Source organism: Siphateles boraxobius, unplaced genomic scaffold (assembly GCF_051911475.1).
Source record: "Siphateles boraxobius isolate OS27281-9 unplaced genomic scaffold, OSU_SipBor_1 92, whole genome shotgun sequence".
NCBI classification, from domain to species: Eukaryota; Metazoa; Chordata; class Actinopteri; order Cypriniformes; family Leuciscidae; genus Siphateles; species Siphateles boraxobius.
This window is the reverse complement of record NW_027509222.1, coordinates 3,652,463-3,796,641: the sequence shown is the minus strand read 5'-3', so window position 1 is coordinate 3,796,641 and position 144,179 is coordinate 3,652,463. Positions and strand designations below refer to the sequence as shown.

Genomic DNA, 144,179 nt, shown 5'->3' with positions numbered 1-144,179 from the left:
GAGAGTGTGCGGCTGTCAGTTGGCGTGCCGGTGTGGATACTGGCATTCAGAATCACAGATTATTCTTTTTGGAAGTATGACCAAAATTATAATTTTCACCGGAAAATGTCATCTGAACAAGTAAGTAACATCCACTTTTGTTCTGGTTCTGAACAACTAAGGGAAAAAAAATCATTGCAGTAAATCGCACTGATTAAATCTAACAATCGCTTATCATATCACATGAAACCGTGCAAATTATACTTTGTTTTCAAATTGTTAATTTTCAACATCAGCATTGCTTGACAACATTTAATGCCCTTCCGATATTTATCCTTGTTTTCGCATGGGTCCGGTTGCAGTCTCTTTTTTTCTGTAACCACTCCGAAGTCTTTTGCATTTTCCAAGGGTGAATATCCAGTTGTCACCTTTCTGGATCCGCCATCAAATTGATAAGTTTAATTATATCAAGTGTGAGGCTTTAAATATCCACCTCCAATATCGTCCTACGCAATATAGCCTACTAGCCGAGACTCCTTCTTTATGTGTACAGATGTGACGTAATGACGAAAAGACATGCTCGAATTTCCCACAGAAATCCACCAGTACCACTGGAATTAAAAACATTATTACAAGCTTACCGCTTTGAATCGAGTTAAGGCAAGCAGATAGTTTTGAACACTGGCTGGTTATGTATTTGCTCAAAAATTTATTTTGGATAATTTTTAACCCAAAAAAGCTAATGACTGCAGATTTAACTTAAACAGGCTTCTCTTTTGATTTTGATTTTGATTTTATTTTGTTGGTAAATTTACAATGAAATAACCCCCAAAAAATGGAGTAGGCTGAAACCGAGGCTTATATTTGAGTTTGTGATGTGAAGTCTCTGAGTGGCGTCTTAAATTCTTCAGCTTTATACTGTCAGAAACTAATATTTTGAGGCACGCAACACACTGTGGTCTCTTTTCATTACTCACTGTTATACTGGTGAATCCAAGGATGATATATGCCTTGTCATATTTTCTTGTCTACACTGGATAATGTGTAGACAATGTTCACAAAGTGAACATTGCAAATCCATTTCTCCTTTGTGTCAGAAGTTGCGCAAGTACTTGGAGTACTTCAGAAATAGAATGGGGCATCAGTTAACTGCCGTGTCGAATTTGTTGTGTCGCTCCGCATCCACTGTAGGCAACATCACTGATTATAACATGTTTATAACAATGTTTTTATCCTGTTACACCATGCCGTGCCGCTAAAGTCTCGTGTAGACACATTGTTTTGGTAGTTGTCAAGTTTGAAGTAGATTCATCATTTGCTTTATGTTTAAATTACACTGGCAGTCCTTTCACAAACTTGTCCATTCAAAACCATGCATCATTCATTTATATTTTTAAACAGCTCCCAGCAAAAAATAATTCTAATTCTTTAATCATGCCATCTAGAGGTCTGTTATTCCACGACAACAACCACTACAAATGATAATGTTACGGACTGCTCCGAGACAAGATTGAGGATCCAAATGCAGTTTATTAGAGTAATCCAGCACCGTAATCAAACACAGGCAAAGGGTCAAGCACAGGAAGGCAGTCCAAACAAACAAACAAACTGGCAGGGGTCAGAGGCAAAAAGGGATTCCACGAAAACAGGCAAAAATCCAAGAACCAAGAGAAAATGAAACCAGGGAGAATGCTCAGAAATGCAGCGCAACAACATACAAAACTTTGCAGTGAGTGAATGAGAAAACCAGGCTTATATGGGGTGAACTAATCAAGATAATGAGATAAAGGTGAATGTGATAATGGATGAAGACTCTGGGCAGTGAGTTATGGGAGATGTAGTTTGTGATGATGACCATTACATAGCCCCCCCTCAGAGGAGCGGCTTCCAGATGCTTCTACAATTCTCCAGGAGGGAGGTGGGGCAGAGGTAGGGCCCGGGGGCGGGATGAAATGCCAGGCCCGTGGAGCAGAAGAAGGCCCGGAGACTGAGGCGGTGCAGGATAAGCAGGCATCCAGGGTGGAGCAGGCGGCCAAGGTGGAGCAAGCTGTGCAGGTGGCCAGGGTGGAGCAGGCTGTGCAGGCAGCCAGGTAGGCGCCGACGTTTCAGGGGACCAGGGTGGATCCGACACTTGAGGGGTAGAGGCGGGCATCTTATCCAAAGACACAGGCGTGGAGTCGACCATCTTGTCCGAAGATACAGGCGTAGAGTCGGGCATCTTGTCCAAAGACACAGGCGCAGACACCGGCTCAGACTCAAGAACAGGCTCAGGAACAGGAACAGGAACAGGCTCAGGCTCAGGCTCAGGCTCAGACTCACACTCAAGAACAGGCTCAGACTTAGGAACAGGAACAGGCTCAGACTCAGGAACAGGCACAGGCACATGCACATGCACATGCACATGCACATGCACATGCACATGCACATGCACATGCACATGCACATGCTCAGACTCAGGAACAGGATCAGACTCAGGAACATGAACAGGAACAGACTCAGACTCAGGAACAGGAACAGGAACAGACTTACGAACAGGAACAGGCTCAGACTCAGGAACAGGAACAAGCTCAGGCTCAGACTTAGGAAAAGGAACAGGAACAGGCACATGCACATGCTCAGACTCAGGAACAGGATCAGACTCAGGAACAGGAACAGGAACAGGCTCAGACTCAGACTCAGGAACAGGAACAGGAACATGAACAGGAACATCCGAGGGCTTTGGAACTGTGGCGGCCATGACGGGACTAGACTCTGGAATGGCAACGGATATCTTGGAATGAGAATCTGGTGTGGTGGCAGCCATCTTGGCCGAGGGCTCACGGGCCGGAGCCGATGTGGGTACTGCCCACACACTCAGAATCGCCTTGGAGACTATGATGAGTGCTGTCTTCTCCCGAACTGACTCAGGCTCAGCAGGTATGACGTGAAGAAGTTCAGGCTCGGCAGGCATGACGTGAAGAAGCTCAGGCTCGGCAGGCATGACGTGAAGAAGCTCAGGCTCAGCAGGCATGATGTGAAGAGACAAAAAAGGCAAAAAAAAAATTGCCACAAACTTTCCTGCATAATCGATGGGTCCGGTATTCTGTAATAATAAAATTCACAGAAGATGAAGATGATGATGATGATAATAATCCAAGGTTTATTAAATAATAACCAATACAACACGTGAGACAGTGACAATACCGGACAATGAACAGAAAAATAACAGAACGAAGGAAGGAACTAAATGCAAAGTGATGATTAACTAAAAGACAAACAGCTGTGATGATTAGTGTCCATGGTGACTGATGAGTGGCAGGACCTAGAACAAAAGAACACATGTGATGTATAAAAACAAAATGTGTCACAAACTGTGACACAGCGATCCAGGACTTTTCCGCAGGGATTAAAATAAGCAAAATAAATCACAAGCTATTAGCATTTTTCTTTTATTAATTTTGATCATTTTTGACTACAAGGTGGTGCTGCCTCAAAACTTTTTGAGTACCTTTATGACATGGTGCCGATGACATATACCGATTTGCATTTTACCACAAATTCAAAATGGTTGACGCTCAAAATGGTTGTCATGGGAGAACTGGGAACCATTCGACCATTATGTTGCACTGAATCAATGATATTTTTAGGCAAACCATTCAGAAGGTATAATCAAAAAGAGACAATTTTCGTATCAATTGACCATTTGATGGCACTGTAATGAAACGCTGCAAGTAGCCTCTTGTGATGACATTTGATAAGGTGTCCAAAACAGACAAACAGCTGTTCGGCTTTACGCCACAGGGCAGCTCTGTGGACGTAAGTATCCAGTGCCCTAACTGGGCATAGCAAATTATTATTTTCCTGGTCCGAATCCTGAAAAGGGGCAGGACAGAATGCCTGCAGCACTATAGATCGGGCAACATTAGTTGGGACCTTGGGAACGTCACCTGGTCTAGGATGAAGGAACGCTTTAACCATGCCAGGTGCAAATTCCAAGCACGAGGGTGCAACCGACAAAGCCTCAAGATCTCCTATTCTTTTTAGAGATGAGATAGCGAGGAGGAACAGAGTTTTCAAAGTCAGAAATCTGTCTGGCACCTCCTCCAAAGGCTCAAAGGGAGCCTGGAAAAGGCCTTGAAGGACAATCGCCAGGTCCCAAGTCGGAACCCTGGTGCGCGCAGCAGGCCTAAGTCTCAAGGTGCTACGGAGGAAACAAGATACCAAGGGGTCTTTACCCAAAGACAATCCACCCAAAGGACTGTGGTAAGCACCTATGGCCGCCACATAAACCTTTAATGTGGACGGGGATAGACCTGCATTGAACTGCTCCTGCAGAAACTCCAGCACTGTACCAACCGGGCAGTTAACCCTTATGGCGCCACAGTCGAGTTTACTCGACAAGATGCGGCACTGAATAAAATGGCCGATTTTGTTAAATAAGGTGTCAAATTTCGTTCGACCTCCTCTCTACTAGATGGCAGACATGCATCTAATGGCATCAATAAAGCTTACCCGCAAGTGTTGGGTCTTATCGCGGACCCTGATTCTGAAGGGGAATATCTGCCTTCAGAAGATGACGGTGGTTCTGAAAGTGAAAGTATAGCCCTACACAAAGCACAAACGGTAAATCCTTTGCCCAATGTCAGTGGTGGGAACAATGTTTCCCGGGGTCGGAGTGTTCATTGCGAAGTTAGCAGGCGTGTTAGTGTTGTGGGGAACGAGGCGGGAGATTTTTTACCGCGCTAGCCACGTAGATTTGTCTTCTGACCATGTGCCTCTCCGCAATCGCGGCGACAGTATTGTGGTGGAGACTTTGTCTTATGTCACTGGGGATGTTAGACGAGGTTGAAGTATTCATAGGACAGTTAGGGGGCAACGTGGAGGCAGGGTGGGGAGTCGCAATGACAATGACAGGAGTCCGAGCTGTGAACACTCGGCGCGCGCGAGGCAGATCTGGCCGCACTGCTCGTAGCAGGAGCAGAGGCGGTGTGGCACGGGGTAGAGGGGCTGTTATGCATAGTCTATCACAAGCATATGAATAATATATATGTGCCCTATACATGGAATCAGAGTGCCTACTGTATGTAGTAAATGGAAAATCTCTACAGCAAAAGGCCAACCCCTACATGCATATGGTTTGTTTCTACCATTTATTAGTAATGATTTAGACAGATTTACACAGTTTGTTCACTACTTACTATTTACCTGAACATTCAGTATTGTGCAGTATAGCATACAGAAGGTGGGGGACATTTTGGGGGGGAAGAAGTTCTGCATTTTATCATTTAAACATGTGACTTTTCTTGAAAATTCTATAATCCAAGGTGGCCGCCACCATATGACGTCATAATATGCAAATTATATGGGAAAATGTAATCCCTAGATGAACTTTGGGTTCCTTAATATTTCTCTAATTTATAGAAAGTCTCTATCTTTTATCACATTTAAGATATAGGCTTTTGAAATTAAGATGTCAAAATCGAACATTTTAGGAAAAAAACTCTGGCGCCTAAAGGGTTAAGTGTAGTGTAGTGACCCTGTGTGTAGTGACCTTGTAGTGTAGTGGTGTAGTGACCATTTACACAGAGCGCTTGTTGCGACTCTGACAGGAGGATGGCTGGACCAAATGCATGCCGGTCAGTCGAAACGGCTTCCCATCGACAAATGATCAGTGTTTGTGTACATTTCTAAGCTTTTTGATTGTTTCTATACAACGTGTAACACCATTTGGAGAGCAGAGATGACGTTTCAGGGGATACCCGGGAAATGCTCAGAGGTGACGATAGGAGTTGAGAAAAGCGTTGTTCATTTCCAGCGAATTTAGTAAAACTTTGTAAACTTTAATAGTCATTTAAATACCTTTACTCAATTATCTGGACTACGAAACTTTGGGAGATTATTTTTGAATGTCTGTTCTTTGAAGTTAGCCAAAAAAAAACCCAAACTATTATTTCATTGTTTTTCCACATAATCGGCCCATATCTTAAAATGGAACGTTGCGACTTCCGACTCATTTCGCCAGATCGGGTCACTTGTATATTGTTACGACCATTAGGGGTCAGCCGCAACAGGAAAAAGGAAGAGAGTTACACTACCAGAGAGATGCCATAATATGAATTTTATTTACCATGAAGGGTTTAGCGTCAGTGGTAGACAAGGCCAAAATAACAAACAAAACTAATTTTCTTTTTAGTACCTAAATGACCTCAAACAAAAGATAAAGAAAACAAAAATACAGTTTAAATTACCTAACTGCCTTAACCATAAACACGGGAAAAAAGAGATACAAATAAATTGGCGTCAAACCCCCTACATCCCTTAATCTGGTAAAAAAATTATATACAGGAATATTTACACACTTATTAACAAAGTCTCAGGTCAACAAGTTAGAATCGGAATCCAAGGTGTAGTCAATCAGGCAATAGTCAGATAAAGGAGAATATCAGAAGTAGGATAACAATCAACAAACACTCACTCACAGTTTCACAAAACACTAACAATCTCTCTGGCACGACAGTCTTACTCAATTAAATAATGGCGAAACGAACAAAGATGAAAGAGAAGCACAATCAAGTAGTCCGAACGCGAAGCACAATAGCATAAAGCACAAAGTCAACGAGGCTCAAAAAACATCCATTGAGTGTTTGGGCCGGTCCTTATATCCGGGTCAGGTGGATAGCAGGACCAATCACAGTCTTCCACAGGTTAACAGAGGTAACGCCCATCTGAAACACAAACATGTCTACACAGGAGAGAGAGAGAGAGAGAGAGAGAGAGAGAGAGAGAGAGAGAGAGAGAGAGAGAGAGAGAGAGAGAGAGAGAGAGAGAGAGAATATACACCAGGACAGTTGATATAAACACAAAATATCTCAGGGTCCTAACAATATATATATATATATATATATAACAGAGACAGTTTCACACAGAGCACATGTGAAGACACAGAAGCTAGCGCTGCTTTGTTTGAGAGGCTTTATAGTTTCCTGGTTCATGACGTCACCCGCCTCTGACGTTCCGTCACACCATTGGACTGATTTTACATGTGCTTCAATACATCATCACGCAAAGCGTTCCCTTAGCGTCAATCGATGCAGCGCGAGTTCCCTCAAAAGGGAGCTTTTACTAACAAACTCAGATACTGCACTGAACTCCCTGAATTTACCTGTAAGTACTTCATTGTATCTCCTGCTCTCTGTCTGCATTGTTGTGTTTTCCTAAGTAACCATTGAATTATTGAACTGTCACTTACCTGTTTGTCTCCCTTCTGCATATAAACTCCCTGATGCCAGGATATACCAGACTCAGCGACCCATGATCTTTCCTTGGGTCAGTATCCTTCCCAGTAAACGAGATATGCAAGACGACCACAGTGCCGTCGGGAGTCCAGGGTTTCATTCACAGCATAGACAGGCCGATCCTTAAAGAGCAAAGGCAGGGGAGGTTAATTCACTTAACCAAGCTCTGTGAAGGAGGGAGACACAGAAGGGTTATGAAGCTTTAATAGAGAAATGTGAATAGACCCTTGAAGAGTACCTAACAGCAGGCCTTGAAGGATCTGTCCACAATGACAAGGTGTAACCAACGGATGGAGGCAGGTTCGTAATGAAGTCCACCCCCAGGTTTGACCAAGGGTGACAGGGAACGGCAGCAGGGGCAGTTTGCCAAATGGTAAGTGGCATTGAGTTTTGGACTCCTGACATCCCTGGTTGAACTTTCTGATGTCCTTGGCCATTCAAGGCCACCAGAACCGTTTCTGGGGGAGCGATATGGTTTGATTGGTCCCTGGGTGGCTAGTGCCCACTAAAGAATGTGCGGGTTCAATTAGGGGTATACGCTGGGAGGTTGGCACGTAAGTGCAGTTGACAGGGCAACCTGGCAGTGCAGGCTCATTGGTGGCATCCTCGATGAGACTATTGTCTAGGGACCACTGGATGGGACTGATGACAACATTAGATGGCAAGATGGTTTCAGGAGTTTCTTGAGTTTCCTCAGGGGAGAAGAGACAGGAAAGAGCATCAGCCTTCACATTTCTTTATATCTCGACAATAGGAGATGATAAAATCAAAGCATGTGAAGAAGAGGGCCTATCTTGCTTGTCTGGGATTGAGTCTCTTGGCCTCACAGAAATACTATAGGTGGCAGTGGTCAGTGAGTAACAGGAATGGATAACGGACCCCCTCCAGCAAATTCTGACACTCCTCAAGGGCCAACTGGATGGCGAGCAGTTCACAGTAGCCAAAGTCATAATTTTGCTCTGCTTTTGAAAGCTTTTTGGAGAAGAAGGTTATTGGATGGAGTTGGAAGGATTTCCCTCAGCTGTTGTGACAAGATGGCCCCACTCCTGTCGTAGATGTTGTAACTGCTTGAACGATCAGACACACAATTATTTGTTATATTTAACAAATTATCTTTAAACCTCCAAAACCAACAAGCAAACTGTGTGTAAAAGTGGTATGTGACAACCCACCAAACTTTTATAGGGGTACTGTGTTAGTATTAGATAATTTACCCTTTTCCTACTCAGTTTCAGAATCATTTGAGACAGGCACAATCATGTATTTAAGTTCTCTATGTGATCACACTATCATTTATAGTGTATAGTGCTTTAATGATTGAATGAACATGTTATTATTACTTGATTAATCAAGATCGCATATATACTATTCGTTATCTAGTAATTTGTATTTTAATGACCTAGATTATCGTGTATATTATATGTTGATACTAGGGGTGTGCAGAGGAGCCAATATCTGTATCTGTAACAATCTCAAAATTGTTTGTATCTGTATTCTGAAAAAAAGAGAGGGCAGGGCAAAGAATTCGTCCAATTACTTGAGAAGACTCCCAAGAAGACAACCAAACTATTGTTTTACAGCCTATCTGTTTTCTTAATAGTTATCACTGAACATTGTATAACTGGAAAAATTTTATATTTTAATATAATTATAACATTTACTTAAATATCTTCTAACTGTTAGAGCAATAGCGTCATATACGCAATGCTTTGAGGTATAATGCGGTTGTGCTTTGGACGACCCTAGTTCGAGGCCCAGCTCGGGGACCTTTCATGATTAAAAAGGTCCATTTAAAACAGTATTAATAAATGTTAATTAACATTAAATAAGATAATATATATCTGGATAAATGCTGTCTCGGAGAGAGAGTGAGAGAAATATGTAGCTTATCATATCATACAAAGTTAAAACATTTAAATAGTCAAGTAGTAGAAAATGTACATGTATCTTAGTTGATTGTTAGGCTACTCTTGACAGAGAGCTGGTCTGGTTTCTGAGAGACTTGCAGAGACGGAACGTGGCTATTTAATTTTTGATCTTGCTTTGCTTATTCCATTAATTTGTGTATCATATTGTACAAGGTTTAAACCATTTAAATATGATGTAGTATTTTAGTTGCCAAGCTCTAATTTCTGCAAGACACACAGAGAGGCAACTGCAGGAACCACCACCAGTGTCTCAAAGCATCCGCGCACAGATTCTCTCAGGTTCGGATGTAGACCTTTCTTCCCTTCTCTCTCTGCTCCCCACAGCCAATCCAGACTGCCAGATAGACTGTGGGGATTTCTCTGTTACCCTAAAAAACCACAAACACACATTCATCCCGCGTTCTTTCATTTTCCGAGTTTTCAATTGCTTTTGCTCGTTTTACCAAAATCATCTGTTCAGCTTTCCCCCATAAGCGGCGCAAACTGAATGATTATCTAGCATTCATAGCCAAGCTCGCACTGTCCTATGGGGGAGGGCACTACTACATGTACCGTAAACTTTTTTAGCCAAAAGTGCCGTGCGAGTCGCACAGTGGAACCAGTGCACATACTGGGGCGCACTCGACCCAAATCTCCACAGCAGAGTGTTTTTAGGCTGCAAATACATTTCTTGCGCGGTCTGTAAGTCAGTGGCGCACTCAACTATATCGTGCCCACAGGTTAACCCTACCTCTCTTCCCTGCCCAGGAACAAGCACTGCTAAATCCACCAGCTATATGCCTCGTGCAGCAACCGCCAGCGCAAACCAGGATTTTGAAAGGAAAGTTTCCTCTTTCGAAGAAAGCAGACAGCCCCGCTACCATTTTAACTGTAGCAGAGGGCGCTGCCGGTTCATGCACATTTGTAGCTTCTGTGGCGGTGCCCATGCCCGCATTGTTTGTCAGTGTACAGATCTGGGTGGAAAAAAATCGCTTAAATACCACGACATAGATCAGGCAATCGACATGATAAAAATTGCAGGTCGGGGCGCTTGGCTTGCCAAAATTGACATTACATCTGCTTTCAAAGTAATGCCTATCCATCCAGATTCATGGCACTTATTTGGAGTTTGCTGGCTTGGGAAATACTATTTTGCAGTGCGCTTAACTTTCGGATGCAAAGCAGTCCTAAAATATTCGACAGTATGGGCCGCTAGAAGCATTATAGTGCATTGCGACAACGACGCAACAGTGCATTGCATTAACAAAGGCCGTTCCCATTCACCTGCTCTGATGCCACTCCTAAGGCATCTTATCTGGATTTCAGCTTGCGACCAATTCATCATAATTGCTAAACATGTCCCTTGGTCAAAAAACCTAATCGCTGACTCCCTGTCTCGTTTTCTGTTTTAGAAGTTCAGGACGCTGGCTCCAGAGGCAGATCAATTCCCAACTCCAGTTCCTTGCTATTCAGAACTGACATTCCCGTAACCCACCCGTTAAAACCCCTCCTCGACGCATCACTCGACACCATCCTCCAAGCAGTTTCTCCCAGAACCCTTCAATCTTACCTGACCTCTTGGAGATGTTTTAAAGGGGTCATATAATGGTACATGCACTTTTACAAGTTGATTTTACTGAAATGTGTGTTGGCAGTGCCTGTACACAACCATCATATAATGATAAAAATCCATCCAGTGTTTTTGTTTTAATCTCCTTATATGTTTTCCCCTGCCTCAAATTGAGCCGTTCGTTTTTGTGACGTCAATAAAACGGACGCCCCTCCCACGATTGATAATTGACAGCAGCGTTTCAATGGTTTCAACACAGACCCACCCTGAGCGAGCTGTCATCGTAGTCTGCCATTGTTGATACACTGGAACAGTATGGCGTCTAAGCTATTGTGGTGTTCTGTTTTTGGCTGTAATAAGGAACACAGCAGTCATGTTGATGATCCTAAATACGAACCGCTGAAGACGCAGTGGCTGAGTTTTATTTTTGAAGGGAATATTCCCAACGATCAACGTAAATGCTTTTGTTTGCGCTAATCATTTCTCATCTGCTTTATAAACGAGCGTCAGTGTAAATCTGGTTTTGCTAAGAAGCTGGTCCTGAAAACAGAATCGGTTCCAACTATTCGTGTTCCTGCTGCACCTCCAGAAGAAGTGAGTGTATGTTTTATTAAATATTAAATAAATATTAATTCATATTTAATATTAACCTTTAAATATGAATCTTTACAAATGGCTTGCACGCTTCACGATGAATGCGGCTCGGTATATTACGGCATGTTTTCTCTGTAATGTTATGACGTTCTCAATATAATTCATAATCCCACGTTTATAATGAACAACACGTTATGTTTAATGTTTCAGCACTGACAGTTGTACCTAACCCTGAGATAACATTAGGCATCATTGACAAGCCTAATGTTACCTTTACCAAAAAAATGTTTTTCAACATCAATCTGTCAACGAACTAACCTATACATCAGTAAACACATAGCCTCTGTATCTCACTACTCTAAGTTACCCTGCCAATACATAAGTTACAAAAATAGATCAAAGTGACATTACGTTAACCAGCCATTCAGAAACGTCCTGTTCGAGCTTTACTCGTCAAACTTCTTCGGGCGTCATCTTGTTCCGGGTCCGACTCCGGTTCAAATTGGTATGGTAGAACAGATGTGTCCTCAGAGACTCCCGCTGACATTCTTGTTGCAAAATATACCCTCAACTGTTGTCAAGGCAACACTCCATGTGCGTGGTGTCAAAACCATAGTCAAAACCATAGAGTTCAAAACCCCCCACAGAACAGAGGGGCGGAGTGAGCAAAGCTCATTATCATTTAAAGGCATATGCACTGAAACGGCGTGCTGAAAACAGAGCTGTTTTTGACCATGTAAAATTAGTGTTTTCTTACAATACTAATGATAATTTTTAATAAAAGTATATTACAAAGTTTTCATTTAGAGCCTAAAGATTCATATTAACTTGTAAAAAAATGGCATTATATGACCCCTTTAAAGCATTCCATGTCTCTTATAACATGCCGTTCCCCGATTTTTCTCTTCTTTCAATCACCTCATTTATTTCCTACCTTAATAGCGTTAAGGGCCTACAAGTCGGCTCCATCAAAGGTTACTTGAGCGGCATTCAGTTTTTCCATAAATCGATGTACGGCGCTTCCTCCCCTTAGATAAACAATTCACAAACCTCCCTCCTGATCAAAGGGATTCAAAGATCCCAGCCCACCCGCCCACCCAGACAACCCATTACGGTAGACATTCTCACCAAATGTATTCACGCCCTCCGCACAGGATACGAGCCCCTCAATACTGCCCGTACACTCTACGCTGTTTATCCTAGGCTTTTTTGGATTTCTTAGATGTTCCGAACTGGCTATCACTTTCAAATTCAACCCAAAAATCCACCCCACCATATCAGACTTATCAGTACTAGATAAGTAAGACCGACCAAACCAATAAAGGTCATTTCATCAACATTTTTAACCTCTCATCGCCAATCCAACCATACCAATCCATTCTGGCATATCTACAATGGAGAAGCTCTCAGGCTAAATCTCCTCTGGAACCTCTGTTCATAGATGAGTCCAATAAACCCGTGACACGCTTTTGGTTCCAGAAACACCTCAAATCCGTTCTCCAACAGTCAGGCATTCCAATAATTTCTCAAGTCACTCTTTCAGTATCGGGGCAGCAACTTCAGCAGCCTAAAAAGGCCTCTCCCAATAGCAGATCCAAACTCTTGGGAGATGGTCCTCAGATGCTTTCCAAAGCTATATCAGGATCAACCGGTTCAACATAAAAAAAAAAACCCAAACCCTCATTGATTAAAACCCCCTTGGTCGTCCACCTGGGGTCTCTCTCTCCTTATGTCCAGCGAGCTTTTGTCTCACAGCGGACGCAATGAGAACTCTCCGGTGGAGCACTTAGGTTTCTATCTTCCGTCCAGCAAGCATTTGGTCTCCAGTGGACGCAGTGAGAAATTTCTCGATCAAACACATTTTTCTCTTTTCTGGTTTCTCTTTTACGTCCAGCGAGCATTTGGTCTCACAGCAGACGCAGCGAATATTCATCACACCTAGTGTTGAGCAGTGCTCCTGACTTGTGCGTGCTTATCTTATCCTGCTGGCGAAGGATTTGATATAGCCGCTCCTCCAGCCGGTATGAAGGCCAATATTAAACTCGTTCTTCGTGCTACTAGGTGGTGGGTCGTGACCATCTTGGCCCGAGATTGGTCTGCAGCTCCGACCTGAAAGACATGTGCTTCAGATATTTCAGACCTTCCGCGCCGCAGGCCATCATATGTGTTGCGTTTGAGGGTTGAAGTATCAGTACAGAGTCCTTCCCTTCGTGCTCCAGAGCCCATTGGGTCTTCAGGTCAACTGGGAGAGAGTAATCTCACCCACGGGCTGAGTATCTCTTTTTCAGTTTTTGGAGATGGACTCGGTCTAACACGTCTCTTCAATGAAAGTGTATTGAGCTGGTGTTGAAGTGAGAAAGGGTCACACTGAAAGAATTCAGAGGCTCCTGGGGCATATGGTAGATGCAGCCATTGGCTTCCTCCATATATGACCGCTTCAGCGCTAGCTTCATGATCGAGTCCCGAGGTGACCGTGGCAGAGCAGCTCACCCTGTATGACTATAGTGATCCCGGCCTGCTGCCAAACCCTCTTCAATTGAGAGGCCAGGTATAAAGGGCGTGTTTTAACGGGGGCCTGGGCAACCCTCGACTACAAGGGCATTCATACTTTGAGTTTTTAGACATTGCGACCGTTGCGCAAGCTTCCCTTACATGTCACAACTCACCCGTCACCTCCTCCTTGGAGTCAGAAGCTTCTGAGGACGCTTTGTTCCACTCTTCCCGCTTTACTCAATCGTGCCACCAACGAGCCTCATGACAGTTACAGCCAGGGAGAGTGGAGACTCCATCTCCTGGGGCTCAGCTGAGTCATGACCACTCCGGGGCCGCTCAGTTGCCTCTCCGGTTTCGTCTCCCTGCCAGTTATTTCTGTCCGAGCGAACAATCCTTGGACAGACACTGGCTCTCAGCTGCCCCAGGGGCCCGCAGAAATGTGTTTCCCCAGTGAGCCTCCTAAAAGCGACTGCGACTCATGGTCGCTTGGCGCCTGCTCAAGTCAGTGAATTCATCACACTTCATGCTGAGCAGAAATGCTCCTGAAAATCAGTGAAGTTCCTCGCACTCAGGTGTTGAGAAGCAATGCTCCGGTAGCTCAGTGAAATCATCGCACTCAGGTGTTGAATAGCAGTGCTCCTGAAGCTCAGTGAATTCTTTCACACTCAGTTTTAGCAGAAATGCTCCTGTAGCTCAGTGAAGTTCTTCGCACTCAAGTGTTGAGCAGAAATGCTCCTGTAACTCAGTGAATTTATCACACTCAAGTGCTGAGCAGAAATGCCTACGGTGCCAAGTCAGGAGGGAGCAGGTCTTCATAGTTGCCCCTTATTGGCCCAACCAGACCTGGTTCCCATCAACAGCCTTCATGACTTCCCCTGAACATTTTTTCAGGGATGGGGCACGATGGAACCGGCCTTCTACCCCTGGAGATTCCGGGCGGTCTTACGTCTGAATCCTGAGGTTCAGGTGGCTATCACAGGGAAATGTGATAGTTACCATCACTTCTGCGAGCTCCCCCTAGAAATGGGTAGCGTGGTTACGCCTTTAGAAGTGGAACCTAGTCGTTGAGTGCGTCTTCTCTCCAGAGGAGATCCTGAAAGCTTTCGATCATTTTCAGTGCTCTCTTTCCTGCAAGATGGGTTGGAGTAGGGGGTTTTCCTTCACCCTCAAAATGATGTTGCCTCGGTGATGCAGAAGTAAGGAGAAGCACGTCCTGATCATCAGGTTCTTGAGGAGCAAGGTAATGTAAATATTTGCGTCCCTCTTTATCCTCTTGGGCCTTATCTCTGGTCTAACTGCACTGCAGAGACCGCCCCTGAGCCACTGCAGGCAGTGAGTTAACAATTCTATTAAATCAGTTCTCCTGCTCGCATGGTCTCTTCTAGAGGGTAGGGACTTGCTCGCTTTCGGTCAACGTATTGTGCCTGGAGTTTGGGCCTGCTAAATCTCACAAGCTGAGGCCCCGGCTTGAATTGTGTCCAAGGTTCCTACCTCTCCCGTAATAGGATCATGTGGTGAGCCTGCAAGCGCTGCCTGGAGGAGGCAGACCAAGCCCTGGCTTCTCTGTCCGTCCGCTTTATAGTGGTTAGACGTGTACAGAATGCAGCCTTAGACCTCAGACCAGCTCTTATCTGTTAGGAATCAGCAGAGAGGGAAGGCTGTTTCCAAGCAAAGTGTCCCACGGATGTGGTTGCCGTATTTTCGGTGAAAGATTCCAAGATGCTCATGTTTGCTTAGGTGCTGAGCTCCTCTATGATGAGTATTTTGCTCCGCCTGGGCGTTGACAGAGTGCTTTGCTGACAGATTTAGAGTTGGGGGCTGGGCGACACCTATTGAACCGCTGCTTCCCGTGGGCTCCCTTCTCATGAAGCCAGTTTCACTGTGAGCCCGGTTCAAGTGTCGGCTTGCTGCGCCATTCCCCTCTTATGGACTGGATACATACGCTTCAACACACTTGAGTTCCCTTAAGCCGAATTCTGTTGAGTTCCTCCATACCCCTCCGACGCCGGATTTGTGGAACGTCTGGTGTCAGGCCTACCACTCGTAAGCAGTGTGGAACCTATGTTTGGCTGGGTACATATGTTGCGGTCCCTACGGTGATCCCATATGTGTATTCTTCCACGATACGGCTCCCTACGGCGAGCACGTGTCTTCCCTCGGCAGAGTCTCTCTGCCGTCACTGCAAGACCCTGGTGAGTCTCCCTCGTCTTAGGCTGGAACCACCCCAGTGGCATTCCATATGTAATACTGCCCGGTCATCCGCCCAGTTCATATGTGTGGTCTCCACGTTACCTTCCTCTGGGTAAGATGTGGCTTCCGCAGCGTCCCTTCCTTCCAATGTACGGGGAACGCTTTCCCAGTGGTCCTGTAGGAACAGCAGTGACGTCCTTGGCCTAAGCCCTGTCCTTCCCCGCCTTAGAATTGCGGGTGCATCAGGGGGCTTTTGTCTAGGCACTGGAAGGTAGCAGCTTTAGTGCCATTTTCAAAGGTAATCCCCATTCAGTTGACGTCGACTACGTTTGACGTTATCGACTGAAAGGGAACGCAACCAACCGTTCCCTGAAGGAGGGAACAGAGGACGTAGTCCCCTAGCCACTACCGCTGTACCACCGCTGACTCCGGGTTACGCTCGGCTCCTCAGCGAAAAGGCAACTAGTGCGTGCATCCACTTCCGTATTTATACCCATGCCGCGGGGGCGGATTGTGTGATGCGAATCACGCACGCCAATTCCATTGGCTCGTTCAATAGTACTTGAAGATGATAGGCTCCCTAGCGTGATCCCCATTCAGTCGACGTCGACTACGTCCTCCGTTCCCTACTTCAGGGAACGGTGGGTTGCATACGCGACCAGGACATTCTTTCAGGTGGTTAAATTAATCTTCATTCCCCTGTTCTGTTCAGGTTACATTCACTTTTGACTTTTCCATCTCCCATGTATGCATGACTTGTGTGTATTTGTTCTTTTAGATCAGTTATGTGTCCACAATTTAGTTAATAAAAGTTTGTGTACAATACATATAAGTTCCCTGGTTCTGATTCTGCCTGCAGATTAATGTCAATTAAACGATTCCTGATCTTGTTACATGCTCTAAGCGCTGTACATGCACAGAAAGAATATTTTTTTCTTTGGCCATGAAAAATATTCTTCCAGAGAGTTGATAAACAATCAAAACCAAGTGTTCACTTGATGGAAGGTTGGTTGACTGTAATTTTAAATCTGTTAATAACTATTAAATATTAATTTGATTAACTGAACCAAATATTTATAATTTATTATAACAAGTTATGATTAATTATTAACATTTCCCCTTTAAGGTAATTCGCTACAATGTATCCACTTTTACCACAAAGGTATTATACCACAAAGGTACACTTTTACACAAATGTATAAGAACTAAGTATAAGTTTTGCTATGTTTTGCTAATGAAATAAAAAGTATGCTTATTTGCAGATCAATATAGCCTATATATCTGCACTTATCCTCCTTATTAGTGCTGAAGAATGACTAAAACTGGCTAGAAAAAAAAAACATAGATAAGTGCTTTTTACTTTTTAAGTACTTTAAAAATGATTTACCTTTGTACTTTTACTACAGTAATTAGAAAAAATGAATAGGCCAAATTATTATTTTACTGGAGTAGGCTAATATCTTATTGGGGTATCTGTACTTTTACTCAAGTACTTTATTTGTGTGCTTTATCCACCACTCCACAGCTAAAAAAAAAAAAAAAAAAAACGGATTACTGTAGTGACTACTGTTTATGACTGTTCATTAGTAGTTACTTCCTAGTTATTTTTCTTGAACCCTATAATTAATAGTAGTTCTTCAGGAGGTATGACAGAATTCATCAGTTATTGATTAACTAACTGATACTTAACACAATCATAAAATTATATCACATACTGATTAGTTAACACATCTTCCTTAGAAGTTAACAGTAGTGACTTAAGTGTTAATAAGGAATTACCTATTAGTTCTTCAGTAATTCCTTATTACAGTTATGCAGTAAGTAAGAAACAGTATTCTAAAGTGTTACCTCATTTTTCTAGCAGTAAACATTAAAATTAAACACACACAAAACACATCTATTTTACTATAACCATGGAGAAAAATGTGGTTGAATTGGTCTCACTTTATATTAAGTGGCTTTAAGTATTATGTAGTTACATTGAAAAATATGTACAATGTACTTATAGTTATCATGTTGTATTGTAAAACACTTTTGCTGCTATTGAGGTGTGATACGGGTAAGGTTAGGGTCAGGTGTGGTGGTATGGGTAGGTTTAAGGGTGGGTTAAGGTGTAAGGGAAGGGTCAATAGTGTAATTACAAATGTAATTACATACATTAATTACAGCTGTAATTGCATTCAGGTATTTTTAAAATATAAGTACAATGTAAAAACATGTATGTGCACAATACGTCCATTGTATCAAATTATTAGTTTCAATGTAAGTACATTGTACTTAAAGCCACTTAATATAAAGTGGAACCGTTGAATTTGAATACAGTCAAGGCTTTAATTTGTGTAAAAACTGAGAAGATGGAATTAGACTTTATTTACTTGTCCTATATGATGTAGAAAAAGTTGTCACATCCTGGGTGTCACAAATTTAAGGATCATTGTCTAGGTCATTACCATCATCAGCATATTGTGAAGTTCTGAGGAAGGAAGACCCAAAAGCAGAAGAATGCTTAATTTCAATATATTGAAACAGTAATACCGTGGAAGTTGCATGGCTCCTGAACAGATAAACAGCAGCAAAGAAAATAGTCAGGCAGGCAGGGATCAGAGTCCAGGGTAATCAAATCCAAATCGTGAGGCGAGAATCAGTATCAGACAAGCTGGTAGTCAGGCGAGGAGCAAACAGAACCAACAGGGGACATCCCAAACAGACAGTAATTCACAGCAGAAATCAGTCCAGAAAGGTAAAAGGTAACCCAGGGAAATCCAAACTCCAGTACCAGTAACGGTCCTAGTGATCAGCAGCGATAGAACAGTCCAGGACCAGTGAAGGCTGAACAGGGAACCGCAAACCGACTGGGGAGAGAAAAATATGTTAGATGAAAAGAAAACACAAACAAATACAATTACTAAACAATGAAAAAAAGGGCAAGTAACCAGCAAAAGGTACTGAACATACTGTAAGAGAACAAAGGGAAAGAAAGCATAAATGTAGCTGTGGCGAAGGACGGCCGAGGGACGTGAGAGAACGGCGCGAGGCCGGTGGTGCGATTGCTAATGAGCAACACCTGGGTAGCACACTGGTCTCGCTTCTCTCACTGAGGAGCGGAAGCATAAAGGAGGAGCGACGACGTTGATGATCGAGACCGGTGTGCTACCCAGGTGTTGCTCATTAGCAATCGCACCACCGGCCTCGCGCCGTTCTCTCACGTCCCTCGGCCGTCCTTCGCCACAGTAGCCTAGAAATCAAGCAATAAGGGGAGACAGGTGAGCGCAAACGAGCAGATGCACTGATTGTGAAACACAAACAGCTGTGCGCAAATGCACGTGGAAAAGATGGAAATTCTAATACACATTTGACACTACTTTATTCTCCCTGTGGCTCTACTAGCAGAGGTTCAAATAGCAATAACAGCTGGTGTCAGGTGGTAGAGGTTTTACAGAAAGTTAGCTTGAGCATATGGAACCAGCTCGGCACCAGTGTGTTTCCTTGGTAATGTGAATTTAACCTTGTTTTCGTGTAGCATTTATCATTTCCTTTACAACACAGACACATCACACTTGCTCTCACAGACTTAAGCTTAATGTGTTTTTGTGTCACACTTACACAAATAACCCAAGGGGATGTTCATCTACATTAGCATAGCTTCTGTCCAGCATACTCTAGGTGCCATCAATCAGAAATATGCAAATGTTTGTGTATAGGGAAAATAAGGAACATCAGAGGTAGTGGCTCCCTTTGATCTATGGGTAGTTATAGATATAAATATTGCAATCCGGATTATAACAGCAAAGTGTTTGGTATCTGTTTTATATCTTCGGCAATTTTGGCATAGTAAAAAAATGTGATTCTTTATTATGCACATATCCATCACTTTAGACAGATATGCACAGATAAGATAAAACTTTCAGGCGCTTACATCAAGAGATGTCCCTTGCCATTTTAGCATTGTCTTTCAAGGTCTTTAAGTTATTAGCAGCTGTGGATTGATGTTACTTTAAAACAGTCTTCAGTCTTCTAAATCACGTTGAAAGGTCATGTATGACATAGGCGGAAGTACCGACCTAGTGTTTACAAAGCGAACACCGAATATTGAAAGTCAATTTAAGTGACTAAGTGCCATTTACTAATAATATAAGTAAATAAATTAATAAAAGGTAAAACAACGATGGCAGAACATTTTGAAATTGGAGGAGAAAATGAGATGGAGTTCTTCGCCCTACAGTACCTTTTTGAACCGGAACACCTGTCAATGTGATTACGAATTACGAAAATCGGCTTTGCAAGCAACTCCAAAGGATGCTCTATATATATGAACACATCGTCCGCAAATTGTGCTATTTAATGTTTTTCTTCCGTTATGTTATTTCCTTTTATTTTTGAAATTTGCCTAATTCACTGTCCCAGAGGTTCGATAAATAATGCAAAGACAACAGGGGACAAAGGGCGCCCTTGTCTTGTGCCCCTTTTCAGTATGAACATCTTTGTCAGATCACCATTTATTTTATTTCATGCAAAAGTTCTTGTAAGGTCAATCCTGTATTACAGAAATAACTTCCTCTCGCCATGAGGGAAGAAATCATTCTAATGTAAATCCATCTGGGCCTGGGGGTTTATTTGTTTTTAGTTAGGATATTGGTTTATTTATTTCTTCAGGAACATTCGCTGATAGATTTTCATTCTGGATATAACTAATATTGGGAAGTTTGAAATGACAGTCAAAGTCCAAGCTCCACTAGATTCATGCATTATTAATAAAGAACCAGAGCGTGAACTGTTTAGTGTGGGTTTGTCTATAAAGGTTGACCAGTCGCACATGGATGTTCTTCCCATTGGCAATGGTGGTGTTAAAGTCAGACAAAAAGGAATCTAGCAGCTAAAGATAGAGAGTAGTTAAATAGGGCAACGGTTATATTTCTCCTCACCATTAGGGGGCATTAACCTACCTCTAAGAAGAGTATATATACAGGATGGTTACATGAAGAAGTCAACTTGTGGTGAAATTGCTATCAGGTAGCTGGAATCAGAAAGGCAGATGGATGGGTGGTGAGTTACAGTAGCTATATTGTGAATGTAATTGAATGGCGTCAGGATCTGAGTATGATGGTTGGGATTTTGAAAGAGACATGGAATGAAGATTACTAAAAGGTTACTTTTAAGTGTAAGAAGAAAAATAGTAATGGATCAGGAACATAAACAGATGATACAGTGAAAAGAGTAAGGTTGTTTCACTCTTGGTCCTATTTTAGGGGTCTGAGCACGGTTTGCTGGATTTTTGGCCCATGTGTGAACCAAACCGAGACCAGCTCAGGAGTTGGTCTGAGTATGGTTCGCTTTTATCTTATGTTATGGTTTGCTGAAAACGCATAATCTGATCACAAACTGCTCCAGGCTCATTTGATTTTTCCATTTGTGTATTTTTATTAATTTGGTCGTAAAACGCCTCCATACAAATCGTTCTATTCATAATGGCTGCTGGTGGAAGAGTTATGGACATATGAGGAAACTACAGGACTTCTCCAAATTTGCAAAATGCAAAAATGAAAGACAGTGGAAATAACCGAACCGAAAATAAAAAAAATTATGCCAGAAATATATGGCCATATACAAGATAAACTACGGTGTAGTGGACATTCAGCCGATGTCAAGTGGCCTCTCTACGATTTGTTAGTCGAAACCCTTGGGACAAGCCCCTGCGAAAACGCAATCAATGTCATAGAGGGAGGAAGTTTTGACATGGAGGATGAGGACGAGAACAGCATGTTCATTTCAGACCTGCTTTACCTGTTCACACCTGTTAATTTGAATCTGCTCATAGTCCCATTATACAATTATCTTCAAAGATAAATTTGGCTAAATGACATTTTTACAAAGCCACCACTTAAAATGGCCAAAAAAAAATTAATCCTAGGAAAGGCAATATATACTGAACATAATTATAAACGCAATGCTTTTGTTTTTGCCCCTCATTTTTCATGTGCTGAACTCAAAGATCTAAGACTTTTTCTATGTACACAAAAGGCCTATTTCTCTCAAATATTGTTCACAAATCTGTCTAAATCTGTGTTAGTGAGCACTTCTCCTTTGCCGAGATAATCCATCCACCTCAAAGGTGTGGCATATCAAGATGCTGATTAGACGGCATGATTATTGCACAGGTGTGCCTTAGGCTAGCCACAATAAAAGGCCTCTCTAAAATGTGCAGTTTTACTGTATTTGGGGGTCCGGGGGCGTCCGAAAACCAGTCAGTATCTGGTGTGACCACCATTTGCCTCATGCAGTGCAACACATCTCCTTCACATGGAGTTGATCAGGTTGTTGATTGTGGCCTGTGGAATGTTGGTCCACTCCTCTTCAATGGCTGTGCAATGTTGCTGCATATTGGCAGGACCTGGAACATGCTGTCATATACACCGATCCAGAACATACCAAACATGCTCAATGGGTGACATGTCTGGTGAGTATGCTGACCATGCAAGAACTGGGTAGTTTTCAGCTTCCAGGAATTGTGTACAGATCCTTGCAACATGAGGCCGTGCATTATCATGCTGCAACATGAGGGGATGGACGGTAAATGCGTCTGAAGCATCTATGTCAACTAGTCCAATGGAAGGAATGAACGTCACAGGCGGGTGACGTCATGACCAGGAAGAGATAAGAGAGCATCCGGTGCAACCGGCATTAGCTTCGAAAATTGCCGAAGCAAGTCGATCACAGGGATGCAGGAAGTATGTCATGGCGATGCATCGTCTCATTCCCTTTCTCAGGGAACTATGGTTACAGTCGTAACCTGAGAAGTTTCCTTTAGAGGGAACTCGCAATGCGTCGATGATACTTTGGGAACGAGAATACCCAAATCGCCAAACATTCAAATGCCTGAGTGTTAGCCTGTTTTCATCAATACACTAAGCACTAAGTACCTGAGACCTTGGGGCGGCGTCGAGGTCCAAGCTGTAAAATCTGATGAATGTGAGCGGTAAGGACCAGCCCACCACATCCCAAAAGTCTTGGAGAGAACTCCATATAATAAAGCTTAGAAGCCATACTCCTAGTCGAATGAGCCCTGACCACCAAATGATTGGCCAGAGGACTCACAAGCAAGAAGAATAGTCTTGACTATCTATTTGCTCAATAGGTCGGATTTTCTCCACGGAGAAGTCCGATGAACATAAGTGTCCAGTGCTCACACTGGGCACAAGAGGTTCAGCTTTTCCTTGTCCGATAAACGGGGGAGGACAGAAACCTGCAGCTCAATAGGCCTCGGAATAATGGTAGGCACCTTAGGAACATATCCATGTTTGGGGTAAGAATGCCTTGGCCATCCCCGGTGCACTCAAGGCAGGTGGGGACCGAAAGGGCCTGAAGGTCTCTGACTCTTAGAGGGACGAAATAGCAGGCAGATAATAGTCTTAAAAGAAAGAAACTTGTCTGAGAGCAAATCTAAGAGCTCGAAGGGAGCCCCAGATAGGCCTTTTAGAACTATTGCAAGGTCCCAAGCCGGCACCCTAGTGCAAGTTGCAGGCCTCAGCCTCAAAGTGCCACGAAGGAAAGGATCGATCGGGGGTCTCGACCGTATACCTTAAGCGTGGAAAGACATAGACCTGATACAAAGCGTTCTTGCAGAAACTCAAATACTTTGTTTACTGAACAGTTAAATGGATCCCACTGACGCTGGTAACACCAGGAAGTGAAAAACTCTTGAAATAGTGAATATAGTTTCCTTGTAGCGGGAGCTCTGGAGCTTAGAATGGTCTCAACAACCTCGGTTGAGAGACCACTCTCTATGATTTGGGCCCCCTCAGAGGCCAAACCCACAGTTTCCAAATCCCCTGCCGGGGTGCAATATTGCATCCACCACTGCAAAGGTCTCACGTACAGCAGGCCAAAGGGTATCACAATGAACACTGCTGACCTGTGGCCTAACAGTCTCTCGAACTGTTTCACAGTGTGTGACTGGTCTAGCTTTAGCTCTTTTGTGGCAGTAAGGATAACAGCTACACGAGCGGGCGACAGAAAGGCTTGCATCGTGACTGAGTCCCAGACCACTCCAATAAAAGTAGTCCTCTGTACTGGAGAAAGCACACTCTTCTTAGCATTGAGCCTCAACCCCAACCTTCGCATATAAGCGAGTACGACATCTCGATGCCGAACCGCTAACTCTTCTGATTCCGCTACAATCAGCCAGTCGTCTATGCAATTCAGAATGCGTATGCACTGCAGCCTGCAGTATGCATGGCGGGGCCAGAGCTGCATCTTCGCGCTTCATGAATGTGCGGGGTGGTAGAGCTAGACCGAAAGGAAGTGCCTGATACTGTTGTTCTTTGCCCCTGAAAGAAAACCTCAGGAACCTCCTGTGCTGAGGGAGGATGGAGATAAGGAAGTATGCGTATTTCAGATCTATCGTGACAAACCAGTCCTCGGATCTGATTTGAGTCACGATCTGTTTGAGTGTCAGCATCTTGGACTTGAGTTCCAGTACCGAACACTTAAACAGACGAAGATCTAGTATGTGACGCAGTTCTCCATCCTTTTTTGGAACAATGAGATAACGACTGTAAAGACCCGACGTAATATCGGGTGATTACACCTGCTCTATAGCTTTCTTTGCTAACAGGGCCTTTACCTCTTGCTCCATTACCAAAGCCTGCTCGGGATGCACTAACATGAGCAACACCCCATTGTAGCCTGGAGGGCGAGAACCAAATCTGCCTCTTACTACTAACTGCAGGACTCCGCGCTGCCTCGGGAGACGTGGGTCCTGCACCCTGAGAGTCGCAAGCCTGACCACTTTCCTCAAAAAGTGACAGGCGGGAGCAGAGCATGCGAAGCAAAAGCTTCTCACAATGTCGGCAATCAGCCCCGCATGCTCCACTCCCAAACATATCACACAAAGCTTGTGTGTGTCCCCACTCGTTAAATAACACGAGCAGGGAGACCACAGAGTTTGTGCAATTGTTTCGCCATAGTGTTTATATATAGTGATAAAGAGGGCTGAATATAAGCTTTGTTATGAGACAGTTGTGACGGCCCCAGTGTGATTGTTAATCATCTTTGTTCTATTGAGGTGATTGCCGATTGGGTGCACCTGGAATCTGTGAGTGGTGCACCTGGAACCTGTGAGCCAGGGGAGATAAAGCTCCACTTGGTCAATCTACATTCTCTTGGTTCCTGCTCTGTAATCCAGACGTCACCATGGCTTGATCACTCCGACTGCTATATCTTGTTTTGGGTTTACTTGTGTCCACATTCAAATAGTTATGTTTAGTTTCTCTTGTGTTAAATAAATCACTTTTGACCATTTGTGCTGCACTTGAGCCAGGTTGTGACACAGTTGAGAACGCCGATCACTCGTTGAGGAGTCGCGGGGTTAGCAAATGGAATGGAATCGCCCCTGTTGAGCCTTAACTAGCTTGGATCTCACGCTTGCTGAGGCAGCACGTAGATTTTTTGTCAACAGAAATAATCTTCAGCTCAGATCTGGTCAAACTGAGCTCAAGAAGTTCCCCTTTCCCTCTTTTCCTATTATCACAATTAAAATGTGTGTTTGCAAGATATGATTCTTTTTGTATTCAAAAATGAATATTCAGTCTGTAATTCAGAGTATAAAATAGTTTGTTATTGGCTGAATTTTAATTTCAGATATTAAATGAAATATCTTTCTTGCCTTTTATCTGCATAAAATACTATGCACTTTCTAAAATCCACGTTTATGGTAAGGGCATGTGCCGATTACTTTGTGCCCTTTCTAAAATCTATGTTTATGGTTTTATTTAATTTTGACAAATTAAATGAATGATCTTTCTGACTTTTTAGCTGTATAAAATACTGTGCACTTTCTGAATCAATGTTTATGGTAAGGGTACGTGGCGAATGCTTTGTGCCCTTTCTAAAATCCATGTTTATGCTTGTGAAATGTTTAGTGCTTCGTACCCTTTCTAATATCCGTACTTATGGTAAAATTGATCTGAGGATCGTTACTATCTCTAAGTAGGCCAAGAAGCCCTGACGCCAGTGGGGTTGGGTTTCTGAAGGTACACCCCTCCTTGGGGAAGATAGTTTCCACCTCATTATACGGTGCCCGTCTGCCCTCTGTGCCCTCAGGGGGCCAGTCTGCAAACCTTGCCTTCATGCCGGGGCTCAGAGGGTTCCAACAAGTTTTTACCCAAGGGTTGCTTGCTCCCTCCGAGGAGGGTTCTAGAGCAGTCAGGCCAGTGGTTCCCTGCTGGTGTGCCACTTCAGGGCACTGTGCCTGTTGTTTGAAATACAACAGAGGCCAGTCTTGAGAGGCTGGTATCCTTAGTAGATTTTTGGGCAGATTGGAAACTTCTACCAAATATATCTCGCTGGGTCCTGCAGGCGGGGTCCTACACACAGTGGTTGGACCCGAGCAGGCTCTTGTTATGGAACTAGAAGTACAAGCTCTTCTGCAAAAGGAGGCTATAGAATGGGTTCCTCCGCCCAGCATGGAGTCCTGGTTCTACAGCCGGTTCTTCATTGTCCTAAGAAAGGATGGGGTGGTTTCGTCCGATTTTAGATCTGCACTGTAGGGAAGCTCAATAAAAAAATATACGTTATACGTTGTAGCCTGTTGTACATGAGACCGTTGCAGTGGTGGCTCAGGACCAAGGGGTTCTCCCCGAGGGGAAACCTGCTCCGCATGATCAAGGTCACGCGGCGATGCCTCCGTGCCTTAGTGTGGAAAGAACCTTGGTTCCTGTCCGACGTATGCTTCCCTCATGGGTTGGTATGAGCCCAAGGTCTGTGGCAGGAACATCATCTCTTGTGGTATATCAACTGTCTAGAAATGTTGGCGGCTCTTGAACACTTCCTCCCAGACCTGAGGGGCCATCATGTGCTTGTTTGTTCAGATAAATCATCGGTGGTCTCATATATAAACCATCAGGGGGTCTGCGATCGCGCCCCTTATACAAGCTGGCTCACCGGATCCTCCTGGGGGCCCAGAGGAAGCTACTTTCATTGAGAGCGATATATATCCCTGGGTACTTAAATCAGGGGGCAGACATCCTCTGAAGGCAGGGGCTGAGGCCTGGGGAGTGGAGACTCCATCCCAAGGTGGTGGAGCTCCTTTGGGAGAACTATGGTGCAGAGGTGGCCGAGGTCACGTCTGTACGCATTTCCCCCGATTGTTCTGCTCCCAGGAGTTCTGGAAAGGGTTTGCCAGGATGGGGTCAGTCTACTGCTATTAGCCCTGTTCTGGCCCGAGTGTGGTTTGTGGACCTAGTGTCTCTCCTCAACGGCTCTCTCCTTGAGCATCAAATCATCATATTATACTGATTTCTGAAGGATCATGTGACACTGAAGACTGGAGTAATGATGCCGAAAATTCAGCTTTGATCACAGGAATAAATTACAATTTACTATATATTTACATAGAAAACAGCTGATTTAAATTGAAATATTATTTCACAATATTACTGGGTGTTGTTTTGTATTGTTAATCAAATAAATGCAGCCTTTGTGAGCAGAAGAGACTTCAAACATTAAAAATCATACCGACCCCAAACTTATATATATATATATACAGTATATATTATGTGTGTGTGTGTGAGTGAGTGAAAAATCTAAAATGTATTCCCAGAATCGTGCAGTCCTATAGTTTGTCTTGATATCAACATGTTTATAGCTGTTTCTTTATTGAAATTTTAGAAAGGGACCAGATGCCATTGGATGAGTCCTGCTGACTTCAACATTCACATGAGTCTCTGTACATGAACATAGTAAAATGAAAAGTCAAACACCTTGGACATGACAGGTATGTAGGCTACTATGTTTCAGGAATGGCACAAAGGTGTGTGACTGTTCAAGTCTTTGTCTTTAGATCAGTGTGTTTACTAATGTGCTTTTTGTCCTTTGTTGTGTATCTTTGGATTATGTTGTGTTGTAAATAAATCCAGACAATCTAAAAGCCATTCTTTTTTCTTTTCTCCTCATTCTTTGTGCAAGGCTCCTCATAATGATCGGGCCTGATAGGGCCATTAGGGGAGAGTCTTTGTCTTTCTCAGGTGTAAAATGCATTCATATTAATGAGAGATTCACGTCTCCTCGCATAAAGCTTTCTCACACAAAACACGTAATACAAATTTTAAATCAATATATTGTCTTATCTAAATGAGTATGTAGGATGATTTTCACATAGTTTTGGAGCAAATATTCTAGGCTACGTGATACCATTTTCAAAAGTCTTGTGAAGAAATAATCACTATGGGTTTGATGACCTTATTTCAGTGACATTTGTTTTTTATTTTTTCACAAACCACGCATAAACATTATTATCTTAAAAATACAAACATGTACATACATGTTGCTCATATATTACAGTAGCCCCGTTTGTGCTATATAGAGTGAATTTACACCTTTGCCATTAACATGTTTATAAATAACTGAAAAAAGCACAAATGTCAGAGCATGTCAGAACACCTCCAGGACCCAGAAAACACCTCAAACCCCTAAGGTTTAAGTCCACAAAACTGTGCATAAAGTCTAAACACTGTTTGTTTGCTTTGGGGTGCCCGGCATCTAAGCGGAGGATGAGCAAGTGGATGGTCGAGGCCATCTCACTTGCTTATGAGTCGGCCAGTCAGCCTTCACCTTTGGTTGTACGGGCCCACTCCTCTAGGAGTATGGCTGCACCAATCCAGGTGCACAGGTGCTTTCACCTAGATGTGCGAAATTGATTTCACACAGTGTTGGGTATTAGCGTTCCCACAGCGTTTCGATGCAGCTCCAGGGAACGTCTTGGTTACGTATGTAACCCTACTTCCCTGAAGAGGGAACGAGACGCTGCGTTACCCTGCCATACTCCCGGCATGCCCGTGACCGGCTTGCTTCAGCCTTTCAGTAGCTGACGCTGTTTAGTTCAGGGGTGCTTTATAGATTCCTGGTCGATGACGTCACATGACGTTATGTCACGCCATTGGACTGGTTTCATACGTGCTTCATGACGCAATCATGCAGAGGTGTTTCCAATGCGCTTCGACACCGCATATCGTTCCCTCTTCAGGGAACTAGGGTTACATACGTAACCGAGACGTTTTTCTGTGTGTTTTCTGCAATTTAACTTGAATTTTTTTGTTTTATCGTCTCCCATTGATGTCTATGGGTGATTTTTGGAGGGTGGGGCTGTTTTTGGGGGGTGGAGCGGTGTGTATTTGAGAAAGCGCATTACACATTGTGGATGTGCTATAGGGTTGCCATTTCACTTTGGTGTATTTGTGGTGTTGTGGCTGATTTAGTTTTTTTATTTGACAATTTGACCCCAAACTTCCTGAGTGTGATTTTTTTTTTTATGCTAAAATACAACCACATATCATTCCGATAATTTTTTTTGTTTGTAGAGCTAGCAGGCATGACACCAATTCCCATGCCATTTGATGAAGTAATAAAAAAAATGTTCTTTTCATCTAATCGTCTTTCGGGGTCAAAAAGACCCAGAATAGTGCATTAGATTTAAAGGAAGGACGAATCGAAATTATGTCTATAATTAAATCAACATTATGCCATCAATGTTGTTCAGTAAATGGAACTTGTATTGAACCAGGAATAATCATTAAAGCAGCCTAGAAATAGATGTGGTAGCATTAAGTCCTATCAAATGTATTTTTTTTTTCTAACATTTTGCCTACATGTTGTTCCCATCATCCTTCATTAACAACTTATGACAACAACAGCATCAGTATTGATGACAGCTCCACACCTTCTACTGGAGTAGAAATCAGCGATGAGGGGATTTCTAAACAGTCAGCCAGTTGAAGCAAAGAGAAAGGCTAGCAAATCCATCCAAGAAGAGAAGAAAAGCTCACAACAACAAATTAAGAATATTATTATTATTATTATTTTTTTTTTCAGAAACAAGAGGAAAGGCACCAGAGGGAAACGGAGTTGGAACGAGAGCGTTACATGCTCCAAATGGAAGTGGAAGAGGCGACACTGTGCACAGATGGAACATGATCAGGCTATGATGAGGATGCCGTGTTAAGTGATGAGTTCAGCTGTAACTAACACTTTTCCTCCTATGAACACACCTTTGTGCCCCAGTGAATTGGTCTCTAAAACCCATCTAACTGAATAACCATCTCATCATACTTTGACTGTTGTAAACTAACCAAGTGCTGCAGTTACTGGTCAAGGAGTCAGTAGTACCAGCAGTAGTATGCAGACACTGTCTTCTATCTTGCATGAATTGAGCAGTTCTGATAAATAATGAAATTCCATTTTGAACAGAAATTGTTGATGGAATTTTCCTTTATTTATTTTTATTTTTTCTTAGGCTGTTTTTTTAAGAGAAATACTTTATCCACTTGTTCACACACATGACCAGACTAAACTTTTAAATGTGTTAAAAATAGCATTGTAGGCGATTGTTTTTAGCTGCAATTATTAACATTTGCTAGTGTGTTCTTTTTGTTTGCTGAATTATTAGAAGTGTGGCTTATCACAATTCTGACTGGTTACAGTTCAAATATATGGGCCCTTTATGCGGACAGGTAATAAACTAGCTAATATTATAATATATAATATATAGCTAATATATAACTGTTACGATGTGGTAGAAATGAAGCGGAGAGAGAATCCAAATGCAAGCACTTTAATAAAACAAACAGGTAATCCAATGGACTCAGGACAGGAACACGGAACAGCTACCAGCAACATCAAAACAACGACCGACAAAACACAACTGAAGCACAGGGGTTTAAATACACAGGCAAACAAGATAACAAGGGGGCGGGGCTAATTAGAAACACCTGGAGAGACTAATAAACAAGAAAAACTACAAAGGACTACAAAACATGGCACAGGACAGGAAATAACAATAGTCAACACAAGACAAGGAAAACATAAGACAGGAATCGTGACATAGCCCCCCACTTAACCTGTTAACCTTCAAGGCCACTTTTGAAAAATCCCCAGAAATGGCATACCCAAACTTAAACAGATACAGTTCATGAACCCTTTGCACTAAAAGCACAAGTATGATCTCATTTGAAAGCTGACACCTAGTAGTTTATTGTAAATGTAGAAATAATTATTGTCATAATGAAAAAAAAAATGTTTAAATAGCTTCAAAGTTTTGTAAAGTTATTAGAAATTTACTTTTATGAAACATCTTCATAAAAATAAAATTGAAGTTGGCCCTGGAGCAATCTAGAAATGCACTGCAGCTAAAGCCATATGTGTGACCATTTTATATTTAAAATCTGAAAATGATAAGTCTAAAACTCTGTATTTAGTTCAATGTTTTTCAAGATCATGTCAAATTACTTTATTTTGATTAGACTCTAAAATGCAAACTGATGTTTAGTCATCTTCTGAGTCATCTAATCAGTCTATTGTCTCTATTATTTTGTGGTGCAAACGAGCCCCATTCAGAGTCAGTCTCTCCTTGCACACATTTACACCTCTCCAGACTGGTTATGGCTCTGAATATGCATTTCTTTTGTCTGCATTATAGCTACTAACGACTGGCTATTCACAGGCTATTCATAGGGTTTCAAACCCTAATTTCTTTTATCAAAGTTCTCACTAAATATTTGAAACTGGTATCAAATGCACTGAAACATTTCAGTAAGCATACCTATTTAGAAAAAAATCATAAAACAATAACTGCTGGTGGCAGGTGCACCTGGGCTAGCTAGCATGTTAGCTTAGCACACCATCAATACACGACCATTTATGAGATTAAAACCATGTTTGTGCTCCAAACTTACTTTATAACGCAAGTCGAGTGTTTTAAATAATCTTATGTGATCTAATTTGGCTTCAGATAAAAAAAAATCCGACAGAAAATTTATTATTTATAGTGTTCTGCACGATGATGAAATCTATATCGATTAGCATTGCATTATAAATATAATCTATTATTATGAAATACCTGGCATGGCTTGAAGAACACAGGTAACTCAAATATCATTGCAATCATGTTTATTGTCTTCAAAACATCTTTATCTGCATGTTACAGCGATCTCTGTCAGCTACTTTCTGTATCAGTGACGTCCTGGAATGTCACATGACTATGGGTCTTCTTCGTGATCCATATATGGACTGTTATTGTGCATATAGCGCCCTCAGGCTATTGGTATGAATTGAAAACACAGCACATCTCAGTAAGAAGCGATCATAATGATTACATAGACGCATTTGGGTATAAATTCAACAAATATTATTCCTGTCTATAGAAATATGATGTGAATCTATGAGAATATATCAATATTTCTCCAAGTCTGCACATTTTTGAGCTAAAGCCCTGAGGGACGATGTTTTGCGAATCGCTGTCATGACGACAGCACGGAGTGTTTTTTATGAATGGACCAGCTGACGCTCATAATTCATATTAAAGGTATCGACTCATTTTTCCATTTCATAACTCCTGACACAAATTAAGACATAACTGTCACTATAAGTTTCTCAGAATACAATAGTGGTCAAATACTGAATCTTGAGTATTATATCTTTTTAATGATGTAAAGTTTGTCAAGGTATAACATTAAATCTGATAGTAAATTTGAACTAAATAAAAAAAAAACCGCTTCAGTGCGCCGACGCTCTGGAAACGGTTAACAGGTTAAGGAGCGGATTCCAGACGCTCCTCATGAACAGTCCAGGAGGGAGGTGGAGCAGAGGCGGACCCGGGGGCGGGATGGAGGGCCAGGCCCATGGAGCGGAAGAGGACCTGGAGACCGCGGCAGGACGGAAGGCCAGGGTGGAGCAGGATGTGCAGGCGGCCAGGGCGGAGCAGGCAGTTCAGGCGGCCAGGGCGAAGCAGACGACCCATCGGGCGGCCAGGGCGGTGAAGACGACCCATCGGGCGGCCAGGGCGGTGAAGACCCCTCGGGCGGCCAGGGCGGTGAAGACGACCCATCGGGCGGCCAGGGCGGTGAAGACGACCCATCGGGGGGCCAGGGCGGTGAAGACGACCCATCGGGCGGCCAGGGCGGTGAAGACGACCCATCGGGCGGCCAGGGCGGTGAAGACGACCCATCGGGCGGCCAGGGCGGTGAAGACGACCCATCGGGCGGCCAGGGCGGTGAAGACGACCCATCGGGCGGCCAGGGCGGTGAAGACGACCCATCGGACGGCCAGGGCAAGACGACCCATCGGACGGCCAGGGCAAGACGACCCATCAGGCAGCCAGGGCGGTGAAGACGACCCATCGGGCGGCCAGGGCGGTGAAGACGACCCCTCGGGCGGCCAGGGCGGTGAAGACCCCTCGGGCGGCCAGGGCGGTGAAGACCCCTTGGGCGGCCAGGGCGGTGAAGACCCCTCGGGCGGCCAGGGCGGTGACTCAGGCGCAGGAACAGCAGACACCGGCTCAGGAACAGCAGACACCGGCTCAGGAACAGCAGACACCGGCTCAGGAACAGCAGACACCGGCTCAGGAACAGCAGACACACACACTGGCTCGGGCTCAGGAACAGACAACACACACACTGGCTCGGGAACAGACAACACACACACTGGCTCTGGCTCGGGAACAGACAACACACACACTGGCTCTGGTTCGGGAACAGACAACACACATACTGGTTCGGGAACAGACCACACACACACTGGCTCGGGAACAGACAACACACACACTGGCTCAGGCTCAGGAACAGACAACACACACACTGGCTCGGGCTCAGGAACAGACAACACACACACTGGCTCGGGCTCAGGAACAGACAACACACACACTGGCTCGGGCACAAACAACACAAACACTGGCTCTGGCTCGGGAACAGACAACACACACACTGGCTTGGGCTCGGGAACAGACAACGCACACTCGGGCTCGGGAACAGACCACCCACACATTGGCTCGGGAACAGACAACACACGCACTGGCTCGGGCTCAGGAACAGACAACACACACACTGGCTCGGTAACAGACAACACACACACTGGCTCGGAAACAGACAACACATACACTGGCTCTGGCTCGGGAACAGACGGAACAGACAACACACACACTGGCTCGGGAACAGACAACACACACACTGGCTCTGGAACAGACAGCACAAACACTGGCTCTGGCTCGGGAACAGACAACACACACTCGGGCTCGGGAACAGACCACACACACACTGGCTCGGGAACAGACAACACACACACTGGCTCGGGAACAGACAACACACAGAATGGCTCGGGAACAGACACTGGCTCCGGTTCTGGAACAGACACCAGAACAGAAACAGCCACAAGGACAGACGTAAACACAGAAACAAACATAGAGCGATCAGGTTCAGGCGTGACTTGAACAGTCTCTGAATCGGCAGACGTGACTTGAACAGTCTCTGGATCGGCAGACGTGACTTGAACAGCCTCTGGATCGGCAGACGTGACTTGAACAGCCTCTGGATTGGCAGACGTGACTTGAACAGCCTCTGGATCGGCAGACGTGACTTGAACAGTCTCTGGATCGGCAGACGTGACTTGAACAGTCTCTGGATCGGCAGACGTGACTTGAACAGTCTCTGGATCGGACGGGACCAGCGGCGAGGACTCTGGGCTGACAGGAAGTACAGGGAGGACTTCCAGGCATTGTGGGACGCGGGAAGTCCTCTTCCTCTTCCGTCTCCGAGAGCGAGAGGGCGCTGGGCTGGACGGAACCAGCGATGAGGGCGCTGTGCTGGACGGGACCAGCGGTGAGGGCGCTGTGCTGGACGGGACCAGCGGTGAAGGCGCTGTGCTGGACGGGACCAGCGGTGAGGGCGCTGTGCTGGACGGGACCAGCGGTGAGGGCGCTGTGCCGGACGGGACCAGCGGTGAGGGCGCTGTGCTGGACGGGACCAGCGGTGAGGGATCTGTGCTGGACGGGACCAGCGGTGAAGGATCTGTGCTGGACGGGACCAGCGGTGAAGGCTCTGTGCTGGACGGGACCAGCGGTGAAGGCTCTGGCTGGAAGTGGCTGACGTGAAGCTCTGGCTGGACGTGGCTGACGTGAAGCTCTGGCCGGACGTGGCTGACGTGAAGCTCTGGCCGGACGTGGCTGACGTGAAGCTCTGGCCGGACGTGGCTGACGTGAAGCTCAGGCATGTCGTGGTGAAGCTCAGGCATGTCGTGGTGAAGCTCAGGCATGTCGTGGTGCAGCTCAGGCATGTCGTGGTGAAGCTCAGGCATGTCGTGGTGAAGCTCAGGCATGTCGTGGTGAAGCTCAGGCATGTCGTGGTGAAGCTCAGGCATGTCGTGGTGAACGTGAAGAACAGGTGATGACGTGGCGTGCCACGGGAGGAAGCTCTCCAGACATCTGGAGAGTGCCTCTCTCCAGTCCAGACCGGAGAGATCGGGGAGCTCCCTCGGGTCGACCTCCTTAGCCCCCAGCCGGTAACACATCTTAATCGCCTCATCACCCAGAGAGCAGGAGGCAGCGAGGGGAACAAACCCCCAGGTGTACTGGAACAGATCAAGGCTTTCCAGGGCCAAGGCCGCGATCTGTCCAGCGAACTCCCGGTCTAGCCTGTGTAGATCAGGCGAGATCCGTGCTGCTGGATTCATATTTATGGTCGGTCGTTCTGTTACGATGGATGAAGCGGAGAGAGAATCCAAATGCAAGCACTTTAATAAAACAAACAGGTAATCCAATGGACTCAAGACAGGAACACGGAACAGCTACCAGCAACATCAAAACAATGACCGACAAAACACAACTGAAGCACAGGGGTTTAAATACACAGGAAAACAAGATAACAATGGGGCGGGGCTAATTAGAAAGACCTGGAGAGACTAATAAACAAGAAAAACTACAAAGGACTACAAAACATGGCACAGGACAGGAAATAACAAAAGTCAACACAAGACAAGGAAAACATAAGACAGGAATCGTGACAATAACATTTAATAATTTTCAGTTGTGTTTTATGAGATAAGGACCATTATTGCTCATTGATACTTGATTCAAGTATATTTGCAGTTAAAAAAAGACCAATTTTGAAAAATATTTTTTTGTATTTTGTGATGAGCAGTATTTTGAAAGATTATTTGTTGACATGTGGCAGTTTTGCAACACACTGACAATAAAGTGCTTGGGTTGCTGAATATTCGATCCCTTACTTCAAAAGCACTTATTGTTAATGATATGATCACAGACTATAACCTAGATGTGCTGTGTTGGACAGAAACCTGGCTAAAACCAAACAATTAAATTACTTTAAATGAGTCCACCCCCCAAGATTACGGTTATAAATATGTACCTTGTATGAAAGGCAAAGTAATATTTATAGTAATATTTTCAGAATTGCTAAGAAGTCTAGTTTCAAATATAATTCGTTTGAAGTGTTGGTGTAACAATATCTAGCGTAAATGATAAATCACATTTGAGATTTGTGCTGGCTACTGTATACAGGCCACCAGGGCACCACACAAACTTTATCAAAGAATTTGCAGACTTTCTATCAGAGTTAGTACTGGCTGCAGATAAAATCCTAATTGTTGGTGATTTTAATATACATGTAGATAACGAAAAAAGATGCATTGGGATTGGCATTTAAAGACATTCTGTCACATGCCTGTCCTGTCTCGTGTAGCACATGTGGTGTTTTGTGTTCCTGTCTCTGTCTCGATCCCACCTTCCTTGTTATCTCATTATTGGTTTCATTTGCCCCACCTGTTGATCCGTCTTTACCTGCCTGATTTGTCCCTTTTATAAGTTCCTTAGTGTTTGCAGTCTGGGTCGGTTCGTTGTCTTGTATACCTCTCCTGTTTTCCTGTGACCCTCCGGTATGTTTGTTTTTGAAGTTGTTGTTTTGTTTTATATTATGTTTTTCCCCCTTGTGGGTTATTGTTTTACTTTGTTTCTTTTAATTAAATAAATCACTATTCTTTTGCAATCAAGTCCTCACCTAGTTTTCTTTAGTTGTCACGTAACACATTCTTAACTCTATTGGAGTTAGACAACACCTGTCAGGACCTACTCATTTTCTTAATCATACTCTAGATCTACTATTATCACATGGAATAAATGCTGATGCCATTGAAATTCTGCAGCAGAGCGATGACATCTCAGATCATTATCTAGTCTTGTGTAAACTTCATTTAGCCAAGGCTGCAAAGTCGACTCCGTGTTACAAATATGTTAGACCTATCACTTCTGCCACTAAAGATTGCTTTATAAGTAATCTTCCTGATCAGTTTCATCATCTCAGCATCCCAGATAGCTTAGAAGAACTCAATACTGCGACATAAATTTTTAACTCTCTTTTCCAGCACTATAGACACAGTTGCTCCTTTGTGCTTAAAGAAGATTAAAGAAAATAGTCCAACTTCCATGGTACAACGAGCACACTCAGGCCCTTAAGAGAGCAGCCAGAAACATGGATTGAAACTGGAAGAAAACAAAACTAGAGGTATTTCGCATTTCATGGAAAGAGAGCACAATTGCATACAGAGAGGCCTTAAAAACTGCTAGATCTGCTTATTTTTCAACCCTATTAGAAGAAAATAAACAAAACCCTAGGTATTTATTTGAAACAGTGGCTAAACTAACGAAAAATAAAGCTTCAAGCCCAGACGTTTCCAAGCAGCACAGCAGAAATGACTTTATGAACTTTTTTACTTACAAGATTGATAATATCAGGGAGAAAATTATAATTATGCAACCATCTACTACAGTATCGCATCAGACAGTGCAGTGTAGTATCACTGGCGAAAAATTAGTTTCATTCATTGCAATAGGAGAGGGTGAATTTTATAAACTCATTAAATCATCTAAATCGACCACATGTATGTTAGACCCTATACCAACTAAACTACTGAAAGAGATGCTTCCGGAGGTCATAGATCCTCTTCTTAATATCATTAATTCATCTTTGTCATTAGGATACGCACCAAAAACTTTTAAGCTGGCTATTATTAAACCGCTTGTTAAAAGCAATTTGATCCTACAGAATTAGTCAGTTACAGGCCAATCTCGAATCTACCTTTCCTGTCAAAGATACTAGAAAGGCAGTATCTTCACAACTATGTTCCTTTGTAGAAAGAAATGGTATCTGCGAGGATTTTCAATCAGGATTTAGACCGTATCATAGTACTGAGACAGCTCTCATTAGTCACAAATTTTTTGCTCTTATCATCCGATCGTGGTTGTATCTCTCTATTAGTGCTGCTCGATCTTAGTGCTGCATTTGACACTATCGACCACAACATTCTTTTAAATAGACTCGGAAATTATGTAGGCATTAGTGGAATTGCACTAGCATGGTTTAAATCATACTTATCTGACCGTTAGCAGTTTGTAGCAGTAAATGAAGAGATGTCTTATTGGTCAAAAATTCAGTATGGTGTACCACAAGGCTCAGTACTAGGACAGTTGCTGTTCACTATGTACATGCTACCCTTAGGAGATATCATTAGGAAGCATGGCATTGGTTTTCAATGATGTTATGCTGATGATACTCAGCTCTATATTTCTTCACACCCTGACGAAACTTACCAATCCACAAAATTATCGGAATGCATAGCTGATATTAAAAAACTGGATGACTAGTAATTTCCTACTACTTAATTCTGAAAAAAACAGAGATTCTAATTATTGGACAAAAAACATCCTCACGTAATAACCTAGAATACTGTCTAACACTTGATGGCTGCTCTGTCAAGTCCTTGTCGTCAGTTAGGAACCTGGGTGTGCTCTTTGATACCAAACTTTCATTTGAAAGTCATGTGTCTAGTATCTGCAAAACCGCATTTTTTCATCTTAAAAATATATCTAAATTACATCATATGCTCTCAATTAAAAATGCAGAGCATTTAGTTTATGCGTTCATGACATCAAGGCTAGATTATTGTAATGCTCTACTGGGTGGTTGCCCTGCACGTTTAATACATAAACTACAGCTGGTTCAAAATGCAGCCGCTAGAGTTCTTACCAGAACCAGGAAGTATGTCCATATTAGCCCGGTCCTGTCAACACTGCATTCGCTCCCTATTAAACATTGTATACATTTTAAAATATTGCTGATTACTTGCAAAGCACTAAATGGTTTAGCTCCCCAGTACTTGAGCGAGCTCTCAACGCATTATAGTCCTTCAAGTCTATTGCGATATCAAATGCTGGCCAAAATGCTAGGTATTGATAATACCTAGAATCTATAATATCAAAATCGACTGCTGGCGGTAGATCATTTTCCTATTTAGCACCAAAACTTTGGAACAATCTTCCTAACATTGTCCGGGAAGCAGACACAGTCTGTCAGTTCAAATCTAGACCAAAAACACATCTCTTTGGCTTAGCATACACATAACACATTATAGACTTCTATAATTCAATGTTAGGCTGCATAGTTTAGATCAGCCGGAACCGGGAACACTTCCCATAAATCCTGATGTACTTCGTACATCATAAGAAGGATGGCGTCTACGCTAATATTAGTCTCTCTGTTTATCCCGAGGTTTACCGCAAACCGTCGAATTCAGGCCATATCCAGATCTGATGAAGGACCTTTGCATGGACACGACGACAACGCATCCCTGAAGTGCCAGCCACATCAACATTGTGAAGGCCTCATGGACGCCTCAACAATCTCGTCTCCATACCGGCGTGATGACTCCGAGGCCCAACCAGATAGAACTGGATAAATATTGTGAAAGTTCTGATCCAATCTGACTTCTGACCTATAATGCTAAATCATAATCATACACTGTTCGTTCGTTGGCCAAAGGAGGACTGTCGCCTTTTTCGCCTTTCTTCACTTTTGTCGCCATTGGCTTTTGGCTTGCTTAGTTGGGGACATTTGATTTCATATTTAACAATATTATTACAACATTATTTTCCTGTTATCTCTGTAAAGCTGCTTTGAACCAATCTGTATTGTAAAAAGCGCTATATAAAGAAAGGTGACTTGACTTGACTATTGTGTTTTGCCTAAGGAACTGTAGAGCTACCTGCTATTTTTAAAGGACAGGTACACCCTGAAAATCTTAAGTCCATCCTGGAAAAACCCTCCTAGATTGACCTTTTCTAAAAAGGCTATTATTTGCAATAACACACGCATCATGCACCTTTCCAGGCCATCCAACATTAATATTCTAAAACTGAATCTTATGGTCCACAACAGCCTGCAGCAGCACTGAATAATAACCCTTGCGATTGTAGAAATCTGCCTTTGTTTGAGGAGGTTCAATGATGAGCACATGAGTGTCATCAATGGCACCAGCACACTGGGGGAAACCCCATTTGTAGCATGTCCGCTTCCTGTAGCATGTCCAAATCCGTTCAAGGCGAGGTCTTAGTTCATGGCATATAAACAGGAATGTCTCCCTGCTCATCCTGAATTGTCTGTTCCAGTCAAAGTCAGACCAAGACTCAGTGGTCTCTTACCAAATGAGTGATCGGTTTCTGGTCCAACAGGACAAGCTCTCTTTAAAATATTAAACAGTAAGTGGAGTCATATGGTAAAAACAGATATTAAACAATTATAAATAAATATTATGATGTTTAGATGAAAGGTCTGATATCAAGTGAGAATACTAACTTTTGAGGATAGCTCAATTGTAAGCATCACTGAAGTCAGCATAAGATGAAATCTCAGAGATAAACAATGATGCTTCAGCAGGAGTTTTGTTTGGCATGTTTTTCTTCTTATCCTCTGCATTTGTTTGTTGTGATCTGATTTCTGTGTTTTTAAAACTTGTTCTCTATTTTAATTTTAAAAACATTTTGTACAGGACAATTAGCACGTGTTTAGAGTCAGCTTTGCACAATTTATCTGTACCCACAATGCACAGCATGGCAAGAGGACTAGATCCCAAAAGGAAACAGTATGAACACAAAAAGGGCTGAAACTCCATTAGTGCTTACATGGACCAAAACATTCCAAAAGAGTCCTCTTCTAGGGACAGGTACAGTGGGAACGTAAAGAGAACTGGGTCCCTTTTCACTTGGTGCACCTTTTGGTCCACATAAAGGGGTCTGAGTTTGGTTCTTTTAAAGAGGACCCAAGTGTGAAAACACCCTTAGAGGACTTGATAACAGAACATCTTCCATGGAGTCACAATTCAAAGTTGTGGTAACGTTTGAGGATCATTTCCATCTGATTTCGATTGCCAAGTCAATAAAAAAGGAAGTGGGAATGGTCAATTTAAATGAATACTTGAATAACAAACACATTTTTCATACAGCCAACAAAGCACAAGGAGAATATTTTCAAGATGCAAATGCTAGACCAAAAGAAAGTGAAGACACTCATTCCTGGAGCAGCAGCAAGGAAAAGAGCAGTTATAACGGGTGTTCCTCTATCGATAACAGTGGTGAGTGAAATTAAGGCGGAACTGAGAGTGTGAAAAGTTAAAGATGTAAAACGATTAATCAATAAAAAAGAAACATAAAATTGAGATGTAGCCAGTCATGATTGATTTATTGAAGGAATAAATTTCTCCAGTTATAAGATGTTTTAAATGCCAACAACTGGGACACATAGCTAACAAATGAAAAGGTAAAGAAAGAAGTGCAAAAATGTAATATAAAGTGTAAAAATGTAAAAAAACTCCTCAGGTTACGACTGTAACCCTAGTTCCCTGAGAAGCACATATGTCAACTAGTCCAATGGAATGAATGAACGCCACGGGAGGGTGACGTCATCACCAGGAAAGGATATAAGCACATCTGGTGCGTTACTCGCGTTACCTTCTAGTGCCGAAGCAAAGTCGATCGCAGGGATGCAGGAAGCATGGCAGGGCCACGCATCGTCTCGTTCCCTTCTCAGGGAACTAAGGTTACAGTCGTAACCTAAGACATTCCCTTTTGAGGGAACTCACGATGCGTCGATGACGCTTTGGGAACGAGAATACCCAATAAGCCGTACTTACAAAATGCCAGATGATAAAACTGTCCGCAAATTAAGTAAAAAGCACCTGGGGCAGCATCCAGGTCTAAGCTGTAAAACCTCAAGAATGTGAGCGGCGAGGACCAGCCCGCCACATCACAAAAGTCTTGGAGAGAACTCCAGATAATAAAGCTTAGAAGCCATATTCCTAGTGGAATGAGCCCTGACCATCAAATGGTTGGCCAGAGGACTCACAAGCAAGAAGAATAATCTCGACTATCTATCTGCCCAATAGGTTGGATTTTCTCGACAGAGAATTCCGATGAACATAAGTGTCCAGTGCTCGCACTTGGCACAAAAGGTTCAGCTTTTCCTGGTCCGATAAACAGGTGAGGACAGAAACCAGCAGCACAATAGGCCTCGGAATAATGGTAGGCACCTTAGGAACATATCCATGTTTGGGGTAAGATTGCCTTGCCCATTACCGGTGCACTCAAGGCAGGTGGGGACCGAAAGGGCCTGAAGGTCTCGACTATTAGAGTGACGAAATAGCTAGCAGAAAATAGTCTTAAAAGAAAGAACTTCTCTGAGACCAAATCTAAGGGCTCAAAGGGAGCCCCAGATAGGCCTTCTAGAACTATTGCAAGGTCCCAAGCCGGCACCCTAGTGCATGTTGCAGGCCTCAGCCTCAAAGTGCCAAGAAGGAAACGAGTGATCAGGGGGTCTTGACCCAAAAAAGTACCACCCACCAGGGCGTGGAAAGCCGCAATGGCCGCCACGTATACCTTAAGCGTGGAAGGACATAGACCTGATACAAAGCGTTCTTGCAGAAAATCAAATACTTTGTTTACTGAACAGTTAACCGGATTCCACTGACACTGGTAACAGCAAGAAGTGAAAAACTCTTGAAATAGTGAAATTAGTTTCCTCGTAGCGGGAGCTCTGGAGCTTAGAATGGTCTCAACAACCTCGGTTGAGAGACCACTCTCTATGAGTTGGACCCCTTCAGAGGCCAAACCCACAGTTTCCAAATCCCCTGCCGGGGGTGCTATATTGCATCCCCTGCCTGAGACAGAAGGTCTCTCCTGATCAGGATCTCCAAAGGAGGGCCGTCGAGGAGAAGAATTAGGTCCGCAAACCAAATTCGGCTTGGCCAGGGTGGTGCTACTAGCAATAGGCTTATACCATCCTGGCGGATTCACTCCAGAACTCCTGGGAGCAGAGCAACAGGGGGAAATGCGTACAGACGTAGCCTCGGCCACGTCTGCACCATAGCATCCAGCCCGGAGGGGGCGGGTTGAGTGAGAGAGAATCAGAGTGGACAGTGCGTCGTATGCTGTGACGTGAACAGGTCCACTTCTGCCTGGCCGTAAAACTCCCATATTTGCTCCACCGCCTCAGGGTGGAGTCCCCTGGCCTCAGCCCCTGCCTCGACAGGGTGTCTGCTCCAATATTCTGGCCCCCTGGAATATACACTGCCCTCAGATAGCGTATTTTCTTGAGGGACCAAAATAAGAGGCCACCAACGTGTTGTCTGTGAGACAAGAACCAGAGTTTCCTCCAAATAACCAAGGCGCGGGGATACTGCCGCGTGATCTTGATCGTATGGAGAGGGTTTCCCCTCGTGGAGAACCCTCTGGTCCTGAGCCACCCATGTCCAGAGCAACACATGATGGCCCCTCAGGTCTGGGAGGAGATGTCTCAACGCATTGACGACGACCATCATCTCTAGGCAAATCATGTGCCAAGAGAGATGGTGACTCCTCCACAAGCCCTGAGCTGAGCGGCCTTCCAATACCGCTCCCCAGCTGGTGAGGGAAGCATTTGTCAAGATAGCAATTCGATGGCAAAGAGCTCCGAACCTGGGACAAGAACCAGTGTTTCATCCATATAACCAAGGCGCGGGGATACTGCCGCGTGATCTTGATTATACAGAATTGGTTTCCCCTCGGGGAGAACCCTGTGGTCCTGAGCCACCACTGCAAAGGTCTCACGTACAGCAGGCCAAAGGGTATCACAATGGACGCTGCAGCTGCCCTGAGGCCTAACAGTCTCTCAAACTGTTTTACAGTGTGTGCCTGGCCTAGCTTTAGCTCTTTTGTGGCAGTAAGGATAGCAGCTACACGAGTGGGCGACAGAATATGGGATTAGATTTCGGTCACAATTCTGCGCGCGCAAAATCACATTTTGAGCGCGAAAAGGGGCATTTCGCACGCGCGTGAACTGAGTTTTGCGGAGAAATGTTCATCTCGCAGATAAGAAAATATTTTGAGCGAACGAAAATCAATTTTGTATTTAGAATAAGTATTTGGATGTGCGCAGACGTTCTCTTTCGCATGTGCAAAGTTTCACTTACTCGCTCTTTTCATACCAGCCTCTAAGCGCAGACAGCTGGCTTGCTCAACACAACCCAGCTGCTAAATTCAGATTGGCTAGCTTGTCAACAAATCACAAGACTCCCTGCATCACCGACTGTGGAAGAGGAAAATACATGGTGGAAGATATTTATGTTTAATTAGTTTAATGGCTTGATTTAAGTTCAAATGTCTACCACTCGACGACCACAGTTTATTTTTAAGCTATTTTTTTGCTTATTTTTAATCAAAATCAAATCGTACTATTACTGTACATAATGGCATGTCCCAGTGTTTGCTACCCCTCAACTGGTTGTTCTAACTTCTTTCTGAACTGCAAGTTATGTAATTAACATTAGTGAAATATGAATGTGACCGAGCTGGGGTCTCAAATTTTACACATTTTCAGAAATGAAGATGGACAGACTTTTCCACTTTTAATGAAATAAGTGTGTAAAAACTGTACATCACTGACATTAGAATAAAAAAGCCATCAAATAAACGTAGAAATGCAATGTAATAATGTTAAAATAATAATCAACTTGATATCCTTGGAATTATTTAAACAAAAACATTCACAGCAGGGGGTTCTGTAAAACAACTATCTATAATATACTGTATTTTCTTATATACTATTTTAGGATAGATAGTGTGCACATTGGGATGCAGGCTTGTTCCCCTAACTGTAAAAAAATAAAAATCTAATTATGAGAGTAATTATATAGAAGTCTTATGAGTCACACACCCAAGATTTTCACTTACAGTTATATTTGCATATGTTTGCATTGTTACCCACATGTCTTTCTTTCTTTTTTTGCAGTGAGAGGAATAAGCCTGCATCCCAATGTGAACACTATCCATCCTAAAATAGTATATAAGAAAATACAGTATATTTTTTTCAGTATGCTAGTTGTTTTTACAGAACTTCTCTGCTGTGAATGTTTTTGTTTACTTGAACTTAAATTGAAGTTTTCAATCCATTAAACAAATTAAACATAAACATCTTCCACCATGTATTTTCCTATTCCACAGTCGGTGATGCAGGGAGTCTTGTGATTGGTTTTAAAGCCAGCCAATCAGAATTTAGCAGCCTCATCTCTGATTGGCTGGAATTATGGCATATTGTAATGCTGGGTTGTGTTGAGCAAGCGAGCAGACTGTGCTTAGAGAGCGCGTACAGCTGGTACGAAAGGAACAAGAAAGTGAAACTTTGCACATGCAAAAGAAAAAGTCTGCTCACATCCAAATACTTATTTTAAATGCAAAATTAATTTTCATTCGCTCGAAATATTTTCTTATCTGCGTGACAAACATTTCTCCTCAAAACTCAGGTCACGCGCGTGGGAAATGCCCTTTTGCGCGCTCAAAATGTGATCTTGCGCGCTCAGAATTGTGCCTGAATTCTAACCCCATAACAGAACGGCTTGCATCGTGACTGAGTCCCAGACCATTCCAAGTAAAGTGTCCTCTGTACTGGAGAAGCACACTCTTCTTGGCATTGAGCTTCAACCCCAACCTTCGCATATAAGCAAGGACGACATCTCAATGCCGAACCGCTAACTGTTCTGATTCCGCTAGAATCAGCCAAATATCTATGCAATTCAGAATGCGTATGCACTACAGCCTTGCGGTGCCAGAGTTGCATCTACGCGCTTCGTGAATGTGCGGGGTGATAAGAGCTAGAGCGAAAGGAAGTGCCTGATACTGGTGTTCTTTGCCCCTGAAAGAAACCCTCAGGAACCTCCTGTGCTGAGGGAGGATGGAGATATGGAAGTATGCGTCTTTCAGATCTATCGTGACAAACCAGTCTTCGGATCTGATTTGAGTCACGATCTGTTTGAGTGTCAGCATCTTGGACTTGAGTTCCAGCACCGAACACTTCAACACACGAAGATCTAGTATGTGATGCAGTTCTCCATCCTTTTTTTGAAGAATGAGATAACGACTGTAAAGACCGACGCAATGTCGGGTGAGTACACCTGCTCTATAGCTTTCTTTGCTAACAGGGCCTTTACCTCTTGCTCCATTACCAGAGCCTGCTCGGGATGCACTAACGTGAGCAACACCCCGTTGTAACCTGGAGGAAGAGAACCAAATCTGCCTCTTACTACTAACTGCAGGACCCATAGAGATATATTCGGCAGTAGCTTCCGCGCTGCCAGAAAATCTACCAAGGGAACCAGCCCCTCGAGGCTGGCCTCTGGTGTAATTGAGACAGTCATATTAGGGGGCCTGAGGCATACTGGCATGTACCACCCGAACTGACTGTTTTCGAACCCCCCTCAGAGGGCACGAGTCCGACGCAATGTCGAGTTGACGCTGCGCCGGAAGCTCGCTGGAGACCGCTGCGCCCCAAAGCACCAAGGGTGGTGGGGTTGGCAGAACGGTCCCCTGAGGGCACCGAGATGGAAAGGGAACCGTATAATGAGGTGTACACCGTTCCACCCCGGTTGGGGCTGCCCTCACCGGTATGACGCCGGTGGCGCCAAGACCTTTTCTTTTGAGCCTAAGCCTTCTCGGATAACAGTCCTCGGATCCGGCTTCTGCTTTGAAGGCTTTGGCTGCTGTGTTGCGTATGAGAAACAAGACAGCTGGAGCTGCTCACGCCCAGCAGCCCCAGGGGGTTGGACATAGCGAGAGAGAGATTCTCTTGTATCTTTCTCCTTGATTTCCATCAAATTGAGCCAGAGGTGTCTCACAGTGACCACACATAGACCGCCCAAATGTTCAGGCGATCTCCTTAGTACCGAAGTTCTCAAACCCCATCGGGCCAAACTCACTCGCTTCTGTCCAAATACCAGCAGGTCAGCCTGATATGCTTGTAGCACTGCTATAGTGTGCAAGCAGCCTCCTGCTAGACCCACTGCTGTAAATGCTTTTCCCACTAGATTAAAAAAAAAAAGTTTTTTAATGGTTTAGTGAGAGAAGCCGACGCTTCAGGGATGATACTAAACCGGGAGACAGATAGCTAGGAAGCGTCTGTTCTACCCGGGGTATTGCCCCATAGCCATACACTCTTAACCCCCTAATATCTGAATATACATGAACTTGGGGGCTAAAGACAAGAAGAGTAAGGCTTTTTCCATGATCTAGACAGCTCGCTGTGCAGACTGGAAAAAATGGAAGCTGCCTCGGCAGACGCGGGTCCTGCACCCTGAGAATCTCGAGCGTGGCCACTTCCCTCGAAAAGTGACAGGCGGGAGCGAAGCGAAAGCTTCTCACAAGGTTGGCAATCAGCCAAGGCTGCAACAGCATGCTCCACTCCCAACACATCACACAAAAGTCGTGTGTGTCCCTACTCGTTAAATAACACGAGCAGGGAAAACACAGAGTTTGTGTAATTGTTTCCATAGTGTGTATATATACTGCATATGTATATATCAGACAGACAACGATAAATATTCACAGACAGTTTTGACACAGAGCGCTTTGCTGAGGCACAAAAGCTAACGCGAGTAACGCACCGGATGTGCTTATATCCTTTCCTGGTCATGACGTCACCCTCCCGTGGCGTTCATTCATTCCATTGGACTAGTTGACATACGTGCTTCAGAGGTAATCAAGCGAAGGCGTCCCCAAAGCGTCATGGACGCATCGCGAGTTCCCTCGAAAGGGAACTAACGACATAGCTCTGGTCTTTGTGAATACAGACAGAGACAATGGTAACTTTAGCCACATTAGCTGTACAGCGTGCTAACAAGCACATTCAGAAAGCCGATTTGAAAACAATAGTATACTTAGGTGTAACACTCGTGTCCCCCTTAGGTTGAGGTATGCTGGACCAGTATCCAGACTCAGAAGAGCAGTAATAAAATTCACACAGACCACTAAATGTGTTTGAACTGCCATCTTATATTGACAAAAAGTAAGCAATCGTAAAACTTTACACACATTTAAAAGAAAATAAATTACAATGCACGATATAAAAGAATGAAAAAAAATAAAGTAATATAACAAATTAATGTTCTTTCTTTGTCAGTCCTCTGTAATCAACTCAGTCCAACTGTTGTCTGCAGGAAGTAAAATGTAACAGTCTTTACAGTCCTACCAGGATGGAGATTACCCAGGTAAAGTGGTTTTCCTTTGCAGGTGGCTGATATATAACAAACAGTCTCTGTTCTCCTCAATGGTTTGTTAGGTGGCCCGCCATTTTGTTGAAATCAACCTTTCTTTCCCAAATTGCATGGAGAGCTTACCAGGTCGTGGACGGCACCTTTCTCTGCCAGAAACTGCCCGAGTAGCTCCTCCCCCCTCACTATCCTTGACGGAGGAGCAGTGGGGGGTTACGAGGATATACCTCCAGTGCAGCGGTCTGTCACGACACAGGTGCACCTGTGTGCGGCCGCTGCCTTTTGGACGGAGAATCCTCGTCTCCCCCCTAAGGCCTGTGCGTTCTCATCCGATCCAACGGGCAGAGCTTACAAAGCTGCCGCCCAAGCGCAGACGGAAGCCATCCAGCAGATCCTGCCCTGGCAGCGCGCTGCGGCCTCCACCCTGCCGCAGGTGGCAGTTCCTCCGCCTGCTCATCGCCGAGGGTCTAACACGCCTCACAGCCGGAATGTGTCTGGTCGGTGCTTTCAGAAGTGAGAAAGAGTCCCACTGAAACCTTTTCAGAGGCTCCTGGGGCATATGGCAGACGCAGCCGCAATGGCTTCCTCCATACAATGGTCGCTTCAGCACTGGATTCACGACCCAGTCCCTAGGTGGCCGTGGCAGAGCGGCACGCTCCATGTGACAATCACCTGACCCCTGCCAAATCCTCAGCCCGTGATCAGACCTTTGTTTCTCCGGGCCAGCCGCCCCAAGAACAATGGGTCTGGGCGGGCCTCCGACTGCATTGGCATCAACTGCCTCGAGTTGCTGACAGTACACCTTGATTTGAGACACCGCTGCTCAGCAAGCTTGTACTGGTCTGTACAAACACTGTGACCGTTGCGCTACGTTTCACTCGCATGTTGCAACTCGCCCGCCACCTTTTCCTATGGGGTCAGAAGCTTCTGAGGTCACTTCATTACACTTACGTTTCCGGCTTGCTCAATCGTGCCGCCGACAAGGCCTCCTGACAGCTTATGGCGCAGGGAGAGTCGAGACTCCATCCCCAGGGGTCCAGCTGTTCTGGGACCACTTAGTTACCACTTAGGACCGCACAGTTACATCTGTTTGCCTCTGCCCCTTATTGGCCCAACCGGACCTAGCTCCCCCAAACTTTTGCTCCTCTCGACAGCACCTTTCTGACTCATTCTTCTGAGTACATTCTGGCACGATGGCACCCGCGTCCAGACCTCTGGAAACTCCATGTCTGGTCCCAAAAGGATGGGACATAGTGGTTCTGGGTGCTCTACCACAAACATGTCATAGACACCATCACTTCTGCGAGAGCACCCTCTAACGAGGCATGCTTACGCCCTGGAGTGGAACCTGTTCGTTGAGTTGAGTCTTCTCTCCGAGAGGAGACCCCCAAGGAGTTCGATCACTTCTGTGCTTTCCTGCAAGATGAAGATGAAAAGTTCTTGCAACTACAAGTGCAAGGTACCTGTATTACAGAGTATTTGTACAATAAACAAAGTCCAGACCTTAAAAACAATTATAATAAAAAGTTGGTGACTTGGACAAGTCTATCTTTTTAAGGATTTAACCAGAAAAAAAGGCTTGCAAAAAAGCAAAAGTCCAGCTTGAGTTCACAGTTCAAGTCAGAAGTCTTTGTGCAAATTGAAGCCGAAAAGCTGCTGTTCTGCTCTGTAAATGTATGAGTCCATGTCCTCCCTCTTCTTTGGGCGAATACAAACAGCTTTGTTTGTTAGAAATGACAAAATTTCTAACAAAAATTCTGGTGGAGAATCAACACAAATTAGCAAATGCTAGAGAGAAGATGCTACAAAGCTATTGATGATAAATGTACTGTACTACATGACATTTTTGGAAGCAAATATTTCCATTTGTCAAAGGGACCTTTTTCACTTACCCATTCAAAGGTTTTTTTTTGTTTAACTTTTTTTTTCTTTTTTTATTACAATCATTTCATTTCTATCAAAAAGACTCGGGAGGATTCTCGTATGAAATGGCTTTATTTTATAAAATGATTTTACAGACAAAAATAAAAGTAAACCCTCAACGAGCTCCGTCTCAAAGTTCTTTGGCGTAGGCCCCATCCCCCGTCCAGGTTTGGAAGTTAACTGGTAGGTCCTGCCTGATGATAGAGGCAGGGGCGGAGTCCAGCCCCGAACAAGTGGATGGGAGCCATCCTGGTGGTGGTGGGGAGGATGGAGTGGAACTTCGCTACGACACCTACAGGCAACAAAATAGGAGGGTAAGATCAGTCTTTTTATATTTGATGTTAAGCTGTGATTGGCTGCGCAAAATTATGTATTAGTGACGTGGCAGTTGAGTCTTTCTGATAGAACTCACCCTTACGCTTTCATTTCCGTAAAGCTCTCCAAGGTATTTAAAACCCTCCATAGTCCAGGTTAAACCACATGGGAGGTTTGGTTCTCTACTTAACCAACTCCCAACCAGTATGGCTTCGCTTTTAGACCAATTTACTTGTGTAGAAGAAAACACTTTAAAATCTATTCATATTTTTGCAACAATTTCACATCTCTCTGGCAACTTATTAAAGTAACAACATCATCAGCATATGCTGATAACTTAAACATTTGAACAATTTGAAATGTACAATCCATACAAATCTATTCTTAACTTATTTAAAATTGGCTCTATTTATAAAACTTATAATAGACAAGTTGCACCCTTGTCTAACACCTCTAAAACCTTTAAAAGGAGCACATAAGTCACAAGTAACTTCCAATATACTCTCAATGTCACTTTACAAAACCTTTATCATAGAAATAAAATAAAGCCAAACACTGCTAAGACATGCCATAAATAATTATGCTAAACTCGATCAAAGCCTTCTTTGGTCTATTGACCAGACCAAAATCTAAGTTGAGATTCTTTCCAATGTCTAAAACATCCCCAAAAAAAATAATTTATCAACCATGTGTCTACCAGGTACACAATAAGTCTACTCAGGATGGATAACTGGTTCCAAAACTATGCCCAATCTATAAGGCAGAGCCTTAGAGTGCAGTTTATAATTACTGCACAGCAGAACTCAACCGACTCCAGTTTTGAATATAATTTAAGTCTCCCTTTTATGGCAACAAAGTGAGAACAGCTCTACGGCAATTTATGGGCCAAATATACTTGTAAAATTCAACTGTTAGCCCATCAACTCTAGGCACATTGCCACACTCCATACTTTGGAGATCTCTTTCCCAACTCCTCAAGAATTAAAGCTTTACTGAGTTCAGCATTAGCTTCTTTGGATAACAGGTACATTGTCAAGGAAGACATTACCAGCTGTAACGGAACAGCTGCGGTGATGATATGCTGATTGTATGTATACTGGCCTAATCCTCCGGTCAGAGAAGACGCAGCGACTTCTTTTCTTTAGATAACTTTATTGGCCTCTTACAACTCTACAGGCCATTGTAATATGTGTATGTGTGGTTTGTGACGCCTGCAGAAGACAACAACAGTAAAACAATATTAATACTAATTAAAGTTCAATGGCATCAATAGTGAAAATAACATGAATTACAGCAGATATGAATAACATGTAATACTGAAAATCACCACTAGGGGTCAGGGTAGGATCATTAAACAACACCACAGCTTCGCGCCACAAGTAGGTCACGTGACCAAAGTAAAAGGGGAAAACCCTGTCGGCTACTAGATGTAATTTGACACATTAACGTCAATAAAATAACGGCTTCAATGAAGGAAGGCTACACAGCTAAATAAACAGTCAAATAAGGAAATAAATGTGAGGTAACTAACTAAACATGACGGGGCGTCTGTTTCATGGGGTTCAGTAACACATGCTACATATGAAGTTAACAAATAAACATATTACCCCGGTAATATTAATAACTCACACCACCTTCAAATATATAAACAACATCTACTCGTCACATAACTTACATTATCACCGACGCACACTGTTGTACAAAGGAATAATGAAGACCACGGCTTGTCTGTGGAAGGCCAACTATTAACTACACAGGAAGTTTTTCCGAACACACTGCGCATGCGCAAACAGTCCCTCAGTCTCTACATGGAGCAGCTTAATGTGACGCAAACTCCTCACAGCAGGAAATCCACAACAGCCGCCCCCACATTCATGTATGAATGTGTAGAAGAAGTACATGTCCCTGCTGTTGCTAAAGGTCCCTGGTGTACAGGTGATCCTCTGGCATTTTGGGGAGAGGTACCAGTTTGGTAACCGGACAAGTGTAGACTGCCCCCTTGATTTTGACATCCGCTGAACGAACTGTCCCATCTCCACTGGGATGAACTTTAATGACCTTTCCTATGGGCCAAAGGGCCATAGGAAGCTGAGAATCTACTACCATAACCACTTGGTCCGCAGTGAGGACAACAGTAGGGTTCCTCCATTTATGGCGGCGCTGCAGGTCAGGAAGGTACTGACGGGTGAATTGGCTTCAGAACCGGTCTGCCAGGATTTGGCTATGTCTCCAACGGCGGCGGCCTAGAAGATCACTGGAACCATATGCAGCCTGCGGAAGCGATGAGTCATGCCGCCCCATCAGCAGCAAGTTAGGCGTTATAGGATCGGGGTCAGCCAGGTCGGAAGAGGAGTATCCCAAAGGCTTTGAGTCAAGTATACCCTCTACTTCCACGAGGACAGTCCCCGGCACCTCCTCTGATACGACTTGATCCCGCAATACAACTTGGAGGGAGGCATTCACTGACCTTACTTCCCTCTCCCACGTGCCACCGAAAAGAGCTGTCTCCACCCCGAAGTTGGTGCCTCGATCGCATAAGATCTCGTATGGCTTGCCTCGTCTTGAGATGAATCGACGCAATGCCAGTAAGAACGAGTCTGTGTCCATGTGTAGCAACAGATCCAGGTGGACACATCTCGTAGTAAGACATTTAAATATAATGCCCCACCGTTTTTCGTGCCTTCTTCCGATTCTCACTGTATAGGGCCCAAAACAGTCGACCCTGGTGGACCAGAACGGGGGTTTGTTGATCCGGAGACGCGCAGCAGGCAGGTCGGCCATCATTGGTGTTACTGGTTTGCTCCTCCACAAACAGCATTCTGCACAGTATTTCTGGTGTTTCTTAATTACCTGTCGACCACGTAAGATCCAGTAATTTCTCCGGATCTCAGAAAAGGTTCTCTCAGTACCAACGTGGTGCAGACGGTTGTCATAATCCTTCATAATCCATCCTGTGATCGGATGATCAGGGCTTATAACAACGGGGTGAAGACTGCCTTCAATCAGACTCTCTGCTTTGCGTAGTCGACCACCAACCCGAATGAGGCTTAATACTTGGTCATATTCGGGGCTTAGAGCAGTTAAACGGCTGCCTGAATGGACTGATTTGCCCTGTTTAAGTGCCTTTAATTCTTCTGGGAAAATATCAGATTGTATCCTTCTTAGTAGAGTAGTCTCCATCTCAATACGGTCGACTGCAGACATAGCTGGAGCAGCCGCCCCATGAAGGAACTGATATGTAGCCTGCAGTAGTTCAGTCCACGTGTCGTATTTAGCAGGATCAGGCTCATCACTGCTAATAGTAGACATATGGCCACAGAAGGTTTGAGCTCTCAACTCATCTGGTTCCTCTATGTGCACTGAGGGGTTCACTGGCCAATGATCTGAAGACTGATACAGGAATGAAGGCCCTTGACTCCAACAGTTGGGTTGGGACAATTCAAAGAGAGTCTTCCCGCGAGTGATATCATCAGCGGGGTTCAAGTCCGTGTTAATGTATCTCCATGACCCGGGCTTGGTCAGATCGAGTATTTCAGTAACTCTTGTACCGACAAATACTTTGTATTGGTTAGACTCTGACTGTATCCAGCTCAGTACAGTTGTTGAGTCTGACCACAGCACTACGGATTGGATGGGCAAAGTCAGTTCGGTCTGGAGCACTTGGCCAGCTGGGCTCCAGTGAGTGCAGCACATAATTCCAGTCGCAGCATCGTCTGTTGTCGTTTGGGTGCAACCCGCGACCTGGCCATAATGAATGACACAGTGACGCATCCCTCTGGGTCCTCCACTCGCAGGTAGGCGACAGATCCGTACGCCTTCTCCGAGGCATCACAAAAAATTTGAATCTGCCTCACTGATGAATCATTGTCAGCAGCTTCTGGAACATAACAACGGGGAAGAACTATGTTCTGCAATTGAGGGAGCTCACTTTCCCAGGCCTGCCACACTGGAAGTAACTTATCTGCAATAGGTTAGTCCCACTGTCTTTCAGTAGCCCACAAAGCCTGAACCAGGACTTTAGCCCGGGTAGTGAAGGGGATTATGTATCCGATCGGGTCGTATTGTGAAGCAAGCACCCTATATACATTTCTCATGGTGGGCTGTTTAGGCGTCACGGGCTGACATTTATAACCCAGTGTGTATGTCAAACAATGCCAAACCAGGCCGAGAGTGGACTCCTTAGGGTCATCTCCTTCAGCAGTTAGCCAGAGCTCAGATGTTATTGATCGTGCCTCAGTTGTGAGGTGAGAGATTACCTCTGTCCTGTTGGATGCCCACTGCCTTATATCAAATCCACCTGTCGCTAGGAGGGCTCTCAGGCGGTCGAGAAGATCCTTTGCCTGCTGTGTCTAGCGAAGCGATTTAGCCAGTTATCCACATAGAACTAGGTAGTAACCGTCTCCAGCAGGTCTTCGTTGCCGCTCTGGTGATCACAAACGTGACGCTGCACAGCGTATATGGCGCAGCACGGACTGCAAACTGTACCGAATGGCAGTACACGCCACTCATAGATATCGGGTGACCTGTCTCTATCCATGTCTCGCCAGAGGAAGCGGAGGAGTTGGCAGTCATCAGGAAGGAGTCTGATCTGATGGAACATAGCCCGTATGTCTCCGCTGATAGCGACTGCATGTTCTCGAAACCTGAGCAGAACTCCCAATAATGACGGTCCGACAGGAGGCCCTGGTAGTAGGTCATCATTCAGGGCACTCTCCTGGTACCGAAAGGAGCAGTTAAATACCACTCTTGCCTTTCCGTTATGATGTACTAGATGGTGTGGAATGTACCAGGATTCGGCAGAGCGACTGGCCTGCTCACTGGTGATCCGCTCAGCATATCCCGCCTCCATTAGCTTGTGTATTTCCTGATTGTAAACAGTAGCAAACTCAGGATTGGTAGATAGTCGGCGTTATGTAGAGCGAAGGAGGGGCATCAATGCAACAGGTGATGCGCAGGGCAGAGCTACGTTTCGCTTCCGAAGGAGGGGCGTTGCGTATCTTAAGACACCGTCCACGATTACAGTGGTGCTCTTCTCAAGCATGGTGAGGGCTGCTTGGTCTTGTTTGGATCGTGTCACCTCCCTCTCGCTTTTATATGGCAAAATGTCAAGCTGCCACAGGCGTTGAACATCTTTGCGTAGGTTGGAGCAAGGTTTCTACTGACAGGTGAAGGAAGGAACTCTCACCGGGTGGATGCTGAAGAAAGTTAGTGGGTCCTTGCACTGCCCAGCCAAGTCGGGTGCAGACTGCTACTGGTGCTCCTATCGGTCCTGCACGTACTGAGTGGATCGAAGTTATTAGATGAGGGTGATTAGATCCAATCAGTAGCATCGGCTGCAATTTAGTGAATGTGTGTAGGGGAATTCCTTTCAGGAGGTTGTAATTTCTTGCTAGTTTGTCACCTGGACATGACTGCTCAGCCAGTTGGAGTTCGGTTGCAATGAAGGCTTGATTGATGGAGTGATAAGTGCGTGGTTGAGTGTCAGCGGACACCTCAAATGACACTGTCTTTCCCTGGAGCTGCAATACATCCTGTCTGATGGTCTTCAATTTGAGTGACTCCACTTCCCCGCTCAACCAAAGGTGTTTGACCGCAGCAGCCAGAATCACAGTACGCTCAGAGCCGTCATCCAACACTGCATGTGTTTTTAGTGTTCTCTTGCCATGACAGAGCAGCACTGGTACCACCTTTAACATGACACGCCCTGAGTGGCTGGCGTGATCCAGATACACTGCATTTGTTGGGGTACTGACAGTGAGGATGTTTAGCTGCGGGTCTTGGGCCACAACTTCGTGAAGTATCGGCATGTGTTGTTTGTTGCACATGGAGCAGAGTTTCTTTAGGGTGCAGCTCTCTGGAGAGTGTCCACGCCCACATCTCCAACATTTTCCTTTCTCCTTTATCCAGGTGGCTTTCTCTTCAGTAGGAATTCTTCCAAACTCTGCACAGCCGTTTAGGTAATGATCCTGTGTGGTCCTACAATACGGACAATAGGGCATAAAGCGCTCTCTCCCTCTGCTTGTGGGCTGATTTTTCTTTGAACCCAACTGGAGGTTGGTCCGTTGTCGCTGTGGAGAGGTCTGCTGATGTTTGACTGTTGTAGAGTCACTGCTGAAGTAAACAGAGGCTGCTTTGACCCATTGTGATTTACCTGCCTTGTTCTCTCTCTGTGTGATACGACTGGGATCAGCTGAGTTGGATTCTGCTGCACGTCGAGACACCTGGTGTACCTGAACCTTCCTATCCAGCCATTCAGCCAGGTCGGGTAAGGTGTATGTCTGGTCACTCCCGCTGCGGATGATGCCTCCTTTAATACAAAATTCAGCAAAGCTATCCCTGTAGTTGCCTGGCAGCTTACCAAGGAGGGTGTCTACGTGGGAGCCGCACTGCAGTTCAGACTGAGCAGGACCGTCCATGCGACTTAGCATCCCCACCAGAGTGTTTACAGCTGAGGAAAAATCTTCGAAAGCCTTTCCGTCGCCAGGTTTCACGGGAGGAGAGTTCAATATGGTCTTTAATTCTCCCTGTACCAACTGTCTTGGCTGCCCATATCGATGCTGCAGAGCGTCCATTGCACTGGAGTATGGTGTAGGGTCGTGTATGTATCTCTTTGCCATTTGGTAGGCGCTAGGCAGTTTGAGATGATCAAGTAATACTTGGTATTTATAATCTTCAGTCAAATGTCGGTGTGGACCAAGTAAACTATCCAGTCCCCTTTTCAGCATGATGAAATCACTCTCCATTCCAGAACTGAAGAGAGGCAGTTTGGGCTTTGGAATACCGTATGAGGCTGCAATAGCCATTTCTGTCATGGTGAGTATTGCAGGATTGTTGTAGGGAGATATGTATCCTGGTGCTGTAGGTGAGGCAGCCCTTTGAGTAAGCTGTGGGTTGTGTGCAGCTGACTGAAAACCAAACTGGTATGGCTGTGATTGAACTTCAGGGAGATATCTGGTCTGTGGGAGTGGATAGGATGTTCCTAGATCAGTAGGTGGCTGATAAGGAGGGATAGAACGGGAGTTTGTTCTTATCCCTTGTTGTTGGAGTGAAGCAGGTGGAAATCCAAGCTGTGGTCCAGGTTTAGGAGTGATCTGATGCTGGACATGTCGAGGATAAGTCTGCTGTTGTACAGTTGTGAGTAAGGGCTGAGGTATACTTTGATGCTGTGTAGGTGCAGGCTGGACTAGCTGAGGTATATACGGGGCAGGTGAATATGTCCGCAGGGCTGCTGGCTGATTTGGTAGATCCACTGTTGGGGATGTCTGTTGAGCTGGTTGGTGCACTGACTGGACGTACTGACCTGTATGCGGGACGGGCAGAGGAGGTGAATATGTTCGCTGGGTAGGTGGGGTGAGGTGTGTAGGTGCAGGCTGGACTGCAGGTAGCTGTGGAAACTCTGGCTCTGGTCCAGTTAGAGTAGCTGAATGGCGAGTGGACACACTGAGGTCTAGTGGTTGTGCTGCTAATTGGACGGATGGCTCCAGAGATCTGGTAGCCTAAGTTGTTGAGCTTAGGTCTCCCTGTTTGGGCTGTGCTGTCAGTGGGTAAGGTTCGGTGTTATCTAAGAGCTGACAATACCCTCCATTAGCTGATTTCCAACTCATCTGGTCCATGGTGGGCGATACTCTGGGCCATATCTCTCCACTGTGGTGAATATGAGGAAGGCTCGAGCTTCGAAGAGGATATGATAAGTTGGATGAATGCTGTTGAGGGTAAGATTTACATTTAACACTGTCCATGGCTAACTGTAGTTGTTTCATCTGCCTAGTTATGTCTTTCATGCGGGCTTCCATCCCTTCCAGCATGAGATCTTCTGACCCAGCATGCAGAATATGGTCTAGAGGCTCTTCCTCTTGCGCTTCTATCATTTGATGTGTGGCATCACAACTATGCAAATTGCCAGGGTTATCAATGACAAAGTCACGCAGGTGCCTGGGGAGTTGGTGAGACCATCTTGGGCGGGACACAACTGAAGGTTGATCACCTGCTTGGTTGTTGGAAGTTACCATGGTGCAGTTATACACACGATCCGGCTCGAAGGACCACTTGTAACGGAACAGCTACGGTGATGATATGCTGATTGTATGTATACTGGCCTAATCCTCCAGTCAGAGACGACGCAGCGACTTCTTTTCTTTAGATAACTTTATTGGCCTCTTACAACTCTACAGGGCATTGCAATATGTGTATGTGTGGTTTGTGATGCCTGCAGAAGACAACAACAGTAAAACAATATTAATACTAATTAAAGTTCAATGGCATCAATAGTGAAAATAACATGAATTACAGCAGATATGAATAACATGTAATACTGCAAATCACAACTAGGGGTCAGGGTAGGATCATTAAACAACACCACAGCTTCGCGCCACAAGTAGGTCACGTGACCTAACTAAAAGGGGAAAACCCTGTCGGCTACTAGATGTAATTTGACACATTAACGTCAATAAAATAACGGCTTCAATTAACGAAGGCTACACAGCTAAATAAACAGTCAAATAAGGAAATAAATGTGAGGTAACTAACTAAACATGACGGGGCGTCTGTTTCATGGGGTTCAGTAACACATGCTACATATGAAGTTAACAAATAAACATATTACCCCGGTAATATTAATAACTCACACCACCTTCAAATATATAAACAACATCTACTCGTCACATAACTTACATCATCACCGACGCACACTGTTGTACAAAGGAATAATGAAGACCACGGCTTGTCTGTGGAAGGCCAACTATTAACTACACAGGAAGTTTTTCCGAACTCACTGCGCATGCGCAAACAGTCCCTCAGTCTCTACATAGAGCAGCTTACTGTGACGCAACCTCCTCACAGCAGGAAATCCACAACACCAGCAGTTTGTTAATGTGGAAGTTCACTTTTGTACAGTTCATAAAAACAAATGTCTCTTCTTTGAATGTCAGAGGGATCTGATAACAGCAGGGATATTTAACTGCATATCACCTCATGGGCAACGCGATTTAACAGAACTCTGGGTAACATGTTCAGGATTTTGCCACCAGGGAACAAGCAAAAATGGCCACATATGTTACAAACATTGACCTTTGCATATGAATGCGCAGCCCATGAATCAACTGGTTTTGCGCCATTTTACTAGATGCACAGCAGAATTCCTAAGCTCCCGGTGGATCGGCAGTATGTGGAGGGAGGATTCCATCACTTCCTTGCTTAAAAGAATGCTGAAGCTAGTCAGCAACAGCAAGTGGATCTATACAAAATGAGGACAAAGGGATGCAAAACTGAAGTTGGGGACCAAGTCTTACTGGCCAACAAGTGTGAATGAGAATGGAAGAAATTGGCTGAGAAGTGAGAATCCATTCCATATATCCGTTGTTTTCCTAAATGTCTAACGCATTCTCATCCTTTGGCGTCATATGTGACGCCATATGACAAAACGGCGAAATACAACGCACATGGCACCCTTTATCGTCAATATAACACGCACTGTGATGGGTAGGTTTAGGTATGGGGTAGGGTCTGCGTCTCATATTCACGCTAAAGGATGCCAGTCAACTTTATGACGCCTTGGGTTCGCGTGTTATATTCACGCTAAAGGGTGCCATGTGCGTAGTATTTCGCCGTTTTGTCATATGGCGTCACATATGCCGCCAAAGGATGAGAACGGGCTCAAATGTCATATTTACCGCATCTGCAGCACCCAGGAGAGAGACACTATCTATCTATCTATCTATCTATCTATCTATCTATCTATCTATCTATCTATCTATCTATCTATCTATCTATCTATCTCTTTTTTCTCTGCAGTTTAAAACAGTACAACTAAAATGAGAACACATACAATGTCAATTTCAAATGATCTTAGTAATGTTTTAGCTAAAACTCAAGAGTTTTTTTTTATTAGAACATGCCTTTCCTTCTAGAATTAAACAAACAAGAATGTACTTTTTATGTAAAACGCTAAGACAGAGGTGGGTTTTTACTTGATATTAGATAGCAGTAATTTACATAAAAGGAAATACATTATTTTCAACTATAGAGGAGACCTGTTGTTTTCAATTGAATCATTCACTCAAAAATATAATTGTCATCATTAATAGACTTTTCATGTTATTCCCTGCATACCCATGACCTTTAGTGGTGCACAAAAAAATAAACGAATAATAATCTTCTCTCAGCTTTGAGATTTCAGAGAATTCTAATGAATCTATTACATGGCTTCAAAACAATTGAATGAAGAAATTTAGTTCAATGAGTTAAATGCAAACAAAAAATATTTAACAAATAAATAGAATAGCATTTAGATTTTAGATGAAAGATTTTCTGTTGTGCTCAGGTTATTTTGACACAGAAAGGATTTTCCTTATGGTCCCCGAAAATGCTTAATGTTATTGCATTGGATTACAATTTACCGACTTTACTCACCGAGAGTCTAACAATTGCCAAAAAAATTTTTGGTACTTCGTGTAATTTTTTTATGCGTTTTTTCCCCTAATTGTAACACTTGTGGTTTTCAAACGACCGGCCTACAACATTTTCCTTATAAATCTCTCATTTTGCTACATCTTCACCAATTATTGGATGCAATCTTTTTGTTAACTTCGTTTCTATCAATTAGGGCAGGTTTTGTATTTCTTTTTTGAATTGATCGATCATAGGCCTCAGTTTATGAGTGAAAAAACGTTATTTGTGGATAATTTTGTCAATTTGTCAAATTGACAAAATTATCCACAAATAACGTTTTTATATATATATATATATATATATAGGCCTATATATCTCAAATGTGCATTGTTTATCACACTAGTGTGCTTTAATGTTTAACCAGGAATTTCTTTTTGAAATGCTTTTATTTTGTACAAAATGGCACAAAGTCACACTTGTGGTGTTCCCGGTCAAAAATTAGTACTCCCAAATTGGGATGATTATGTTGAAATGAGTGTTCCAAAGACACCCGGATGGTCTACTATTTCCGGTCAGAATCCGAAGTGCAGATCGATGCGCACTCTAACGGCTAATATTGCCCAAACCCATCACACGTTGGAAGAGGATTCGGTAAGAACTACAAACACGAGTGAAAAGTGTTAAAAAACTACAGACATGGAGGACGCGCGAGTCCGGCGGTTATGTAGAAAGTTTTAGATAAAGGGGTTTGAGCATGGTTCGAATTACGTGGGAGTCAGGGGGAGCTGAGCTCCCATATACCCCTTTTCCACCAACACGAACCGGGTGCTGGTTCAGAGCCAGAGCCAAAGCTGGTTCGGAGTGGGTCCGACTGACGAGCTTACTAAGAACCGTTTTGCCTTTCCACCGGCTAGAGAGCCACAACAGAGCCAGATCTTACGTCACTGTATACGTCTCATGTTGCCCAGCAACGCTAGTGCGGTAGCGCCAAACAGTACGCCAGCTTGTTCGAGATGCATCGGCTTCTCGCAGATCGATCTCCGCATGACATCAAAGCACTGCGATAGCGATCTAAAAGCACAAGGAGTCGTATGTTCTCCAAACACTCCCGCAGCTCCGATCGGTCCGCGCCGCTCCGATGCATCTCGAACAAGCCATCAACAATAACGGACGTTGCAATACTATGGATGCTCATGGGTTTACAAAATACATCGGAGTCCAACGCGTTTGTGCAGCTCGCCGTAACTTACATAGACGGATATTTATAATCGAGCTGCTATCAGCTCGACTAGCTGCTATTTAAAAATGGCGGTCACAAGTTTCTATTTGTCTTGTTGGTCACGGTAACCCCGCCCCCAGCCCCTGACGCAAGTGGTTCTTACTTGGCTCTGTTCTAGACCAGCAATGATTTGGTGCTACTTAAGAACCACTTTTCCTGGTTCGGAGCTGGTGCTTTGCGTGTGGAAAACCAAAGAACAGAATTGAAAAGGGGTGGAAAAGGGGTAATAGAGAGAGTATGAGCTCCCATGAAAGCCGTAAAATCCTACACCTGTGGGGGCTCTGAAAATCATCAGCACCATCATTTTAAATTACAAATAAAGCACTTTTTCCTTCAATAATCGAGGCATATTTGTTAACCCTTTCGCACGTACGTTCATAGCGGTGTGATTAGAACAGTCAGTGCATCACGTGATCAACTGCTAAATTCAAAAGTGCTTTAGCACGTTGGCTGGCGCTGAGCCAGAGACAGATGCGCTCAATATATCACAACTATTCAGTGTTTTTAACCACATAAAGTTTATTTTAGGTTTCAGACATTTAAATACACAAAAGTAGCTACTAGCAAAAAAATGATTTGGGGGGACGCTAGGTAGGCCCCAACCAATATTTTACCGAACTCCTTTCAGGGTTTTCCTGCATGGAATTACGAGGCAGCCGCCTCCGGCTCTCAACAAAGTTTGCCGATAGTGCTGCGCGGGTCGGGCGAGACAAATAATAAAAAAAATTAGCCTACATTCAAATTAATCGAGGATGGATGACAGATAAATCATTATAATGTGTTGATTTTAATGAAGACACGGAACTCTTATCATGGTAAAACGAAATGAGCATCACTCTTTTACTTTCGTTTTCAACAACGTAATTCTCTTTAGAGAAAATCAATCAAGGAAAACATATCAGGGCATTTACTACAGTTGTAATTTTTCAATGTAAATTATTTAATTTGATTGGTAACAGCCTACTTTCTTATTATTCTGATTTAATGTATTGATCAAATTAAGGAATATTTTAAAAGAAAGATGGAGCATAGGCTACATAAAATTAGAGGGAAAAATGCCCTATTTTAAAGGTAAAAAATTTATTCTGATAAGAGTGTTTGCCAACAGTGATGTAATGAAACATTGACAATTTAACTTTGAAGGCAGTAAAAAGCCTCTGTTTAGGATATAAAGGAAATGTAATTTTGGCCAAAGAATAACTTTTTATTTAAATAAATGCTAATTTTGAATCAGCCTACTTCAGTGTGATATTTTACCATATTATCATGCTTAACATTGAGAATTTGAAAAATTGTAATGAAGATCAGATGCAGATCTAAATCAAAGAATATCATATGTTAGGGCGGTTGGATTATTTTTAACAGCTGATTCGAGTGACTCAACGTGCACCAGATTAATGAATTTATCTTTAAAATGTACAAAATTTTCTTCCTGGGGGGGCATGCCCCCAGACCCCCCAGAGGTAACGAACTCCACCCAAATATTTGCTACTCCTGTATTAATAAACGTACGTTGAACTCAAAATAATGAAGTGCAGTATTTAGCTATTAATTTATCACATACACCACGCCTGCTCGTGGGTTACTTTTTTTTTTTTTTTTTTAAGAGACCCCCACAAAGATGAAATCATAATTCGAACCCTGGGTTTGAGTGATTTTGTGATTAATTATCAGTATCTAACCTGAAGAAAATGTATTTATTCAACGTTCTCTACATTATATTGCATCTGCAGCAGCATTGTGAACTTTCTGTAAAGATATGTTTAGTCATTACCTTTTAAATGCATCATTCGCCTTTTCACATTGCAAACACATTAGGAGAGTCTCCGCATGAAAGACCCACGACTGGCAGGTGAACGTTCTACAACATTTCTCTCCGAAACGGTAGGAAATCAAATTAGATTGAATGCAGGATTTTTACTGTGACAAAATGATTGACAGGGCAGTTTACGGTGACAGGATGCACGCAACAGATCTGTCCGTTAAATATGACGTGACAGTATGTCCCAAAGCTTGCCTACTCTTATACTACACACTCAAAAGTATGTACTTTTTCTTCACAAAAAGAGTAGGCTACATACTTTTAGGTCGCAGTATAAGTAGGCGAATTGGGACTGGGCCAGCGTTATTTTTTAACAAATCTCATGAATGAATGATTCAACAACATACATTTTAAGTCACTTATCACCACCTAGTGGCTTAACGATGTAATTGCTTTTACTTTTTGCTTAGTTTTAAAAGGATTTGCTCTGTTTTCATTGGTACCATAGACGCCAATGTTTATATCCAAACTGTAAACTTTTATCCCTGTACTTCTGTGATAATATGAATATTTGTAACAGAAATAACGATACGGTGTGGTTGAAAAGACTGTTTGTGAAGCCGTTTCATATCTATACACGACAAATGTTCTCTCTGGATCAGCGGCAGCGCAAACGCAGATTTGAATGTTCAGCTGTGATTTTGTCAAAGGTTTAATAGATGGAGCCGTATAGAGATGTTCGCCAGAGTCAAATGTGACGTCACGATATGGGCGCGGGCGCAAACTGGTTGGCAGACAGAACTAAAACATGTCGCAGCAGTCTACCTGTTTTTTGTCAGCATATGCTAATATGCTAATTCTTGGCGCAAACTGGTTGGCAGACAGAACCAAAACATGTCGCAGCAGTCTACCTGTTTTTTGTCAGCATATGCTAATTCTTTGTCCGAAGAAGCTAAAAGGAGATATAAGGTTAAGCTTTTATAAAACCAGGGTTCATGTTCTCTGCCTGATCCATATCACCTGAGTGAGAATTGTAGTAAAAGCCCGGACACATGGCCAGATTAGACATTCGGCGACATCTACCTGTACTCATCGACACGCTATGTAAACAAAGACTTTGACTTTGACACGTCTTCCGAGGTTTTTTGTACAGTTATTCATTCATTAATTAACCTATCAATGCGATATAACCTACTAGTTACATTTATTTACAAAATTTGTTTTAATTTTTAACGCAAAATGCACATACCCGTGACAAAATGTAGGTAGCAGACGCTATCGTGGTCCGCTGGCTCCCATTGTTTTCCGCTGGGTTCTAGACGCCTAATTGCAGAAATCCACAGCTTTCTTTTTGATTCAGGCTGTTTAGGTACGCGGTAGAAGCTCTTGGGGTTACTCTTATCGAACCTGTTAACACAGCGGATCACACAGCACGATACAACCATTTTTCCTCTGTGTTTGCGCTGCGTAGCAAGCGGCCATTACTTTTCTTCTGCCAACCAGAGCGCATGTAACCGCGTCGTGACGTCACGCGCGAAGATCGCTATTGTTGTCATTTAGGAATGAGATTGGAAGGTATGAGGGTAGAATTGTTGAATTATTCCAAATAAATAGATTATGATCCACAAATAAATATAAAGAGATTCACAAAAATATATCAAATTCACAAATAAATAGATTAAGATCCACAAATAAATGTAAAGAGTTTCACAAAGAATTATAAAACTCACAGATAAATAGAATGACATTTGCAAATAAAACATATATTTACAAATGTTGTTTATACCACAAACACAACTCTGCCTTGCATTTAGTTGTGCATTTGTAAATCCCCTCATGCATTTGTGAATCGGTTCCTGTGCATTTGTAAATCCCCTCACGCATTTGTGGATTTTGAAACACTTGTAGCGTCGACGTGCAGACACATCCACAAATAAGTGGACTCCACCCACCCTTTACTCAAGCCAATCAGATAACGGCCACATTGAGTTGGCCAGTCGTAGCAAGTTCTCGCTACAACCAATCACGTTAGGCTTTACAATCAGAGTGGTCTTGCCCTGAAATAACTTTGCTCGTTCATCTGCATTGGCTCAAATAGGAAGTGTAAGGCTGAAAGGCCCATAATATTGCTTCAGTAAAATATGTTTAAAATTTGGATCTCGTTAGAGTTAGACCATTAGACTGTGTATCAAGCGAAGACACATTTTTATGAGCCTTTGAAAATGGCAGAGAAACAGCGCTTACGTTATGGGAACAATGCGTTATGGAAGCGTCACGTTATTCATGATAAAACAGAAAAGCATCAATACGTTGCTGACTAATGAATAACTGGATTCAAACTCGTGATAAATACGCAAGTTTGTGCAATATTGGGGAAATAACTGTCACAACAGCTTTTCCTTTCTTCATTCAAGTTTTAAATAGCAGGTCCGTGGATCTAATGATTAAATATATAACATGCATTTAAAAGTGAAATGCCCAGCAGACAAGCGATTTGAATTTATCCGTTAAAACTCTTGATCACACAAATAATATTTCATATGAATCAGACTTAATAATATTGTATTGTAAAAGGTACTTACAGCATCCAATATAAATGCAAATATGTATTTTTTCAGCATTGCATTATACACTCAAAACCCCATCAGCCTACACGGTGTTACATCTTCGATGATGGACATTTGGGCTGATTTTTTGTATTCCACACAATATTTATGTCCTATAGGTAGCTATTTGTCACAACAATTGTGCTTTAAAAGACAAAATCATCTGTTTTGTTATTTATTACATCGTGTCTACCCCGTGCGAGGCTTTCTACATTGGACAAAGGAGCAAATGATGTGTCCTCCGTATAGTTCTGTGTAGTAGCCACTACTTCAGAAGAAGAACGGGCATCCGTTTACTATCAGCGTGCCGCGCTGCGCCGCGTCCAGTAGACACTGTCACGAATTATGAATTTTCATGTAGCCAGCATAGTCAATAAAGAAGATTATACGTCATATATCTTCAGGTAATAAAACCAACGCCATGGCCAAAATGTCTTAACATTGCAAACATGTTAGTTTTGCATGATTTGAAACTGCTACGGCAGGGAAGATAATCGGCTATTTGCTTTTGACGCGCCGCTATCCCTCTGGTGCCGAAAATAGAAAAAAGAAAATGACAGAGGAGGAGAAAAAAAGAGCAAGATCAAAGAATGTTTGCATTATTATTTACGGTATGTTTTGTGCAGCAATTGACCCATTCCTATCTACGGCAAGCCCCGAGGGGAAAAATACATTGCCTACACACAAAGAGCGCCAGTAACATTACCGGTATTATAGTAACAGACCTTGTTGGATTCTGTCATGTACAATCCAACAAAGTCTGTTACAATCATAATAATAATAATAATAATAATAATAATAATAATAATAATAATAATAATAAAGATTTTGAGGACAATATTGAGACAGTTGAGAAATAATAATATTTTTACAGTTTTCAACAATAATTGTCATTGTTGAACCCTTGCTCTTATTATGTTTCTGATTTCTCAGTTTTGTCATTATTTTAGCAAATAATTTATTTTATATGTTTTGAGACAGTTTGTTTTAAGAAGTTTCAGAGAGTTAGTAAAAGAGTAAAGTAAAAGTTAAAACTGTTTTATTTAAGTAGGCTATCTATTTTTTATTAAGTATTTATTTTGTATTAATACATAACCTCACTGTATTAATTTATAATGTATCATTATTGCGTGATATTTGTGTCAATAATCGTCAAGCACAGGTGACTTCGCGTAGTGGGAGGAGGCCCCCAAATCAAATTCTGCTTAGGGCCCCCAAAAGGCTCGGGCCAGCTCTGCTGACGAATAAGGAAATTAATAGGATAATATTAAGGTTTTTAGTCTACATTGACCTTAACAATATGTTAATGAATTCTGTAATGTTATGGTAACTATTAAAGACAAGAAGGGAGTTTAACAGAGACTTAACTTTACTCCGTTCATAGTGCAATGCAATAATGCAATACGGTCTTGTTCCTTGCTTTTTGAAGAAGCCAAACACATGTCTGCATCTGTCATTAAAGGGATAGTTAAGGGAATAGTTCACCCACAAATGAAAATTCTGTCTCTCCCACAAGTTGTTTCAAACCCTTATGAATTTCCTTCTTCTACTGAACACAAAGGAAGATATTTTGAAAGATGTTGGTAACCAGACAGTTGATGGACCCTATTGACTTCCATAGTAAGAAAAAAAAAAACTACCATGGAAGTCAATGGGGCCCATCAACTGTCTTACCAACATTCTTCAAAATAACTTCTTTTGTGGTCAGCAGAAGAAAGAAACTGGTTTGAAACAACTCAATGATAACAGAAGTTTCATTTTTTTAAGGAAACTATCCAGTTAACAGAAATTAACTTTTGGCATATTTGTTTCACATCATTACTGACCAGTTTATCCTGTTGGACATGACACACAGCAATGAAACTTATTTCAGCCTCAGCTGATGAGACTGGGATGACAAGGGTTTCAAAATCATCAAACAGACCTCTCATTTCAACAGACCAAGCAATTTTGTGTTTTCATGTTTAATGTGGACTTTCCGTAGTCATACTGATTTGTATACAGTACAAACTGTGTATTCTATCCCCCTACACTTACCCTATCACAGATAACTTTATGCATTTTCAAAAAACGCCAATTAGTATGATTTATAAGCTGTTTTCAAAAAAAAAAAAAAAATCTCTACAATGGATTTCAGAAATTGCCATCTTTGTGGGGACATAATTGTCTTTGTCCCTACAAAAATGGCAATATACAAAAATCTTATCCTTATTGGTATTTTCTTTGTTTCCTTTTTTTTGGAAACCGGCTTATAAATCATACTAAGTGATGTTCTCTTACGAGAGTATCTCTCGTACTGTGTAATATCTTACGCTATGGGGAAAACCTCTTTTCCACGAGATATTGAAGCCAAAAATTATCCTTTAATTTTGATTAATGTAAAACGCTGTGCGGCAGCATGCAGACATAGGCAAGACGGCTCGCGCGCCTATTGGCTGCCCTGCGGCAACAGCAGCAGGCTTTCGAGAGAGGCCCTGCGTGACGTGATACCCAATGGGGCGCATTTCGTCACGTCCCGCCAGAATAGGCGTGGCCTTGACCTATAAATACGCTCGACAGGCTGATACAAACTGGTTTTCATCTCTTCAGCGAAGCTCACGCATCGCTGGATCCAGAGTGAGAAGCCGCGCCGTCTGACTGTAAGCCTTCTGCGGGACGAGCCTGAAGCCGCTGGCCTTCACCTCGCCGCCTTCAGCCGCCGTACCTACTACGCTTTCCGGTGTCAATATCTTTTTACTCTGCTGAGAGTGTGTGTTCGCCGTCGCGACTCACACTCTCTCTCTCTTTATCAAAAAGAGCAGCGTCTTTTTAAAGATGCTTCGTTCCTGTGGCTCGTGTCGAGCTGCACTCAGCGACGGGGACCGCCATTTAATCTGCGTTTCCCGCCTGGGTAAGGATCATGCAGCTCTCGTGCTCGCTGAGCTAGCTATTGCCATGGTGACTCTGAGGACTCGCCTGGCATTTTTTCTCCGAGTCTACACTCCCGCCCGCTGTAGTGCTGCGCCGTAAAGTACCGTACTCAGTGGGTCCCCGAGCCTTCTCTAGCCCATGAAAGCTCGCCGGTTCGCCCGCCAGCTTCACCAGCTTCACTCGAGTCGCTCGCTTACGGACAACGGCCGCTGTGCGCCGCCGCCTCCGCCATTATGACGATGAGATAACTGCATCTGTAGAGAAGGCCAGTGAGGATTGGGCGAGCTCTGTGGACCTCCCCCCTTTCTGCCCGCGAGTCGTCAGGGAAACGGGCCAGCATCAAAACCGCGGCTAGCTTTCATTACGTTATAAGAAAGCTACCCCGCCCCCACCCCCGTGGGCGTGCGTCACTGGCGAAATGAGGAAAGAGTGTGTTTTAGTCCCGCCGAGGCCGGACCAATCTCCATTTCTCAAACATTTCTCAGCTCCTCTTAGTTTGAGCGGCTGAAAATGTCAAAATTGCAGGAGTTATCCTGTTGTATAACACGCACGCCTGCAAACAAAAGCCGACACACACACAGAACTGTGATGACGCTCGCCGACACACACAAAACTGTGATGACACTCTCTTATTTGCTCGGACTAATTTAAGCTTTTGTCGTTTCTCCCTGTGGCTCAGTGGCAGAGGCGCCTCCAGAAATTTTTCATAGGGGTGGCCAGATGGGGCCACTTAAAATCTTGGGGTGGCACACCAAAACTATAAACCATAATTTCAGAATTTTATTCTACTGTTGTAGTAAACCGGCCTGTAGAAATCTATCAGAAAGACTTAAGGAAACTCCTCCTGATATACTTTTATTGTGTTATATTTAATGTTACTAATGATATCAGTAGGGCCCTACTAATATATATTATATTATATATAATGATATATATTATATAGATATGATATATATAAGGGCCCTCGCCCCATGGCAAATTTCCAGATACTTACATAATTGTGATGAATTTAATCCTTTTTAAGTTATTATTTTGCAGTGTAAGATTACAGTTAACACCTTTAAATATTACATAAATGTATTATGAATTTTTAATAAACTTAATGAGTGTATAAATTAGCATCAAAAAGTAATTCTTGAAAAAATCTGCACAGTGATTTTATAAAATCTAAATATGTTAATAAAAACAAATTACTATTAGTTATCTTATAAAATTCAATCAGGCAATCATACATTTCGCAATTTTATATTTATATAGGCTATTAATGTCAAGAATTCAGAATCGCATATATACCCTACACTACAAATAAATAATATACAATTAAATTATGCTTATTTTAAATGTATTGAGCAGGCTAGGTATAACGAAATATATTGGCTTTTAATAATATTCCAGTGCGCAAACCCATGATAACATGAAAAAACAGAGCGCACACAGCGTGTATGCGCATCGCGGGATTCGCGGGGGCAGAAATGATGGGTAACACTTTACAATAATAGTAGGCTACATTACTTCAGCGCTGCGCTGCATAAGTGCGCATTTAAAAGTTCACGTCAGAAAGCGAAGAAATGTCGAGCGCACAAATCCTAGTGCGATTTGTTCCTTTGTTTCAAAGTTTTAAATTCCAGTTATTGTGCGTTTGATGCCAATTCATAGTCCAACAAGCACACGGTAGTGAGTCGTTTAAAAACAGCAGCAACAAACTCCACCAAAATAAAGTAATTTTATGCAAATCTACAGCCTTTTATCTACAGATCATGCATTATAATGTGAATATATCATATTGGAGAGAGTTTTACCGTGCATCCAAGAGGCGCGCGCGCTGTTTGAATATGAATGGAGAATGACTGACAGCCGCAGAGGAGGGAAAACGAGTTTCCGTATACTTTAATGATGTAAGTAGACTTCTGTCCCTCACATTAATCCATGGAATGACTTCAGATGACTTTGTCACCCAAACTGACGTGAAAAAAGCGGGAGGCGCCGAAAAGCGTGCTGTTTGCATCCCTGCTTGTCAAAACGTGGCAAAGACACATCGAAAAGCTGCTGTAACAGTATAGCCTACTGTAACCATTTGGCACTTAAAAAGCACGTCACGACAGATAATTCCCCGTCTTCTTTTACTAAAGAATATTTTTGACTTATTTATGAAATGCATAACTGATGCTACTAAAATTTATACTGGTCATTGGGGTGGCCAGTGGGGTGGCCAGGAGTCGGCCAGGGGTGGCCACGGCCACCCCTGGCCACCCCCTGGTGGCGCCACTGCTCAGTGGCGAAACCCAAAGCCTTCGCACGGGAGACCTGTGTTCGATCCCAGCTCTCGCAGCAGATACAATTTATTCTCGCTGCGGCCAGACATACACCCAAACTTTTCGCTCGTTCAGTTCCAAGAAAATGCAACAGTTCCTGTGTATTTTGCAGTAAACAAGCCGGTACCATGGCCCGCTTGCCTGCACACAAATGCCGTTTCCACGGCGACCCAGAAAAATCATATAAGCAGTGTATTTTCTGGTATTCCGGCCACAGCTGATGGTGTTATGAGTGTAATAAAAATGCCCACAGCCCAGTGTTCATTTCTACACACAAACACAGCCCACCACAGTGCAGGGCTCACACAAATGAGATCGACTCATGTCAATTGTGCATTTAAATGTAGTGAATGTGCCCACAACCCAGTGCCCACAAACACTACACACTGCATGTGCTACGTTTTCTGTAAAAGAAACCAACACACATACTCAGCTAAGGCCCACGGTGTTTAAGTCTCGCCGCGGCGAGACTCCACCGAAACTTCTCGCTCGTTCAGTTCCAAACAATGTGACTGTTCCAGTGTATTTTGCAGTAAACAAGCCGGTACCACAGCCCGCTTGCCTGCACACAAACGCCATTTTTACGGCGACCCAGATAAATCCCAAAAATAGTGTATTTTCTGGAATTTCGGCCACGTCCGATGGTGTTATGAGTGTTGTAAGAATGCCCACGTCTCAGTGCCCATTCCCACACACAGACACAGCCCGCCACAGTTCAGGGATAGCACAAATAAAATCGACTCATGTCGATTGTGCAAAAAATGTAGTGAAGGTGCCCACAACACAGTGCCCACAAACACTACACAATGCGTGTCCCACGGTTTCTGTAAAAAACGAAACCAACACACATTCAGTCACCACAAGCCGACGGTGTTCTCAGTGCGGTGAGTGTCCCCGCTGTCCCGCTTTCACATTCCCTCACAGACACGGTCAAACTCACTGGGTTTGTCCCGCTCGCTCTCTCTCCACAATCTGTCATAGAGAAATCGAGCGCGACCAGGCTGCCCGCCGTGATTGGACACACAGTGTTTACGTCTCAGCACACTGAAGCTCTGCGGCCGCCGCTATCCCGCGGCCAGAGCCCGGATTTCATTCTACCTCTAGCTATTCACGCAGATGCGTGGGCAAAGCTTCCCGGGGTATCAGAATGGGTGTTGAACACTACAAAAAGAGGCTATTCGCTACAGTTCGCTGGACGTCCCCGCCATTACACTGCGCAAGTCGAAACCACGGTAAACAACGAAGTATCTCATCTACTTCGAGCCGAAATAGCGAAACTACTGAGCAAAGGGGCCATAGAACCTTTATCTCAGAGCGAAGGGGGGCTATACAGCAGATATTTTCTGGTACCGAAAAAAGACGGGGGTCTCAGACCCATTCTAGATCTACGGCAGCTGAACAGAGTGCTAGTGAAGCGCCAGTTCAGAATGCTGACAACCAGGAAAATGCTTGCGCAAGTTCGCCAGGGAGACTGGTTTATGTCCATAGATCTGAAAGACGCCTATTTCCAAATACAAATAGCGTCACGTAACAGGCAATTCTTGAGATTCGCCTTCGAGGGCCAGGCATATCAATACACTGTCCTGCCGTTCTGCCTGTCCCTAGCACACCCCGTACATTTATGAATTGCATGGACGCGGCTCTCGCACCCCTGAGACTTCATGGCATGCGAGTCTTGAACTACTTGGACGATTGGCTGATTCTAGCTCGATCACACTCAGAGCTCATAGAACACAGAACCACATTACTCTGTATCTGCGCATGCGCGTGCGGACTGTGTTTGTGTTTGGAGCTCCGTCGAATTGATTCATTAATCCCTGATTTTCTTCTTTACCACTCATTTATAAACAAGCACTTTCTATTTTTATATCATATGAACTTATCCTCGACACTATTCCTTATAAAAAACAATCGGATTGCTTTGATATCGCTACTTAGATCCAACTTTCCGAATCTCGGCTACTAGCCTTTAGCCCGCTAGCATTTCACGCGTGGCCTCGCGCCTATCGACCCTCTCATTTTACACCCGTTTCACTGAAAGGATACGGGTTATATCCATCATTTCAGTCCTAAATTAGTAGTGATATTGGTAGTATCACTACTAATTTACTGTTCATCTGTTATAATGGCGAACATATCGGATGTGTGTCTAACGTTACCTCTGAGTGCAGGTGAGGACACATTCGAGCTGTTTTCGGTACGATTGGAGCTGGAGTCGGTGGAGAAGCAGATCCGTTTTCTGCTGGTGAAGCAAGCCGAGCTGCGAGATCGGCGATCAGCGCTTGAAACATCACGCGCCGATGCTCACAAGTCAGTGGTTAGACTCCAACTTGGTCTACTCCGTGCGTTTCTCTGCCCAGGAGGACGCGATCATCTCTGCCTTCACTCACTCCGGCACCGAGGCAACACCATGGACCCTGGGTGATCCCACAGCGGAAGACACGAGCCAGGACCAGACCAAGGACCTCCCCACCCCTCCCGGTCTTCGAGATCTCCACCCGGAACCCCTTCTCCCCTCTTCGCGAGTCGGAACGTGACGCCGCCGTGATCATCGGCACTTCCATGGTCCGTCATGTCCGTGCTACCTCAGGTAAGCGTAAGGTGCGCACTCACTGCTTTCCTGGTGCTCGTGTTCTTGATGTCGCTGCACAGATTCCCAAGATCCTGAACGGTGACGAGCGCGTCGGAGCTGTGGTGCTACACGCGGGAACGAACGACATCAGGCTGCGGTAGACAGAGGTTCTGAAGAAGGACTACAGGAGCCTGATCGAGACGGTTCGCAGCACATCGCCTGAAGCAACGATCATCGTGTCTGGACCGCTTCCCACGTACCGACTAGGACAAGAAAGGTTCAGTAGATTATTTGCTCTAAATGAATGGTTAATGTCATGGTGTAATGAACAGAAACTGCTCTTTGTAAATAATTGGAATCTGTTCTGGGAGCGACCTAGGCTCTACCGTGCTGATGGCCTGCACCCCAGCAGAATCGGAGCAGCTGTTCTGTCGGACAACATCTCCAAGACGTTACACACCATATGACTAGTAAGTCAAAGTCTAAATCACAGTCTTTGCTGTCCCAACTTAATTGATATAAGTAGTGTAGAACATTATATAGAAACTGTGTCTATTCCTCGCTTAGTGAGGCCAAACAATAAATCTAGTGTAGGATCTAGCAAAAATCTTATTGTAATTAAACCAGAAAATCTAAATATCAGGGAACAAAAACAATTTCTAAAGCTAGGTCTTCTAAACATTAGATCGCTCACACCTAAGGCGGTCATTGTAAATGAAATTGTCACAGATAATAGTTTCGATGTACTTTGCCTTACTGAAACCTGGCTTAAACCAAATGATTATTTCGGTCTAAATGAGTCTACTCCACCAGGATACTGTTATAAGCATGAGCCCCGTCTGATCGGTCGTGGCAGCGGTGTTGCAACAATCTATAGAGATATTCTTAATGTTACTCAGAAATGAGGTCACAGGTTTAATAAGTTTGAAGTACTTGTGCTAAATGTTACGCTCTTAGATGTAAGAAACAAATCCATATTATCTCTAGCCTTGGCTACCCTATATAGACCTCCAGGGCCCTATGCTGACTTCCTAAAAGAGTTTGCATACTTTCTCTCAGATCTATTGGTCAATGTCAATAAAGCAATAAGTGTTGGAGACTTTAACATACACGTAGATAATACAAATGATGCGTTAGGGGCTGCGTTTACAGATTTATTAAACTCCTTTGGGGTCACGCAAAACGTCAGTGGTCCCACTCATCGTCTAAATCATACACTAGATTTAATTATATCATATGGAACCAATCCAACTGATATAAATATTATACCGCAAAGTGACGATCTCACTGATCATTACATGGTATCTTGCGTAATACGTACTGCTGAAATTTGTCATGTTGCGCCACGTTATCGACCAGGCAGAACAATCCTTCCAACCACTATAGATAGATTCTTAAATAGCTTACCTGATCTATCTCAGCTGCTCAGTGCACCCAAACAAACAGATGAACTAGAGGAAATGACTAGCAGTTTGAGCACCATGTTCTCTAGTACACTTGATATTGTTGCACCAATTAGATTAAAAAAGGTTAGAGAGAAAACTAAAGCACCATGGTACAACAGTGCTACGCATGCAATCAAGAGAGAAACTCGTAACTTATAGCATAAATGGAAACAAACTAATTTAGAGGTCTTTAGAATCGCGTGGAAAGACAGTATGTCACGTTATAAAAAGGCTCTAAAAGCAGCCAGGGCTGAGCATCTCCGCAAACTAATAGAAAATAACCAAAATAATCCAAGGTTTTTATTCAACACCGTGGCTAGACTAACAAATAAACAAACATCACCAGAGCAAAACATTCCGTTACAATATAGTAGTAATGATTTTATGAATTACTTCAATGAGAAAATAGAAAGCATCCGAAACACAATTGTAAATATACAATCCTCTATGATGTCTTATGATTCAGCCTCAATTATGGCCCCTCTAGAACAACTACACCGCTTTACAACTTTAGGACAGGAAGAGCTAAATAAACTTATCATTGCATCTAAACCAACAACATGTTTATTAGATCCAATACCCACTAAACTACTGAAAGAAGTGTTACCTGTAGTGGAAGAGCCTCTTCTTAATATTATTAACTCATCTTTATTTTTAGGTCATGTTCCAAAAATATTCAAGCTGGCAGTAATAAAACCTCTCATTAAGAAACCGCAATTAGATCCAAATAACTTAGCAAATTACAGACCCATCTCAAATCTTCCATTTATGTCTAAAATACTAGAAAAAGTTGTGTCCGCTCAATTGTGCTCTTTCTTGCAAGAAAATGATATCTATGAAAAATTCCAGTCGGGATTCAGACCGCATCATAGCACAGAAACTGCGCTAGTAAAAATTACAAATGATTTACTTTTAGCTTCTGACCAAGGCTGTATCTCAATACTAGTTCTACTCGATCTTAGCGCTGCTTTCGACACTATAGATCATAAAATACTCTTGGATCAACTACAAAACTACACTGGTGTTCAGGGACAGGCATTAAGCTGGTTTAGATCGTACTTATCAGACCGTTACAATTTTGTCTGTTTAAATGGGGAAAAATCAAAGATAACGTCAGTAGACTATGGAGTGCCGCAAGGATCGGTGTTAGGCCCTCTGCTATTCTCAATATACATGCTGCCACTTGGTAATATTATAAGAAAACATGGAATTAATTTCCACTGTTATGCTGATGACACTCAATTATATATCTCATCACGACCAGATGAAAACACTAACTTATCTAAATTGACAGAGTGTCTAAATGATATAAAATGCTGGATGACGTGTAATTTCCTGCTATTAAATTCAGATAAAACGGAGGTACTACTTATTGGTCCAAAAAACTACCCACAAAATCCCTTACAATACAACTTTAATTTAGAAGGATGTCCTGTTACTTTATCCACTACAGTAAAAGATCTGGGTGTTATACTAGACCGCAACTTGACTTTCGAAAATCATATTTCATATATTACAAGAACAGCCTTTTTCCACCTTAGAAACATTGCTAAGCTACGTAACATGCTATCTGTTTCTGATGCAGAAAAGTTAGTTCATGCATTCATGACCTCGAGACTAGATTACTGTAATGTTTTATTAGCTGGTTGTCCTGCATCCTCAATAAACAAGCTACAGTTAGTGCAAAATGCAGCCGCTAGAGTTCTTACTAGATCAAGAAAATATGATCATATAACACCTATTTTATCATCTCTACACTGGTTACCTATTAAGTTACGTATCAATTACAAAGTATTCCTACTGACCTATAAAGCCCTAAATGGTTTAGCTCCTGTGTATTTAACAGACCTTCTATCGCCATACAATCCATCGCGCTCTTTAAGATCACTAAATTCGAGGCTTCTGGTCATTCCTATGATATCTAAGTCCACTAAAGGAGGGAGGGCGTTCTCACATTTAGCTCCTAAACTCTGGAATAGCCTTCCTGATATTGTTCGAGACTCAGACTCGCTGTCCCAGTTTAAAACCAGATTAAAGACGCATCTCTTTAACCAAGCATTCACTTAATGCTTAACCTTTAATACTACTGCTGAATCAGTTCGAATGCATTAACATTATGAACATCAGCTATGCTAATTATTTCCCATCTGCCTTTCTGCTGTTATCTCGGGACGCTAGTCATGTATGGAGTTTGGGCCTAATGACTCAAAATTCATACTCAAACCAAGACACGGGTACGTGCCCAAATCCCTCAACTCCGTTCAGGGCCCAGGTTATTTCCCTGTGTGCCCTCCCGGTTCATGAAGAGGAGGAGGATGCGAGTCTCCTTTGCCCTGCCAGGGCACTGAGAGCTTATGTATCCCGCTCGTCTGTCTTCAGACAGACCGAGCATCTCTTTGTTTTGTTCGGCGGACGCTCCAAGGGACTGGCCGCATCAAAACAGAGCCTATCCAGATGGATAGTCGATGCCATAGCGCTGGCTTACACTTCTAAGGGCCTGCAGTATCCTTTGGGTGTCAGAGCGCACTCCACGAGAGGCGTGGCCTCGTTGTGGGTGTGGTCTAGCGGGATTTCCTTGCAGGATATCTGTATGGTGATAGGCTGGGCCTCGCCGTTTACATTTATAAGGTTTTATAACCTAGAGGTTCCCGCCTTACAGGCCAAGCTGCTGTCGGTCTAGAATTCAGTACTATCTGTCCCGCTGCGCCGGCGCAGAATAATGAGTTTTGCTTGTGCATCGCTCACTGATCGATAGAACAGCTCCATGGGTGTTGAATAACCCGTACTTATACCCAGTTCAGGCTGAACATGTTCACTCTGTCTGTGTGAAACACTGTTAAGATAACTAGCTCCTGTGGGATGCTATTTCATGGGGAATGATGCTTGTAGCCTCTCTTCTCCGACTCTCTGTGAGTCTACGGTGATTATGCACTATATGAGCCCCGGGCTACTGCCCTTGGGACTTTGGTGTCGGATCCCAGTACGCACGGCGTGTTGCATTATGTTCCCCATAGCGTAAGATATTACGCAGTATGAGAGATACTCTCGTAAGAGAACGTACTCGGTTACTAACGTAACCTCGGTTCTCTCTACAGAGGGAACGAGTACTGCGTATCTTGCCGTGCATACAACAGCGCTGGTTCGCTTCAGTGATGAAAACCAGTTTGTATCAGCCTGTCGAGCGTATTTATAGGCCAAGGCCACGCCTATTCTGGCGGGACGTGACGAAATGGGCGCGAAGCGCCCCCATTTGGTATCACGTCACGCAGGGCCTCTCTCGATAGGCTGCTGCTGTTGCCGCAGGGCAGCCAATAAGTGCGCGAGCCGTCTTGCCTATGTCTGCATGCTGCCGTACAGCGTTTTACATTAATTCAAAATTAAGGATAATTTTTGGCTTCAATATCTCGTGGAAAAGAGGTTTTCCCCATAGTGTACACACACACACACACACACACACACACACACACACACACACACACACACACACACACACACACACACACACACTAACGATTATGTTTGCCACTTTTTTGTGCACTGAACTGTAGATTACTCCCTAGTTTACCGCATAGGTTTCCTTCGAATGAGCTTTGCCGCCTCGCACAACCAGCCTTTCACAAGTTAGAAAGAAAACACAAAGCCAATCAGTTTAGCGATGTGTGTTAAGCAGGCGGGACCTAGATCTATTAACCGTTTGTGTTCCAGGATTTTCGCATTTTTCTCAGAACACTCTTGTAAGAGATTTTAATCTAAATTAGATGTTTCCTGGTTAAATAAAACATCAAACCCACAAGACATACCCGGCAACAGTGGTTATATATAAATATATTTAAATTATATTTTAATTGTACACGTCCCTAGCGTCCCTACTAAATTCTACGCCCCTGCTCGCCGGGATCTGTGATGATCATTTGTGTTTAATCCTGAGTTAATAAAAGAAGTTAATAAAGAATAATAAATATAAAGAAGCCTTAAACTCCAACAATCTTTTTGAAACGGGGTGTTTTAACCACACAAACAGCTAATTTGAATGAAGCTCCCATTAAAAATGCTTTCGGCGGTGTCGATATCTGCAAAATTAATCAGATCCAGTTCTTGCCCCGGGTGTAAAGACTAACTTGATTGGTTGTAGCGAGAACGTGCTACGATTGGTCAGCTCAATGTGGCCGTTATCTGATTGGCTTAGGTAAAGGGTGGGTGGAGTCCACTTATTTGTGGATTTTTCTGCGCATCAACGCTAGAAGTGTTTCAAAATCCACAAATGCGTGAGGGGATTTACAAATGCACAGGAACCGATTCACAAATAAGTGAGGGGATTCACAAATGCACAGAAAGCGGTTCACAAATAAATACCAGGCCGAGTTGTGTTTGTGGCATAAAACACATTTATAAATATATATTTTTATTTGCAAAGCTAATTTTATTTATTTGTGAGTTTTATATTTTGTTGTGAAACTCTTTACATTTATTTGTGGATCTTAATCTATTTATTTGTGAATTTGATATATTTTTGTGAATCTCTTTAAATTTATTTGTGGATCATAATCTATTTATTTGAAATAATGGAACAATTCTCACCCCATAGGAAGGGTGTCTGAATCGAGATCGGAATTTTTTAAAGGATATATAAATCCTTATATTTATACACAGTGTCTTGCAACTTCTAATAATAGGTGGTCATGTATGATAATGAATTCATACCTGTAGCTATTTGGTTAAGTTACAACACTCACTTGAAGGCCTACCTTATACGTGTCCCCAATTGTCTCTGTTGAAAAGACAAGACTGTTTATATACAGCATTTTTAGTTTGCATGCAGTTCCCAGGGCCGACCATTAGGGGCGCAGCCATTTGTGAATAAGGAAAGCTTCTGTGTTTATTTAGTCAGCCCAGAGCATCGGTGATAGTTGCATGTTCCCTCGTTTTTCTTTTTCCTTACTTCACTGTGTGCGTCCTTGAGACAGAAACACACACGCATATGTAACTAGTCATTTTATACTCTCCCATCTGAAAATAAAAACCTATAAAGATCCATCCATCCTATTCCCTTGCATTCTAACTGATGCACACTCCGCGATCACACCACTATTGAACCACAGTAGTAAGAAAGTCTCCATAAGAGTCTCTCCCCAATAGAATTGCAAAATGACATTAAATGGTATATGTATCATGGTATTAGGGCTGGGCGGTATATCAAGTTTGTACAATATATCGATATTTTTTTTTTTACAATTTGTCCTAAACATGACACAAGCTTATATTAAGCGCTTCAAAATAACTGGTAAGATATAGTTAACAAGTTTAAAGCAGCTTGCCCTGTCAGATGCTCTTACAGATACTGTTACTGATGCTGACTGACAGATACATAGGCCTTAGAGATGCGCGGTTGGCGGTTACAGCCGCGGATAAACCGCGGATCGGGCGGATTATGTGACGAAAAAAAATATTTTAATTAAATTCGGGCGGGTGGCGGGCGGTTGATCCAATCAAATGAAAAATATATGTATACATTGTTAAATATTTTGTGATGCGGTTGCGGATGAAATAATAGCCCATCCCCACATCTCTAACTGTACGTTAACACCGCCGATTCGTGGACGCTCTGATGCTCTGACGTAGATCGAACACGTGGTCTTTTTTACAACTGTATTTAAAGGGGCCACAAAGCAAACAAGCGTGTCGATCGTTATTTTTGCAGAAAATTGATCGATGGAAAAAACTTAACAATTATAGTGACATGTTTGCTACTGAAATAAACAAATTAAAAGCCATTTGTGTGGTGTGGCTTTTGTGTTGATGGTTAAGTGCTATTATAATTTGCATTCCCGCTGAAAAACAAGCGTTCTAGCGCGAACATATTGCCTATAAATAGTGTTGCGCGCCTTCTTATCAAATTCAAATGATCAACCTCCTCAATTTTGCTTGGGAACTAATTTGGTCGGAACCAAAGTTTACAGGACTGCGTTCTCTGGACTCCTCCCAAACGCAGCACTTCTATATTCCGATTGGTTGCCGCCGGTTGCCGCCGAATCGCGTCATTGCTTATTACCATAAAGTTGACCTGACTTCAACTCTCCTCGCCGCTCTCACCGTCCAAGACGCGCCGCGCCGCTCTCGCCGGAGCTCGCCACCGGCTCTCATTGTTAGTGGTGCTTTCCTCAGTGCTCAGTGCCTCACAGGTATATTCTCCATCTGTAAATGTTAGAAAGTCAAACAAATATGTCCATTTCACTGTCAGTAGAGGACGAGCTTCTGCAAGTGAATCTACACTAAAATTCAAGCTTCCGTTAATGAGCGCCGGTGCGAGCATGCGCGCCAAACAGACGGTCACAATAATAGCGCAATAATTCTGACTAAAATATACATATTGCTTAAATATTTGTTGTTGGAGACAATAAATGTGCCATATGTGGAATTTTAAACCTACAAGTATATTTTTATGAAAGTGACCATTATAATGGGGTAATCAAATGCAGGCTAATATAATTAATTTGTGCTTTTGTTTTTATTTTAATTTTTATTTTAGCCTTTAGTCATTTTAAAAACAAAAGCATTATTTTTGTTTTTAGATTGTAATGTTAGAATGTAATGTGATTTTAACCACCTTTTGCACATAATATATTGCATAGCCTACATTACATTCCCTATATTTGTTTCCATATCCTTCAATATCAACATTGTTTGGATATCATTGAGCAGGATGTGAAATAACATTTTTTTTTTAAATAAAATTTCTTTATCCAAATAGAAAAACGTAGAAAGTACAGAGATGTATATCGTATATCGCCATTTAACCAAAAAATACCGAGATATGATTTTTTGGCCATATCGCCCAGCCATATGGTATGGTCATTGAATGGATATTTATATGGAATGGACCACAGTACCTCAGCCGTGTATCTTAAATATGTTGGTTAGCAGGATGCATGACCGACTAGAAAAGGAAGATGGTCAATCAAAGCCAAATGTAAATTGGAAGGATTTTGTCTAATATTTTAAAGTGCCTTAATGATGATTCATAAAAACAGTACTGTGGATGAAAAACAGACTCATCAATTAGTTCATATATCTTTAATGAGCTTTTGCAGTCTTAAAAGCAACAAAATACTTTCAGTTTTAACAAAAATAAATCAAAATATTGCATTTCTTGCATCAAAGTACCCTTGAATGTGCCTAAAAACCCTCTGAGGTATATGTAACCCTGATTGCAATGTACTTTTCTTGTGGAAGGACATATGTGAACATAAATACCCACACATGCTTGAAACGGGATTCAACAGTGCCATATTGTTGAAGACTAATGGATGAGGGCACGTTTAGTCGTAGTCTAGTGTGGATCTAGAGAGAGCCGGATTCCACTGTCATGTTTATTTAACGACAGCTTGGCATTTAAGGGATAAGAGTCTGCCGTGATTCAGCATGAGTAATTTCACTCCTCTCTCACTTTAATCTCTTTCTCTGCTTTTTACGTCTGTACGCAGATTGGATCACGTGTCATGAGACAGTCTGCTTTTGGAGCAGAGCTGATCTAATTTTGGCAGTTTTGAATTAAAAAAGAGATCATTCTGATTGTCCTCACAAGAGCAAAAAAAAGGAAAAGACTAAATCCCGAAATCATACAACATTTGTGAGTAGTCATCCATTGCTGCGGTAGCTGACTGTTCATTGGGAAATGCAGAAATTAAAGAGAGTAAAAAAAAAGAAAGAATATAATGTTCTTTTTTATGGTAATATTTCATGAACAGAAGATTCTTAATCAACCCATGATGCCTTTTGGGCCTCTCTCAGCCATCTGTTCCTCAAAATGCACTGCGCGCCATCGTTAAACAGCTCAAACTGGGCATGGTACAAAAGTTTGTTAGTTGCATAACTGCTAAGTATTGGTATTAACACATGCTTGGCACCAGGCAGGTGAAGGAAGAAGGGAGGAGTAAGTGCATAGGGCAGGTTACAAGGTGTGTACCAATAGGTGGCACTCTCCCCTTTTTGACTAAGGGTAACCCTGAGCATTTGGGCATCGGGAGGATGTGGGTCTGTAATTGGATGGACACTTGAGGGTTGAAATTTATTTGCATAATCTTAAGCCTTTTGGCTGTTGGAGAGACATAAGTAGATATTACAGAGATACATAGAGTAAGTAGATATTAGTCTGTGCAATACACTGATAGTACAAATTCATTCTGAGACATGAACCCCAAGGACAATACATTCGAGAAGTCCAGATAATGCACATAATTCATGTATAATTCAAGTGAATGAGCATTTGAACTTTTTAAAACTGATTTTTAAAATAGATCTAAGCTATTGATGAAGCTAATGTTAGCAAAATGTGCTTGCAAATACTGATAATTTCTGTCCATGGACACTCTTAGAATAATTTATGGCTCAGTATTTAAATTAGTTTTAGACCAGAGAATATTATTCCATTGCAATTAATATCACAATTTTCATCCTAATTAAATGGCCTTAAATACAATGGCACAATCATGAATTGCAGGTAACGTTAACATTGCTTTTTTTCTATCTTTAAATTGCTCAATAAATCAGTATTGTTGCAATACCCCCCCCCCCCCAAAAAAAGAAATACAACAGAACAACAAACATTACAATTTAAAAATTGAAAGACAAATAGTTTAAACGTGTTAAAATAAATTAAATCCTTACATACCACAAGAGCATGTACAAGAACAGTCTACATGCTATGTAATCAGGCCTTGTCATAGAATACCGATACAAAAAGGCTTTAACATAATTTAGATTTGACAACATATTACATGCTACAATGTATTTCATTGGATAAAAAATACAACAACTTAACAATCAATCAGAAAGGGAAAAAAACATTAAAAGCTCTCATTTATTAAATAGCAAAAAAAAAAAGCAATGTCAAGCATCATATGGAGACATCAGTGACATCATTATACAGAGAGATTAGTGTATATATAATGTTGCGCTTTCAACATGTTATTTCTTGCATTTTAAAACTCAGCAATAGCCGCATTTCCATTACCCTTCAAATTGCGTAAACTGAAATTACGAATTGAAAATCACGGTAGCCGCGGCACCTGGGGGTGTGGATAGACGGAACCAAGAGGAGTGACAGAGATGAGAGAGGGGAGAAAGGAAAAAAAAATAAAAAAAAACTTGGTCCGGTTCCCACAAAGCACTGCCACCTTGTCCTCCACCAGCTGGGCAATCTTCTCCGCGGTGCCTGGCGGTGGTGCTGGATAGCCCTCGTGGACAGCTCGACACTCCTTCGGTTCCTCAGGGCTTGGGTAGTTGGCAGGAATCCCTCGTTCCCTGCTCCTCCCCATCATGGCGGACGACAGCAGGCTCACGTCGAACGGCGGCGACTCCTCCGCTCCCTTACGGACGGCAGCCACCCCTCCAGCACCCAGGCAGCCGGCAACGAGCTCGTTGGCCCCCCCTGCAACTCACTCCAGCGCATCAGCTTGAGCGTCCATGGCGACCGTTCTGCTCACCATGTTTGATGGCACCGCGGATTCCCCACAGAGGCGAGGGCTCTTTGACAGCACGTTCCTCCTTCTTCCCGGGTTTCGGCACCAGTGTAGGAAGGTTAGATGTTATGGGAAGAAGGAGGCGGGAACTGACGAACGATCAACAGATTTTAATAAATAAATAAACAAATACAAAACGAAAATAAAGGTAGCCGTCCCTCACAGACGACTGCTGCCACATGAAACAAAACATCAAATAAAATCCAGGCCTGGCCTCTCTTGTCCTTCACCGTCGTCGCTCCTCCTTTTATGCTTCCACTCCTCCGTGAGAGATACGAGACCGATGCGTTGTGCAGGTGTCGCTCATCAGCAATCACGCCACCAGCCTCGTTATCCCATTTCACAATGTTTTTTAAGTTTTGCGCACATCTGTCATGGAAACGCGGCTAATGATTGCTTTAAGCAATTCATCTCTCTCAGAGTGCATGCTGGGAGTGAGAGGGTGCGTGTGTTAGAGCGAGTTTCTGTTGTGCACTGCTCTTCATATTTTCTTTTGTTTGCGTTTTCACTATTCTTGACTTTTATAGTTTATTATTTGTAGAGATTAATATAGGGTTCTATTAAGTAGTGTGCCTGGTGTTAGTTATGCCATCCACATGACATTATATCTCTTTCATGGTTTTGTGCGTGCCAGAGACGAGTTCTACAACTGAAGAAGTTCTGCAAGTGCTTGGTGAGCAGATAGGACATGAAATATATAATTTCGGCTTCGAGAATGAACAAAAGCTAGAGTTGGTTTTCTCAAAACAGAAGCATTGGTCAACAAGGTTTTTGAAAACAGTTTATGGGTGAAAGAACATTTCGTTAACACTACTCCGCTGTTTGTTACGGCAACCAAAGTGATCACTTTAAACATCCCTCCGGTCATTGTAATTGAAGTTATAGTGAGAGAACTGGCAAGATTTGAAAAAGTGGTAAGTATGGTTAAAACATTCTCTCTTAAGTAGAAGGGCAAACAAAGAAGCTAACGAGATAATTAACGAAACACACCTGAACTGAGGACTCAAATCATTCTGGAACCATAGAAACAAACAGAGAGGGACAACTAAGAGGACAGAACTGAACTAATTAACAAACTAGAAAGTTAACCTAGACAAAGACATGAACAGAACAGAAAAAACAGCAAAAACAAACTCAAAATGTGACACCCCACCCCCCACCTGGAAGGCGCATCCTCGCACCACAATAAGTCCAAAAGGGGAGGGAGGGTGGTCGCTCAGGATGCTGAGAAGGGGGTGGCCAAGGTGGGCTAGGCAGGACAGAAATCCTCCAGGGTGGGACCGAGAATACAGAAAGCCAGGGAGGGGCCGGTAGTTCAGGGAGCAAGAGAGGTGCTTGCAGTTCAGGGACGGCATCTTTGACAGCCTCCGTGGCCGTGTCTGGGAGAGCAGGCGGCTCTGGGACAGCCTCCGTGGCCGTGGACGGGAGAGCAGGGCTGATAGCCCCACCCCAAAATGTTCTTGGGTGGGGCTTTAGCTGTGTGCAGCCCAAACACACTAAACAGCACTCAACACACTATGATGGTCAGAGCTGCACTCTGTGGGCTTAGCTCTGGGGCTGGAGCGAAGGCTCGAGCAGACTCTGGGGCTGGAGCCGACACTGGTGCGGATTCTGGGACTGGAGCCGACACTGGAGTAGACCCGGTAATTTCTCTCACTGGAACCAAAACTGGAACGGACTCTGGAATTTTTCTCACTGGAATGGAGTCTGGAATTTTAATCACTGGAACGGACTCTGGGCATTTCAGTCTTTGAAATTGACTCTGGAATTCCACTCTCAGGAACGGACACAGGGATATCACTTACTGAAAAATACTTAGGAGTGGATTCATGGACTAGAACTGATCTGGGGCGAACTTAGGGGCTACTGGGAGGAGTTCTGAGACAGGTTCGTAGATTAATACAATTGGTACCAAGAGGGCTGGAGTGGGCTGGGATGGTCATGACAGAGCGGTATTGGTATTGGCGTAATCCACCTCTCCGACCATGAATGGTGAGCCACACCACCTCAGAACCAAGTCCAGATACCGCTCAAGGGTTATATCCACAAGGTGAAGTGTGGGTCTAAACGTCTCCAAAACAAAATCCATCAGCTGTTGATCATCCCAGGTAGTCAGATGGCAGTGCTTTATGAACTCCTCCACGTGTGATTCAATATTACGACCATTTTGAAAGATGGAGCATAGTGCATCAACCACTAAGTCAATTGTTAAGTCTTTGTTTCTTGGGTCTTGTATTTTGTCATGGTCGGTGGCTATAATGAAGCGCACAATGAAGGAGATATCCGAAATAAACATTTAATCCAAGAATAAAAAATAAAAAAAAAACAGGAGAATAACTTGGAGGAAGCACAACCACGAACACGCTGACTTCAAACAATCCAAGACAAGGAACTAACAGAAAGTGAGGGCTTAGGTAGAAGGGCAAACAAAAGAGCTAACAAAATAAATAAAAAACACACCTAAAATGAGGACTCAATTCAACCTGTAACCATATAAACAAACAGGAAGGGAAAACTGAGAGCACATAACTAAACTAATTAACAAACTAGAAAGCTAACCTAGACAAAGACATGACAGAACAGGAAAAAACTGAGCAAAAACATTATCAAGAAGTGACGAATATGAGCAATGAGTTTGAATGGGGTTTGTGCTTGAAGGGAACAGGAGTTGTTATCTTGTTTAATTTAAGTTTGAAAGCAAAACTCTTATCTATATATCATGTAGAACCTGGGAGATTACTTTTAGTAAAAGCTGAAATATATAATTGTAATTTTCTTTTATTTATATGTATGCCCCTAATGGTGGTTGGGGTGGGCCTCTAGATATCATTGAGGATAGGGGCCCGTGTAAACCTTAATCTGCCCCTGTAGGTCAGCATTGGCATTGGCAGTGGTACTTTACCTGCCTCTTCATGAAGGGAGGCTAGGATTAATTGATACAGGATGTAGGATTGCTGGTTTTCGGCTACAAGCTGCTCTGAGGCTTTTGTATTGAAGGATGTTAGTTGGGCTAATGTGACTTGTGGTCTTTTGAGAGGAGGATGGATGGGACTAGATTGTAATTGTTTTTTCATTAATTTAAATGACATGGAACTATTCGAATTAACACCTTTTTATAAGACAGTTCTAAAAATCAAGGAACATTTTGAGAATTGTTTGAGAACAAGATATTGTAAGTGGATTATGGATCAAAGAGGAACCTTAAAATCTTGCATTAGCTATGAAAATCTTGAACTCTCCTTCAATGCAGGCTGCTTTGGTAAAAGTCCAGTTTATAAAAGTCTCCCATCTCTTAAGTAGGGGTGAATGGTTTTCTTCGAGGGATATTAAAGCTTGGTATTAGTTCACCCCGTGTTGTAGAAAGATTTTGGACTGAACTTTTGTCTGTAATACCATCAATTTTGTTGTTAGTGAATGAGGAGGAAACAAAACAACATTGTTTTAATGAGATGATTGGGTTTCCATGTTTAGGGGAAAGGCCAGCTGTGGAGACATGGCTGAAGGATTAAGAAAAGTTATTGAGTTGTAAAACTCCAGAACTTCTTTTGTTATGTAATACTTGAAAAAGAGAACTGTATTATACTTGTCTAAAAGTGATGCATTTTGAATCATTAAAATGTGTTTAAGACTTTAAATTGCAAGGATTAGTGGTATTTGATGTATCCCCTTAAGGTAGCTAGATGACTTTGTATAAACTCCTTATTAATTATAGAACTGGTGACCTCCAATGGCGGACAATACATGAAGCCATTATGTTTTGAGTCTGAAGATATGTGTCAGTTATTTTTTGTAGTGTGAAAGGTTGAAGCCAATTTTTCAATTATTGGAAGAATTGAGTAAAAAAAAAAAATCGAATTTACATTAAATGTTTAATTTATGGCCTGTAATATAAGTATCAAAATAGAAAAATAGATGTGTTCATTCTTTTGTAATATGGTCAAGCATTTGAGTTTGAATTATGTTTTATCTCAATTGAAAGATGGACTTTTACAAATGAATGTATGAGGGAAATCATTCATGTATGTAATGTAGTTCTTAATGTTTTTTCTTCTGTTTGTTAAATGAGTGTATACATGTTATGTGTTTATTTATGTATATTTTGTGTTTTAATATATTTTAATTAATATATGTTGGTCTCTAACTCTCTCACGCACGCACGCACGCACGCACGCACACACACACACACACACACACACGTTTCCACCATATTAGTGAGGACATTGCATAGACTTCCATTGATTTTATATCAGGTTATTGATATTTGCTATCGCTTAACCCAACGGACCTTTTCCCCAAAACATACCCATCACAGAAACATGCAAAACACTAGATTTAAATAAAAACACGTTTTGGGCGGATTTATAAGCCTTTTTAACTAGTGAGGACCAGTAAAATGTCCTCACTAGTCGGTTGTCATAATATTTCACTATATAATTAATGACATTTGGCCCAAGTATAGGCAGATCTGTGTACACACACACACACACACACACACACACACACACACACACACACACACACACACACACACACACACACACAAAAACCCCTCTGTATGCTTATGATTCTTTAAAAATAAAAGACTGCATAATGTCATAGATAGGCAGGTCAAAGAACCTGCTAATCAGTGTGTTTACATGAGAGGCCATGCAGTCCATAACAACAAAAGAGTATGCTTATGTATATTATAAATGATCCATAGTTACACATGTACATACACCAGGGAACATTTTTATGGGTGGGTCCCCATAAAAAAGGGCAGTTACTATACCCTTATAATAAGATGAGAACAGAACATAATTTCAAGCCATGACTTGAATTACAATTCATAAATAAAAATCTAAATGTGTTCTAAAAAAACACACAAATAAATGAACTCATTTCATAGCAGATGGACTGTTGCCAGGAAACCCTCTTTAGATGTTAGTTTCTTCCAAAGCAGACTTGGGTGGTGATGTTATTTAAACATACATTTTATAATGTGCTTTGATGAAGGCCAAAAAATAAATCATCTTCAGTTATGATAGCACCTTGTATAAGAACAACAATTTATCAATGCCAAAATGGACAGAAGCACTGAATCTATCTACTCCTACACTCTTGAAAAGGGCATATCTGTAGCAGTGAGAACATATCTGTGTGTTTTTTTAAATGTGTGAATAAAACAAAGAATTTGAGACATACTGTACATAGTCATAGCTGTCCCCAAGGAGTGCTGCCTTCATCCAAAACTTCATTCAACGAATCAAAAAGAGTGGGAAAAGATTATTCAAGATAATAGCTACTGTCAGAAAATAGGTGGACTTCAGTGTGTAGAAAGACTTTTGTAGAGAAGGTGGAACGAAGCCACAATAAATAAAGCATCTTAACTTGTAAAATAAAACAAACCTATAAATGCTGTTGTAAAGATTAATCATATTAGGCTGACTGACAATATTTGTCAACAATAAATATATCGCTGAAGAAGGCTAATTAGTTAGTACCCAAATTGCAGGTGCATCAGTTGCACAAACTGCACATTTATTCAATGTGCCAAGAGGAAAATCCAGCACTTTATTTTACAGTACCATTTGACATGTACATACACATGTGAAATATTACGTTACATAATACATGCTATTATTTTAGGAATTGAAATAACTGTGTGATAACTAGTTACATACCCAAAACCTACCCTTTAAACATAACTCTTACCTATGTAGTTACCTTATTTTATTCAGTGCTTTCTTAAGTACACTGTAGTAAGTGCACATACTGTAAAATAAGTGCAACCGAAAATTCCCCTAGGCATAGATGGACAAAATTGACACCAGACAGAGTAGTATCCAATCCATAATGTCTCTCATAACCATAATGTATGTATCAGCACACTGGGGGACGTGTAATGGTTTGGCTAGGTCCAATGATTGTCTGGAGAGTCGTACAAGGGACAAAAAACATGATCCATTCACAAGACCAAGTGTAACCTATGAAAATAAAAATACATGAATGAATAAATCACATGCATCCTTCATGATGTTTTAATGCTCAAAGATTAAAATGCACCAGTTCAAACAATTGTCAGTGAGTTCTCATTCAACATATCCACAAATTGTTTCTTGTAGAATGGTACACTATCCCACTACACAAGTTCTGGACCTGTATGGCAGCCTTTGATGAATGGATTCAAGCTGTTAAAGCAAAGGATGGCCGTAATTCAATTTAGTATTGCCTGATGCTTCTTTTCAAGCTAAAAGTAATATGGCTGCTATAAGGCTTGTATTTGCTGCTTGTATTCCACCCTGGAATGCTTTACCTGCACATTACTGTGAGTGACTGCTGAGTTTTTTTTTGTGTGTTGTGATGAATGTGTGAAGGAAGAATGTCATAACAAGAGTACCAACAAGTGCTTTTGCAACTTGAATGTCTTTAGAGAGTAGGAAAATCATTCTGTAGTCAAATAGTTTCATGCCAGAGCAATGAGAGGTCAATACATGCTATTCACGCCGACAGAGAGGGAAGGGGCAAAGGTGAAGAAGATTAACATTTAGCCCTCTCAGGACAATCACAGTTAAATCTTCAGCAGCTGACCCTTATCGTTTCTCATTCCTCCATCCATCCGTTAGTTTATTAGCTGGTCATTGTCTTCAGTCACCATTCTCCATTGTTTCTAACAGTGCTCACACTTCTCTGAAAGAGAAAGAAAAAAGACAAATAAACCAAAAGAAGAAAAGCAAGAACTTCAAACAACCATATATATATATATAAGTATGAGTATGTTTGAAGCTAATGGTTAAGAAATATGGCTGTCCTTGCTAACCCATCATGGACAAATACATATGACATTACGCCGATAACCGTTTAATAGTCTAAAACTTGGTTTTCAACCACATTTCACCTTTGATATGCTTTGAAAATGACTGTGTTGACAACTATTACTAAAAACTAACTGAATGTCAGCTTTTATTCCATACCCAATATTGATTTTGCATCACAGTGTCTAGACTTCATTGAAAAGCAAAAGGTCTATCCAGGCTGAGAAGGTTCCGAATACCGCTATAGATTTGCTTATTCATGTTGGCAGGCTTTGAATATATACCTTTTTTGCAGCATGCCCGGTTCCTGCCAGCTATGGCAAACGTGACACTGTAACACTCCACTGTATTAAAATGCAGAGTACTAATAAAATAATAGGAACAAAAGTCACGTTTCTTAGATAAACAAATAATAAGGAGAAAAAAATACTACTCAGCATGGATAGATAAGCAACCAACCCAAGTGTATTTTACAAAACAAAAGAAACTGTACAATAATACAAGGTTACTCTACGACAATAGTATGTGTTTGTATGTGTGTGTGTGTGTGTCATTTAGTCATTTAGTCATTTAGTCCAGCATGTACAGAGTTAAAGCTGAGTTCATATCAGCCTCACCGGAAAGATGGTCAAATCAGTGAGCAGGATCTATGAAGTAGTGACTGTAATGTGTCCAAAGAGCTGAGTCCAACCAACGAACATATGGAAATACTATTCCAAGGAACGGCAGCAAAGCGCTCCAAAAACAGCCAGCAAAAAGGTAATCCACAACGAATCGTGTAAGTTTGTGAATGAGAGTATGCTCTCTCAAAGATCGGCATACCGGTTCCTTACATGGAAAACCCAAAGTCTTTTCCTGTTTACATGACAGGTCGTCACGTGACGCGAAGTAACGAGAAGTTATCGTGAGAACAGATATCGTGGTCAAATCCACAACAGTTAAGGCAAATAGAGCATACAGGGGAAAGCAATAAAACTAATTGACAACAACAGACTTAATCTGAGTCAATTAATACCATTAAGCTTTACCTTATGTGGCAACGGTACAACACTAGGAGATCAACATTTTATGATGTTGCTGACTTCACTTAATTTCTGATTGGGTGGCCAATACAATATTTGGGAGCCATGATTTTTAGTTTAACTCTTCCTTATGCAAAAAAACATGTTTACTTTTTACATGTAGCCAATGGCTTCCTCTCCTGGAGTTAAATATGATTTAGTTTCTGTATTGAGCCATTAAGACAAGGGGTGTGCAGCTGAGACAAAATCTGTATCTGTATCAATCTCAAAATTATTTGTATCTGTACTCAAATAAATCTGAATGTGGGTGGAGCTTTAACCGAGAGTTCATGAAAATACATAAGCTTGTTTGAAATGTAATTCTTTTCTATTCTTAGTTCCATTTCGAGGGAACTCGCGATGCGTCGATGACGCTTTGGGAACGCCCCCAGCGTGAATGCGTCTGAAGCATCTATGTCAGCTAGTCCAATGGAAAGAAAGAACGTCACAGGCGGGTGACAGCATGACCAGGAAGAGATAAAAGTGCATGCAGTGCACCCCGGCATTAGCTTCTGTTGCCTCAGCAAGCGATCTGTGTCAAAACTGTCTGTTATATTTACTGTTGTCTGTCACTTATACATCTAAAAACAATATGGCAAAACAATTGTACAAACTCTGTGCTTCTCCCTGCCCGTGTTATTTAACAGGTGGACACACACACAAGCTTTGTGTAAGGTGTTTGGGAGTGGAGCATGCGGTATGAGCCTTCAAGGGGGCTGATTGGCAACATTGTGAGAATCTTCCGCTTCGCATGCTCCGCTCCTGCCTGTCACTTTTTGACGAAAGTGGCCAGGCTCGTGGTCCTCAGGGTGCAGGACCCACGTCTGCTGAGGCAGCTTCTTCCACCTGGGGAGAGAGCCCAATGCTTTAGTGCTCTAGCTCAGAGGAGGTAGATGTATTGAGCATTGAAATCAGGGGTGAAGAGGATTCTCTATCTCTTTCCCCAGTGTACGAGGAGCTGGTGGAGGTGATTACTAAGGCTGTAGATAAATTACATATTGAATGGCCAGCCAAGAAAAGGGGCTTCCTTCCCTCTAATGTTTCACCTCCATTACGGGGCCTTCCATTTTTTACTGATCTGCACAGTGATCTGTCTAGATCATCGAATAAGCCATACTCGTCTTTACAGAGAGTACTTGAGAGAGTATGGCTATGGGGCGGTGCCCTGGGCAGAACAGACGCTTGCAAGTTATCTGTCTGGGATGGTCAAGGCATGCTTATACCCTAAACAAGGGGAGGCCTATTGTGCTGTGGGCTTTCTGTCCTCCTCCGTTTACTTCTTCGGACCAGGAAAAGCTGAACCTCTTGTGTCCAGTGCTTATGTTCCTCGGACTTCGCCGTGGAGAAAATCCGACAAATTATTTGTCTGCTTTGGATCACCCAAGAAAGGTCTTCCTGCCTCTAAGCAGACATTGAGCAAGTGGATAGTTGAGGCTATTTCTCTTGCTTATGAGTTCTCTGACCAGCCATGCCCTTTGGTGGAAAGAGCTCATTCCACTAGGAGTATGGCGGCTTCTAAAGCCTTATTATCTGGGGTTTCTCTCCAAGACGTTTGCGATGCGGTGGGTTGGTCCTCAGCGCTCACATTCGTCAGGTTTTATAGCCTGGACTTGGACGCTGCACCAGGGTCTCAGAAGCTTAGTGCTTAGTGTAGTGCTGACAACAGGCTGACACTCAGGCATTTGAAAGTTTGACGATTTCGGTATTTTCGTTCCCAAAGCATCATCGATGCATCGTGAGTTCGCTCAAAAGGGAACATCTCAGGTTACGACTGTAACCCTAGTTAGCCTAGCCATACTTCCTGCATCCCTGTGATCGACTTGCTTCAGCAATTTTCGAAGCTAATGCCGGTTGCACCCGCCCGTGACGTTCATTCTTTCCATTCGACTAGTTGACATAGATGCTTCAGATGCATTCACGCTGGGGGCGTTCCCAAAGTGTCCGACACATCGTCTCGTTGTAACTATGGTTACAGTCGTAACCTGAGATGTTTTTTAACTCATAATTTTTTTATTATTATTATAATTATAAAAAATATTGAAATATATTTTCTAATTAAAACAATAATACTAAGTGACCTATTTTAACAATCTGAAACGTAAGTATCAAACGCAAAACGCAAGTAACTTTGTTGCCGGATCTCGGATAAATGACTCTTGTGCCCGAAGCAAATCTAAAATGGGTTGGTCTGAAGTAGCTACATTACTCATAGGTGTGATTTGGACGTAACGTGAAATAAACCAATCAGAGCGTCATCTCACATTCCTTTAAAAGCAGGCGTGCTTGCTCCATGGCAGATTGCTATTATGATGGCAGATTAGGTTTTTCCTGGTCTGTGCCGGAATTGTTTTCTGAAACTGCAAAATAGCACCAGGGAACGTTTGCGCCGGAACACGCCTTTTCTTTTCGCTGAACCGCCCCCCCCCCCGGGAGCTCATGTTCATTCCACAATTTACAGACATGCATCACCCTATGGAGAGTGCAAAAAAAAAAATAGGAATGATACATGCGTCGGTGTACAAAGTCAATTTCGCTGGGTGCAAGATAGAGCCCTAAATGTTAAATACAACGAAAGCCTAGTTTTTTTTTTAATTGCCCGAGGAACCACAGAGTTAAGTCAAGACAATCAGCCACGGCCTCAAATAAGAGGACTCTATATACAATATCTGATTAGAGAACATGGAAGTTGAAAGAAAATATTCAGTGGTTGAAAATTTCTAAAAAAATGTACTATGCATACAGATGCAAACCTGTCCAAATTATAAAGAATACATAAATACTTTCCGTCTCAGTGAGCTAGTGAGACAGAGAAATATACAGTATTACAGTGGCTGAGGAGTGCAAAACAAATCACAATTATGAAAACAAAATAAAAAAATCCAATCACAAAACAACAAATTATAAACACAAAATAAGTCAGACAACACAACGCCAATTCTGAAAACAAACAAAAAAACAGAAGTACAGCAGGCTGCTGCAGTAGAAAGCTGATTCGCGTGTGCATGTGTAAATATTACAGCTGTATTGTCTACGATAATAATAGTTCTTTTAACAATGTGTGTGCTGACACTTTTGGGTTTGTCACTCACTTTGCAAAAAACAGACACCCCCTCAAACATCACAAACAGCTCTAACAGTGCTTGTGAAAGCATGTCCCAACAGGTAAAATGAGGTTGTTTTCAATAAAAGTACATACTTTTTGCTGTGTTGCTATAGGTCATGAGTAAGCAACTGAGTAGGCTAACACTCTGTCTATAGAGAACGCGAGCAACTCCCTTATAATAAACCCATCCAACGTATCTGGGCTGCGTTTACCAAAAGCACCGTAAGTCTAAGTTGATTGTAGAACAATTGCCATCAGTGGTCTCTACTATCAATTTAGGCTTACGATACTTTTGGGAAACCCAGCCCTGCTCTGTACGCATTTTGGACAAGATGCGCCACAACGGTTTGACGCTGTTTACACTGGACACATCTAAGTAACATTATAAACCAGTACATTTGTCTTTCTGAACAAGTGCATGGTGATGCTGTTTGGTATTGAAGCATCCATTGTAGCGTGTTCCATCACAATGTCCTGTTCATTTTGATGTGTTCATGACCTGGTTAATCTTTGAAAGGTAACACTTTTATTTAGACGGTCCCTTTTGAACATTCTGTTGACTATAAGTAACTTTGCAACTACATGTTAACTTAACTCTCATTAGAATATTAGTAGACGATTAGATTGTGACGATCTTCCAACAGACATTCTACTGAATATAAGCAACTACATGCCAACTGTAAGGTCTCAGCTCAAATGGGGGGGACGTATAATCAATAATTAGTAATTCAAAATCAATAACTGATCATCCGGGTTATGAGTTATTACCTACAATTTTAAATTGCCCAGAAAAGGGAATATATAGTCCATGTACCTGTATCTATATATATATATAGACAATTGACCACAACGAATTATAATCAATTATGAATATACATAATATACAGATAGGCTATCAATTTTTAGAATATCCTTTAAACAGAACTAACTGCGTTTCGCCTGGTCTGTTTGTCCACCAAACCTACTGACGATTCTATGATCAATTTTGCAAAACGGATTATTCTGATCACAATCAGGAAAAGCTATCCTTCTGTTTATGAAGAATAACTTTCTGATAATATTACTAATTAAAGTATTTATCAATATCAAGCTTGTAGCTTAAGATCACACATTTAAGAGGCTTTGTTTGATGAGCAACAGTCAGAGACAATAAATAGTATAATGAGGGTTTAATAAATGAAGCTATAGCACAAGTTACATTTTATCGTCAGATAAGAACGTCACAGGCGGGTGACAGCATGACCAGGAAGAGATAAAAGTGCATGCAGTGCACCCCGGCATTAGCTTCTGTTGCCTCAGCAAGCGATCTGTGTCAAAACTGTCTGTTATATTTACTGTTGTCTGTCACTTATACATCTAAAAACAATATGGCAAAACAATTGTACAAACTCTGTGCTTCTCCCTGCCCGTGTTATTTAACAGGTGGACACACACACAAGCTTTGTGTAAGGTGTTTGGGAGTGGAGCATGCGGTATGAGCCTTCAAGGGGGCTGATTGGCAACATTGTGAGAATCTTCCGCTTCGCATGCTCCGCTCCTGCCTGTCACTTTTTGACGAAAGTGGCCAGGCTCGTGGTCCTCAGGGTGCAGGACCCACGTCTGCTGAGGCAGCTTCTTCCACCTGGGGAGAGAGCCCAATGCTTCAGTGCTCTAGCTCAGAGGAGGTAGATGTATTGAGCATTGAAATCAGGGGTGAAGAGGATTCTCTATCTCTTTCCCCAGTGTACGAGGAGCTGGTGGAGGTGATTACTAAGGCTGTAGATAAATTACATATTGAATGGCCAGCCAAGAAAAGGGGCTTCCTTCCCTCTAATGTTTCACCTCCATTACGGGGCCTTCCATTTTTTACTGATCTGCACAGTGATCTGTCTAGATCATCGAATAAGCCATACTCGTCTTTACAGAGAGTACTTGAGAGAGTATGGCTATGGGGCGGTGCCCTGGGCAGAACAGACGCTTGCAAGTTATCTGTCTGGGATGGTCAAGGCATGCTTATACCCTAAACAAGGGGAGGCCTATTGTGCTGTGGGCTTTCTGTCCTCCTCCGTTTACTTCTTCGGACCAGGAAAAGCTGAACCTCTTGTGTCCAGTGCTTATGTTCCTCGGACTTCGCCGTGGAGAAAATCCGACAAATTATTTGTCTGCTTTGGATCACCCAAGAAAGGTCTTCCTGCCTCTAAGCAGACATTGAGCAAGTGGATAGTTGAGGCTATTTCTCTTGCTTATGAGTTCTCTGACCAGCCATGCCCTTTGGTGGAAAGAGCTCATTCCACTAGGAGTATGGCGGCTTCTAAAGCCTTATTATCTGGGGTTTCTCTCCAAGACGTTTGCGATGCGGTGGGTTGGTCCTCAGCGCTCACATTCGTCAGGTTTTATAGCCTGGACTTGGACGCTGCACCAGGGTCTCAGAAGCTTAGTGCTTAGTGTAGTGCTGACAACAGGCTGACACTCAGGCATTTGAAAGTTTGACGATTTCGGTATTTTCGTTCCCAAAGCATCATCGATGCATCGTGAGTTCGCTCAAAAGGGAACATCTCAGGTTACGACTGTAACCCTAGTTCCCTGAGAAAGGGAATGAGACGATGCGTCGCCCTGCCATACTTCCTGCATCCCTGTGATCGACTTGCTTCAGCAATTTTCGAAGCTAATGCCGGTTGCACCCGCCCGTGACGTTCATTCTTTCCATTCGACTAGTTGACATAGATGCTTCAGATGCATTCACGCTGGGGGCGTTCCCAAAGTGTCCGACACATCGTCTCGTTGTAACTATGGTTACAGTCGTAACCTGAGATGTTTTTTAACTCATAATTTTTTTATTATTATTATAATTATAAAAAATATTGAAATATATTTTCTAATTAAAACAATAATACTAAGTGACCTATTTTAACAATCTGAAACGTAAGTATCAAACGCAAAACGCAAGTAACTTTGTTGCCGGATCTCGGATAAATGACTCTTGTGCCCGAAGCAAATCTAAAATGGGTTGGTCTGAAGTAGCTACATTACTCATAGGTGTGATTTGGACGTAACGTGAAATAAACCAATCAGAGCGTCATCTCACATTCCTTTAAAAGCAGGCGTGCTTGCTCCATGGCAGATTGCTATTATGATGGCAGATTAGGTTTTTCCTGGTCTGTGCCGGAATTGTTTTCTGAAACTGCAAAATAGCACCAGGGAACGTTTGCGCCGGAACACGCCTTTTCTTTTCGCTGAACCGCCCCCCCCCCCCGGGAGCTCATGTTCATTCCACAATTTACAGACATGCATCACCCTATGGAGGGTGCAAAAAAAAAAATAGGAATGATACATGCGTCGGTGTACAAAGTCAATTTCGCTGGGTGCAAGATAGAGCCCTAAATGTTAAATACAACGAAAGCCTAGTTTTTTTTTTAATTGCCCGAGGAACCACAGAGTTAAGTCAAGACAATCAGCCACGGCCTCAAATAAGAGGACTCTATATACAATATCTGATTAGAGAACATGGAAGTTGAAAGAAAATATTCAGTGGTTGAAAATTTCTAAAAAAATGTACTATGCATACAGATGCAAACCTGTCCAAATTATAAAGAATACATAAATACTTTCCGTCTCAGTGAGCTAGTGAGACAGAGAAATATACAGTATTACAGTGGCTGAGGAGTGCAAAACAAATCACAATTATGAAAACAAAATAAAAAAATCCAATCACAAAACAACAAATTATAAACACAAAATAAGTCAGACAACACAACGCCAATTCTGAAAACAAACAAAAAAACAGAAGTACAGCAGGCTGCTGCAGTAGAAAGCTGATTCGCGTGTGCATGTGTAAATATTACAGCTGTATTGTCTACGATAATAATAGTTCTTTTAACAATGTGTGTGCTGACACTTTTGGGTTTGTCACTCACTTTGCAAAAAACAGACACCCCCTCAAACATCACAAACAGCTCTAACAGTGCTTGTGAAAGCATGTCCCAACAGGTAAAATGAGGTTGTTTTCAATAAAAGTACATACTTTTTGCTGTGTTGCTATAGGTCATGAGTAAGCAACTGAGTAGGCTAACACTCTGTCTATAGAGAACGCGAGCAACTCCCTTATAATAAACCCATCCAACGTATCTGGGCTGCGTTTACCAAAAGCACCGTAAGTCTAAGTTGATTGTAGAACAATTGCCATCAGTGGTCTCTACTATCAATTTAGGCTTACGATACTTTTGGGAAACCCAGCCCTGCTCTGTACGCATTTTGGACAAGATGCGCCACAACGGTTTGACGCTGTTTACACTGGACACATCTAAGTAACATTATAAACCAGTACATTTGTCTTTCTGAACAAGTGCATGGTGATGCTGTTTGGTATTGAAGCATCCATTGTAGCGTGTTCCATCACAATGTCCTGTTCATTTTGATGTGTTCATGACCTGGTTAATCTTTGAAAGGTAACACTTTTATTTAGACGGTCCCTTTTGAACATTCTGTTGACTATAAGTAACTTTGCAACTACATGTTAACTTAACTCTCATTAGAATATTAGTAGACGATTAGATTGTGACGATCTTCCAACAGACATTCTACTGAATATAAGCAACTACATGCCAACTGTAAGGTCTCAGCTCAAATGGGGGGGACGTATAATCAATAATTAGTAATTCAAAATCAATAACTGATCATCCGGGTTATGAGTTATTACCTACAATTTTAAATTGCCCAGAAAAGGGAATATATAGTCCATGTACCTGTATCTATATATATATATAGACAATTGACCACAACGAATTATAATCAATTATGAATATACATAATATACAGATAGGCTATCAATTTTTAGAATATCCTTTAAACAGAACTAACTGCGTTTCGCCTGGTCTGTTTGTCCACCAAACCTACTGACGATTCTATGATCAATTTTGCAAAACGGATTATTCTGATCACAATCAGGAAAAGCTATCCTTCTGTTTATGAAGAATAACTTTCTGATAATATTACTAATTAAAGTATTTATCAATATCAAGCTTGTAGCTTAAGATCACACATTTAAGAGGCTTTGTTTGATGAGCAACAGTCAGAGACAATAAATAGTATAATGAGGGTTTAATAAATGAAGCTATAGCACAAGTTACATTTAAACGAATATATACAGAATAATGAATAACGGAAGTAAGGAAAGAGAGAGAGAGAAAGCAGATCACAGAAATAGCAAACTTCACAAACAGTTTGACCCTAGAGAGCCAGCAAAGAATCACAACGCCTTAAAACAGGGCAAGCACTTAATACATTTGAATTATGGAACGATACATGCATATGGATCTCTGTGTCGCTGAATAAGGCTGCTTGGACGCAAGTTCGGTCCTCGTTGCAGTTCTTGAGCTGGAAGCGCTCTGATGCACGTTTCACTCGCGGGAAATTCAAAACTGAAAGTAAGTTGTCTTGAAAGCTATAAGGAAGAGTTTGTTTCCCTTGTAGAACCGGACTTCTACCAAACACGAAAAGCAAGCTAGAGTGAAAATAAAAGACTGAGCTAAACTCAAAACGGAAAGTAAAACGAGAGAAAGAAGACAAGACAAAACGAAGCACCACGAAGACACGACAGGAAGAGCGAAGTGAAGATGTTCGGGCCATCACCTTTGTTTTAAGGGAGACAGCTCACACCTCCTTTGGAGCAGAATAACCAATCACCTTAGAGATTTTTGAGTGCAAACCCTTCTCTTTGTCTTGTCAAAACGACTACTTTACATAGTTTATGACCTTGTAAGAAAATGTGATTTCTACTCCAGAAAGCCGTGCACAGAGAATCACTGTAATCTCCTGTACGTGACCAACTCAGTGAGACCGAGAAGATTACAACGGTATCAAGAAAGATATGGAAAAAGAATAGGAATACAGAGTTACATTCATATACATCAATATAAGCATTTAGGGGTTTACTTAACAAATCTAGAGAAGTCGTAACTATACTAAAATGAAAGCAGAACACATAGGTATATCGGAGTATATCGTGCTCTTTTCAGAATTACCCATTTCTGAATTTAAGCGTGAAGAATTCCTGGTAAATATTTCCCCCTCTGAAAGTCCCTGCCGGCGAGGTAGTACTTCTTCAAAGTTCAGGAACTTTCGAATCAACAATGGATTTGAAAAAAACAAAAAAAAAACACACATGGACCGACAACGAGGTTCAGGCTTTATTAAGCTCAAATTTAGAGGATGATATTCAGCAGGAACTGTAAAGTCGCGTGCAGTCCTACGTCACCGGACTATTTGCCTAATCTTTCCGGTTCTTTAGATCGCGGTGGAAATGCAGACAGCCACAGGTCTGGGGGGAAAAAGGTTCCTGGGACAAAATTTTCCAGGTAATTTCGGTGGAAACGTGGCTAAAGTTAACACTTTTGGGGGAGATAAACCCATGAATGGCATACTAGTAGTAGTCAATAAACACTAAACTGGATTAAGCTAATTTATTTTAACATAGAAAAATCTTACAAACTTCACCTTTAAGACCAACCCAAATCCAATTCTAGATGAGTACAGATAAATCTACAGATAATGGCATCGCTGCATCCCCCTTCTTTGTGTATACTGTATGCATTCATTCATTCATTCATGCATTCATTCATTCATTCATTCATTCATTCATTCATTCATTCAATGAAATAATCCTATGTCCTGGAGTTCTAAATATAACAAATTCATACAGAAACACACATACAAAAAAGGTACCTTAAAGTGTGCTATGTGAGTGTGAATCCATAAAGATATGATAAATCTGGGTCTTTGGGTCTCACGTCCAACATTTTCTGACATATCTTTGGGCAGTAATTGAATGGTCATCACACCAAAGTTATTGGTGTGCCTGCGTGAAGATGAAAAAATGGGGGATTTCAGGCTGTGCTGACATTCATTGCCTTTGAATTATGAGAAAAGCACTTCCTCTCACATCAGGCACTCCAGTGAGCAATCAAGTGAAGAGCTGATCACCAGCAGTAGAGTCTGTGAAACTGTGCATACAGAAGCAAGTCAACTCAGACAATGTCTTAATGTCTGGACCTGAATGGAACTATTCATGATACAGCCTCCAGCAGTCTGGTAGTGCCCACTATGATTTCTTTGTCAAGCACACACCGGCATACTGAACGTGCATGTATGTGAGAGAGGAGATATCTCATATTTTCTTTTGTCCCGTGGCAGCTTTATCAGAGGCTTTGAGGCCTTTTTCCATTCTTTATTTTTCCCTAATGGATTTGAAAAGAGAAAGGTAACACAAGGACAGGTTGAACCTGGTAGGTTTGTTAATGGAAAGCTTAATTTCATGTTGGAACCAAAGTCTCTCAAATTTTGGACATTCCCAAAAAATTACTTAATATTATTATGTCTAGAATATTACGAAAACAATGAATCAGTTCTCAGAAATATTTCAATACTACATATAATTTATTAGCTCAGTTGAGTTCATTAAACTACAATAATTTTTTTGTCAGTTTACCTAAAATCATTTGTAAGGATTATATCCACTGGAGGCAAGTTGAAGTGAGAATCCAAATGCAATTTGTTGACAAAACGTGATCAAACATAAAACAAAGGCATGAAACTGGAAACTCAAAACAAGAACATAGACAGGAAACATTCAATACTCGACCAATGACAAGACACATGGCAGGATCACATTCAATACTCGACCAATGACAAGACACATGGCAGGATCACATGACAAAGAGGAAATCCCATGACAAGACACAGAAACATGACAATGAAAAAAACAAAAAATGACAGCATTTAAAGGTAGGATGGGCAATGTTTTTCATAACAAAAAAACAAAAAAAATGATGCTGGTTGAAAGTCTTTTCACGTCCTGATAGCAATCAGTAATTAAAATAATCTAAATCTTCTGTGGATGTCTTAGGACCATAAAATATCCATCCAATTTATGAGACTTTGAGTTATAACAATACAGTACACATCACATAACGTGTATTCAGTTAATGTTGTCTCACAAGTGAATAACACATGAGGTAGTTTGAAAGCACTCCATTCCCCCTCCACCAACGACGTCTGTCGTGACACTTTGCACACTCTACTCTGACTGCGCACATTCATGTGTTTTAGAGGAGACTTGGCTGTGGAGAGAGCTCTGAAGGTAGGATGGGATATACCTTTATATATACTTTTATTTAATATCATATCAGTAGTTCTCAACTGTTTTTACTTCAGTCCACACATACACTGTCAACCATTAACACTGTCACGAATTGCAGGGAGTTCAGGAGTCATGGATCTAATTTTATTGGAAGGAAAAGACTGGAATCAAATTGTTATCAAAACTAAAAAAAACAACTAGGAAAGCTTTTAAGCCCATGTACAGTAAACCAACATCAAAGAACTAGCATTGATGGAAGGTAACTGTGTTGTCGCCCCTCGTCATGTGTGTTATTCCACTCTGCAAAGACTACAGCAGGGTTTCCCAAATATGTTCCTAGAGGCACACCAACACTACACATTTTTTTAACTCTTCCTAATCAAACACACATGATTCAACTCATCACCAAGACCAGACATATATGTGTCAGATAAGGGAGACATCCAAAATGTGCACTGTTGCTGTGCCTCCAGGAACAGGGTTGGGAAACAATGGACAACAGCCAACAAGCACATACTGTATGTCTGAGCACCTGCATCTTAGGAGATAACTGTCTATACCAGCAGGTGGCTACATTTCTACACTTAATCTACATTTGTCATTCAAAAAAGGAAACTGAATCTAGGGCTGTGTACGAAATCGCCCACATACCCTTTAATAGGGCACTATTTGTGGGGACAGCCATTTGTAGTGTTGTCCAAAACATTATGGATGTTATGCAATGCACCGCAATAATGAGTGAACAACCGATGTACGCTCAATGGCTAGAGAATACCCATAACTCACTGTGAGAGTCGAGCACCAAATGAATTCCCGCATCTCGCCAGAAAATGGCGCCTGCAGCTGAATCAAATTATTCATCCATTTTCCAAACCGCGCTGGTCCAGCGTATATCATACAGGTATAAATTCCTTTTTAATTTATTAAATTGTTTAATAAGGTTTATATGCTAGTTTGCATGACATAGGTCAAGATAAATCTTTTCATTACTACTGTAGCTGCTAGTTTTCTACGTTTCAAATGATTATTAAACAGCAAGCACGAACTATGCAAAATCGGCAGCCCTTCCAGCGCACTCAGTGTCCGAATTCACTCAGTCGTTTTCATTCACTCCTTCAAGTGGACTATATTAGTGGAGTAATATAGGGAATAGTGAATTGAGGTGATAGTGAGAGGAGCCAATTAATGACCATGAGCAGCAAGCCCCGCCCACTTCCACCGCCGCTGTGAATTAGCTAAGCCTCCCTGGTTCCTGCCACCATCATCTCCTTCCTGGTTCCTCAACAATCATCTTCTCCCTGGCTACTCCCATTATAGTCTTCTCATTGGTGTTTCCCTCTGCCAGCTCCTTGTCCTCCTCTAGAGCTCCTCGCTCCCTCTCTCCCCCTCTCTCTCTCTCTTTCCTTAATTTGGACTCATTTTCGGCGCGAGGTCTAGCTTTCTGGGGTTGTGGGTAGTTATATTGATAGTTTCATTACCATGTCCTGTTTAGTTTCGTTGTTACATTCTGTCACTGTTTTACCTGAGTTCTAGTCCTTTGTTAGTTTCCATGGTTTCTGATTAGTGCACACCTGTTTATTGTCTCATTAATTATCTAGCCCTGTGTATTTAAGCCCTCTGTTTCTTCTGTTCAGTGCACTGCATTAACATCGTTGGTGTTTGTATAGTGTTCTCATTTACTATTTAATAAATATTGTGTTTATTCATTCATTCTGCATCACACCACTCTTTATTGGATACGCTAACAAGGCTACCCTTCACACATGAGGGATAACAGAGAGTAGGGGGTAAGGAGAAAATAGCAGGAAACAAATGTGAAAAAGACGGAAAAAGACATCCGCTGTACAACAGTCTCCAGTCACGCATACAGGTATATGGATCGATGTATCGTACCGTTAGACGTTTGATGGATGCATCGATGCCACACCTAAAATATCGATATGAGGTACCTTTATTTTGACACTCTCCACATCCTCACGTAATGTCTTTAACTTCACCACTTCTGCCAAATTTTCGTGCACATTTTCGTTTACTCACCATACTGTCTGCCAGTGTGTCTTTGCAACTTTAATCTCCTCAGCTGAAATAGACGCCTGACAAGGTTGACTAAACCCTAAACACGTTTAGTCACAAAAGTCGGTATTGTCTACTGTCAAGGCATTGCGAGTTCATGTTTTACAGCAGTAACCAACAAGCACCCTAGTTGTTTGTGTAAACCAACCCGATAAATCCGTTTTAGAGAATCAGCGCTCAGTATTCAGGTTGTATTCTAGTTGTCACGGTGTGTGAGGGTTCAAGGAGAAGGCTGAGTCAGGAGGCTTCAATGCAAACAAGTTACTGAATATATATATATATATATATATATATATATATATATATATATATATATACGAAAACAACAAACCGGTACAGGCAGGATAACGTAGACGCAAAATTTACATTGACGCAGTAACATTAATGCAAGAACCGACAAAGACAGACTGAACAGAAGCCAACTAAATACAAGTACAAATCAAACATAACAAGGTGAAGACAGGTGACACAGATGATTAAGACGAGGAACAGGTGGGTAATTGAGGGAATGAATTCAGGTGTGGAGACAAGGAGGATACTGGGTAGTGTAGTGCAGGCGAAGACAGACAGGTGCAGACGAGGACTGTGACACTAGTCATTAATAAACGTATTAATAAAGGTCATTAATTTATAAGTTCATTAATTAAGATTATTAATTTAATAATGATTACAGCTTTAGGTTACACTTTTAAGGTGTCCTTGTTATAGTGTAATTGTATAAATTAATAAGTACTGACTAATATTATTAGTGTATTAGTGTAATATTACTGTAAGTACTGACTAATATTAATTCCACAATTCCATTAATTTCCATCATCACTTTCTGACCATTAGAAATAATTGGGACCTTTTTTATCGATTGATTGATTGATTGCCAGTGTGCCTTTCAAAGTTCTATGTAATTACCTTTTTTCCATGGGCAATGAGTGGAGCTATTATAAGCTATTAGCTATTCTTCCTCCTCACAGACCCTTATCACATTTTCAGGGTTCTCAGAAGTGGAAGTCATCATAAGTGAAAAACTACCATAGAGGTGAAAGGAAACTACAGCAAATATATATTTACGTTTTCATTTGCTCCAATAGCAAAGAAAAAAAAAATCATGACAACATTTTTATGACTTTCCAAAAGAGTTGTGGCTGTGGTAAATTGCATGAAGAATATAACAAAGAACAGTATTTGGGCCTTATTTTAATGATCTAAGCGAATAGTCTAAAGCGCATGGCGCAAGTGCACTTAGGGGGTGTCCGAATCCACTTTTGCTAGTTTAACGACGGTAAAAAATGGTTGGCGCTCCCGGTGCATGGTCTAAAAGGGTTGTCTTTATTCTCTTAATGAGTAATAAGTGTGTTTTGGGTTTCACGTGCAATAAACCAATCAGAGTCTCATCTCCCATTCCTTTTAAATGCCAGTTGCGCTCGCGCTATGGCGGATTCACTATTTACATGGAGGTTTTTACATTTGATAGTGGAAAAACTGAATGCGTCTCCAGAGCGCAATCGAATCTGCTCTTGTGCAAGGTTAAAGCGCAAGCAGACCATCTAGCCGGATTCAAGCCGGATTCCACCATATCATTATGTACACAATAATAATATTTTACATTGTAATCCTTTTATTTTTAATATTTGGCATGTTTGTGTGCTACTGCACGTCCCTGTGTGTTTAATAAACAGAGTGTACGCGCATTGTGGACCCACCTATAGGCACACATTACTAACGCACTCTTTAAATAACAAAAAAATATTGCACCATTGACTTTAGACCAGGTTTCAGTTGGTCAAAGGCGCAGTCTATTTCAGTTGCCTCAAAATAACAACTCTCCAACAATGCGCCTGTACACACCCCATGTTCTCAGACCAACAGCCCATGGGCGCACAGATGGGCGCAAATGCATTTGCTATTTAAACCACGTGGCACAGGACGTGAAAATGATAACTGCGTCAGGCTGAAACTAGCAAAAAAGAAGAAGGGAGAGTAGACAGTACCCTTCTAATAAAGGGTTATAATATGTACCATTTAGGTACTAATATGTACACTTTTGGTACAAATATGTACCTTTGAGGGACCAATATGTACCTCTTTAGGTACAAAGGTGTACCTTTTGAAAAGGTACAGCCACAGTGACAGCTTTTGTACCTTTTTTTTCTGAGTGTAGGGCTCTTTAATTCAAAAATCCAAAGCAGGAATACACAGGAGATAACACAGGGGAAAAAAAATAAACAACCTTGTAAAGACATTGATAACACGGGACAATGAAGAGAGTAAACTTAATATTTAAATATACAAAGATAATGAAGAAACTCATTGAACAACAGGTGAATGTAATCAGTAACTAATTGACATAAGTAGCAAACAGAAATTAGGCAAAACAGGGAAAACAAAACCAAAACACAGTGAAACTAAACAGAACCTAACATAACCATGGAAATTATTATTAAAAAAATATATATTTTTTTGGCCATTTTAGTAACACTCACACAGCCACATTAACTAGTTTCCTGTAATTGAATGGCAAGGTAATATCAAACAAAGCACACTGTTATAAAATGTACCGTAGGTTGTCTACAAACCGAAAGGTTGGTGGTTCTATCCCCGGTTCCACCTGACCAAGTGTCGAGGTGTCCATGAGCAAGACACCTAACCCCAGCTGCTCCCGACGAGCTGAGTGGCGCCTTGCATGGCTGACACCGCCGTCGGTGTATGAATGGGTGAATGAGAGGCATATATGTAAAGCGCTTTGGTGGCCATTGGGTCTGTGAAAGCGCTATATAAAAATGCAGTCCATTTTACTTAAATTACAATTTATGATGTTAATAACTGTGGAAATGCTTCATCACGCTCTGTGAAAAAGGTCCACTACCATGTTCCATAAGACTCAATAGGCCCCACTGATGTGTATATGTGGACAGTACTTTGTAAAGGTGGGTCAAATATATCAGAATGAGATGCTTTTTTTTTTTTGCAACATAGTCTTACTAAATTCTCTTTTTGGATTTGGGAGAAACTCCTCAATACATACTCCCCCCCCTTTTCTGTCTGAGCCATTATGCAGGTTCCATCTCAATATTGAGTGTACACTTTTAGAAAATAATCTAAGTTACATTAAGCAGTATGCTTCCTTCTTTAGACCAGCAGACAGCACTCAGACGCAGACTCTATGCAGTCTGACCTGTTCTTCTTTCAGTGAAATTACAAAACAAAAGGCAACCAAATGAGTCCTGATTCTGACAAACAGTACAGCCACTGCTTTGCTGTAGCTATTTTGCTTGGTTTTCTAAAAGTTGTACATGAGCCAGTTTTGAACCCCACACAACTCGTTACAAAACATGTGTCTCTCAGAAATCATAGCTTGACAAGAATAATAACGACTAAAATACTACATCATGCACATTTTCTACAATTTGATATGTCTTAAAAATTATTTAAGCTTTGTATGCTAGGATACACGAATGTATGAAAAAAGCACAACACGATCGCAAATTAAATAGCCACACCCATGTTGCTTTCTCTGACAGTCTCTCAGAGGCCATCTCTCTGTTAAGAGTAATATCAACTAAGATACTGAATCATACACATTTTCTACTAGATACTTGATATGTCTATTTAGATGTTTTAAACATTATAAGTTATTATAGGCTGCATGATATTTCTCTGTCCCCCTGTCTCTCTTTTTAACAATTTTCAACAAGTGAATATTTTCTTCCCCACTTCCAAGCTCTCCAATCAGCTATTTTATATAGAGTTTGACTTCTCTTATTTGAGGTGGAGGATTGTCCTGACATTGTCCATGAATAAAAGTTCCTCTGGAAAACATTGTATAATATTTTTTTCTTCTTCACATTTAGTATTTAATTTTTTTTGAAGCACTGCCAATGAGGCTATCCGCTCCGACAATTAGAAGATATTTAAATAAATGTTATAAATGTAATACAAATAATTATTATTATTATTATACAAGGTATATTTGTGAAATGATAACTACGCAGGAAATCGAATTTACATTTAAAACGTACTTGTATTTTCAAGTAATTTTGTGTACTTCCGTTTTTTTCCGCCCGAGTAGTTCTGCATATTCTTTAGAAGAATGAAAAGGCAAGGTCTACCAAACAGAGCAGATCCATACCTGGACTCCATAGTGTCTTTGGTGAGATAGACAATCCAGTAGACCAGGTTGAAGGCCCCAAAGGACAGAGGAAAGAGGATGCGTGAGTACTTGTCAATAATACTAGTTCCTATCAGCATGTTGTTGGCAGGGAAACCATGCTGATGGAAATCACACTGAGGTGGCTTGGAGAACCTGTCTGGAGGATCTCTTTGGGAGAGGGAGTTCAGCCTTTTCTTCAAGACACCTCCGGGGTCTAGAGGATTCTAGACACAGAGAGATTAATTTGTGATATATGATCAGGCAAACATTAATCAAACTTTTTTACTGGTGACACAATGGACACTTTTTCAAATTTTTAAGTTTGGACAAATGCTAAAACAAACAAAAACAGTGCAGCTAGTGTAATTTGATACTATAGAAAATTATAAAATTATTTTTTTCCTCCAATGAAACAAACAAACAAACAAACAAACAAATACTATCTAATAACGTGAATATCAATCTATTTATTTATTAGGTTTTCTAAAAAAAAATAGGAAAGAGGAAATGGAGCAGTCACAAAAGAGTAAAGAGGCAACTGTCACTCCTCTACCAACTACCTCAGTAGCTGTATTTCAAACAGTGTGTAAAGATGATATAGCTGAAGGGAAAAAAAAAACTAGTTGTACCTACTTAATACTGTTGTAACGCTAAGGTTCCAAGGAAGATGAAGACGATGATTCAATGACAGAAGATTTAATATAATTCTCAGAGTAAACAGCTAACACACGAAACAGCGTGTAAACATGAACAATACCAGAACAAGGAGTGCAGGTGAGGGAACAACTTAAGAAGGAACACAAACGAGGAAAATTTATTACACACAGCGGACTGAGACATGTGAACTAATGATAACGATAACCAAAGAGACAAACAAGTGGCGGGAATCTGAACAAAGACGACACCTGACAAATTAAAACAAACTAAGAGTCCATGAAAACTACTGTAAACACACTGAACATACATAGTTTATTATTTCATATTGGAAAGCAGAGGAAAGGACCAAGGAGGAGGCGCTAGAGGGAGGAGCCAGGGAAGAGACGACAGAGGGATGAGCCAGGAAGCAACCAAGAGCACAGCCATTAGGAGGATGGGCCACAGTGGAACCGATGGAGGAAGGAGCCATGATGGAACCAGTTGACCGACTGACTGAGCTGGAACTATAAGTGGGAGAGACCAAGGTGGAGCCCAGGAGACTTAGACCCGGGTTTACCAGGAGAGCCAAGGCAGAGCCACAGGAGACAGTTGTAGACAGGGGCTTGGGCAGACTGGGACAGAGCCAGGGGGACTGTAGACAATGTTGGAACTAGAGGGAAGGAGGGGCCCAGCGGAGCCAGAGGGGTGGAGGGTCAAGGGGTAACTGAAGACCTGGAAGTCTGAGGCAAAACCAGAATGACAATGGAACAAGGCAGAGCCAGAAGGATGTGGGAGCCCGGCAAAGAATGGCGGAACACGGTGAAACCTAGGGAGTGTGGAGCCAAGGTGGAACCGATGGGTCAGAGAGCTGAGGTGGAGTCCGGGACTCTTAGGCTTGAGGTGAAACTAGGGGATAGACACACTGGGGTGAAGAGCACAAGGTGGATCCAAGTAGCGAAAAGCACAAGGTGGATCCAAGTAGCTGGGTGGAGCCACTTAAGAAGGAGAACAGGGGCTGAAGGGAACCAGAGGAGGCAATGCCGAGGAACTGAATGTGTTGTGAGAGGAGGAGGGTGTGTGAGCTGGTGGCGACAGAGGAGTCTTGAGGCTGAATGCGACCAGCAGCGACAAAGGAGACTCGAGGCTGGGAGGGACCAGAAGCAACGAGGGAAACAGGAGACTGGACAGAACCAGCGAGTACATTAAATTAACTGAACTCTTAGCGAGCAACTCTATGTCAAGGGTGGAGGAATAGGCGGGATCTAACTCCAAACAATTAATTTAAAACAATCTGGGTCTGCGGTAGGCTCTAGCTTTGTGTTTGCAGTGGGTGTGTTGAAGGACTAGATAGGCTCGAGGTGCATGGCGGGCGTGGTATCTGGCTCTGGGTCCGAGGAACCCATCACCACCGGTTAGGCAGACCCCTTCAAGTCAGATCCCCCATCTCCAGCAAATCCATATACTGGCTGTTCTGCATGCCGACCCAATGGATAGTCTTCAGAATGACATCATTAAACTTGGAGAAATTAGCCAACTCATGAATAAGAGGAAGTCCCATGTGATGACGGCTGGTGAATGTCGCAGCTAGATCTATTTGTTGGATAGCTTAATCTGTCATGTTGTGGCAGGGAGTAGTTGAGACAGGATCTAGTAAGTGCAGCTTCTTCATTCAAGATAATAAACAGGACACAGAAATCAGGAGTAGTCAGGGGATAAAGCACAACAAAACAGCCTAGTGTAACTAAGACAATAACTGAAAAATAACTGAAGAAACTAGGGGGAATAAATACACAAGGGCAACCAGATTATGCGCAACTCAACTAGAAAAAGGTGATGAAAACAAACAGCAACAACAGGAATAGGAACAGAGCACATGAAAACAAGGTGAAACAAACTCAAGTTCAAATCCTGGCTTGTTGTTCTTTCCGATTCCTGTCTACTATCAATACTGTCCTACTGTTATTACACTTCTGGACACTCAAGTTCAAATCTTGGCTTGTTGTTCTTTCCGATTCATGTCTACTATCAATACTGTCCTATCTAAATAAAGGCTAAAATGGCAAAGAATATTTGTTTGCTTACTTATTTAAAGAAGAATAACATTCACCCTTGTCATTTATATTTATTTTGATTTTGTTGAAAATAAAATTATGTTGGGGAGTGGTGTGGAGTGTGAAGAGAATTGTGTAGTTATGCTGTAAATTTCATTGCAGAAGTGTTAACTAATGCTGATTAGTGTTGAATAGTTGCATCATTTATACTATGAAATAAATAAAAAGAGTGTCTTCAAAATTAGCATTTTCCAATTTAATATACATTGGAAATTGTCTTTCACCCTAAATATATTTGTTTCATCCAAATTGACTACATTCACAGTATCTACTGACATCCTGATCTAAGGCTGAACTCTCATTTTATTTTATTGTGTTATTTTATCTTTAAACAAAATAAAATCCTGGAAGCTAACAATTTTACCAATTACTGGTCTCTGTAAAGAACTGTTGTATGCAACATAGCTTTTTCAGGTCATAATCATTCAATTCTCCAGATAGGTGACAATTAATAATATCTGTAAAATTACTTTAAATCAGTCTTTGATTTGAGTGAACAAGGTTATTTATGGCTTTTATTTGCAGCGCCTTAGCCCTTTCTGGCTTGTGAAAGTTTTGGAATTGAAAATGGCTTTGACTCGGTTCCATCATTGAACAGGTTTCCAAGCTGTGAGTGTCAGCTGCAGATCACTGTGTCGCCCCTACTGCAATGTGAAATCGCCCAGGGAGCACCTGGCTCAAGCTGCCATAATACCGCAGCTATTTTTGACACCGCAACAGGCAGTAGCTAACTCAGGCTAAATATCCAAGGCAATGGGACATTCACACAATTATATCATAAGCCTGGCTCTCTATATGTATGTATCTTATAAATGTGCACGGTTGCACTGTTCTCCAAAAGAGCCGTCATATATGTAGATTTCAGATTTAGGGGAAATGTGCTATTTCTAAGTAGCGTGACCAAAAATAATTGTAAAATTAGTGATTGTTTTCCCAAACACACCTACTGCTCCTTCCACTACTGCATCCCATTCACATTTGTTTCCAGTTATTAGGTATTCTTACCCCAAACTCCTGCAGATGTTTTATCTGTTTTAAAACAGTCACAGTGTTTCCACTTTTCAGGAAGTCAGCCTCAAGAGTCTGGGATACAAGTATAAATATTAACACTTTACATCAAGGTTTCCTTTGTAAGGGTTTATAAAGGTGTTCATTAATGACTAATAACTTATTTACATATGACATTATAAGTCGTTGATAAGCAATTATAATTGCATGCATAAAAACAGTGACTTTAACACAATACCTGCCAAATAGTGAGCCATTTTTAACTCACGTTATAAATGCTTAATAATATATTTATTCATACTTCTTTCATGTAAAACCATATTCCTGATTTATTTCATGATGCAGCAAAAACAGACTGGGTATGACTGAATGATATTGTATTTGTAGTTTTCTCATTAATATGTCATGATTCGTGACACTTTTCTTACTATGTTGCTTACCAAAAGCTACTCTATGTCTTACTTATGATACTCTTCAAATAGTTCATGATGCCTATCCACAGCAATGTATAAAATCTAATTGTGAAAGTATCAATCTGTATTGTGAACACAACCATAACTTGATGAGATAACAATGAAATATTTAGTTCCAATATTAGTTACCTGCAAAACTTAATGTAGGGTAAACACATGTGAACCATCATGAGCAAAAAAGATGAATAACATGTGAAAGTGCACCTTAATGTAAAGTGGACACCTTTGAACCATTTATTCATGAGTTATAAACGTTTGTAACCTGTGAAAGTGAACCTTAAAGTGGACACATATGAAGAATTTGTTTATTAATTATTAATGCACAAACATAAAATAGTGTTTTTTTTCTAGTGAGGCTAGTGGGTAGTGTTGATAAACTATATAAATAAACAGAAATGTAGACTTTAAACAAAAAAATATTAAACTTTTATTCTACAGCTTAGTAATTGGAAAATTACTAAGCATGACTTCATATGAAAAGTGGCTTATGCAAGTAAACTGACATTAAACAATTCAGAGAAACAATCAAGTCTTCCACCAAACAATAATGAAGTATCACATCTATAAGGCAAATTATATTATCTAAATAAATTATTTTATCTAATTTAACAGTTTTGTAATAATCATTAAATACATTACTGAATACACATTACAGAAAACATGTTTGTAGAAAGTTAGATAATGTCTTTCAACAGAACAATACAGAACTGAAGCCAGTGTGGGTATGTGTATGGTACTTATACATTAGTAACACAAGTAACACAACAATTACACATAACACTTGAAAAACATAGTCTGCAATATCACCTCAGTTAGCTTACCTGTCAAATCAGAAAAACAATATGAGATAAAGATTTTTCTTCAGAGCACGTTGGAACAGTCCTAACAGCTTGACTTCTCATGTAAAGTGGCTTTATTGGATGCTCACTTGTGCAAACTCCTGTCACATGCCAGAACACATATGCTTTAGTGATGTGAAGCTGAAAGAGTATAAAAAAGTATATCCTACTAAAATTATTAATACAAATAATGCATTGCTTATTATACATATTTGTCACAGTTGTGTGTGAAGAGCAGTGAACTCTGAGCAGTGAAAAATATAGGAGAACAATCCATCCACAAGAAGACGAAATCTGACAACCAAAGATACAACTCAGGGCTATAAATACACAAGACTAAATGAGCAACAAAACAAGACAGGTTGAACCAAATCAGTTACTATAGAAACAAACAAGGACTTAGAAACCAAATAAAACAGGAACAAAACAAGGAACTGAACACAAGTACAACAGATTACAGTAAAATCAAAACAAAAATCTCTAAGCAGATAAACACATACTAGAAGTGACAATATTATATTAATACACTGCACATTATATATTATAATAATACAGTTATATTATCAACATTAGATATCTGTTGAAGTTCCTGTAAATTATATGTTATTATTTAATTTCTGATCATTTGTAATGTGATAATTTGTATCTTGTTTTGAATTGTTTGTTATATACACAGATACATTTTGGAAATAAAAAAAGATTCACATCACCAAAGCCTGAAGTTGGTGCTAGTGAGTGTCCGATAAAGCCACTTTTCATGAGAAGTCATGCTGTCAGGACTGCTCCAACATTCTCTGAAGCAAAAATTTTTATCTCACATCTTGTTTACCGATTTTTCGGGTAAGCTAACTGAGGTGAAATCACAGAATATGTTTTTTAAAAGTTTTATACTGTACGTGTAATTGCAGTGTTTCTGCACTTCTCACTTCTTAAAGGCTGACTATCTGTAGTCCCATCTTCTATTGCTCACCTGATCAACTGCTCTATTTCCTCTGGGTTTGTCCCTTTATCATTAAAACTGCTGCTGCTATTTTGAAGAAATCAGTACTAGATTATTCTGCTATGAATAATTTCAGACCTATATCCAATCTACCTTTCATTCTAAACTGCTAGAAAAAGTTGTTCCCTCTCAGCTACAATCTCATCTTTCTGTTAACAATCTTCTTGATCCCTATCAATCTGGTTTTCAATCAGCCCATAGCACTGAAACTGCACTGATAAACATTACCAATGACCTTCTCGTATCTGCTGATTCGAGCTGTCTTACTGTTCGCATGCTTGATCTAACAGCAGCTTCTGACATCACATACTTATATCTCATCTTTCAGCTATAGGCATCATGGGCCGCGCTCTTTCTTGGTTTACATGCTATCTCACTAATAGACACTTATTCATTGCTGTCCATCACTTTCACCTGTTTTCTCAAGGTGTCCCTCAAAGCTTTGTTCTTGAACCACCTTCTTTTGAATATTTTCTTGGTCATATTATCCATTGTCATGGTCTTAGCTACATTTACATTTATTCATTTAGCTGACGCTTTTAGCTGTTCTTTCTCTTGACTCTATTCTATGCCTGTATTTCTGACATCAACATTTGGTTACATAAAACGTAATAATGATGAATCCAAGGTTATTGTATTTGGTCTGCCGTCCCATTTAAAAAAAAAAAAAAAAAAAACGAAATTGAAAAATGTCACTGATTTGTTTAATGTGCGTTTACTTATAAGCCACTTTTCACGAGAATTCATACTCAGTAATGTTCCAATGTGCCGTGAAAGAAGTTTATTCTTTTTTTTTCTTTATATATATATATATATATATATATATTTCATTTTTTAATCCAGGGGGGTTAATCCATTTTTTAATCAAGGGATCAAATCTAAAATAAAGTCATACATTACTCACCCTGGTGTCGTTTTAATGCCATATACCCTTCACTCTTTTATGGACCACAAAAATAGAATTAAAAAAAATGTCCCACTCGCCCTCATCCATATAACGACCAGCATCAAGCTTTTAAGAAAAGACACATATGTAACGCAGAATGGTCCCATGCGACGCGTGTCGTATATTCCAAGTGTTATGGGGGTATATGATATGAAATAGAATATATTATTTCACAAAAATCCAGACTTTGGCCATTGGTCTTCAGTGCATGGCCATGTGACGTGTGCGTTCATGTGACTCTGTTAGAGCTGCAGTGAATGAAACACTTAGCAGAAATATCCCAAGCCAATTTAATGTAGAATCCTATTTGTAGGCTGATCCCCAGCCTAAAAGTGATAACAGTGTGACTCTGTGCTATCAAAACATTTGAGCATACTAACCAGGACAACATAGACAGATTGGCTCAACCAATAGGGTGTGTGTGTGGCAAGTCTAGAGGTTGATCCTATTAATGGCAGACAGGGGAGTATTCTGGAAGCCTGTTGAAAAAATCCAATATCTTGCCACAGTACACTTAGCACTGTTGTACAATACACTTGTATGAGGCACTCATGTCATGAGCTAACTATATTAGGGTTAATTATTATTGTCTAGATCTTTTACACTGCATAGAAGCCAATAGAATCGGTTGTTGAGCTGATCAAGGTTAAGCAAACATAAGCACTTCTACAATTCTGAATTTGTACCAAACAAAACTGAGCCACATACTTTGTCATTATGCCCGTGACATCAATGACATGAAATGGAAATCTGACTGTGACTTTACATGTTAATTTACTCACTCAGGGCAAGAGTACTAAGCCATTGTGTCTACCCCTACAGCGATCACGATCCCCTCGCTTTGAGTCTGGCATGCATTCGCTTGGATGTTTTGCTACATTGAACTGATTATATAATCTGCAGCAGAAAAATGGCTAGGGATGCCACTGGCTGTCTCTTTTCGTCTAGTGTGCTCGTTATCGGCTAAAACGAGAGTGAGCCATGAAAGGCAGAGAGAAGAGAGGGTGGAATGAATGGAGAAACAAAGATGTGGATCAGAATTACCGAAACAACTTCTCCATCACTTCTGGCCGCTGCTGTGGCCGCAGCACAGGCCATGTTGGCCCGCCGAAGTTCCTTATTGGCCTGCAAGGTGGAGAAATAGTTGACAGCAGCAAACTCGATAAGGGCAGAAAAGACAAATGCGAAGCAGACAGCGATGAACCAGTCCATGGCGGTGGCATAGGAGACCTTTGGTAATGAATGACGGGCGCTAATGCTCAGCGTGGTCATGGTTAGCACTGTGGTGATGCCTGTCGAAAATACATGAAAATCCAAAAAAAAAAAACAGACAAACAAAAAAACAGTTAGCTTGATAAAGAATCTGTTTTATTTTCAGTTTCCAGATGAAGTTTTTGTAAACAGCCTAAGTTCAACCTAATCCTAAACAGTTAAACACAGTAATTTAATTAATAGCTCATTCAAAATTGCTTGAATTTCATTATTTACTGCAATCTCAGCTGTGAACTTTTATTTGGGAAAATGTAAAAACATGAACATTTTCTAGGAGCATTCAAATATTTTCTGTAAACACTTTTCATTTGGCTAATGATACATTCAAAAGCAAAACAAATGTAAGGGCATATACTTGAAGTATTTATTTATTTTCTTTCATATGGATGTTTATGTGTTACTATCATTTAAAGAAGGGCCAATTAGTCATTTGGTTGTCATTTGCAGTTTGTAAAACCAAAACACACCAGACATGATTTTTGGACAGGTTTATCATGGTAGCTTGTTTCCGCCACAGAATAAAACATTTTAAAAGATAATTATCTCATAGTTGCGAGTTTACATCTCGCAATTCTGACTGTATTTCTCACAATTGCGAGATATAAGGTCAGAATTGTGTGATATAAAGTCGCAATTGCGTGTTCTGAGAAATTCTGAGAAAATAAGTCAGAGTTTATTTCTCACAATTGCGACTTTGTATCACGCAATTCTGACTTTATAATTCACAATTGCGACTTTATATCACGCAACTCAAAGATAAAATGTCAGAATTGTGAGATAAAAAGTTGTAATTACCTTTTTTTATAATCTGAGGCTGAAACAAGCTTCCATATTATAATGATAGCATTCTTAAAAAAACATGTTAATTGAAGCTAAATCCATAAAAATGATCCCATTATGGGAACCCCTAAAAGGCTCCAAGCACCTGACTGAACCCTTTAAAGTTCTATATAGAAGCTTTTCTTGTAGTTACAAAAAAAGTCTTGTTATAAGAATTTTGCAAACATCATGGTTTTATGACAGACAAAAATGTTGTTGAAGCGGATGTAAAGCATGGTTTCATGCGTTTTAATGTTCCTGTGATTTAACAACGCCTTGAGTCCAACAGGAGAAATGTCATGGTTTTGTGTATTTAGCTATATGTGTTATGAATTTCAGGATGAACCCAATCGCAGACAGTTTACAGAACACACAAGGTTTATTGATGACAAAAAACAGGGAAAACAAAACCCACGAGGTGGAAAACAGTTACAAATGACTAGCAACTCTAGACTTAGACTTGACAATAAACTACACAAAAACAAACATCTAATACAAGATCACAACTTCGCTAGACCGAACTCTTGACAAGGTACTCACAGGTAAGTCTCATACAATGTATGACAATGAACCGGCCCAGGGCAGCAAACACAAGGGGATTACGTATATAGGGAGACACTAATGACGAGAACAGGTGAAGCTGACTAGATAATAATGACAAGACGAGGATAACAAGGGGGCGGGGTTACGTAACGAGACAACACAAGCATGGCCAAAACAAAAGGCCATGTGCTAGTACACAAAACATGGATCTTGCATGATCCTGCCTCAAAACTAGAGAAAATCAAGGACACAAGGGTAGAATCATGACAATATGTCTACTATAATCCGTCTAGACTGAGACAATAGGTATTTGAAATTATTGATACGTTTAATCACGTATTGTACCCATAGATATCTGTGTTTACTTGCACGGTGTTGCCAAAGATACTGTAAATTTTACTTTGTATAATCTTCATATTATATTCCTGTAAAAATGTATTCATAATTGCTGTGCATTATGTTTTACACCGTACGTGGAATGGCGATTGAGCACGACCTGCATGCCCAAGTGGTGGGTTTTTTGCTGATACAAATTATTGTGCCAGAAAAAGCATGAAAACTTGATTATGTCTGGTCTGTGTCTCATCTTAGTGAGTTTTTATACATTTTACGCATGCACAGTAAGATTAATTGTGGACAAGGAACTTGGAAAATGCATAAAAATGCTAGTATGGACGTAGAGCATTTTCCTATGTTTCTGGTCAGGTCTTGTCCTTTAACCAACATGAAGAGGCTGATGGGAAAACTAGGGGGTGGGGAGAAGTATACTGTTATTCCATAATGGATCATAGAGACCCATGGTCTGCTGGTGCGTGCTGGCTCTATCGAATAGGCCATTTACTCAGAGCTCTGCATGAACTCCCATAGAATAGCTCCAGGATAAGTAACCATTAGTTCAGTAAGGACTGAAAAGCCTTTCAGATTCAAAGTGATTTGTCCAAAAGATGACAGATAACACTATTTAACAAGCTTTGTAATGTTTTATTTTACATCTGAGCACTATTTTACTTAATGTTTGGGACTAGCCTATACATTTTCTATTGTGTTAGATATTTTGGTAACACTTTCTATATAGCTCCATTTATATAGTATTAAGTATCGCTATTATATAAATAGATTTATAATTCATAATTCAGGACTCATTAAGACCTATAGTGCATTATAAGAACAGTAATAGTAACATCTATGTTATTTTTATAATTGCTTACAAGTCATGCATTTGCTTTTTCAATTCACATGCTCATAATCTATTAAACACTGATTTATAAATGATCAACTTAAACAACTTAAACGACTTAAACAATCAACCAATGACACAACAGACAGGGGAACACAAGGCAAGATCACATGACTAGAACAGGGGATCACATGACAGACAAGAACCAGGGACAAGAAAAAAAACCCAAACCGTGACATAGCCCCCCCCCCCCCTCTATGGGCAGTCAAGACGCCTATCAAAACAAACAGCAGACACCGGCTCAGGAACAGCAGACACCGGCTCAGGAACAGCAGACACCGGCTCAGGAACAGCAGACACCGGCTCAGGAACAGCAGACACCGGCTCAGGAACAGACGACACCGGCTCAGGAACAGACGACACCGGCTCAGGAACAGACGACACCGGCTCAGGAACAGACGACACCGGCTCAGGAACAGACGACACCGGCTCAGGAACAGACGACACCGGCTCAGGAACAGACGACACCGGCTCAGGAACAGACGACACCGGCTCAGGAACAGATAACACACACACTGGCTCGGGAACAGACAACACACACACTGGTTCTGGCTCGGGAACAGACAACACACACACTGGCTCTGGCTCGGGAACAGACAACACACACACTGGCTCTGGCTCGGGAACAGACAACACACACTCGGGCTCGGGAACAGACAACACACACTCGGGCTCGGGAACAGACCACACACACTCGGGCTCGGGAACAGACAACACACACACTGGCTCGGGAACTCACAACACACACACTGGCTCGGGAACAGACAACACACACACTGGCTCGTGCTCAGCAACAGACAACATACGCACTGGCTCGGGAACAGACAACACACGCACTGGCTCGGGAACAGACAACACACGCACTGGCTCGGGAACAGACAACACACATACACTGGCTCGGGAACAGACAACACACACACTGGCTCGGGAACAGACAACACACACACTGGCTCGGGCTCGGGAACAGACAACACACAGTCGGGCTCGGGAACAGACCACACACACACTGGCTCGGGAACAGACACTGGCTCCGGTTCTGGAACAGACACCAGAACAGAAACAGCCACAAGGACAGACGTAAACACAGAAACAAACATAGAGCGATCAGGTTCAGGCGTGACTTGAACAGTCTCTGGATCGGCAGACGTGACTTGAACAGTCTCTGGATCGGCAGACGTGACTTGAACAGTCTCTGGATCGGCAGACGTGACTTGAACAGTCTCTGGATCGGCAGACGTGACTTGAACAGTCTCTGGATCGGCAGACGTGACTTGAACAGTCTGTGGATCAGCAGACGTGACTAGAACAGTCTCTGGATCGGCAGACGTGACTTGAACAGTCTCTGGATCGGACGGGACCAGCGGCGAGGACACTGGGCTGACAGAAAGTACATGGAGAACTTCCAGGCATTGTGGGACGCGGGAAGTCCTCTTCCTCCTCCGTCTCCGAGAACGAGAGGGCGCTGGGCTGGACGGAACCAGCGGTGAGGGCGCTGTGCTGGGCGGGACCAGCGGTGAAGGCTCTGTGCTGGACGGGACCAGCGGTGAAGGCTCTGTGCTGGATGGGACCAGCGGTGAAGGCTCTGTGCTGGACGGGACCAGCGGTGAAGGCTCTGTGCTGGACGGGACCAGCGGTGAAGGCTCTGTGCTGGACGGGACCAGCGGTGAAGGCTCTGTGCTGGATGGGACCAGCGGTGAAGGCTCTGTGCTGGACTGGACCAGCGGTGAAGGCTCTGGCTGGACGTGGCTGACGTGAAGCTCCGGCTGGACGTGGCTGACGTGAAGCTCCGGCCGGACGTGGCTGACGTGAAGCTCCGGCTGGACGGTCTCTGGCTGGACGGTCTCTGGCTGGACGGTCTCTGGCTGGACGGTCTCTGGCTGGACGGTCTCTGGCTGGACGGCCTCTGGCTGGACGGCCTCTGGCTGGACGCGCTCTGGCTGGACGGCCTCTGGAAGACTGGCCCCTTGAACGACGGTCCTCTTGGCCCTCAACACTGACATCAGCGGTGGCTGTGCCACTGACATCAGCGGTGGCTGTGCCACGGTGGACATCAGTCCTGGACGCCCATAGACTGATGCCATGGCTAGCTTGATGGCTGAAGTAATGAGAAGAACAGGCTGAGGGGGTACTACGGGCTCACGGAGCTCCTTTTCCTCCACGCCCACAGTAAACGGAGAACCGCTCAGCAAAAGAGCCAGGTCGATATATTCTTCCAACGAGCCGTGTGGATCATGGGCAGGCATCACAGACCAGAGTGGTTCTGATAATCCTCCACGGAAAAAGATCATCAGGCATTCGGTGCTCATTTGCACAAGATGTGCCAGTTCGACAAAATCTGCCACATAGTCCTCAATGGATCAATCACCCTGACAGAGACGCAAGATTTGGATATCTGGGCTCAGGGTTGGCATGGCTGCTGCTGGATCTCGGTGCGGTGAGTTCTTCTGTTACATGCAGCTGAAGCAGAGGCAAAAGCAGGATCCACGTGCAGCAATGTTTTATTTAAATAAACTCAAAACTAAACAGACGTGGTAACCAGACTCAGGAACAGGACAGCGTGCATACAGCATTACAACAATACAAGAACTCACAAAGACTGGACTGAAACACAGGGCTAAATACAGGGGCAAACGATCTAAACAGGATAACAAGGGGGCCTGGTTAACGGGAAACACCTGGGAAGACTTAAACAATCAACCAATGACACAACAGACAGGGGAACACAAGGCAAGATCACATGACTAGAACAGGGGATCACATGACAGACAAGAACCAGGGACAAGAAACAAAACCCAAACCGTGACACATGGTTTTGCTTATAGCAGTTATTCTTTACTGAAATTGTACTTTAAAGGCTATTGTTACAGTGTTTTTCTGTTATGTAAAATTTAAAAAAAGATACAAAAATTATTTTTTTTTTGTTATTTTATTACAGGAATTATTGTTAATTAGCTACATTTACAAATAAACAACTTAATATGTATAATGAGCACATCTTCATGATTTTTCTAAACATTTGCTTTAGAGAAATTTTGCATTCTATGTTTTACTTAAAGCCATCAACGATGCATTTATATAGGTTACTATCTGTATTATCATTCAAAATAACTATTTATAAGAACACAACACTACTATTAATATACTATTAAACTACTATTAAAAACTAACAATATATTCACTTATTTGACAGAAATAAATCTGAATTACTAAAATGTCATTGTAACTATGATATAATAACTTTATAGGAATGCAGATTGCATCTTTATAAATAAATTAATGGAAACATACAAGTGATTTATTAATACTTCAGGGTTAAAAAATCAGGGTATAATGAGCATGCACATTAAAAAAGGAAATGCATGACTAAATTATAAAAATAATACAAATGAACAATAACTGTTCTCATAATCCAGTATAGGTCTAAATGGGTCTTTATAAATATATTTATATAATAGCAATACTATTCTATAAATAAGTATAAATGGAGCTATAAATCATTATGTTTTTGATTTTGTAATTGGTTTTGATGTTGTTAGATTATTGCAAAAATACTAATATAGTATATTAGTAAAATCAATATCAAGATATTAGTACTGTCAATCCAATGGTCATACAGTCTAGTACAATACGTCTAGTCCAAAAACAACAACAACACAACACTGCACCAGTTATCCCCATAGCTGGCTAGGTTACAGATTTCTTTCAACAACTCAACTGCTATTCATTTTAATTACACTGTAAAACACAAAACATGGTATCCACTCAACTGAATCTCTGCCATATCATGCTCACCACCAATGGGATGCAACCTCTATTCTTCGAGCCTCAGCCCCTGCATCAAGAGTAAATCCGCCCCCAGATGCCCTAGGACATGAATCGCCCTGATGAACAAAAACTTTGAATGCGCTCAGATTAGAATGCGCATTGCCAGCCTGCACAAGGGCCGAGAGTCTAGCCCTCCCTGATGATTCAGGTAAGAGACCACCAATGTACTGTCTGTCCTGACCAACACATGACAGCCTTGTAGGTACAAAAGGAATCTCCTGAGAGCCAGGCATAACGCTAGCATCTCTAGACAATTTATGTGCCAATCAATATGAGTGCACTTCCAGACTCCAGCAGGCCCAGAGACGATTCTGTTCTGCCTGTGTCTTATACTATTGTAAGACTGGAAAAACTGGAAGGACTTTAAGAGAGGGTCACTCTCTGAGAAAACAAAGGAAATTAACATTTGAACTCCCCCTCATGCACTATTGAGACAAAGGTCTCACCTCCCTCATCCTAATCTACATTTCTCTCCCCCATTCTTCATCCTGGCAGAGATCTCCCAAACTCACACAAGAATCTAAATGGTTTAATACGAATGATTATCATCAAGGTTTATACATGTTTGGTATTATTTGAAATGTCTCGGTGCGACTGGTACAAATGTCTCATTCCCAAAGAAGTAAATCAAAAGGTAATAAAGTTCTTAGGAAGTTCAGAAATATCTTCCACACTGGAGGGTGTGTCTTTGAGTTGACACCTTCTGACCATTGGACTGAATGCTAATTTTCCACTGCTAGCGAATGGTGACTTACAGGTAAATTCCACTGTGGATGATGTTTAGATTTGAAATTAGGCCTGGGTATATAATGAAACGCAGCGAGAGCTCGGGGCTCTTTTCTGTATCCAGATCAGCCTGTGAGGTCAAGAGCCGAGTCTCTCTGCCTCACGTATTTCTTGTCGGCTATTTTCCACTTTGTTCTAGAGCATTTGATGTTTTGCATTGATTACCTTGGAATTGATCATGGAATTGTAATGATACATATACCTGACATATTAAATTGTGATATTTGATTATTCTAATTGACTTTGACATTATTTTCATTCAAGAGTTTAAAAGAATAGTAAAACATTCGCTCACATTTAATGATGCACAGATATCATTAAAGCCTTTTTACATTTATGGAGTCAGATGAATTAACCGAGAAAAGAGAAAAGACAGTAACACGCAAAGACCTTCACCGCTAATTCGAATACCGCCATTGGATCGAGTTAGACGGCCATACTATTATAGACTCTTTGGTCTCTATGGTAGGCGTGCGCTTCAGTGAGTGTGCGGTTTGGCGAGGACACTACTGGCTGGTCGCTGACGGTTGATCTTGCAGTTCGGAGATCAGCTGGCACCTCTGGTGAGATGTTCCACAGCATAGCAACTTCTGATGAATGATTCTCGCTGGGTTCTGCAAACTATTTAGGAGTGAATTTCCCAAAAGCAACTATGGTCTGTCGTTACCAATAGAGTGCAATGGAATTTACGACCATAGTTAGCTACCAGTGCTTTAGGGAAACATTGGTTACACCATCCAGTTTCAGCGTGGTCCGCCTCATTTCATTGTCCGTAATTCTCCAGTGAATAATCAAGGACACAGAGCCACAATCTTGCAAAAACTCATCGCGTTCACCAAGAGGAGATAAAAAAAAAAAGGCAGAGGAATGCTTTTTGGATCATTTTGCCTTTTAATTTCATCTGACCATAGAATACAGTCTCTTTTTACGTTCCAGTTGTGTCTGAAAAATATGCTGGAGTTTGTTTTTGGACGAGCGAGGAGGATTTTTTTTAAACCCTCCCAAACAACATGTGGTGATATAGGGGTTGTTTGATTATTATTTTTTTTTTGGGCTTTCTGACCCCCAAGCCTCAAATAATCTCTGCAATTCTCCATCTGTGATCCTTGAAGAGTCTTTGGCCACTCAGACTTTCCTCCTTACTGTGCATTGAGGCAATAGACACACGTCCTCTTCCTGGCAGATTCACAACGTCTTTAGTTGACTGGAACTTCTTAATTATTGCCCTGATGGTGGTAATCACCAAATTTGTAATGAAACCATCCTATTTAAAAAATATCATATTAATCATATAATCAAATGTTATATTTATTTGTTACTTCTGTAAAGCTATCTTCCCCAATGTGTTGCTACCTTGCCGTGCTGGGGAGGCTTGCGTGCTTCAGTGACCATGAGGGCTATACCGGCGGGGGCAAGGCCCCTGTTAGGTTCAACCAAGCCGGGCAGGACCCATGGTAGAGGACAGATGAAGAGCAACACCTGGTGCTCCAGGTTGGGGGCTGGGCGTGGGGCTAACAACCCCACCCCGAAAAAAGAATAATGTTACAGATTTGCGAACAAGAGATTCAAAACTAACTAAGGCCCTGGGAGAAAATGGACCCATAGCTGGAGAAAGTATGACGCCTAGTAGGGAAAGCCCTTTGGAAGCTACTAGGCCAACAACCATCATCTCCACCAGGACCACCACGAACATGGAATGTCTGAACCATGTTTGAAGCTCAAGTGGCAGCCAAGATGAGACACTGCAATCTAGATCTGCTGGGAATCAGCAAGTCTAGGTGGACAGGCGCTGGTCAGAAGAAACTAGCCACAGGGGAGCTGCTGCTGTTCTCAGGCCACGATGAAGCAAATGCACCCCACAGCCAGGAAGTGGCCCTGATGTTGACAAAGATGGCGCAGAGAGCTCTCATTGGAACGGAGGCACATGGCCCACGGATCCTCACTGCCTGCTTCTGCACAACGAACAGGAGGATCAACATGGATATCATCCTATGCTATGCCCCTAACCAATGACAGCTAAGAAGATGTCAAAGAGGATTTCTATAACAGGCTGCTGACCATCATCCAGGCATGCCCAAGACGAAACATCATTGTCACCATGGGTGACTTCAATGCCAAGATCGGCAGTAACAACCAAGGGCATGAGGAAATAATGGGATCACAAGGCTTGGGGGAGATGAATGAGAATGGGGAGAGATTTGCCAACCTATGTGCCACTACCAACCTAGTCATAGGCGGGAGCTTCTTCCAACACAAACAAATACATAAGACTACCTGGATGTCACCAGACCTGATGACGGAAAACCAGATTGACCATGTATGCATCGGGAAAAAGTTCAGAAGATCTCTTGAAGATGTACGGCTCAAAAGAGGAGCGGATGTTGCATCCGACCACCATCTCCTGGGCGCCCGCATGAAGCTCAAGCGGAGCCGGAACTGGACAGGACAATCCAGTCAACGCCAGAGGTATAACATCAGTGCTCTGAAAGAAACAGCCAGGCTAGAAGTGTTTAGAAGTACACTCTCTAAAAAGGCCCAGATCCTACAGCAGCGGATCGACAGAAAGACCATGGATGAAAAATGGCAGAGCATTAAAGAGGTAATAACATCAACATGTAAGGGAGTGCTAGGTAACAAGAAGAAGGGGCAAAAATAATGGATCTCAGTGGGGACCTTAGAAAAGATCCAGGAGAGGAAAAGGAAGAGGGCAGAAATAAACAGTAGCTGCACACGTGATAGAAAAGCCAAGGCCCAAGAGCAGTATACAGAAGCAAAAAGAATAGTAAAGCGGAGTATTACAAATTACATGGAGAGAAATGGCAGCAGAGGCCGAATATGCGGCTCAAAATGGTAACATGAGAGAGCTGTATACAAACATCAAAAAGCTCTCAGGTAAATTCAGCCAATCAGAGAGGCCAGTTACAGACAGAGAAGGAAAAGCTATTCCTGGGATAGAACAGCAAAAGCATAGATGGGCAGAGCATTTTGAGGACCTCTTGAACAGACCATCTCCATTAAACCCAGTTAATATCCAGCCAGCCAGCTGTGACTTTCCTATCGTTTGTGGCGTTCCATCGAAGGAAGAAATGTATAAGGCCATCAAGCAATTGAGAAACGAGAAGTCAGCCGGAACCAGACACCATTCTTGCAGAAGTTTTAAAAGTGGATGAAGTGACCACTGTGGAAATGCTCTACCCTCTTTTCCAAAACATCTGGGAGGAGGAAGACATTCCAACAGAGTGGAAGGAGGACTATCTCATCAAGCTCCCAAAGAAGTGTGATCTTAGTTCCTGCTCCAACTACAGGTGTATAACACTGCTGTAAACCCCATGGCAAGATATTAAATAGAGTCCTCCTAAACAGGATAAAAGATGTGGTCGACCCACATCTCACAGACCAACAAGCTGGCTTCAGGAAGAGTAGATCCTGCATTGACCAGATAACAACTCTGCGGATTATCTTGGAACAGTCTTTGGAGTGGAACTCACCTCTCTATGTCAATTTTATTGACTACGAGAATGCTTTTGACAGCGTGGATAGGCAGACCACCTGGAGTCTGTTGAGATACTATGGGGTACCAGAAAAAATCACTAACATCATCAGGAACTGCGAGGGAATGACCTGCAGAGTGGTACATAGCCAGCAGCTTACCGATGCCTTCCAAGTGCGAACAGGGGCGAGACAAGGATGCCTATTGTCACCCTTTCTTTTCCTGTTGGCAATAGATTGGGTAATGAAGACATCAACTGCTCAGAAGATAAATGGCATCCTATGGACACCTTGGACACAATTGGATGACCTCAACTTTGCTGATGACCTGGCACTTCTTTCCCATACCCAGCAACAAATGCAAGAGATTCTGAAGGGGAATATTTGCCTTTTGTAAATGACGATCGGCCGTCTAATGATCGCGCTTCTCCCGGTACATCTTTGCTGCGCGATGGTGCCGCCCGCGCCTCTCCCGGTACAACTTTGCCGTGCAATGCTGCCGCGCGCGCTTCTCCCGGTACATCTTTGACGCGCAATGGTGCCGCTCGCGCTTCTCCCGGTACATCTTTGCCGCGCAATGGTGGAATAGGGAATAGGGCTGGAAGTAGCGATAGATCTTTGGATCCAGTCAGAGCGGCTCGAGGTGGGAGTGGCCGAGGTAGACAAGGCCCTGCTGTGCATGGGAGAGCCGGGAGATGTGATAGAGGCAGCAGGGGTGATCTGGCTCTAAATAGGGATGGAAATAGCGATGACAATGGTGGCTGGGTTTTTTTGAGAAATGAAGTAGTGTATCAGGACTAGATCAAACACTTTGATGAGCCTGTTGGTTATTTAGGAGAGAAAGATTTTACCAGTCCTGCATCCTTAGACTTTCTGTCCCTTTTTCTGACTGATGACTTCTGGAACCTCATTACAAATGAAACCAACAGATATGCTCATCAGTTTCTAAACTCCCAGCAGCTGAAATCCAATTCCAGATTTCATAATTGGTATGATGTCTCTGTCTCAGAGATGAAGGCCTTTCTAGCACTGCATTTGTGTATGGGGCTGGTAGAGAAGGCAGAAATTGAGGATTACTGGGCAGAATTTTGCCCAACTTACACACCTGGGTTTGGCAAAGTAATGTCTAGGAACAGATTTGAGATCATTCTGTCTTTCCTCCATTTCACAAACAATAGTGAGTATGTGGGGAGGGGTCAGCCAGATCATGACAGGCTGTTCAAGGTGCATCCAGTGATTGACTTGATAATTCCGCTTTTCTCAGCTGTTTATGGTCCACTCAAGGAGCTTTCTCTGGATGAAATGACCATAGCATTCAAGGGAAAGTCCACCTTGAAACAATACATCCCTAAAAACCTGACAAGAATGGCTACAAGGTGTATGTTTTGAGTGAGGCCAGCTCAGGTTTTATTTTGCAGTGGTCCATGTACACTGGCCAAAATGCTGATGCTGATGCTGATTTAGGTGCCACCCATCTAATTGTTCATCAGCTGATGGCCCAATACACAGGGAAAGAACATGAGGTGTACATGGATAGTTACTACATATCACCAGCCATAGCAAACAAACTGGCACATAATGACACTGGTATGTGTGGGACAGTGAACTGCAAAAGGCGTGGTATGCTGAGGTGTCTGAGACAAACTGAGTTGCCTTTCAGGAAAGGAGATGACCCAGTGTTCATGAGACATGACAAACTGCTAGCTTGTGCGTAGCATGACACAAAGCGTCTCACTATGCTCTCTTCATGGGTACTCATGTGTTCGGAAACATATCAGGTCAAAGCAAAGCGACACAGGTTTTCGTGAGATAAACCTCGTGAGGTTTCGTGAGAGCCACAGAGGCTCACTGAGCGCCATTGGCTCCGCGTTGCAGATGATCGGCCAGATTGTGACGTTTGTTCTGATCGCACACGCTCTAAGGGCCGCCGGCAGACAAAGTACAGGTGCAGTCAGTGTGGTGTAGGTCTTTGCGTCGTGCCATGCAATGAGAGGTACCATACTCTCAAAAACTATAAACTGTGTCACTTAGATACCTGATTGGGCAGATAGCTGGTCAACTGATCAAAAAATAGGCACATGCATTTTACTATGGCATAGTAATAAAGTAATAATTTACTATAGTTACTTATAGTTTACTGTTGATTTCCTCTTTTCCTGATCATTTGGAATGAGGATAAAAAGACCACAAAAAACCCCACTCCATATATATTTTTTCCTGAATATTACTGACAAACTGATAAAAAATTAGGCTACTGTTCACATGTGTTTTACTACTAAAGTATTGTAATATAGTAATAATTTAGTACTTTCTCCTGTTATTGTTGGTTTCCTCTTTTCTCATAATTTGGAATGAGGATATTTTTTTTTAAAATAAAACATGCAAATAAGTTCAAACATCAGTTCAATATCTACTATTTCCTGAATATTATGAAATTCAAGAGGGCCGCCCCCTGATGACATCATAATATGCAAATTGGATGAGTATATTTACACCCCACATAAACTTTCAGTCATCCCCAACATTTTTCTAATTTACAGTAGATCTCTATCTTTAAGCCCTTTCAAGCCACAAGCTTTTGAAATTTTTATGTCAAAATCCAGCATTTTTTCAAAAAAACCTTGGCGCCTAAAGAGTTAACTCCATGATAAAGCCTGTTCTACTGTACGGTGCAGAGACCTGGAGAACAACATTCACTACCATGAAGAAAATCCAGTCCTTTAATACACCTGTCTCAGACGAATCTTAAGGGTACGCTGGCCAAACACCATCAGTAACCTGGATATGTGGCAACGAACAGGACAGCAGCCTATTGAGGAAGAGATCCTCCAAAGACGATGGAGATGGGTTGGCCATACCCTTCGCAAGCCTGCATCAAGCATAGTAAGACACGCCCTCTTTTGGAACCCATAAGGGAAAAGGAAGAGAGGCAGGCCAAAGAACAGCTGGCGCCGCGACCTGTAGGCAGAGGTGAAGAGGTCTGGCCACACATGGGGCCAGTTAGAGAAGTTGGCCTAGGACCGGGACGACTGGAGAGTCCTTGTTCGCGGCCTATGCCCAAAGTTTGGCGGTAGGCGTAAGTAAGTAGTCTGTAAAGCTATATTAAATTATTATGGGATCTCAGTCAATGCTTTCAGAATCTTAACTTTTTTTAAATAATCTGGTTTCTATATTTTTGAAATTAGCATATTTTAATGACAATATATTTATTGAACCAATTTTTTATCTAAATAAACTGTAATTAGTACATACTTTGCTAAAGTGATTATTTTGAACAATTATTAACTTAGACATTATGCAAAACATATTATTTTAGCTGAAGTATTTGTATAAATAATGTGTGCCTATATATATATATATATATATATATATACATATATATATATATATATATATATATATATATATATATATATATATATATATATATATATATATATATATATATATATATATATATATACTGTATATACCAAGGCTGCATTTATTCATTTACCAAAAATATGGTAAAAACAGTAATAGTGTGAAATATTATTAAAATAACTATATTTGAATATATGTTAAAATGTAATTGTGGCGAGCAGGAAGACATGCCTAGTCATATGCTGTCACTTTACTTTATATTTACTATGATTATGTTTAAAAAGTCAATGTCATGCCTGTTACCATCAATAAAGGACAATCTTACAGACATCTCTCATCAGTAAAACAATCTTTACTTTTTGCATTTTCACCACACTGTACCCCACCTTCTCAAAACATGTTACTTTAAGGACAAAGATAAAATCTTTGATGATAAAATCTGCCATCCTATCCACATCAGGACTAGCTTGCTGTGTTTTTGTTGGACTGATGTGGGTGATCTATAGGGCAGTTCGTGGTCAATTGGTTGAGCAGATAGAAATCAGATCAGTTTTGTCATCCAAGAAGAGACTACATTCAAGAGAGAGAGAGAGAGAGAGAGAGAGAGAGAGAGAGAGAGAGAGAGAGAGAGAGAGAGAGAGAGAGAGAGAGAGAGAGAGAGAGAGAGAGAGAGAGAGAGAGAGAGAGAGAGAGAGAGAGAGAGAGAGAGAGAGAGAGAGAGAGAGAGAGAGAGAGAGAGAGAGATCTGCTATCAGGACAGACCAGTCAATGTACTTAAATAGGTCAGTTGACTATCTCTGAACTTATAACTTACACTCATAACTACTGTATAAAATATCACTAATAGCTTCATTTACAACTTCATGGCCCTACCAAATTATCTTATATCTTACTCGAATAAATGTAATTTAAGCTTTTGTCTTCACAATCTTAGTAAAAATATAATTGAATGTTCAACTTCAGTTTCAAATCAAAGTCTGATATTTAGACAGAGCTTTTGTACATGAGAACATGTTTAACGTGTCCTGAGCATGAATAGAAATGTAGTGAAGAAAGAGAAAGAATGCAAAGGAACAAACACTAATTGCCTTAGGGGCAAAATAATGCTTTTAAGGGCAAAAAGCTGGTCCAAATTAACCTTAGTCAATTACACCTCTTAACCAAATGCTTTGGGTTATTTCAGCTCTTAGTAGTAAAAGATTGTGATGTAGAGCAACTACAATAGAAATGGACAGTGAGTGCCTCTACCTATTCATCTCTACACTCTAAAGCAAGTCATTTGTCAGAAACTCTCACTCCTATTCTCTTTTACACTGTTTTAAGTTTTCTGTCACATCTATTTTCACAGACATAACACTCTCACCTCAGAACTGAGAAACATGCTGTAGGTTACTAACTTCTCCACATGAGCCGATGTTTGCTTGTAATCTACTGACATGGTGTAATTAACACCTCACTCAGAGCAAGCCATTTTTATACAGAAGTTGTGACTTTATCAGCAAAAGAAGAACATATCCCAATTACAGGCAACTAAAGCTGAAATGCACCTGGCAACTTCCCTGACTGATACTTTAATATCTCAATGCATACGTTTCTAGTGTCCCTACCAAGACACGTGGTACTGAAAATTCAAATCCTGATGTGTTCATAAGACAAAAACTTCAGTTGTAGGTTATAGACTGACACACTCCAAATTGCCAAAAAACTCATTCTAATAGCTCCAATGAAACACAAGCGGGAGACCACAAAGAATGGTGCTTTATTCTTGCATAACAAAATTAATCAGCTGAAAAGGCAATGAGGACAAAGTAAAAGTTATTACATTTTAAGACTACTTCATAAAGACCTAGAACATTTTGGGGCCTGTACTTTCCTTTGTTTTGCTAACCCATTCTAGCAGACATAATTGAGTGCCTTATATCATTTTAAACAGGATAACTTGAAGTTTAAATCTAGCTCATTTAAAGTCAAAATTTTACTTTTGTCTGTGAATTGATGAATTTACCACAATTAAGGGAAAACTCCAGAAAATGTTTGGTGATTTTTTGTTTGTTTTTTACTCTGTGAACTCCTGAAGTCTGCATATATATATACTGTTATAGGCGCTTTTCAGTGAATTTTTAAAAAAAAAATGTACATTGTTTACTGACAATGTAAATGTGACCCAAGAAAAAAGTTCATGAAGTAAAGTCAATAGAAACATTGTTATATAATAACAGAACAATGAATCACAAGTATTCTGTTATTTTGTGTTTGTTTTCATGCACACAAATACTTTCACTTTGCGTTTGTTAAAATTTCAAAAGAAACATGTTACTAATTGGTGGTTCAAAAGACCAAACCTAAGTTTATTGTTTGAGTAGATGATAGTTTCAACAAATCTGGGCATGGGGTAGGACTACACATCAACAATCATTCCTGCTCAGAGGAACAAACAATAGATATTTTTAGAGTGTCATAAGACTGTCTCTGTCTTTAAGGGTTAAGTAGCACTATTAGTGTGCAGTAAAGTTTAATGCAAGATATCTCCATACTCTTCTGAAAAGTTGAGTAATCTTCACATGTACCCATGTTTCTATTTTATAAATGAAAAAGAGAGCAAACAGAGGAAGGCAATGAAGAGGATCTCAAAATGTTTGCTCTTTATACTGCACCACCACAGAACATGGGCCAAGGCACGTTAAGTGATTTAGGACCATTGCCAACAGCTGCCAAGAAGAGTGCATTAAGATAATGAAGCAGAAATGAGATCTACATAAAAAAGTAAAATGTGCATCATCTCATCAAAGGTATTAATAAGTGCCTAGCAAATTCATCTGGTTTCTTTTTGTGGTAACACTTTAGTGTGGGGAACACATATTCATAAACTACAACTTTTGTAAATTTACTGCTTATTAATACGTAGTACTGTAGTTTTGTAGCATTTAAGTATAGGTATTGGGTAGGATTAAGAGATGTAGAATATGGTCATGCAGAAAAAGGCATTAATATGTGCTTTACAAGTACTAATAAACAGCCAAATATATTAGTAATATGCATGCTAATAAGCAACTGGTCAGAAGTGCGAATTTGATCCTCAAATAAAGACTTGGATGTATATTTATGCTTTTTATGAAAACTTTCAGTATCAGTCTGGCAATTCACAACTCTTCACTTTAAATTGTGCTAACTTTTCAGTGTATAATAATTTTTTTTGTATCTGGTGTGCTTAAAATTCAAACACCTTCTTCTGCTTTCTCTGGCTCAGTTCCAAAACTTAGCGAGTTGCTTTGTCCTCTATTGCCTGTATAGGCTGATGCCTTTTAAAACAGCATCATACCTTAAATGTAGCTCCATGTGTGATTGATTTGGAACACTCTAAATGGGCGGCAACCCAGAGTGCTACTTCTGTAAAGCATTCAAGTGACTCAACACACAGTCAATTAGGGGCCAAGCACCAAAAGTCCGCAGGCACCCATTGTAATCGCTAGTGTTCTTATGGTTCTTATTCTTTTTCCACCATGGCAGTCAAATCCAGCCCATAGAACCACTTGAGGGAAAGTTTGGAAATTTGGTACACAGACAGGGAACAGTCTAAATATTTACCACAGCAAATTTGGATTCTCTACCTCAATCCCTCTAGCGCCACCAACTGTCCAAATTTGCACTCACATTTATGATAATAACGTTTGAACCAAAAAATGTTTCCTCAGATTCCTTGGCTCAAGACAATTCGATTACACCATATGACATAATTTCTCATCATTAGTCAAATCGTTCTCAAATGATGGCAAAATGATAGTGAGGCTGTCTCTCAGCAAAGCTTTAGCATATTCAGACCAATCTTGGTTTGTGTTATGGCAACCATGACCTGAGGATACCTGCATAGTTTCGGCGCAGTGCCAGCTACTGTAGTTGTCAGGAGATATGAAAAATGGCTCTTTTCGCTCACAACCTCTGAACAGTTTGGCCAAAAATCACAAAAATCTTTAGATCTCGTTGTACTCGGTCTCAGCATGCCAAGTCAAACGATACATCATTTTTCCACAAAGGCCATTTTGGACGTTGGCTGTTTTGCATTTCTTTGAAACCCTACTTTTCCGAACCATTGTTCTGATTTTCACCAAATTCACTTTAGATCATCTTTAGACCATGCCAGCAAAAATTATAGATTTTGTGTTGAAAAACAAAACCGTTATCGTTTTACGTATCAACTTGTTTGATGGCATGATGCCAAACTGTATCTGAAGTTGTATCTCAAGTTTTTGCTGTATTGTCACCAACATTTTTGTATGTCATTGTCAACCCCACTACCTCCACAAATTGGTCAAAAGTTATAAGCAATGAAATCATATTACAAGTGATTGTATTTATATTTTTTTTTCCTAAAATCATCTACAAGCATCTAAAATAATCTGGCCCCTTAATCACTACTAGCAGCTATATTTTGAGTCAAATGAGTCAGCCATTAACAAAATAACAATGAACTCAGAATAAATAGCACACACAAAAGGTAAAATAGTCTAAATGGTCTATAGTCTTTTTAAAGAATACTTTTCAGCATTTAATTAATTATTATTATTATTAATTATGTCACTTCTACAGATTTAGGATTCTCATACTGGTGCTTGCGCAGTGAGCCCAACAGACAAACAGTTTGTGAGGAAGCAAAAAACAGATGCTTACCAAACACAGTTCTGGCAGGTACTGACTCTTTGTCAATCCAGAATGAGACCTGTGCTAGGATCACAGTCATAATGCAAGGGATGTATGTCTGGATCAAGAAGAAACCCATTTTCCTTTGCAGGTGGAAGTACACCGTCATGACTATGTATTCACCTGCAACAGATGGACATATGACATTAGTGGCATAGGCAAACCTGAACAAGTCTTCAAGAAACTGTACATTCCATAGAAATACATTAAAGACGAATATGAAATCATGTTTAACAAATGTCACATTCAACACATTTGTTTAAAATTTATTTAAATCAGGACAAAGAAAATATAGTTTTTCAACTGAAAAAAAAAATATTGGCAAGAGGTTGGTATTAAGAAAGCTCTCGGCATTCGTGCTCAGCAAACCAGAAAACATCAATCATTGGTCACTAATTCAAACGTCCCAAAGATCATACCTGTGTTTGACTTCAACCTCTCACTAGACACTGTCTGTCCAATGAGATCATACTGTAGTAGACTGGAACTCTCTTGAGGAACTTCCACTGAAAATAATGGTCCTTTCTTCCATGTGTAAACAATCTCACTCATTGGATAGGCATCTATATAATAGGCACAGATCAAAACTAAAGTCAGTCATACCAGTGAAACCATTCAAAGGGAATATGTGCCATTTTAACATACATACAGCTGCCAAATTTCAAAGGGCATGAATGTCCATCCATTGGGAAATTGATCAATCGCATGGGACACTCTGCATTGATGGTTAACCTGAAAACAATAAACGTTTTACCTTTAGTTTATGTGAAATAACAGATGACCTTGTTAAACCCTATATACAGTGGCATTCAAAAGTCTGAATTCATATAGGAAAATCCTTTGTAAAGAATACATTTTTTTTTTAAACCGGATTAAACAAATAAGAATACATTATTAAATAATTAACCAGTACATGGTATATACTGTAATAGAATCCACTGTTGTTTTATTTATTTATTTATTTGTTTTGGACTGGTAAGATAATGTGTTATTACATTTCTACTGGAATTTTAAAGAGCAAGTGTGCAGTCCATCTTTGACTTGGAGAGCAAATGTTCTGGCACGCAGGTTACCTCATGGTGTACAGAATAGTTCCGTTCTGCATGATGCGGAACAGCTTGTTGGGAGTGGTCATGTTGTGCGAAATAGAACGTTTGCCATTTCGGAAGAAAGTGTCCGGTGTCCAGATATTGCTGACCATTAGGTTGTTGAGACGCAGGATCTCAATGGGGCCCTCAAATTTCAGCCGGTCATCAATCCATGTTTGCCGAAAAAACACATCCATTGTGTATTCCTAAGAAATTATTATTCTTTTTAGAGTTTATCTTTTAGATATTCACATGTGGTTTCCATGACTGCAGTTTTAAATCAACAGAAATCTAAACTGTCATGTGCAGAGCATGTGATTTTTGTATATATATATATATATATATATATATATATATAAACAGCAACCCAATATACAAATTTGTATGAGTGAACACATCAGGAAAGTGTCATCGGGTATGTATACGAATCAGGCTGGTATACATTCACCATCAGGAATGGTATTTTTATCTTTTTTCCTCACTAATCTTGGCAGAGATTTATCTTTACTGTCTTTCGGATTGTCACAGTGCATCACATGGCAAGCGAGGTGGTTTTGGACACTGTAGGAAAATAGTGTAGTGTGTAACAGAGGAAAGAAAGCTGAGCCGGGACCCTCACTGTCAGGGATTGTCAACCAGATTAAAATCCCTAAGCTTCTATAATGACATCCTGCCCAAATGTCAGAATAATGAAGCCAGGCCAACATGAATAGAGGCAGTGGACATAGAAAACATGCAATTACAGAGGATTTAGGTTTATATGCATGATTGCATGTATCATATATAATTGTTTTTAATCACATACCATTTCCACATCAGAAACAGGACCAAAGCTGGTGACAAATATGTCCGTTTTAACCTCTGTGACAGGACCTATAGTTGTTCAAATATAAACAAGTAATAGAAAGAAAGAAAGAAAGAAAGAAAGAATTAAAGAAAGAAAGAATGAAAGAAAGAAAGAAAGAAAGAAACAAAGAAACAAAGAAACAAAGAAACAAAGAAACAAAGAAACAAAGAAAGAAATATGCTCCTTAGTTCACTCATTACAAATATTTTAAACATAATGACTTTATAAAGCAGTAAGGCAGTTTCTGATGATGAACTTGAGGAAGTCTGGCGTGCAAAGTCCAGAATAATTTACAGAGAAAATGAAAGCAAATGTATTTAATAAACTACACTAAATAACACTTTAATATGTTAAGTAATTCCTGCAGTTTCTTACCTCCAAAACCAGGTCGGAGTCTGTTGTCATATCCATCTAACAATCTATCCAAAATGCGCGTAATGTTATCCAAATAAATCCTTGTCTCAGTCGGTGGATTTGCCAACACCTGCCCAACACTGTCAACATTTTCATACATGAATAAACAAAGCAGAAAAATAAACATGTGTGAAGTCAGTTAAAAACACTTTGCTACTTACCAAGACAGGAAAAAACATGTGCGTATCCAAGCCATGCTTTACGCGCACTCTCTATCCAAGTGTCCCCTTGTCAACTGGTGTTAGTTGCACATCCCATAATTTATGTGTGCAAAAGGAGCTGGTGTGGTTGCGAGGCTTGTGTGCGTACCCTAAAGCTTTTATGCGTGAAGTCTTGCTGGAGTTCCTCAGTGGAGTTCCTCTTCTGACTCACTCTGATGGAAAACTAAAGTGCTTTTAAAGAGGCAGAGAGATGTAACCAAAGGACATTGACAAAGATCGAATAAAGCATTATGAGGGATTAGAAGAGAAAGACTGCTGAAATGTTCTACTGTTTGAATTTACATGATGATTGCTGTGCTTTTTTGTCAGATTACAAACTTGATCATTAGTTAATGTACATTCAAATACTAAAAATGCTAAAAAAAACTTTACTTAATGTATTCACATTTATAATTAAATTTGCCACTACTGATCTTTTAAGCATCATATAATCTTTTCCAATTACTTATTAATGAAGGTTGTTTTAAAGTGTTACCAAAAACATGTTGTGTTTGCTTACTGAAACATATTTATTTATTTCAATGATAAATAAATACTTGTTTATATCTCATGACTATCTTGCTTACTGTTAGGATGAGAATGTATAATATTAAGTAGAAAGATGTTTTTGTAATTGTTTTTTGTTAAAATGTGGATGTTTTTTTATGAACTATGTATTTATTTATTTTTGTTTTGTGATTATTCAATACAAAATCTCTGATGCAATACAATTTCATGCTCAGTTATATCATTGGCTGTCATGAAATGGTGATAAAATGTCTCTTTCTCTGCTGATACTGCCTTTTTCACACACTCAGAATTGATGGGATCACATCTGCCCCATGATAGCTCTTTCCACAGGAGCTTATTCAAATGATGCTGTTGGAATCTGCTGGCATAACCTGTACCACTCACATTGAAACAACTTTGAGCCATCATCCTAATCCACAGTCATGAGGTTTTAATGCATCGAGTCATCATCCACCATTGGATTTATCTTACATTTTATGGCCATTCAGTGTACACTGTCAGTGAATGACAATTACATGGTGACATTTGATCAGCAGGATTTACAATTCTGCACAGTTTCATCAAAGACCTTGGATAAGTGAAGTTGCCATTAGGTTACTTCTTCCAGTTGTTGTCCACTCTCAATAATTTCATGAAATAAGGTCAGTTGGATCTATACCAAACCCAGATATGAGAATCATAGAGCTTTCAGGAAATATAATAATGGCTGAGGATGTTTTTGATATGACTGTTGAACAATAAGATTGAATGTGAAATACCAATAGAGACAGGCCTGTTGACTTCTGAAGCATTGCAAGAACTGGGAGGCAAAACCCAAGCAGAGCGGGTCACTGGAGCATGAACAGGGGGTAAAGGTGTGCAAGCAGACATGGATACTGTCCTTCTGGTCACAATAACACTACACCCAAGCAAATGTTCTCTGTTTGGTCAGTATGGCACTTATATAACAGTGTAGCTATTGGCTCTTACAGAGGGAGGGGGTTATGAACAGGGCACTGAAGGCAGTAATATGAACATCATACCAACTATAAATTCAAGTTACACAGACTGACATTGTGCCATGTGTGGATGCTATATAGAGCGCATGAAGACGAAGAATGCATAGAATGGTATTTTAATAAAAAAAAATCCAACAGATCGCCCGCAGGTATCAGAAGCAAAACAGCAACCATTTAACGAAGATGAAACCGGATACTAGGAAAACAACAAGACAGGGAGAATATATACATGACAAGAGCCCGTCTTACGGAGAGCCTTGGCACTTCCTATTAGCCCCATTGTATCATCTTGGTTGCAGTTCCATTAGAATTCCACTGGAGGTGATCGCGGGCGAGTGCAGAATGAATGGGAGTGTATGGAGCTAGGCGGCTAAATGTATCCCTTTCTCCTGCTTGTCATTGTATCAATGTAGATTTTATTGTTGATTCCGCAAGTTCAATATAGATTATAGTCCAAAAGTCGAATGAACGAGTACTTATGTCCTTTCGACTTCTTACAGGTTAGATCGTTGTTGGCCGGAACACGCTAGCATTCTGCTATTATGTGAAGTCATCTCATTTTTTTAACGGATTTTTAGAACAGATAAGTTAAAAACGCAATTTTCAACTGAGTGTATTATCTTAGCAAGCCCCCCCCCCCCCCCCATTTGAATGCAAATTTCAAATTACTTCACAAAAAATTACATCCTGAGAAAAGTGGATTTCTGGGGATGAAACCCCATAGACTCTCAAAATGCCATCTCAGTGTGGACGGAAGGCCAACACAGAAAGAAAAAGATGCACTTTCAAATGAAAACATATTAGTGTGGACAAGGCCTTAGAATGACACAACCAAACATATTGAACGGAGCATAATCCTGACGCATTGTATGTGAAATTCTATTTATACCGATGAAAGATGTGTACCATATGAAATATCTTTCTGTTAAATCACTAGACAAACAATCTTTTTAGGGTTCCTGCTGGACATCCCCGTTTAATTAATACAATTGCTAGATTATTTTAACCCTGGCACAGAACATTTGGTATTCATATAATTTGAATTAGAATAAGATGAATAATATCATTGTCACAGAAGGATCAGGATGATGGAGGAGACTGCTGTAAGCCATATTTATTAATCAGTCAATGGTAAATACACACAAGGTGAAACAACGAGAGAGGGGGGTACTGCACAAAAACATAGGGACCATTTAACAGCTGGATCATACTCTGTTTGCAGCTGGACTTATGTTGAAGTGTTTCCTGTTTCTTGTTCCATGTTTGTAGTCCTTTTTTTAATTGGTTGTCCTGTTCATTAGTCTTAATTGTTCCCAGGTGTGTCATGTTAGATTGTTAGCCCTTGTGCATTTAAACCCCAGTATTTCCTGTGTTCTTTGTCAGGTCTTGTCCTTGTACAACTGTTTGTCTGGTGTTGTCAGTTCTGCACCTGGTGTTCAGTTTTGATCCTTGTCTCCCCTGGTTTTTAGTTATTCTTTGTATTATTTTGTAATGATGGGAAACCAAGGCTTTCTGAAGTGTTTGAGGCTTTCATCAAATTGTGTCGAAAAATGGTTCATTGCTCAAAGCTTTTAACACAATGTGCATTAGCAACATCTGGTAGGGATGGGCAAATGAAGCCTCATGAAACACTGAGGCTTTCCCCTGATTGTTCCGGGAATAGATTCAAAGCTTCGAGAGTGTCGAAAACAACGCCATCTGGTGTTTAGCAAAAAATGAATCAGCCAAAACCCGGTGAAAGAAGCTTCGTCGGACGACGCAGCCACCATGCATTCCCTGGTGTCATGTTTTGTGCACATATAATAGCCTAATAGTGTGTGTCTTGTATTTCTCTCTGTGATAAATTTGTTTAACCATTAAGCTGTGGCATTTAATGTCAATATGAATATCAATATTATGTAATAGAAGAATAATGTACACATATATTAATTGCATATGGCAAATATATATATTTTTTTTCCTGAAATAATTTGTATTCATTTTAATTGTATGACTGGGTATTTAAAATGTCTGAATGAAAACTTACCAGTAAAGTAAGTTGTACCAGAAAGACTCGGGAGATATAATGATGTAACAAAGCATTCATTTATTGACAGCCCAGGAAGCAATTATTTATAAATTTATTTGGCATAGGTCCCGTCCGTAGTTCATAATCCGAGGGTAGCAGATCTGCATTTCCTCCCCCGGGAGGTATAGACAGGACCATCCTGGTGGTGGTGGGGGAGGGTGGAGGTTATTGTCGGATTAGCATCTGCAAACTCAAACATGTGTACGTACCGATCTTTTATACAGCGAGTATAGGACATGATTGAATAGATGTGAAGGTAATAAGTGATGTAGTAATTAGGTCTTCCTGGCAGAACATATACTAAAGCTTACATTTCTACCAGAAATACTCGGGAGATATAATGATATACTGTAACAAAGCATTAATTTATTGACAGCCCAGCAAGTAATTATTTATAAAGTTCTATGGCGTAGGCCCCGTCCATAGTTTATAATCTGAGGGTAGCGGATCTGCATTTCCTGCCTGAAGACTAAGGCAGGGGTGCAGCTGACCC

General features: G+C 41.7%; 1 protein-coding gene across 4 annotated transcripts; it reads right to left on the bottom strand.

Annotated features, from left to right (window-relative positions):
• Positions 1-89,878: 89,878 nt before the first annotated feature.
• On the bottom strand, positions 89,879-140,332 carry gabra6b (gamma-aminobutyric acid type A receptor subunit alpha6b). 4 transcript variants are annotated; one of them, XM_077224873.1, is made up of 12 exons: positions 140,051-140,259; positions 139,851-139,969; positions 139,434-139,501; positions 138,614-138,834; positions 138,190-138,272; positions 137,960-138,103; positions 137,511-137,663; positions 118,742-118,803; positions 118,556-118,636; positions 114,251-114,328; positions 110,478-110,722; positions 89,879-91,879 (listed from the first exon to the last, which is right to left on the bottom strand). In XM_077224873.1, the coding sequence occupies exons 1-12, from the start codon at positions 140,083-140,085 to the stop codon at positions 91,870-91,872; spliced, it is 1,299 nt and encodes a 432-aa protein (XP_077080988.1). In that variant the 5' UTR covers positions 140,086-140,259; the 3' UTR covers positions 89,879-91,869. The 4 variants fall into 4 exon arrangements, with proteins under 4 accessions (XP_077080988.1, XP_077080986.1, XP_077080989.1 ...); XM_077224871.1 differs by having other exon boundaries at positions 118,556-118,803; XM_077224874.1 differs by lacking the exon at positions 114,251-114,328.
• Positions 140,333-144,179: the final 3,847 nt, after the last annotated feature.

Excerpts from the sequence above, each read along its gene's own strand:
- gabra6b (XM_077224871.1), bottom strand. The coding sequence starts at position 140,085 with ATGGCTTGGATACGCACATGTTTTTTCCTGTCTTG. Across the intron at positions 139,970-140,050 it reads ACATGTTTTTTCCTGTCTTG|TGTTGGGCAGGTGTTGGCAA; the intron begins GTAAGTAGCAAA and ends AAATGTTGACAG. Across the intron at positions 137,664-137,959 it reads GAGGTTGAAGTCAAACACAG|GTGAATACATAGTCATGACG; the intron begins GTATGATCTTTG and ends CATCTGTTGCAG.